At 38.4% G+C, this 114,494-nt stretch overlaps 2 protein-coding genes and 1 long non-coding RNA gene across 7 annotated transcripts; 1 reads left to right on the forward strand and 2 right to left on the reverse strand.

The window, feature by feature from the left end:
* Positions 1-267: 267 nt before the first annotated feature.
* On the reverse strand, positions 268-54,179 carry PIK3C2A (phosphatidylinositol-4-phosphate 3-kinase catalytic subunit type 2 alpha). 3 transcript variants are annotated; one of them, XM_068400082.1, is made up of 34 exons: positions 54,065-54,179; positions 40,814-41,989; positions 38,386-38,469; positions 34,181-34,281; positions 32,345-32,502; positions 29,159-29,279; positions 28,361-28,472; positions 27,617-27,696; positions 27,449-27,512; positions 24,767-24,910; positions 22,521-22,563; positions 22,220-22,433; positions 22,015-22,137; positions 20,327-20,494; positions 18,389-18,497; positions 17,448-17,590; positions 16,626-16,814; positions 16,058-16,151; positions 15,707-15,801; positions 15,201-15,381; positions 14,235-14,339; positions 13,098-13,190; positions 12,634-12,763; positions 10,956-11,092; positions 10,103-10,272; positions 8,822-8,978; positions 8,275-8,384; positions 6,936-7,143; positions 3,759-3,883; positions 3,237-3,354; positions 3,062-3,143; positions 2,515-2,624; positions 2,164-2,289; positions 268-1,586 (listed from the first exon to the last, which is right to left on the reverse strand). In XM_068400082.1, exons 2-34 carry the CDS (start codon positions 41,921-41,923, stop codon positions 1,470-1,472), a joined length of 5,121 nt encoding a protein of 1,706 aa, XP_068256183.1. In that variant the 5' UTR covers positions 41,924-41,989; positions 54,065-54,179; the 3' UTR covers positions 268-1,469. The 3 variants fall into 3 exon arrangements, with proteins under 3 accessions (XP_068256183.1, XP_068256184.1, XP_068256185.1); XM_068400083.1 differs by lacking the exon at positions 38,386-38,469; XM_068400084.1 differs by lacking the exon at positions 24,767-24,910.
* A 5,267-nt stretch (positions 54,180-59,446) lies between these two features.
* Positions 59,447-75,487, reverse strand: LOC137663103 (uncharacterized). 2 transcript variants are annotated; one of them, XR_011048116.1, is made up of 7 exons: positions 75,423-75,487; positions 70,383-70,596; positions 68,894-69,008; positions 67,174-67,347; positions 66,600-66,877; positions 62,124-62,280; positions 59,447-61,681 (listed from the first exon to the last, which is right to left on the reverse strand). It is a non-coding gene; the product is annotated as an uncharacterized lncRNA (long non-coding RNA). The 2 variants fall into 2 exon arrangements; XR_011048115.1 differs by lacking the exon at positions 67,174-67,347.
* Positions 75,488-75,579: 92 nt separating this feature from the next.
* NUCB2 (nucleobindin 2) lies at positions 75,580-102,489 on the forward strand. 2 transcript variants are annotated; one of them, XM_068398910.1, is made up of 13 exons: positions 75,580-75,825; positions 86,948-87,091; positions 87,751-87,858; positions 89,178-89,304; positions 92,697-92,800; positions 94,467-94,652; positions 95,311-95,401; positions 96,971-97,029; positions 98,544-98,636; positions 99,686-99,775; positions 100,326-100,496; positions 100,831-100,912; positions 102,354-102,489. In XM_068398910.1, exons 2-13 carry the CDS (start codon positions 86,948-86,950, stop codon positions 102,464-102,466), a joined length of 1,368 nt encoding a protein of 455 aa, XP_068255011.1. In that variant the 5' UTR covers positions 75,580-75,825; the 3' UTR covers positions 102,467-102,489. The 2 variants fall into 2 exon arrangements, with proteins under 2 accessions (XP_068255011.1, XP_068255012.1); XM_068398911.1 differs by having other exon boundaries at positions 86,948-87,079.
* The last annotated feature ends 12,005 nt before the right edge of the window (positions 102,490-114,494 follow it).

A 114,494-nucleotide genomic window follows, 5' to 3' on the forward strand; every position in this document is an offset into this window, starting at 1 on the left:
TGTCTTGCTTCAAGATTCAGTGCTAAAGAAAAGTGTGCAACTCTACTCTATAGCTTTGTTTAGACAACATGATCATCCAAAACATTGAGTAAGGTGAATAGAAAGGCTACAGCTGTAGTGCTGAAACACCTCATCAAGTAACCAGTGGTATCAACAGGAGACAGTAAGTCACATTTGTACCCCACTGTCACAATACAGTTCAAATCTAATGTTCCTCGGAATCAAGTATTTTTTGGTGGAATTAATTCTTACTGCGAGTGAGAAATAGGTTGTTGTGTGAACTGTTAAAAAAAGTGACTGACTTCCTCTCTCAAAGCTCTGTTAATGCAACTCATTTCTGGCCTGTAATTCATTCAGCAGCTGTGCTTTTTAACTAGAGGCCATCCTTTACATGGAGGTGCAGGCCAGTAATTTAGTTGCAAATGCCGCTTTGGGATTTTAGTGTTTGAATCTGTTCCGCATTTAATCATGGCAGTATTTAAAAGTTCTAGCAATTAAGACATTTCAAAACACTGAGAAGCTGGGCGCATTTCCCACAGCACCACATTCCACCAGTCTTCACTCAGTTTTTGGAGATCATGGATAGAAGATAGAGTAGAAAAAAAATTTATATAAGTTGCACTAACTATGAAAATCAGTATAAGTGATGTTATTTGTAAATAACACACCTCAGGAAAAGACTTCCAGTAGGACCTGCAAGTTACCAGATATGAGAATGCTTCCCCTTTTTAAGGGGCTGAGAGTTAACTTGTATATACATTTAAATACCAGAAATGAGGTAAAAGAGAAGCATTTGAATTATAAGGCACCGTTATTTACAACTTCCATTATTGGCACTCACTCCAATAAGTCTCAGAGAAGCATGAATCTGGGATTAAATGCAACGCTAAGGAATTTTTCCAGCCCTTCAACCTTCATTTCTACAGGTGTGTGTGAAGCCACCAAAATTTTACCTGTCGCTGCTTCTGTGATGTCTATTTAGTAGTGGGAATGTAATCTTAAAAATGTCATTTTCTTTGATGTTCTCCAGCATCATGCCATGGATGACCAGTAACAAAAATTAAATGCAAAAATGCACTATATCCACGGGCCTAATGATTAACTTATGGTTTAACCAACCAGCATGGTCAAACTGTTCATCTTACTCTCATGGATTCGTTTAAAAACCCCCTCCCTTACCCACAACTCTAACATTACAATGATGCTTTGATAACACTCGCACAAGCATACACCAGGTTTTCTAGAACTCCTCCAAATTAGGCTACATGAACGTTGGTCCAACATATCTGTTGAAATGCAGAGTCTCTGATTTTTAAGATGTACAAATTACTCTTCAAGTAGGAAGATGCACAAAGCACAAATGTATACAATAGTCTGGTCTTACTCAGGTGTAGAACTGAGTTCACAGATAGGGTACAGCAGTTAGTCGATACCAGTTAACAGTTCTCCTTGCTCAAGTTTGAAGTCCTTTAGGGAGAGTGTAATTCCACCAAGAAAAAGTTCCACGTAACGATCTGCCCACTGAGCACACTTAACTGAAGTTCTCTCTGTTTCAGAGTCTCCATGCTATATCCACTGTACACGAGCTAGAAGATAAGTCAAGAATTTTGTGGTTATCCAAATGAAGTTACACAGATTGCCCTTTCTTCTGACTGCCTAGCCACTGATGGATGTCTTAGCTGCACATTACGACCATTCAGTATGTCTGTTTCTCAGAGGATGGGCTGAAGTACATCCATATTTTATTTTGTGCTCCCAACGTTAAGTGTTTAAAAGGCCCAGTATTTTTAGATTGAAGTACTGTTTGCATGCCAAGAATTCTGAATTCATTCTTTTCCACATTATGAATCAGGGAATCTGGGGGAAGATTCCTTTCCTCCTCCCCGTCACTCCTCAGAGCCAGTCTGAGAAATTTCTGCTTACTTGTAATAGTACATTTACCTACTCAGTTGGTTTGGGTTTTTTGGGTTTGGTGCTTTGTTTGGTTTGTTTGGTTTTGGTTTTGTTTTTTTGTTTTTTTTTTAAACAGTGCACAAAGTTTTTCAAACAAGTTCCTTTTCCACTTATATATCTTTGCAATTTGTTTAGACAATACTTTCATTACTGCTTAGAATCAGAGACAATAGCAAACCATAGGGAGTTACTACATAAATTTTAACTTGCCATTTCATTGAAAGTTGGATTTCTTGTCTTCCGGGAGATTTTGGTTTTGCGTTTGGATGTTTTGTGTGTATCTGGAAGTAAGTATGTTTTTACATAGGGATTTGGATCTGCACCATCTTCTGTAACCTACAAAGACAAGATAAAAAACTAGTTAGTGCACACCTATTTGAGTATTTGTTTTTAACTATCTAGAATTTGCAATCAAGCTGACCAAAAGCTGCAGTTAATTAAGCTGGCAGTTGGAAAATTTGGAGGAAGAGAGATAGTTTCACCATTCCTGCATCAACCTAAATCAAGGTAATTGACAAAATGGAAACGGTTTTTGGCAGTGAGCTCAGTATCTTTACTTACCAGGTCTTTAATGTGCATCACCATGATAAATAGAGTGCTATTTCTATATGATATGGATAGCTTCACTTCTCCTCCCACTTTGCCTGAGGTAGGACTTGATGGACTTGCATCTGAAAAAATATACAATTATGTCCTCTGTAATATTTGTACATTTTCATCAGTACTACACTAATTATATATGTGGGGAAAATACAAGCCTTAGACCAAGTTTCTGATTTTATTTCTAGTTCTCTAATAAAAGAGCAAGACCATAAGTTTCAAAGATTTTTGCATTCCCCTGTAAAAATCAACTTGGAGGTTTAGAGTAAAAACTTGAATAATTTAGTTAAGCCATAAGTAAGCCTAAGTGATCACATATATTGTTGCACTTTTTGGCATGTTTTTATTTCCTTGAAACTGTACGCAGGCATATTTCACAAGACAGCGATGCAAAGTTTTCAGCAAGGGAAAGTGAAAGGTAATTAAAAAAGATTTTAAAAACCCCCCACATTGTAAAGGTGTCATACTATAGTCATATTTATAAACATCCCCCAAAAACATCACCTACCTGTAGGTCTGGCTATTCCATCTATTCCTTCCACTTTGTCATCACGAAGTAATGGATGGAAAAAAGTATAAACAAGATCACACTAAATTTGGAAGAAACGTTACATATTAGTTTGCTAACAAGCACCAAAATCTGAAAAAGTTGCATTGGATTTGCTTAAGTTATTAGAACTCACTTCCGCCACCTCTGAAGAACTGTTCATCAGACTCTGTATGTAGCTGTTGAGCTCCACTTTTCTTTTGGCTGCTACATCTTTTATATGGGTTCTTCCCAGAACCATCTTGTTAGGAAAACTACAGGGGAAGAACAAGATAGAGTTTTCAGTTAATTTCTCTGAAATAAGTACAGTTAGATTTCATTGTCATTTCCATCCCCAAGTGCTGACATCCTTTCTTTTTATGTCAATCATGAGTGGAAACACAGCACACTAATAGGTAACAGCATCATAGAAAGGCAAGGAAACATTTATAGGTAACTGTTACAAGGGATATGACACACAGACTAAAGACACTGAGTTGCTCCTCTGGCTCTCCTCCTTAAAATTTAGACACAACAGTTTTCTCCCTTAATTGCCAACTCTGAGGTCTAGTTTGCCTCTCAGCAGTTTTGTCTCCATGTCACACTATTTCTCCTCCACCCAGCTGGGAGCAGTTTTGTTGCTTCCATTGTAATAGTGATGAGTGAGTTAGGAACATACCCTGGTAACTTCCAAAGAGGAAAGAGAATGCCAAGTTTGTTGTGGAGCTCCTGGAACTCATCAAATGTTCGGAAGACAAATGTTGGCTCAACTTGCCCTTCTCTCAAAACTCTCACGACATAGATCTGCCCAAAACACAAAAAAAACCCCCCAAAGATAAAAGTAGTAACAATATTAGAGAACTAACTTAATATAATTTTCTTAACAATTAACTCTTTCTACTATGGTGTCACGGTTTAAAGCTGGGCCAGCTATTAACCAGGTGGCAGATGCTCTCTGTTAACCCTCTCCCTCCCACTAAGGGAAAGGGAAAAGGGAGAGAGACTTATGGGTTGGAAAGTTAAAACAGTTTTAATAAACTATAATAATGAAAAAGAGTATAATAACAATAATAATAGAAATAATCAAATATATACAAATATATACAAATATATACAAAGCCAAGACTAAGAGCTTGGAAATCCTCCTCAGGCAGAGTTGCTCCCCCAGCACAGGCAGAGGGGAAAATGCAGTACCTCCCCCCAGCACGGGCAGAGGGGAAAATGCAATACCTCCCTGCCATCACACCTGCAGGCTTTTAACTGGAAACTGGCAAAGCTGGTACCAATCAGTGGGAGGCAGGAGGGCCCCTCCCTCCTGGGCCCCACCTCCAGGAGGCAGTGGGTTAGTGATAAATAGGAAAGTGAGAATGACATGTATGGGATGGAATACCTCGTTGGTCAATCTTGGGTCACCTGCCCTATCTGCTCCTCCCTGCAGGTGCGACCCCCCTTCGGCTCTTCACTCATAAGCAGTGAGGAATTTAGCAGTGACCTTGGTTTCTCTAAGACTAATTGGCCTGGTTTGGGCCAAACCAGGACATATGGTAATCCTTCTCCTGCATACATATCCCAGTAACAGTGCTTGCACTTTATAGTAGAGTTAGAATTACAAATAGCCCTACTGTAATGCAAAGTAACATCACATAATCTTCCCGTAATGTAGATCCATATCTGACAGGGGGAATAAAAGTCGTTGAGGCTAAGCTGTCCACATTCTCCCTTTCAAGACTCATTGTAAGTTCATACTGTATAGCAGGTGTATAAAATTTTAAGACATCAGTGCGGGATTACATCTAGACATGTATCTGTGGGGCTAGAACTACCACAAAACTTTTCAGGTGTGGATATGGAGGAAACTAATGCCTAATTTTTTTCAATCTAATTATCTCGAGATTCTAAAGGATTCCACTTTTAAAGCGATCCTTTGGTAGGCAGATGCAAGTGTACTGCATTACATAAAAGGAATTTTTAAAAATACTGGGGGTACATTCCCAGGATGCAGCTATTCACATTATTATGAAAGGGAAATGAAGGTTGAGAAACTACACAGAAAATTCAATTCAATGGACTCATTTTATGGGCAGATGAGTTAACGTATATTTAAAAAATGTGCAACTGGGAAGAGCTTTGAAAATCTAGACAGAAGGACACTACATCTTAATAGTTTCCTGGAAGATAAGAGGCTGTTTTGGCTTAGACCAGGAGTGCTCAAATACATTTATCGTATAGTGATTCAGTACAAAGCTCTTCTTCACTTCTAGCATTATTCAGCTTTGTTCTACCTTCCCCAGCTGGCGTCTTACCAGATTAAGACATTTACAGCAAATACAACTTCGAAAGAGATGTACATTTGCATATATCAATATAGCTCACTTTTTAAGCAACTTGAGGAAAATGTAACTTGAGCTGGCTATTCTAGGCCAGCAAACAGCAGTAGAGAAGTAAAAAAAAAAATAAATAAATTGAAGATGGTTACACGTCTGCATAGGAATACAAATATTAATACAAGTCTTAAAGTGTAGCCCAGGTCTACCAAAATCCTGAGGGCAAATTGTAATGCTTGCTGCCTCTAGCAGGACTGACTAGGAGTGTAGGTGCATTAATACAGGAAATTATGCTTTTACTTAGGAGAAGGAAATACCACTTTAATGGAAGGTCAGAACAAAAACAGATAGTGTTTGACTTAATGACTCCTATTGAGGAAGGAGCCATTTTACAGAAGGCAGCTACATAAGCACATAAACATGACTCAAATCCCTGTTTTTTAAAATCACCTCTATCAGCACTACTTCTGCCCTTTCTGCTTCCTTCTAGATCCTTTTCAAGAAGTATCTTCACTCTAAAGAAAATTATTGGATGCTAAAAATACCAATCTGTACTCTAGCAGTCCTGTGGTTGGTTTACCCTGGCCAGTACTTAAGCACCCACACAGCTGCTTGCTCACTCCCACCCCCTCACCAATAGGAGGGGGGAGAGAAGAAGAGCAAAAGCAAGAAGACCCGTGGGTTGAGATAAAGACAGTCCTTGAGAGGGGAGGTGACGCAAAGACAATCTCTCACCACCTCCCACAAGCAAACCTGTGCCCAGCCAGTCCCCAAGCAACATCCACCTTGGAAGGCAACATCCTCCCACCCCCCTGCTTTCTCCCTCTACCCCCAGTTTTTATTGCTAAGCATGACATTATATGCTATGGAGTATCTCTGGCCAGTTTGGGTCAGCTGTCCCTGCTATGTCCCCTCCCAACTCCTTGCCCACCTACAGCCTACTCACTGCAGGGGGGGCACGGGTAAAGTGGAAGAAAAATAGAAAGCCTTGCCACTGCACAAGCACTGTTCAGCAACAGCTAAACCCATGGTGCATTATCAACACAGTTTTAGTAAAACATCCAAAACACAGCACTCTGTGGGCTGCTGTGGAGAAAGATAACTCCATCTCAGCCAGAGCCAAAGAACTCTGTTCTTCTCCAGAAGCAAGCAAGCAGGCCCATTCCCATCTAGATTTCAATCAAGGGTTTTGTTTTTACTTTCAAGTCATCCACAGTGGGGCTTAGTTTTGGGTGTTGACTAAGTGTGGTTTCTATGCTCCCATTATAGTCAAATCAGTCAGACTTCAGAAAACTCTACAGCACCCAACTGAACAAGTAAGTATCTTTAGCTGTATTTACTAAATCTCTGTCAATAAAGGGAACCTAGTTGTCTACCTCAAAGCTAGCTACTTAAGGCTAAACAAGGCAAGCTTCCCCTGGACTAATTCTCTGTGATTAAGTACTGAATTTATGGCAAGAAGGAGAATGGATCTTGTTGGAAGAAAATGAACAGTATCTTCAACTGAGGGGAAACAGATTCCACATACTTACATAGTGTTTATCTGGGTTATATCTCTTCTGATACGTAAACACAGACACTTGTTTGATTCTGCCATCTTGTTTAAGAGAATATGTTTTAGCAGAAAATGAGAGGATGGGTTCATCATTAGAGGGTAGACCTGAGAAACGCAGCTGAGCCAAATTGTGAATGAAGAAATTAAACTTTGTGGCAACACTTCCCAGACTGGATTCAATCAACCTAGAAAAGAAAAAACATCAAATACTAGAGCACATGTCAGAACACACAAGAAGTAGTTCTGTTAATGAATCAGACTTCAGTCTAAGAAAAATAAAAAACAACTTCTTACTGACAGAGAAACAGGTTTTAAACTAAAAAGTGATCAATGGGCTACATTAATAGCATCTTATCAGCATTTAACAGAAGATTCAGTATCAAAACTCTGGAATGGGTTGTTATCCAAGAAGTGAAGTCTTTGGTCCAGAGTTGGTAAAAAAGCTACATGCATACTACTGCAGTTTCACAGAATCACAGAATGTTAGGGATTGGAAGGGACCTCGAAAGATCATCTAGTCCAATCCCCCTGCCGGGGCAGGATTGCCTAGACCATATCACACAGGAACGCGTCCAGGCGGGTTTTGAATGTCTCCAGAGAAGGAGACTCCACAACCTCTCTGGGCAGCCTGTTCCAGTGTTCAGTCACCCTCACCGTAAAGAAGTTTTTCCTCATATTTAAGTGGAACCTCCTGTGTTCCAGCTTGCACCCATTGCCCCTTGTCCTGTCAAGGGATGGCACTGAGAAGAGCCTGGCTCCATCCTCTTGACACTTGCCCTTTACATATTTATAAACATTAATGAGTTTCCCCCGTATATTTAAAATGAAGTACAATAACACATTTTGTAACACACAGCAACAACTCAGTTGCACTATATATACACATCCCCCTGCTTGCTACACTGGAGCATCATCCCTCCCTCCCCAGTGTGCAAAAGCACTTCTTGAAAGAGAGAACTTCTTTACATGCATTACAAGGTTCCCGCCATATACACTGCTATTAAGCAGTTTAGGATGCATTCAAAATGCAAGTCTCAAACAGCCAAACAGAATTATCTGCTCTCAGTATTTCAAACAAAATTTTTTGCACAAGGCTACCCGTAAAGGCAAAGTATTTTAACACAACCATTAATCTTATATGAAACTGATCTTATTTATGTACTTCATGAGTTAACTAATATTTTATGACTGTACACTGTAACTATTCAACTTCTACAGACATGTTTGTGAACATTCTTGGTGCATTTTTTCATAGCAGAAACTTCCCATTAAGAGAATGATGATGGTAGATATTTTAGTTTTCACTTATCCAGTACCTTGTAAAGAAAATGGTAGCTTCTGCATCTGTTGTTTGGGGCTGGAGAGCATCCTGGACATACTTCAAGTCCTGAACTCCGCTTAGTTCTGGTAACCCAGAAGCAAGCATCTGCAGGAATTTACAGTTTTAATGCAATAAAACAAATACAATTTTACACTGAAATGATTAAAACTCATAGACTATCAAGCTCATTTGAAGCTGCACTAACTTGCTAATGCTAACAGCAATAGCCAATAATTACTTACAATCAACAGTTATTCCCTTCACCATTTCTGCTGAGTTAAAAGCAGTTAGAACACTTTGCAGGGTAACTTATGGTATCTTCTTAATTTTAAATTCTCAGTAAACAGGTAGGTAGTAAAAAAAAAAAAAAAAAAACAGCTTAAAAGAAAAATCCAAATACAACCTTCCTAAAAAGTACTTCTGATGTTTCTGGCTTTTAAAAGCATGCATTAGGAGTTTCTGCAGCATAAAAAGCATAGCATTTAATACAATCCAACAAGAGAGATCTATCAAGTTTCAGTTGAATTTAATAAAATTATTACCAATGAAAGTAGGTTAAGGAAGAGGTTTGCATGTTTTCTTATCAAATTGTAAGCTTGACAACAGAGATCCACGAACAACTGAAAGCGAATAGTGGGTTTTTCACCACCATTGATGACATAAGCCATATCCGATGTTAGCACAAAAGGAGCTCGATCCCTGTTCAAAGAGCATAGAATTCATAAGTTAGTTATAAGGTCTATTCACTTTGTCATGTGCTTCCTCCTCCCTTCCATTCCCACCCCGAGGTAATTATATGAAATAATCCAGTAATGCCATTGTACTTTTTTGGGTTGGGTTCACTTGCTAAGTACTATCTCAGATTCCCAGCACATTCACATGGTACTGGACCTACAGCAGATCTCCTGGAGCAGCACGTGGAAGCCAGGTTACCTTACAATGCCTTCTACCCCTCGTTTCTAGAAGCCATAACACACCAAAACAAATGTAATGACTATATTATCACCTGACTAAAACATAACTCCTCTATCCTGGATATAGATTATCTTCCCCTATATAGAGGGGCAGTAAATACAAACTTGCTGTTCACTCTTGTATAACATTGACCTTCACTACTGTTTTTATGAGCCAGAGTCTGTTCTCATTTGTTTCACACTCAGATATTCAGACGATGTAAAGGTTCTGGCATTCAATTTCTCTGGCACTCAATTCATTCATAAAGTTTACCTAAGGAGCATACAATACATAATTGCATGAATATAGCTAAAAAGGTGAAACTACACTACAGTTTTATCCAATATTCCTAGAAAAGCATGACACCAAGATTTGTGTTAGATGTAAGGCTCCCAACAGCAATAAAAAGTTATATTAATCTTTTCCTGTACCAAAATACTTGGCTTTCATAACTACTGTGAAGAAATTCCCATTGAGATTTGCCAAGTGTGTATAGCACAAAGCTCTTAAGGAATGAATGCAGTTTGGAAGCACTGAAGTTAAATGATGTTTAGGAGACCAAATTCCTTATTTCAATCTACCAGTAGGTAGAACAGTAACTTTATTTGAAAGCTATGCCTATGCGCTTTGACTTAAAACAGTTCTAGAGATCAAAATATGGAAACAGGAAGCTGGAGCCTTTTCAAAATTAATTCTACACAGTTAAGTTTGAATGCATTCTGGAAACTGTGGTTAAATTGGAAGATATTTGCTTCATAATGCGAACAGCAGATAAGAGAAATTTAAAAGTTAATGCTTAGAATTATAATGCTTATAAAAATATACTAAAAACCACTTAATTCTCTACATTGCTCAGTTACAGAAAATACCTTTTAAAGCTACCAAACATTTGTGCATGACCCAAAAATTTTCCAAAGTCGATGTGAAACATATGCCCTGTGTTTCGGAGCATTATGTTATCATTGTGGCGGTCACAAATTCCCAATACATAAGTAGCTACACAGCATCCTGCACAAGAGTAAATGAAGTTTTCTGAAGCCTGGGAGGGAGAGAAAAAAAGTGAATTGAGATCAAATGTCAGTGCAAAAACATCACGCATGCATTCAACAGTCAATCTTGACAAGGGTAAAATCCAAGCCAGACAACACAGGCCCTAAAATTTGCTTTTTTCCAAAACAGTGTTCTTCAAACAGATAGCTTTGCAAAAATCTTCAGACATCACTTTCCAGCAAAAATGGTTGTTTTGTTTTTCAAATAAATGAAAGAGAAAAGAGCAGTTGAAGACAAATCACAAAAAGAAATAAGTATGTTAGCAGAGAAAATAAAAGGGTACAAGATTTATTTTTCCAATGTGTTGTAACAGCGTTGCAGCTAAAAGAAAACATTTTATTTTTTGAATCCCATTTGCTAGTGTAAGAGGCCACTGCTCCTATACCACAATTAAGAGCAGCCACCATTCCTCCCTATCTTAAATTTGACGTACATTTTTTCCATATCCAATAAAAACTCCTGATGTGAATCCTGAGCATCCATCTGGCTCCTTTTTAGTTATATAAGGGATTTTAATTTTCTCTTTTTCAAGTATAGGAAAAGTTAAGTTTCCTAAAGATTTAAAACAAAAATTTCAATGGAAGATCTGGAATAAGAACTTCTTTCTTTAATAAGATGGTATTTATCCCTTTAAAAATATCTTAAAAAAAGAACAACACTGAAAAAAGTTACCTTTTCATATTCCTCCTCTGTAGGATTATACTTTCGCAACCATTCTGCCAGAGGCTTGTCTTTAAAAGAACCTGTCACTCCATATTCCACTTGAATTTTCCTAAGTGTATCTGAAGCAGGAACAAGCTCTACCATGCCTTTATATAAAATATAATAAAGTGTATTTAACCATCTCCTTAAGTTACACTGCATTTTCATTATTCAGTAGAAACTTTCTTGACAACGATGGATTTTATAACCTTAGACTAACTTCTTTCAAAACCCAGCTAGGTGTAAAAATAGTGCTATTAGTCTACTACGCATTTCCACAAGACTATATTACAAAGCATATCATGAAACACATGTAGCAATCCAAGTCAGGCTTACTTTACCAGAATTAGTTACAGCTGCTAGAACGCACATACAAATTATACTTTGAATAATTACTTTCTACTACATAAACTAACATTGGTCTATCAGCAAAAACTGCAAAATATTTTGATGCTGACATTTCTCATACACTGACACTTAAGTAATCTGGTAACTTTAACTGCTGTCAAGTGTTGAAACAGACCAGACTGTTGCTCCAGAAATAAGGCAGTGGGCTTTACATGTGCCCTTATTTTGGAGGTACCATTTACTAAAAATATTTATATAGCTAAATCATAAAAAGAAAACATTTATTTGATTAACAGAATTTTCCTTCTATCTTGGCAAGAGCTACTAAAGGCAGATCTGTAATTCACATCCATTTTTCTTTTTTACTTTAATCCTTTAAGTACTTTAGGAATACTAATATTAGCAGCAGCAAAAAAAATGTAACATGCTACGCAATCAAGTCATAATTCAAAGGAGGAAGAAAAGCCACCTGTTTCTCCAAGAAGCAAGTCTTACATAAATAAAAGCTTTTTGTTTGGTTTTGATAATCTAAATTTCCAACGTTTCCATGTATAAAAGTTTTCATCATGCTGTTCTAGCATCTGACTAAAGAAATATTTAAGTTATTATTTATCTTGTTAAAGATCCTGTGGTTCCTATTGGCTAACTCTAGAGAATTAGTGAAAACTAGCAAAAAACATGTTCAAGGTGCAGGGCAGTATTTACACTCAAACTTAAGAGTTCTGTGACCTAGTTTCAAACCAAAAAGACAGCCTCACATTCCCAAGGAACTTTTACCAGCATATGACACTAATTCTGGTAGACAGTGTGTGTGTGGGTGTTTTAAAATTTTTCTTCTTTTTGCACATTTCAGTACATGACTGACACTCCCTGACTCAACTGCAGCAGATTCCAAATACTTTAGAATTCCAGTTTTGACTCGAATACTTTCTTTCACCATAACTAAACTTCCAGAATCAGGATTGCTATGGCACCATTATTTTTGTGTGTTGCAGTAAGGGCATCGAGAGAAACCTTAGGTTTTATCAGTATATTTACTTGTTTGCACCACTGTTCATTGACAACAGAACATGTAAGAATCTCAGGATTCCAGAGAAGAAACACATTTAAATGCAACTCAGCCACCAGGAAATTCAGAGCAATTTAACTTGCTATACTCCTGAGTACTGAAGTTCCATGGAAGGCTTCTGGCCTTCCACTGTTTCTTGGGCCTGCCTCTGCACAGAAATTTTTCACTATTGGTGTGACAAAAAAATTGAAGCGAGGGAACAAAGATTATAGGCAGCATCTGGTTTTGCACCTCGGTCTTTTCCAGTTGAGAGACACTTGAAGATAACCATCCGTAGATCCAGTCCCTCCTGCAGCCAGATCTTATCCATAATCTTAATCATTTGTAAAGCCAACATATCTTGTCTCAGATCTTCTCCAACCTTAAATGGAAAAATAAAAGTTACCTAGAGACGTAATATGCTTTCAGCAAAACTAAACTTCAGATTTTAATTGCTTTATGTTTCTAGGAAGTGATATGTTATGCTACTTACTTCCTCATAGCTACACCCTTAAGAGAAATAGGCTACATTTAAGCTTTCACATGCAGTAGACTGACTTTCACATTTCACAACCCGTTCAGACGTTGGTTTCTAGATACACAGGAGCAAACTCACAAAATAACTAGGCTTATTGGTCTATGCTCAAGTTAATTGATACCAGTGAAACAGTGATTATCATTCAACTTTTTTTCTCCAACACAAATGTAAGGCCTACCTTAAACATCACATTAATTTCTTCTCCCAGAGGGTCTGCATTTATCAGTGCAACTTTCAGTGGTACTGCATTGGAACTGAAGAAAGAACATGCCTACAAGTAGAGTTAGTGTTAATACTCAAGAAGAACTATTCCTGCTAGCCCAGAAAACACGACATTCTGACAAGAAGCAGGTTTGACACACAATGTGCCTATTCAGACTTCTAGCATTGCAATTGTGGCGAATACATGCTTCCCCTGAATAAAGAGCCCTTTGGCTGTTACTTGTTGAATTCTTGTACAAAAGCCAATAGTGCTACACAGTGATGTTTCATACATTTTGAAGGGAAGAGTGAATAAAACATGGATAAATATTTTATCAGCAGCTTTTTTTGAAACCTACAAGATATTATTAAAAAATGGGTATTTGCACGTTTCACAGTATTTTCTCATTTATCTACTTTCAAGTACAAACTCATGATTTAATAGTTACAGTAGAAAAAGAAAGCAAGACTGTCTCTCCACACAATATTAAATCCAGTGTTCCCAGACCTTTAGATTCTCAGTCCTGCATGATGATGTAATCACAACTGATTGAGCTGATATTGTGAAACCTTTCAGGGTTCTGGAAAAATAATTTACCTGCTTCTCCTACATTATTACTTGCTGGACCTTCACAATACAATAAAGCTACTGTCTGCCTCTCTGGATTCAGTGCATCCCTTTGACACAGCCAGTAACAGGTAGTTTCACTTATTTCACAGTATCTACTAATTGTTTGAACTTTATAGCCTTGCTCAATTTTTTCTTTCAATTACTACTGCAAACAGAACTTTTTCATGCACTTTGAATAGTCCCCTGCTTCAGTATAACCAAGATTGTTGATCTCAAAAGAGACAGGGTCTGAAGAAATAGTAAGTTATTACAAATATATATTTTTTTAATACAAGTACCTTCATTGGTTTTACACAAGTATTTGTAAAAATTTTATCCTTGCTCAGCTAATTTCACTGCCTTGTTCAATCAGAATTTTTAATTAAAACCCTCCCCCCGGTGTAAGGAGCTTTCAAGCACCTCAGTTGATTTTTTTCTATTTGTAAAAGCTTTGCCTATATGTAATTTTTACAGAAAGGTCTTGAAACTCTGAATGTGCAGTACCTTAATATTTAGCTCTTTTGCCACAAGACTGGGACTGAGAGGCAAACGGCATTTGTTCTTCAAGAAAAATAACTGCACACGTTCCATACCATTTTGCAAGGCAGCCTGCGGACAAAAGGAAAAAAAAAAAAAAAAAATCAGCTGACATTTTCTTAACTAGAGCATCTACAGAAAACTTTCAGACAAACTTATCCTGAAGCCAATGTTTTGGGGAGGTTCAGGTTGGACATTAGGAAGAATTTCTTTTCAGAAAGGGTTATTAGACATTGGAATGGACTGCCCAGGGAGGTGGTGGAGTCACCATCTCTGGATGTCTTTAAGAAAAGACTGGACATGGCACTTAGTGCCGTGGTCTAGTTGACAGGGTGGTGTCAGGGCAACGGTTGGACTCGATGATCCCTGAGGTCTCTTCCAACCTGGTTGATTCTGTGATTCTGTGATTCTGTGAACTCCTCAGTGTCAAAGGAATGCTAGAAATTATAACTGCTGGTTTAACTATTAAAAATACATAAGCCTAGCAGCTCAACACTGATATCACACAAGTTTGTGGGTTTTGTAAGTTTGGTTTGTTTTTTTTTTTTTGACTGAACCAGCTGATAGCATCCTACTCCATCAAACTGTACGTTCATATTATTAGCATATAACCAGATATCCCATTCTTTTGCATAGGGGGATCATTCTTCAGCAGTAATAGGTTTAAATCCAGTTCCAGTTTATTGTACACAGAAATCATCCTACTTTCTTACCCTATCACCTCACACAATCTTATGTTTCAGATGCCAACAAATTTGACAAAACCTATCAAATTTATTAAGCCATTACCTCGTTAAAATGTAGAGCGGTAGATTCATAAATTTTCCTATATATTATATATAACATTTTATTGAACTTAGACTAAAAAGGCAGTTAAGTGGATTGTTTTGAGGGTATACTCAGTCTAATCTTCCTAAGGAATTTTATACACACCTGCCGAGCAGATCCACTTGTTTGCTTTACTCTTTCTGCTACCATTCCAAAAAGCTGCACCAGTCTGGTCTGCTTCTCGAGCTCTTCCCTCAGCCTTTTTCCACAGACTGAAAGAAAAGCTCCAAGAATTTGCTCATACCTTACACCAAACTTTGTATCATACAGTGTATCCTTAAGAAGCCTGAAATAAAGGATTTAAGTTAAATTTTCCTAAGGAAAATACGGCAAACAATGCAATACTAAGACATTAAAATATTTTAATGAATTGGTTCTATATATATCCAAAGTTAATGATATACAGGATATAAAAGGAAAGAAGTTTTTGCCTCGTAGAGGCACTGTCTCTTTTTTCATCAAAAAAACCCAACCAAGATCTGTATTTTGTGTACTCTCCATTCATAACATTCATTGTTATGAGCTACGATATTAAGAAATAATATTTTCTTCCTGGAAGTATTAATCTTATAGTAAACATTAAGTGAACAGTGGAATACAGAACATCTTACCAATATAGGTAGTGCGCTATTCGAATGCTTCCCAGTGCCCGAGCCAAAAGAAATTTGACAAGAGCACTGTCAAGGTAGGTTTCATACTTCAATGCCTAAATATAAAGAAAATTAAATAAATCAGGTCTGGATTTAATTCTAGATGAAGACTGAGATTTTACAACTAATGCACAGGCAGAATCACCACAAATCCATACGACAGTCACAGAGCGATTATTTACTCATATTGTTTTCCATACATGCGTTAAGTACAGAGGCATGCAATTGCACTTCTGCTACTAGTAATAAGCAATTCCTTTGGGTTTTCAAGAACAAAAAAATTCAAACTTCAGTGTAGGCAGAAAGCCCTACCTGCACAAACTGAGGGAGGAAATCTGTTAACTCATCATCACTTAATGTCTCTATCCAATTCACAGCTGTATTTCGTACTTCCTGATCAGCAAACCTAAAAAGTCACCACAAATCCACACTAAGTTTATTCTGTTCATGCAGGATATTTTTTTTCTTTTTTGAGATCAGCTAGATACAAAAGAACCAATATAAAGTCTTTAACAGCTCAATAAAGGACCTACAAGTTTGAGGCCCTTCATTACCTAAGATGCAAACACATGTGCGTGTTCAGGACAAGCATACTAATCTCTCAAAAGTTCAGTCTTGATAGCTTGGCTGGATAGCTTGCTCTCCTGTCGCAAATTAGATTTCAAATCCTAACCACTATTGCTATTCTTTCACTACATGACTCGGTTAAGCCTACATGAATAAAGTAAGCATGTGTTCTTCAAAATTTCAAATAATTTTGGTTTTGCTACAAGAATTTCAGCAATATTTTCCACAAGAATGCCATTCAGAATCTTCTACTGAAAAAAAGTCATTTCATGCACAACACACGTACCCCACCTATTTAGATTGTTTTTCTTACTTTGAATCAAGTAGTTCCAGTGCAGCTAAGGGTGATAAAGGAGGCCACTGCTGAAGTAATGAATATATTTCTGGAAGACTTGCCCAGTCCCAGTGAGGAGCACTAACCAATATTTTTGGTAGGCTACTAGTATGACTATGACAATAATGTCTCTTCTCCCACAAAAATTCTTTATCTTCTTTTGATAGCCTGCAGACAAAAGCATTTCAGTTCATAATGCACTTTACAGACCATCACTTGAATAACCCCAATGCTACTGGTCATTTTATACATACAGATAATTTAATACACAAACCGGAATGAAATTAATGTGGCTATTTCCTCCACAAAAATTAAAACAAGAAGCAAAATAAAGCCTCAAACATTACAGAAACAGTTGTTCAACGTTATAATTTGGGCAGGATAAAAATAAGTTTTATTATTAATCTGAAATAAACCAAAATGTTAATGTTAGTTTGGTGCAGATGAGTTGGAAAGCCTGCCAGAAAAGCTTCCATGGCATATGAACAGCCACTACTGAAACTGCCACTGCTCCCTGTATCTGAACAACTGCCAAGCAGGAACAGGCATATATAACAGGCAGCCAAAAGGGTACCGATCTTGTAACAGGAGAATATTATGACACTGGCCATGGAAAGCACAAGGAAACTCACTAAGTCAGCACCATTATTTTGCAATTTTAATTCAGTCTCTTCAGTCTCCACAGGTCTTCAGAATATACTAGAATCATATTAAAGAAATTTAAGAATAAATAAGCATTCTGTACCCTAGCCACAAATTGTCACATACAAAGAGACTGTAGCCAGAAAGAGACGAACATACCCAATAGTGTTATCCTTGGAGAGAATGGCAAGGAGACGTTCTCTCAATGGTTTTTCTAATGTTTCTATGGAATGATGCACAGTAGTCTTTGCAGCTTGAGGAATTTTATATTCAATATCAAAAGCATGGGATGGGAAGTCAATCTGAAAAAAAAAACCCAAAACAAACAAAAAAAAAAACCAAACCAAAACCAAAAGAGATGATGCAAGTCCTTAAGAACAGTACAGAAAGCTCCCCCTTTCAGCAACCTCAGATGTTTAGGCATCTGAACTCTTTAGTTCTACATGTGTAACAATTTTCAGATACTGTTTTGAATTTTTTTTTCCATCTCAATTCTTCTACATAACTATAGTGCTTAAACATATGACAACAGTGGTGTTGCACAATCCAGTAGTTGGAGTACCCCTCAGAAGTGAAGTGAGGATGCTTAGAGCAGAGACTAATCACAGAACTACTAACAGTTTCAACCCAACCACCAACTCCGACCATGTTTTGGGACTGCTAGGCCACGCCTAACAAGGTGCCTTCTCTTTGTAGAAAAATTTGGATTCTCAATTTTGAATGAGAGGTGCTTATGTTCTGTAAAGAAACTGGAATTGCTATTGTTTGGGTCTAGACAACTCCCATCTCAGCATACATTTCTACAGATTGCTTTTCAAAGATGTTCTCTTCCAGTACTGATAGCATGTACTACCAAGGCATCTCCAATTTCTCTTACTTCAAGATAGTGATTCAATAACCTACTTGTATACACTTAGAGCAGCTGTCCATTCTTTCCCCTTAATGTTTAGTCAACACTATTCTATACTGGCTTTCAAATATGACTTAGCAATATTTACACTCTTCCAAAACATTAACTGATCTATTACCACTCATGTAAGAGTTACAAGTCACAATATTCAAACAAAACATAGTCAGATCAAGTCAGAATTATATATAACCTGCAATACTATTCTTTCCATATTCCCTTTCTTACTAGCCGTCCCTGATGCATGATGTGGTTGTGATGAGGTCCAGAGTTGCAAGAGCTTTGTCCCACAAGTTAACAACCTGAGAAAAAAGGATGTACAGGTATTAGTGTCACAATCTGCTTACTTCAAGATATTAGTTATTAAAATACTATCTGGAGAAGATCAATGGTCACTACAAGGAAACAATTCCAAAATATTAGTGTGGTATAGGAGGATACTTCAAACTGAGTATGTGTTTCTACTGCAGAGACAAGAATTTATCTTATGAAAAGCATTTCAATATTGATGTTCAGAAAAGAACACAGGAAAGAAAACTGTACTAGCCAATACAGTTCTGAGCTTAAAAAAGGGAATTATGAACATCAAGTGTCAAATGAATTTATTTGTTTTCACTGGATGTCTTCTGTACTTTAAGTCCTTTAAAACACTGCATGCAACTTTTAGGTGGAAAAGGCAAAGGAAGAAGTTCATTGCTGACACAGTTGACCCAGCTAAACTAAGCGCTCCCTATTTCTTAAGGGAGAAAAGGAATACTTCTGCCCTCTGAGGAATAAACTGAACACACACACACCTTCTTACCTTCTCAGAAAAAAGGCACAGGCATACGAACATTATAGACATTGCCATTTGCCAGGACTTTTCATGTCACTGGATTCTGCAAGCGCATATCAGATGACGTTTGTATTTGCCAGTTTATTCCCAATATTAATACCATTTCCAACTGTAGTAAGGCACAACTGAGGATACTTCATAAATAAGTTAAGTGCCGAATGTTAGGCACAGAAGACTTCTATCAGTCTTTAAAAATCAAAATACAGTCTCAAAAGACTGCCTGAAGGCCAAGCCTTCAGTATATTTTGAAAGATTTTTTAGGGTCTATATGTGTTACAAAGAATGAACAGTTCTTTATATGTAAATATTGATTAACTGGGAGCTTATGATGCCAATAAAATTACTAAATCATGCCACTAAAGCATAACTGAACAGCTTGTTCTTTTTAAAAATTCTCCAGTTTAATATACTTGCCACAGCCTTCTGTCTCATCCACAGGTAAAGAAATTTTACGCCACGCCAGAAACACTTCACCTGAAGGGATTTTAACTTGACTACAGATTCTTCCAAAGCATGTGTATGACATTTTATTCTTCCTATGTTTTAGTTAGCTACAAGTTTTAGCTCCTGCCTGCTATTGATGCTATTCTCAACTGTAACTGGAATATTTGGCTAGTATCTTTAATTACCTGGATTTAATTTATGTAGACTGCAAGTGGATTAGACCACTCACATCTCTACAGCTGCCATATACAGGCCATTCAGTAAACCCTGGTGCAACACACTATTGTAGTGCTCTGTCTAAACAGAAAATAGTTTTCTCTCCAAACTAACTACTGTGAGAACGCCATGAAATGCCACCTACCAAGACCATACTCCTTCAGTAGAAGAGAGGCTATCATTCCATAGACAGTGACACCTGCAGATACTTTAACTGCCTATGACTTATAGGGCAACACCTGAATGTCAGTGGACTCCTCAAAGGACAACTTGAGTTACGCTTACATACTCAGCTGCTGCATACTTACAAACAGTTGGTGCTAACATGACCTCTTTTGGCCCACATTACTATGAAAATCTCCTGCAAATTAAACTGCTTTCATCCAAACAATATTAACTTCCTCCAGCAGGTTAGTTTTTTCAGCCAGTTAGATGGAAATACTACAACACAGGACCATGTTTTGTACTCTACTTAACTGAAGGTATTATTTCCATAACAATATAGTTTACAATTCTTACCTTTATCATGGCCTACCACATTCAGTGGCAGAGAAGCAGTTTCTATAGTTATGGGTGTGGAGTAAGCTTTATATAGAGTAAATCATATTATATCTTACCCATACTTTGGAAACTTACCGCCTAAAATCAAAAAGAGGTAGAGAAACCTGACCCAAAGTTTCTGGGCCCTTTCTCTGCTTATTTGAGTCAGGAGAACTCCCACTACTTTGATTTAAGATTCCAAACAAAGTCAGACATAAGAGTGATTCCAAAGGAAGCTGTGAAATCTGGATGGGGAAAATTATTCTGTAAAATGAAAGTATTAAAAAAGTCAGTCAGAGGACAGACAGTTGTTAGTAAGTTACAGGCTTATCCATATAACCCACTGATGCCTCTTGCTTTCAAAAAGTTAATTAACATTGAAGAACAAATGTCATATTTCCATGCAATATTTCACTTCACTTTATCTCCTATACCAATAGTTTGCAAAACCTGCTAAATTACACTTCTGCACTGTAGCCAGATTTGGAACAACCCTCTTTAATATTTGTCTATTAAATCACATTCCTTACACAGAACCACACTGTCCAGCATAACCAGTCTTCCCACTCTACTCACTATGAGGACACACACAATTCCATGTTAGCCACCTCCTAATCTCTCCAATTTAGAGTCAGCTGACAATAGTTTCCATCCAAATGAACGAATCTACTAGGAATTACTGAAAGCTAAATCCAAATGGTACAAAACCAGCACCCATAAAGAAAGCAGCTGAGGAGTATACACCTCACTGAGCAATTCAAACTAAGGTTTTTGGTTTCACTATTTCTATTGCTTAAAATGTTCTTTAGGTTTGATTTTCTGGAACACACCACAATATCATTCTAAAAGTTAGCATAGTGTATTACTAAGCCAGTTACACTATAAAACACTAGAACTATATTAAGCAACTTATAAGCAATCTAACACATCTTTCACTGTAATACACTACTATTTGCTAGCAAAAGATCTGACAATTAATCCCTTGCATCATCAGAAAAAAAAACAGTAGTTGCAGTACTCTCTGAAGGCAGGTATTCTAGAACCTGAAAGTCTCATTCCTGGTCTGAAATAATTTGTCACTGTAGACTTTCAGGGTATTCCTCAGGGTCTATCTCTGACCTTTAAAAACAGTCAGAAAAATAGATATAGGGCAACATGGAGCTCACCCATAGCTCCAGTTATGACAGGCTGCCTGATAACTATTAAGCAGAAAAGACTGCCTCATAATGAGAAACTGAAGTTTAGTAGCTCAAACCAAACATTCTCATGTTATAGGCAGATGCTCATAAGCACTTATGCATCTGCTCTCTTTATAGAAATAATCCTAAATTAGATGCTTAAATTCCGATACAAAGTTGTTACAATGTATTTGGAACAAAAAACAATACAGCATTAGCCTTAGTAAAAGTGAGTTGCTTTTCCTCCCCTTTTATGTACTTTGAGCACTGCTTATCAGCAAGCTTTATTCATCCTTCTTCAAGCAGCGCAAGCTGTTCCCATTACGAGGAATGCTATGACCTTCCCAACTCCTTATAATCGTACACTACAAACACCTTAGCACAGGGCACTTGTCCAGCATTTCCATTTCCACTTTTAAAATGAGTAGTGAAGTACCATTTAGAAAAATATTTCTGATTTTGGTCAGTAAGTCTCACACATTGGTCTTTGAACACTTCAAATGGAATCAGAAGCAAGAGCTGCTTGAAAGACTGTGTTCAGCAGCTAGCTAGGTACTAGCAAACCCAATATATTTTAGTGAGTTTTAACATGCTGAATTCACTTACAGTTCATCCCATTTAATCAAGTAGAAGAAGTTCTTGTATGTGCCAACCTTCTTGGACTGAACAGGTTTAAACAGATCTTTTCCATTATGGGTCAGAGAACAAATCAAGTAGTATTTTTCATAACTGGACAAGGAAAAGAAAGTAAATTAAATATCAAAAAAATAATCTACAAAAGGATGAATGTTACAACTAATAAATTACTCACTTTGACACCCAACCAGGAGAAATTCCATGCGCAGCAAATACTGTGAACTGGAGATGTTCTGTGGCAGTCCATGCTTCCTTAGTACTCTTACTATCTTTTGGAGAAATTGCTGCAGAACTGCTACATGAATTCCTGTGGAGTTGCAGAAGGGCCTCAACTGCTCTTGTTAACTGGTCTATACTCTTTTTCAGAGGGTTTTCAGGCTGCAGTGAACCTAAATTATAATTTATCTTTAATGCATATCTTCCTAAAACAGCCACCTGAAAGCAGTTTTTAAATCAAATTGAAGAACTTGACTCACCAGATAAGCTCTTGCTAGTGTCATCACCACATTCTAAGGATACCTACACAGTAAAGTTAGAGCAAATTTCAGTACCAAGAAACCTGTATTAATTTTCCATTGCTCTTAAGTATCTTGTACAGAAATTATGAAACATCTGAATTAGGCCCATATTTGGGTTTATGTAACACATTTTTTTACTCAAAGTTCCTCGAGTTACCTGACAGCATTACAGTTTCCATATCACGCAGCAACTATTCACCAAGTTCAAAAGCTCATGTTCTGTCAGGTCACAACTATTTTGACACCCTTTATGAACTCTTAAAAGACACAGTACATTGGAATATTGCTCAGGACACCCTAACTTCTCTGAGTAGAGAGAAAACTGGGTCAGAGCTGTTATGGATGAAAAAAGATGCTGTTAGCCCTATTACTCAGTAATTTAAGTCTGAAAGCTGTTTTGTTTGGGGCATTCGTTAAGGTATCTTTTGTAAACAGAGTTATTATGAATTTACTGAATAAACGTTAAACAACTGAGAAAACTGAACAGCAAGTACCATCACTTTGTACTATCTGCTGTGTTTGCTTCTTGGTCTGCTAAACTGGAAGTCTAAACATGATACAGTATTACAGCAATGTCTAGTCTCAACAAGGACACTGTTGAAGCCAAAAGGTGACAAACAAATCATGGGAATTTACTCCCTTCTAATAAGAAAGGGTTTCATGCCTAATTCAGCTTCTAATAAAACGAAAACTTTCAATGAAAACTAAGTTTGTGATTTAAAAACAAAACCCAGTGAATTCCTAACACTTCAGAGAACGTCTAAGAAGTTTGCCACAACTGCTGCAGAAGAATGAAAGCTCTCCTTATCCTTTTAGTGTATTAATGGAGCATCTTGTCAACAAGAAGTTTTAACTACCAAAAGCCTTCACATTCTTACAGAAAATATGCAGAAACTTAGGGAAGGGTAGGGAATCACATCATTTTCCCCTTTCAGAAAAAAGTTTTCACCATACTTGTCAAGTAGTCCAAGTACTTTTGGATGACAGGATGCCAAACTGTTGAAACAGCACTATACATGTAATTTTCTACTTGACAATCTACTGTTTTCTTTTACTTTTTGGCCACTTCTTCCAACCACAAAAAAACTACTTTAAAAAAATTTAAAAAGATATCAAACAATATCTTACATAAGGTTTAGATGCAACTTGCTCCAATCTTTACAGCAATTTTGTTTCTGAAAGCAATCCTAGATGCCTTCATAAACATTGGCTTAAACGGTAATGTTCATCACAAGAGAATTGCAGGATTTTACTGATTAAAAAGTACCTTTTACAAATTCTACTGGGATAGCATTATTTATTGAAGTTATTTTACACTGTAATCTAATTATTCCCACAGCTTTCTCCTATCAAAAAGCAAACACTGAAGAAATATTTGATACACTGTATTTCACTAAGTTTTCTTAATGTCTTCTCCATTTCCCTGCAACATTTTTAGTTCTTGTGACAACTATACCTATTTGGTCCATTCATTTTGCAAGACTTCTGCTCAGTATTACAAATATATCATTGAACTGATGAAGCCGAAAGCGAATAGAATAGCACATGAATCGCCACTCTAATAAGGCAGCAGGAAAACAGAAATAGCATTACAAGACTCTCTAGCTTTTTTTATTTGCACACTTCTCCATTTAATGACTGTTTCTGAAAACATGACTTGAGACCAATTCTGCTCAAGTGAACTATTCAATGTAAGGCAGTTTTATCACCAAAATCTGTGCTATTTGAGAGATTTATATTTTTGTCCCTATGCTCAGGAATGCAGGAGCATGAACTGTTAAGTGCTTTAAGATGCTATTGTGTTCACATAAATACTGCACAGAAAATACATTATGTGAATTCCTCCTTTAAGCATAACTGCACTGAATTTAGAGGGCATGAGCTAGTTGTCAGTTTCCCTCGGTCAGATTTAGTAGCATCTACTATGACATAAGTCTGTAGTTACAGAACCAGAAAACAGTATTTTAAAACTAGTTTTAAAAAATTCACTATTTAGAACAAGAAAGGATTCCAAGAACAAGTGATTAATGCATTAACAACAAAGAGATGTTAAAATAAATGGAAGACATCAGATAAAATAGAAAAAACCCACCATAACCCTGACTGAACTGTTGCTGGTATCTGCAACTACCAAAGATCATGAATAGTATGTATCAGTGTTCAAAAGCATACCTCAGAATGCAATTTATAGTGTGAAAGTTTACCTCAGGATTTTTAGTCCTTGGAAGATTAACAGCCCTCCTTAGCTTCTTTACCGATTCCGTTATTGCGGGAGTCTCTACACAATCCAAGGTAGAACAGATTTTTCTGACAGTCTTAATTACGTGATCTACTGCTTTATGCTGATTCTAATAAGGAATGTATGAAAGAACAGATTGATCTGATCACAATTGTGAAACCCATTATTGCTTTAAATTTTTTTTTAATGAATTGCCAAGAAAATTTCATTATGAGATCTCATTTACATTAAACTGCAGTGTAACAATTTGATTAAGTAAAAACCACAGTACTGAGAATTTCCTTATAGCTCAATTATCAACTCCAAAAACGTAGGAGTAGTACGGATTCTAGAATGGTGTCCCATGAAACATTACAAGGTTTCCAATGATTTTCCTATTCAGTTGTAGGCAGACACGTATTTTCTGATGAGATATTAAGCTCAAATTCCCTCATGGCATAAAAAAAATAGCGTAGTTCAAAAAAAGATATTCAATCAGTGTGAGGAAAGAATGCTAAAGAAGCAGTGTTTCAATGTCAGCCCTCTTTAAAAAAACATATAGGTTCAAGTTACACTTACACTACAGTACAGCTTCTATAATGGAACTTTATCTTTTTTACTTTGCTTTAATGTACTTTTGAAAAAAGTTTGTTGCAACTTTGCCTTACATATCACTTAATTTAAATGGTTCTTCCAGATGGAAGAAATTACAATCTGTCATCTTGGAGAAGGAAAAGGTGGATTGCACACTTAACAGGAATCTTTTTTGAAAGGAATACATCAGCTTCTTATCAGAGAATGAAAATGCTGATAGGTTGCTTAAGACACAAGTTGAGATGCTCCTAATATTCCCTTCCTTCTTCTCGTCAAATAGAAGAAAAGCCACTTAATTTAAGTCTAAGTAATCCTAGGTTTCTTGGTTTTCGTTTTTTACTATAAGCAAAGTCCTAATCCAATTTTAAAGAAAACATGTAGAAGATGAAAATATTTGCTTTACAATAACTGTTTACTTTTTAAAGGCTTAATGTATAGGTTTCTTTCACAATCACTTAGGAGCATGTACAACTAAATAAGAGGAATTAGTGTAATATCCTCTTGGAAAGTTGTAAACTCTCTCCCAACCCCTCCCCCCCCCCCCCGCCTCCAGGCATATTCTCATGACCTTCCTACAAATGGATAGCTAAGAATCCCAAAAGTTTTGGGATTGGGAGTTACCTGGAAACAATTAACTTTGTCCTGGTAAGAAAATAACCATAGAAGTCAGAAGATATTGTAAATATTTAAGCCATACTTCCAAAGCTAACACTTTGAAGATAACAGCTGTTTTGGCACATGAAAAGCAAAATTTCCACTGCTATTTTCCTCACAGGCTCTCAAATTAATCTCAATAAAAAGACAATAGCTAAATTTTAAAGTGTCCAACAACGTGAAATCAAAGGCTATAAACAAGTTATATAAATAACTTGTTTACTTCACCCTGTTTCACTTTGATTAGCAAGCTTCAGCTACTGAATATTTACAGGAATTCACTTCAGGAAGTAAAAAAATTCAAACACAACTGCTGATATTTGGACCTAATCATCATCACCTACAAGATACATCTCCCATCCTCAAAAAGACTGAAGAAAGAGTAGAACATAAGTCTGAATTGAGATGTTTTGCATTCCTCACCTCAGCCTGTGAAACCACAGTTAAACAAGCAAACTGAAGCAGCTGCAAGGGCAAAGCAACAAAACCACCACCATATCAAGAGGCAATAACATCTCACTCTTCTACAAAAAGATTGTGTTCAAAACTATCCTTGACAACGTGGTGAATCACCAACAAGAGAATTAAATAGCATTAAGGGAATATGTAAATAGTGGTCATCAACTTGTTCAGACCTGCATTCCTGGAGATGCAAGCAAACATAGTGGAAATGAAAAGTATGGTAATTAAGTCATTCATTTCAAGACTGTTCTTATAGAAACTGTTTAAGAAACATAGTTATCTAACATTCAAGAATTTAAGCCTCCAAGTTCCATTACCATGAGGAGTTAACCCGCTTTACTCCTCTTTAAAAGGAGAAGCTTAGTTTATCTTCAGCTAGCTTTTGCATTTGGGAAATTACTCCAAACTACTCCACATGCAAACTGTTTCAAGCTACCTATCATACACTGCAATAGACAATGGTTTTGACAGTGTATTTTAAATTAATCCAATAGTGCAGAATAAGATGTTATTACACTTTGTGTAATACTTGTATGTCCCAAACATGCTTCAGTTATAACTCACATTGTACACAGCTATTACTCCTCACTTTTGTATAGATTTTTATGTTACTGATGTATCATTCATGGCTGACAACAACTGACATAGTCAAGATTCAGACCTTTTCCCTATTCCCCTAAATTAAATCTCTTTCAGTATTTTTGAGAAAAAGGTTATTTTGCATCCCAGGACTTGGAAGATAAATTCCTAGTAACAATTAGGTAATAATTAGCTTGCAAGAAAAGCTAGGAAGAAAATAGGAAAAGCAATCTAAAAATCCATGATTCCAAATTTACATATGACAGCTTGTTCAGGTCTCAGTTTCCCCAAGAATACCTGCAAGTCTTTTTTTCAACTATCTCATTAGTAAACTTTCTCATGCTACTTTTGGTTCAGCAATAATCTACCATGCCCTTACCTCATTTTTAAGAGCTACATTAACTTGCTTGTGATACACATCAAGAAGCTCTTCTATTGAAGACCTGCAAGAAATAGTAATTATTGAACACAAGTGCAAGAGCATAACGTAACCTTGGTCAGAGATCCAGCAGTGGGCTTTGTTACTGAAATAATCACATAACATTACCTTATAATAGGTACTCTGAAAGGCTTTTCTACTTTGTAGAGGTGTTTGGTTAGATGTATGGGTGTTCTGTCATCATCTTCCTGCAATAAAATATTAGATATTAAGTCTAGTTCTCACCTTTCTATAATTTGTAATACTGTTCTAGAAGTTTCATTACTAATACCTGTGGAGTAGAAAGGGAAAGATATAAGGTTATCTCTTCAAAGGGGAAAAGAAATAACTAATTAATAGCCTATGAAACGTGTACACATTGGGACAGGGAGAAAAGGGAAGAAACAGCAATCGAGTGCCTAATTATGCAGATATCAAATATTCCTTCCTTCTTTCCTCTTTGACAGTCTGATACATATCTAATTAAATTCAAAAACTGTTCTCAACTTTTATTTAACTCTGAAATTTGCTGCTTCTCTTTCAGGCCTCAAGTTTAGTCCAAATGCTTGGCATACTTTCTCCAGCTATAGTACTTGGTCTAGTAAGAGAGATTATCCATATTTATATTATTTGCCTTGCAAAAGTTCAGTATGTATTTAATTTCCTCTTAGTATAGGAGAACACAATTCCCAACACCAAGCAGACATACTAATTTGTTAATCACACAAAAGGGTTACACCTCAGATCCATCAACTCAGAATCACAAAATCAATCAGGTTGGAAGAGACCTCTGGGATCATCGAGTCCAACTCAGATGCAAACTCCCAGCCTCTTGAAGATTTAGATTGCTGCTGCAGTTCAGGAGGTACTTACTGTTCGTGCCAGATCTCTGCACATTGCACAATGGGTCAAGAGCTGCAGTTTGATTTCTGTATCCCACTTCCGACAGTTCTGAATATATTCATGACTTCCTATGCAGTGCTTACTGTTAAACCAAAGAAAGCTACGGTTACACCAAAAATATGCAGCGTTTTTCAAAAAACCCACATGGAATACTTAAGGCAACCTGTTGGCTCAAAATATGTTTGGCTCAAAATGGTGAATCAACCTCCACACCATACTTCTTGATATGATTTTTACTTCTGCAGAAGTTTTGGTATACTATTACAGATACTTATACTTTTGCTAAAGTTCTTAACTACTGTGGCTAACAATGAAACCAAATATTCTAACCCAAAAAACTAATGGGGATTTGTAAACCATTGCTTTTGAAAAAAAAAAATAAAAACACCAACAAAACCACAGATTATTTCAGATTATTAGAAATCATCAGTAGATTTTTTTTTTCCTGGTTGCTGGGATTTGAAGAGCAGCTGAAAACTACAACATCCATCTACAGAAATGCTCTAGAAATCCGCATCTGAAAAAAAAAAACCTGTTTGTGTTCAACACAACAGATGGCAGATTAGAACAGATTTCTAGGAAGCTGTTGCAAACCTACTTTGCTGTATCCTAGATCAACTCTAAAGACTTCTGATCTTTGTGAAAGTGTGACTCTTCTACGTTTTTAAGATTTCTACTTTCACGTATGTAATCGTTTAAGATACACTTTCCAGTAACTGTGCCATGAAAAAGCATGAAGTTAAATATTAATAAAAAAGGTTCGCTTACTTCTGTAAAACTTCTTCTTGGCCACAGACTTTCAGGATATAGCTGCCAATGTCCACTTCATTCAAGTCATCATGCACCCAGCAAAGCGCCTGCATTATTATAAGCTCAACAGGGGAACTCACTGTTTCAAGAAATTACATCTTAAAGTTAAATATAAATCTGTAGCAAGTGATACTAACCATTGTTCACTCACAAATTTGAGTTATTTAATGAAATTTATTTTTAATACTTGTATGGAAGACTCTTACACTTCTATAATCTTGTAAATTTCATAGTTTGAGATCTTCACTTTTTTCCCTGCAAAGAAAGGCATCTTATAAAACTTGCTTGTAGTTTAAGAAATCGGTAAATCCTTTTTAAATTAGGATACAGTGTAGTCACTTGACCAAAAGTACAAAACCAGTCCACAGTCTGTTTTCCAGGAGTTTATATGAGCACAGCACCTTTTTTTTTAAATTACAAATTTGCCTTATTTAGCAAGGACTTCGGTAAGTGACCCCAGAGCTGCTTGAAGTTTAAAAATCATTATCTGAAGAGTCAGAGATGGAACTTCTCTATTTGCTCTGCTTTTGAGGAAGTGAGAATCAGCTGTAGCAGAGGTAAATCCTATTGAAAGTCCTTTTTTCTTTTTCCTTTCCATTTGTCTAGGGCAGTTTCCACATTGTAAGCATCAGATCTCAGTAAGCATCACCAAGCCTTTGCAAAAAGCAACTCTTAACTACTAGTACTTTCATATCAGGCTCCAAATGCTTTTTTGAAAACAGTCTCTCTCTTCCATCCAGCAACCACAGAGTAAAAGAAATAATCCCAGTCAAACCCAAAATCCATTTCCCCACAGCCACCAGCTGTCACGGACAAAAAATACATAGATATATTTTAACACCACAAATGTTTTAAGTACCAAATGCTCTCTACCCCTCCCTACCTAGTTTCTGATCTTCTCCCTTAAGTAATTTGCAAACAATGTCACCAAGTACCTCGAAATTCTGGAAAAGACACTGTATAAAATAATTTATTTTTTCATCAGTACCTTCAGAGTGTTTTTTTTAGTACAGCTTTAGTACAGTGGACCTTCCTAATTTTCCTGAATCTTTTTTTTAGGAAAGAAATGTTACTACTATGGTGGATACAGAGAGGTAATGCCACAACAATATTTTCCACACAGTAACACAAGTGATTCATCTCATTAACAGATGACTAATTACAAGCATAGAGGTATTTGACAGCATATGAAGAATAAGCATGTGTAATTCAAGGACAAGGAATGATAAGAAGTATGAATTGAGAAACACTATTTAACTCATTATTAAGACTATTTAATTTAAATCTAGAGTGAAACTGCTGTACTACCTTCAGCAGAGAATATGGTGGTTGACAAGAGAAAAAAAGATGCAGTAACAGTTTATGGGCTATAGTCACAAGCTGCATTGGCAAAGGTCTGCCAGTCCTGCAAAGCCTAGTGGAGTAATGCAAAGACAATGTCACCACCTTTGTCCCACCCTCTGTCTTACTGAAAGACATTAATTTCTTGCTGATGTGCAATGATTGCTCAGGTAGCCTTGTACTTCCACGTAAAGTCTAATAAACGAATGCAGAATAAATAGGTATACCCAAATAAGCTCTCAAGTTCATCTGTTTCCCTCCCGGGTCCTTTCTACACATTGAGTTGTCAGAACACTGAAAGGCTCCAGTTCCTCTGAGCAGGACTGAAAGCTGTACTAAAGTAGTTCCAGCATTAGGATGCTAAGGTATGTGGTATGCAACAAATTCACCAAGAACAGGAGGAATTAAAGGAAGAGAATAACTTTAAATGTGCCCATTACTAGTCACCTATGAGCTACAGATACTTATCTTTCACTAGCTGTGGAAGACAAGCAGTTTAACTGTGATTAGCTTCAGCATCAGAAAAAGGAAGAGAGCAGACAGCGCAAAGAATAAGATACGTGAGGCTAGATGTAAAACACATTCCAAGGTATTCACAAAGCTTCTAGAAATAAAGGGCTGAAGCTGTAACATTTTAGTTACGCTACCAAAGCCTTTTGTAGGAAAGGATTAAGCCTGTAATATTAGGCAAGTGTAATCTTAAGGATGAAGAGCAGAAACCCTTCCTAGGCTACACTTACAGTCCATCTCATTTCTTAACAAAAAGAGTATTAAATCACAACAGAATAACCGTAAGGCTCAGCAAATTAATACAGAATGAAAACACTTATGCATTGAGAGCTTGTTTTCCAATACAACAGCTAGTTTAAGTGAGTAATAGAGCAACTTCACATCTTTTGAGAATAACCAACTCTAACGCATCTACATTATTACTGATAGAGAACCAAATGATAAAAAACCACTACAGCACAGATCCACTACCAGGTGGCACAGTCTGGGAATGGGAACCCTCACAAGGGCTAAGAGACTACGTCAGTATAGAGGCTAAAAAGTAAGTTGCTCCTGAGGTAATTTATTATCAGTTGTTTTATCACGAAGAACTGCTGGAAGTTGACAGCATTCAAAGTTACAGCCTTTTTTGCAAACATGCTGTGCCATCTTGACTGCACAGAGAATATGAATTTATGTACAAGAACAAGGCAAACCTAAAAATACCCACACTAATACTCCTGGTTACCCACAAAACTGGGCCAGACAGTTGTGGCACACTGTGACAGTATTATTTTCGCATTTGCGTTCATATGCATATATTGAAGTCAAGTAGTAGATAATTTCAGTGTTTATTCTTATTTCCCAAAAACAATTTGTCTGAATTTTTAGATAGCCTGCAAGAGTTTATTTAAGCACGTTAAGAGTGTTGAAATAAAAACTTAAATTAAAAGTTAAAGAATCTCAGTCCTGGTGTCATCGTCCCCTCAATTACCATAAAGTAGGTCAAACTCTTGAAAAACTGTTTTAAACATTCCCAGTCATGGATAGAACAGTGCTGCTGGTTTGCTTGGCTTTCTTTTTTAAAAAAAATGTTTCACTTTGTCAGCTTCTAAATATTTTCTGATGGAGGCACTGACCCAGAATTAGGTTCGTTCTTCAGTTACCTTTTCCACATTCCCCACAAGCAATCCACACACGTGAGACCCAGGGATTACAAAAAATGAAAGCCACTGGCCTAGACTGAGGGTACACTCTTAACCCACCATTTTAAGTCTTACAAGCAAACTCCCAATTTAAAAAGCAGAAACATACCATCACACGTAAAAGTTACTGGTTGCTGGAATTCTTCAATTTCTATAGAAACCTTGATACTGGCACTCTCCCCACTTATATTTCTTTGCAGCATTATTGGACTCAGCACAAAGCCTGGATTTGTTTGCTGATTAGCATAAGGAAACTTGGTCCTCAATCTGAAAGTAGAGAAGGTGTATGAAACATTGCAATAGATAAGTCTAAGACTAAAGCAAAATAACATGGTAATAACCATAAGCCAGAACAGTAACTGCCACCTTTTGCTCTTTACCTAAATTGTATGTACAAAACACCATTTAATTTTTCTACTCTCAAGAGAACACTACCCACAATAATTATACAAGTAATAGTTAGAAGGGAAAAAAACCTAGCTTGTAATTAGGCAGGTTTTCCATATAGCTTAAAATATTTAATAGGTCAATGCTTACAGAACATCTCCAGCTTGTTGAAGCTAAACTACAAAACAGTTTTAAAAAAGCTAATCCATGGCATTTGATAAAAATGAGCTTTAAAAAGGGTAATTTCTTTTATGTACAAAACACCACAAAACTGTTTACATGTTTTAATTTTTGGAAGTCTAATCTGAACTTAGATACTATGCAGAAGGTAGTTATTCCAAGATGTGAAAGTCGAGAAAGAGCCCTAAATGAAGGGAAAGGCTTTTTGTTAGGACACAAACAGTATAAAACATTCACCTAGTAATGAAAAAAACAGTACTTTGACAGCTGTTTTATTTTCTGCTATTTAACATAGATAAAATAATTCAACCTTAACCTTCTGCCAACATTAAAGTAGTACTATAGGAAATTAAGAACAGAACTTATCTATAATGGTCATCTATTTAATCATCTCGATTCCTGACAATAGCACGGGGGGCGGGGGGGACACAGGGAAATCCCTCTAGCAAGAGTTGTCCAGTCAAAAGTCCATCAGCATTTTAAGCGCTGGGTCTTGACAGACAGGGCAACAATCAGATTTAACTAGAAACCGTTGCAACAAGCCTATTTTATGTGAGCTTTGTCTTTATGTTGTTCATCAGTAGTTTCACAGGTATATGACTTCTTGTTGATTTTATGGAGTTTGCTTTTAATTTCATGAACATTCCTGTTTTAAAAAGTAGCTGGTATCCTTCAGATTCAAAGATCTCTACTTCCCCGATTAGTTCTTAGATTATGATCTTGAGAGGAAAAAAGGCAAGACACTTAGTTTGTCTTCTCTAGGAAGAAACCAAAAAAAAAAAAAACCTCATTAAATTGTGGCAGTAAGCAATAAAACCAGAAGGAGCATTCTGGGTTATCAAGTCCCATCTTCTTTAGTGTGACCTTTCAGAAACTTCATCACCTGAACAAAGCAGGAAGAAGTTTGAAGGTTTTATTTGTTACAGAATTCCAGTTGTGGAAGCAATAAAAATGTGAGCATTTAAGGGTTAGAAAGCCATTGAATTACAGGATTTAGTGAGGTGCATCAACTAAGAAAAAAAGACTTCAATTTCGTTCAAAAGAAATTGTATTACAAATACATAGAAGAAGGAGATACAGATATATGGAAATACAGAAAAATAGTTTAAAGATAAAAAAGTATTATAGGACCAAAAGAATAAAGAACAGATATAATACAAAAACCTTAGTACTGAACACCTTAACAATTCTGTTGCATTCCTGGAAAAACAAAACAAAACCAGGAAAAACTAAGGTAAGAAAAGGGAAAAGTACACATACTGAAATCCTCCCCATCAAGCAAAAAATGTAGGACTGACCCTATCAACCTATCTGAAAATGAGTTACTTAGCTTTTTTCTTTAATTCTGAAAGCTAATTTGTGTTCAGTAATTTCTTACTTCGTAACTGCTTGAGAAAAAGCTGACAGTTCTTGATTCTGCCCTTCAATTTCTTGGAGAAGCACGTTTTCTGTCAGCATGCCAGTGGTCCCATTGTCTTTCTGCAACTCAAAGATAATACAGTATTTAAATAGCTGCAAACATATTCCCATAGCCAGCAAAGCCACGTGTAGATGATAGATTTTCAGGAGTCTGAGGTTTACTATTAGTTTTATGTCTACTCCTATAAGGAGAAAGATGTATATCATTACTAAATTGAAAAGTAAGGATTCACTGGACCAGTGACTCTTTTACAGAAGGTAATCTAATTGAGAGCATCATTATCAGTTAAGTTGTAGCGTAACAGTTCCTGAGCTCTCAGCAGTTACCTGTTGCATTAGAATTTGGCTAGATTTTGCTGAACCAGAGGAGGAAGACAGACAAATGTTTTTTTCCTCCACTTCTGTGATTCAGCCTTCAGTACAGTCCCAGAAAGAATCATTAGACAGCAGTTCTGCCCATGACTACCTTTTCCTACAAAGCAGGAAAAGATAAATTGTACACTGGAAGGAAGTAGCATTCAGAACACTAAACTCAGAACTAATCTCATGGTATCAAATTACTGCTGTATTAATCCCTTATGCCATATGTACACACCAGCTTCCAAAAATGTAAACCACAATTTTAGAAGTATCCAATCTAAAAAACAGTTGCTAAAAGAGAAGTGCAGTTTCAAACAACAGAATCTAATAAACTTTGAAAAAAGTCACAAACAAAACTGCAGCAGTTTTTAATCCATATCTGTTTCTGATCCAGTTCACAACACAGCTGAACAAACGCTAGTGTAAGCAAAGAGCAGAGAGCAGCTGGAACAACCAGTGGGGTTGAGGTGGAACTCAATCGTCTGTAGTTTAACAGCCTGAAGAACTCATCAAACTCCAGCCAGATACTCCCTGGAATAAGTTGAAAAGTTTGCTCGTGTCCAACCTAGGGTCATTGCGCACAGAGGATAAAACCTTCTGACCAGTTTCATTTTACATCCAGAGCCTTTACAATGCTTATAGAAAACTTCAATCCATCCAGATGTCCAGAAAGAAAAGCAGACCGCACTACAGTTTTTCCTGAAAATCATCACAAAATTTATTCATACTTGAAATAGTGAATAACTACTTAACTAGTATGTGGGTTATTTATTATTAGCTGACAAAGTTAGCTGAGCATCTGATTTCATTAGAGCATATCATACAGTGTAGTCAAATTAGACCTTCTCAGAAAAGGGGTCAAATCTGTAACATGCAGAGCTAGGGACTGCCAGGTCTTTTCCTTTTAGAACTTCTGTTTCTCAAATTAACTTTTTTAAGCAGTACAGCAAAAACTTAGAAGGGATAATATACGCAACCCATCACTGCCCCTTGAATTGCATTTAAGCCTAGTTACTTCAGCTAAAATATTGGTTTCATGAACACTGATCAGTTCAAAAAGATAAATTCTATATAATTGGGGATTAGCCATACCATGGGAAGCAATGAGAGGAGGAAGCTGTAAAGCCACACTACTTGGAATGAGATTCCGGAGCATGTATAACACCTTAAATTTAAAAAAGTTCTTCCATTCTAACATCTTGACAACTTGTATCACATGAAAATACTTCCGGGCAACTGCACAAGACCTGATGACAAACCCGTGCAGTTGTATCTAGTATCGCAGAATCGCAGAACATTAGGGATTGGAAGGGACCTCGAAAGATCATCTAGTCCAATCCCCCTGCCGGAGCAGGACTGCCTAGACCATATCACACAGGAACGTGTCCAGGCAGGTTTTGAATGTCTCCAGAGAAGGAGACTCCACAACCTCTCTGGGCAGCCTGTTCCAGTGTTTGGTCACCCTCACTGTAAAGAAGTTTTTCCTCATATTAATGTGGAACCTCCTGTGTTCCAGCTTGCACCCATTGCCCCTTGTCCTGTCAAGGGATGGCACTGAGAAGAGCCTGGCTCCATCCTCATGACACTTGCCCTTTACATATTTATAAACATTAATGAGGTCACCCCTCAGTCTCCTCTTCTCTAAGCTAAAGAGACCCAGCTCCCTCAGCCTCTCCTCATAAGGGAGATGTTCCACTCCCTTAATCATCTTCGTGGCTCTGCGCTGGACTCTCTCGAGCAGTTCCCTGTCCTTCTTGAACTGAGGGGCCCAGAACTGGACACAATATTCCAGATGCGGCCTCACCAGGGCAGAGTAGAGGGGGAGGAGAACCTCTCTCGACCTGCTGACCACACCCCTTCTAATACACCCCAGGATGCCATTGGCCTTCTTGGCCACAAGGGCACATTGCTGGCTCAAAGTACATGTTATTGTTATTGCATTCTTTAAGGAATTACAATAACAAAACAAAAAAAATCATACAAGGAAACAGGAAGTTACAAACCCAGTGAAAGATAAACACCTTTGATAACGATTCAACTGCTGGTCAGCACTCAACACAATACTCAATCATTTCAAATCATGCAGCTGGCTATACAAATGTTAAATTTGCTCTATTTAAGAACTCTTTTTAAAGAAGTTAAATAATACAAGTATGTACTCAAAGCACTTTGCAACTCTAACCAGAGTATAAAAGCCATACACAAAGGGATTACTTAAAATAAAGTCACATCAGTGATGCAACATTGGCACTCTACGCCACTATGTGACACTTTTGAATTATTTACAGCAAAATTTGCTGGTTATACTGCTGTTAAATTCAAAGAAGTTAAGGGAACTACAAGGCATTTGTACACATGCAAGCTTAGCCAGGGTAAGCAATAAATTCTAAAGTAAGGAGCAAAGAAAAAAAAAAAGAAAAAAATGTTTATTTGGTTACCCATAGTTGACCTCAGGGTCACATTTGGCTAGGGAGAGAAACCTAATGTTAATTCAAATACGTATTGCTGGAAATTACCTCCTGGTGGAAAATATGAACATAAATACCTCATTGCTTTTTTAGTTGAATTTCAATACTACTTTTTGATCAGTTTTTGGAAGATAATTTCAGGAGGACAGGCTTTGACAAACTAAGAAATCTATTTAAAATCCACTGGATGATTAGTGTTTTGAGCAATGAGCAGGATTTGAATTTCTTTAACTTCGAGATGAGCAAATCTAGAAGGCGCAAAAGCTATCAGTCAAACAGGAAATAACTTGTAAGAAAGGACTTCAGGCCAAACTAGATAAAGAGTTCGTATCAGCACAGCCTGCAAAAATAGAATTGGTCTGCAAATACAATTACTCTTTAACAATAAAAACCAAACCCCAAACCCAGTAAATTACCAAAAGTCAAGTTAAATTAAATCCCATGACTATATAAAGCCACAAGACTCTTCCGCTCTGTGGAGAGGAAAGGTAGAGAAGATAACACCTAAAATAGGACAAAATGATTATTTTTGCCTCTGCTTTCAGAAAGAAGAGTGACAAACACTGAAGTATTTAAAGGGGAATACTGAATATATAGATACTTCATCAAATATGAAGCAAAACTCAAAGCAATCTATTGTTTCAGGGGATTAAATATAATATGATAGAATCAAAATGTATGACTAGAAATCTTTACCAATAGTTTTTTTTAAAGGGGCAGTGAGACTATGAGTTATTCAGGGGAAAAATGATCCAGACTAGTTAGGATGCAAGACTCCAGAATATACTTTGAAGGAAATATAAACCTGGAGGTAAATGGGATAAAATACAAGCGAACTGCCAAAAATAGAGGCTAAATAATTCAGCTTCCTACTATACCAAATAGAAAATTATTTAAACTAGAAAATAAAGTAGCAGCAAAGGATGGGCAAAAGATAAAGCAAAAGCCACAGGTTATGTTGAAAGGATATCCGAGAGACTCATCTTTAGATCTATTTATTGTCTTCTTTAGTAACTCAGCACAAGCAGCAGAAACACCTCTGCTGATAATTTACAGTCTTATATCATCAGCTAGCTTTATAATACAGACTAGAACCGGAGTATTATGCCAAAACTAGTTAACCACAGACTGGAAAGAACACAAACAGAAAGTAAATCTCGAACCTTCAACTGGGCATTCACTGCAGGAGTCTGCTATGAATTAAGAATTTGCTTGAAAAAGATGGTGGCTAAGAAAATCAGATATATTAATTGACTACAGGAACAATACGTGCTCTTGTGATGCCGTTGTGAATAAAGAAAATGCAATGAAAGCATATTAAGCAGGATGCCCCTACCTGTAATGAGGGTTTATTCATACCATTGTACAAGGCACACGGTACAGTGTTCTCACATAGAGAACTAAAATTCTCATAAGCCACCTTCAAAAAAAAAAAAAAAAGACAGGAAAGAGAAGCTATCACACAAAGCTTGCAATGAAAGCTGACAGAAAGTCATTGTCTCTTATAACATGTTGGGGTAAACATCAAAATGGTTCTTTATCTTAAATACCTGCTGTTCCATCCTGTTAAGAAGAACATTTGCTAAGAGCTAGTTATGAATGCATTTCTGCTGAAAATTAGATGACTGATGAGGACAGCGAAGGTCTGGAACAGCATTTAAATCAAAAGTACCAGGAGGAAAAGACCACATGTGAAGGCAGAGCTTGAGCATTTTATGAATGAGTTAACAAGTGATCTGCAAATAGCACAGTATTGGATCTGATGAACAGGAAAGACCCTTTTAAATCCTGCATTCTTGAAAAAAACCTGGAATTTATAAAAACAGATTTCATTCAGCAACAGTCAAATATTACCTTCTACAGACAACACCTCAGAATCACTGATCCAATATAGTCTAGCTATTCTAGTCAATAGTTAATTACAACCAACCAAACATCACTGGAAAACTGACAAACACAGCACTAGATAACACGACAAACTGAAGAAGCAAACTGCTGTAGAGCCCAAATTTACAGGCTTCTCCAAATACTTGGAGAATAACTGAGCTCACATATCACAGCCCAACAGCGAGTGGAAAAAAATAAAATTAAGTTAGACCCAAGATCTTCAACATGTAATATTAAAAATGCCATCCCATAAAAACAGAGGTAAAGGGTTTTTTTTGGGTTTAGGGTTTTTTTTGGTCCTTCTCCACTGGCTTTCTATTAAACTTTTGCCAGAATACTGACAACTGGCCCAGAAAAACAGGAAATCCTTCAAACGAGGGGCCAAAAATTTCACTTCAATGGAAATTTACACAGCCCTTTAAGCCAAAGTCTAGTAAGTATTCCTTTTTCTGAGAAAAACCTCCCCCAGTTTGGGGAGGCAGGGAAGAATTAAGAAGCAATTTGGAAAATATCCTTGACTGATAACAGATGTTTTTATGGCATGTCCCTAGCCTATTAAAAACACCTAGAAAGACAATACATAAGATTCAAAACAGCTGCAATCCAAAGTCTCCAAGGGAAACAAATCTTTTACTCCCCCTCCTCTAACCAGTTTCTCCAAATACAATTCTTCCTGCCATTATCACCCTTGCCAGGGTGTTGACTTTTCTACTGAAGACTTCTCCTTCAGTCTCTGTACTCTCTCTACCAAAAAATAAAAATACAGAAGTATTCATATTCACTTTCTAGTGAGGTGACTAACATATTAAAACGTAATGCCTTGTTTTGTGATGGAATTATCACAGAAAAAATTTAAAGAATAGGAGAAGCTAAATAATCTACAGTCATTTACTGGATTTGGAAAAGGGTAGGATGCACTTATAAGGGAGTAATTAACCAGATGAGATTGCTACAGTATTGATCATCTGCTGTACGGTTCAGTTTTGATACAAACTGCACGTGCTCAATGTCCAATAATATGAGTGTTGACCTCTGCTAAACAACTAAAGCCTCTGTTGACATTTTTTTCTTGAAATTTTGATGAAAGTGATCCTGATCCTAGAGTAGAAATCACACTTTTGCCCTGCCTGATAAAAGTAACATCACACAAAGCTAGTTTTCCCTCTTTCAGAACAGAAGTACAAGGTTTGTGACCCAACAGGCATCCCACCTTCCAGGACAGTAAAACCAAAAGGTTCAGTTACAATCTCTCTACCATTCCTGCATAGAAGGCAAGATTTCTACCTACAAAGTAGGTAGAAACTAGCTCTACCTACAGTAGTCCTGTGAAAGACTGCAAATGATACTGGAAGAGCAGAAAAGAGTTTTGACTATGCCACCTTTCTATTCTACCTTTTCTTTTTAAAAAAAAAAAAAAAAGCCGACAGGTTCAAATAGAAGGCAAAAAAAATTTTTTTTTTCAAAATCTGAGATAAAGGCTGCTCAAGATAAAGCTTTCAGTGTCTAACTCACCATCTTTTTACTTTGTAGTATCGTGTGAATTGTTCATTAATTTAAATATTTATCGATGTGATTTAAATGCTTAGTTGTTCTAAAGATTATTTCCATTTCTTGTTGTACTGTGTTGAAAACCAGCAATTTCTTCAGTAAATGCGGAAAGATTACACAAGGCCAGAGTTACTTTGGGATGCAGTTCAATAGTAATGTTCATTTTTCTGAATATCACCAATACATACATATGCCAGTAACATCATATTATTTGGACACTGCTCAAGCCAAGTAATATTTAACAAACAAATCCAGACCTTAAAGTGTCTTTAAATACTGTGATTAATCTTTACTATTATAGTGCAATTTAAAAATATTGATTTACATACCTGTGATGTTTGGCCCTGTAACTTTGCAAGTTGAGTTGTTCGCATGTTTAAGGACTGGCTCCTTGTAACTGTTGCTCCAGAAGATTTCCCGTTAACTTTTCTTTCCAGATGACAAGTTACTAATAGCTTTTCTTCTAACAGCACAGCATCCCATGGATCTTCAGCAGTCATACTTGAAGCCCTCTCTCCATCATTCTCTGCCTTATTTAAAGTCTCCACACTATCCACTTTTGGTTTACTTAGGGGATCCAAATCTAACCAATCAAATTTACTAACATCCCTGCAGCTTTCTGAGGCTGGTAGGTTAGAAACTGCAGACTTTATAGAAGTCACTTCTAAGTCCGTGCTTGACTTCCCATTTTTCAGAAATTCTGAGGTGCTTGCAATTTTGTCAAATACTTTTGCCATTTCTGGTGTAAGTACTGGAGGATATATAGGTAGGCTTCCTTGTGGATGGAAAGGTGTAGTAGCTGCCAATGGGTATGAAATGTATTGCGACTGTCTTGGAAGACCGAGATAAATAGGTTCTCTAGAGTGATAGGAAGACACATTTGGATGGAATCCATTTTGAAATACACCAGTCTGTTTTGTGTAAGAAGCTGAGGGGTAAATAGGAGGTAAAGTGCATGTCACAGGTGCTGGCATCCCCGGTGTCCACTGTCTTCTCTGACTCGTAGGCCCAAGATAAAACTGCGAAGACACAGATGGGCTCAAAATAGGACTCACTGTTAACGTAGGTACTTTACTAGACTCAAAACTGTCATCCAGCAGCAGTTTCTCTAGTTCAGCATGGGTAAGCTTCTCTATGTCGATGGTACTTAGTTTATCTTCCATGCTCTTGGCATCAGACTCTGGAAACACCATGAGATCATGGTCCTGTTTGTTATGAGTCTGTGCTTTTTGTCTGGTGCTGCTTAAAGAATGAAAAGTTTGTTTATTACCAGCTACGCCTCTTTCTTTCTGCATCTTAGCTAATGCCTCAGCTTCCATCTGCAACGCCTCCTCTTTGTCCACGTCTTTTGACCTCGTGGCTGCCAAAGAAGGTGAGGACTGCTGTTTAAATCCATTACCACTGGATATTTGGGCCATACTGCAAGAGCAGATGTCCATTTAAAGAAGCAAACACTTCCTTTGTACTGGCTGTCCACCCTTGGCTTTGGAATAGATTTAGCAGATCTGAAAAAGAAATGAAACATTAGGAATGCATAGAAGAAATCATATGTGAAGAACTACTAAGTCATACATCACCAACTGACGAGGTTGCCCATGTCCTTCAGAAACCCAGGATATAAAATTTTAGAGAGACCAATTTTTTTTTTGAGACAAACTTAAACAGAAAAGCCACACGATTAAATTCACAGCCTTTGAATTATGTGAGATCCATTTATTTTTCTTACTAGTAGGTAAATACTTGGTTTATTTTTGCATGTCTACACCTAAGACACAGAAAAGCTACATTCAGGTACCTAACTGTTTCCAGATGTGAGCAATTCTGCACGCTTAGCCAGGTTCAATCTCAGAAGTAGAAATCGTTCTAAAGGCTACACAAATATCCAGCATTGATAAAGCACATTATCAAGAGGACTTCCAGTTTACTTCAATATATTAAAAAAATGATAACCTATAAAACTGCTGTACCATGATTATGGTGGTGGTCATAATGGTGCTGAAGGACCTCCTTTACTTTGGAAAGTATCATCGTACTTTACACTCTTAATAAGAGAAATAATGCTTACAAAATGCTATTTCTTGGACAAAGAAAATACGTGATTTAAGTACAGCTGCTCATTAAGTAATCCTTTCAACAGCCCCTTAAAGGAAGGGTCATTCACTACTATGTAAAGGAAGAAACTCTGAAAGGTAACCACCAAGAAAATGACATCTTACATTTCTCCGACTCCAATCTTGCGCTCAGTACTATTATACAACTTCCCATATTCACAATGGTATCTACGTCTCTTTATTAAAATAATCTTACAAGAGATTACCACAAGAACTACGTTATTTTTCAATATTATTTCTACAGCTTTTACACACAGACAGGTTAGAGTTCAGTCCAGGAGATAAGATGTCTTCCAGCAACAGCTCGTATGCATATCAAGTAGGAAGATAAAAATCATGAATAATGAGTTTCTGCTAAGAAAGTTACATAAAGAGCAATGCTCATTAAAACACAGTTTCACTGAACTAGATGAGCCCTTTAGATGTAAATCATCATGGCTTTAAGTCATGCAACAATCTACAAATTAAAAGAGTTCTCTGCAGCAAATAATGTAGATAACTCAAAAGTCTGTCTTTATGTTGCCTTGCTATTCACACCTATTAGATGTGGGGTTTTTTTCCTTGAGTCAGACCCAGAGATGCGTGCTTTAAACTGACTGTACTTCTGTGGACTCAACACATAGACAGCAAGATTCTTAACAGACTTCTAACAGATTCGTTGAATTGTTTAAGACTAACCAATCTTCTTTTATCTACTTCATTTCAGTGGCTTATATTGTGAAGGACAGACATCTTTATAAGAGGTTCTATACATTTCAGCTAAGTCTGAAAACATATTCACGTGAAACCCTTCACAAAGCAAGATTAAATCAGAACTGATGTTACAGGTACAAAGACAAGGTTTAAATGAAATAGGGTGCCTTCAGAAAGGCTGAAACAGTGACAGACTAACGAAGTTATAAAACCCTGAAAACCACACAACTAAAGTCCTGGGGAATAAAGTCTTAAGGAGGAGCTTTGGAGGTTACTAGTATGTATCCATTCCACTAGACAACAACATTCAACACAGATGAAGTCTACAAAAAAAGCAGACACCAGATCCTTTTCCCTACAATATATTAAGCTGCAGACTTTGACATTCATTAAAGCCACAACTATTGCCATTTAGAAAGAAGACCTGTCCTGTCTACTGCCTATTTGCAAAGCTGAGTGTTGAACTCGATCGGGGAACTGATTAAAAAAAACAAACCCCAAACTTTTTTGATGGGTTCCTTTACAGACAGTGCAGGTCCCTGGTCTCATTTACAGCACAGCTGTGGCCTTCAGTGCCATTTGGTTATTTACTATCCTCCTGCTACCAGGACAGTCATTCTAAAACTCCTCCTAAAGACGTACTCAATATTTTGTAGATGGTCTAAGCCACAGATAACATCCTAACGAGAAGTCTAATACACTTCACACCAACTGTTCAGACTGCCTAGATAATTAAGCAGGCTTTAATCTCTTCGTTAACTTATGGCTAGTTAAAATTGCTATGTCATATTTTCAGATGCAAGAACATCCTGACTTATGACGTCCTCTCAATAACTCCTACTTGGCTTTTCGAAGAAGCAGCAGCGTGAGGTAAGTGCAGTTTTCACAGTCTTGCTGTTGCCTAAGGATTCTAAATAGCAGCAGGATTTTTTTTCCTGAATTTTATTCAAAAAACTAAAATAGGATCATACTTTCTGAGACTATTCGGAACTGTTTGGGCTACAACTTTGAAGAAGATTATCAACGCATTCTGGTGCTGCTTGATAATTACAGCAGCAAGTGAATTTTCTTAAGTAAAAAATACCAAGATTATATGGTCTTCAAAGTAACTATATCACAACTCTAGTTCCTTAAAAAAGTAGGAAGCCTTATTTTTCTGCTGAAATTGACAGCTTTGATCTCCATACTCACCAAGCAGTCTCCTACTCACAAGAAGTCACTGTTCCACAGTCATGACTGCAGATAAACATACATTCCTTAGCACTCAGAAACATTGTGCCCAGGTACTGCAGCACATTCATTTGTAACATCTAGAGAATCCCAATCACTCAATAATTGCTTTTTTATTTTACAATTTCACACTACAGCACTGCACTTTTGTCAGTTTATGACTGCACACTTGCACTGACAAATCCCGTGACTTCTAGTATTCAAGACAGAAGAATATTATCATTAGTGGTTATCTGAAAAATTTAATTTTATTTTTATTTTTGCAAGACAGTCTCACCAGCAAAAATACCCTTAATTTAATAGTGTATTTAAGTCACAGAATCACAGAATCAACTAGGTTGGAAGAGACCTCTGGGATCATCAAGTCCAACCTTTGACCTAACACCACTGTGTCAACTAGACCATGGCACTAAGTGCCACATCTAGTCTTTTCTTAAAGACCTCCAGGGATGGTGACTCCATCACCTCCCTGGGTAGCCCATTCTAATGCCTAATAAACCTTTCTGTGAAGAAATTTTTCCTAATGTCCAACCTGAACCTCCCCTGGCACAGCTTGAGGCTATGCCCTCTAGTCCTGTTGCTAGTTGCCTGGGAGAAGAGGCTGACCCCCATCCCACTACAACCTCCTTTCAGGTAGTTGTAGAGAGCAATAAGGTCTCCCCTCAGCCTCCTTTTCTCCAGGCTAAACAATCCCAGTTCCCCCAGCTGCTCCTCATAGGACATACCCTCCAGACCCTTCACCAGCTTCGTTGCCCTTCTCTGGACTCGCTCCAACACCTCAATGTCTTTCTTGAAGTGAGGGGAAGTCCTGTCCTTGGGAAACTTCTAAAACCAAATCAGTGTATAAATTTCTGTCAAATTTTATAAGCAGACTGCAGTTTTCAAACAGTTTGAGTTTAAAACTGATTAAAATAAATCTGATAAAACTGCAATAGTTTTAGGAAAAATTCATCCTGCATGCCAGTTCTAAGCAGTAAATTCACCTGATAAAACATCAGAAGAAAAGTTCCCCAGGCATAAGCATGATTAAAATAAAGATAGACCTTCTTTTAAATGCTAACTACACCGCATCAGTTAATATTTTCACTTTGAACTTCTGACTCTGCAGCCATCTAAGTTCAAAGGCAGAGAGCCAGCAGAATTTAAACTTCAACACTTAAAAAGAGAAGGGCAAATTCCATTTGGACCATCTATCAGCAGGGAACTCCTCTCAAACACTCAGAAGAATATGTTTCAATTCAAATCCTAGAAATAGGAAAAACAGATACCTGAACCATTACTGACCATATAACACAAATTCACGAGAAGTTTGCAATGACTGGAAGTCATCAGAAGACCTAGAAGTTATCCTTAAAAAGTCAGAATTGTTCTCATCTCAACTGCTGCACACTATTTCAAATAACAGTAATAGTCAGTTTTCAGTTGTCAATCTGTTCACCTTCAAGAGTACAACTCTCTTTCCAAACACTTGAAGAATAGGTCAAACGCTGCTTTATTTTTTTTTAACAAAAAAAAAAAAAAGGAAAACTAGAAGCAACTGAAGGGATTATAACATAAATTTTAAAGTGATAAAACAGTGTCCTGCACCACTTGTTTCTCCCCTAAATTTGAAATTAAATGGACACACTCATACAAAGTCACCATATTTACACTGCCCCAGTAGTAACTCACCAATACTGCCTGCTTCATTTAAAAGCAGGTCTAAAAATCTCAGCCACCCGATTTATCTACAGCCTTGACAGAAGGTAATCTGTTTCTTGCAGTGAGACTTACTTAACTTTAAGCAATATCTTCTTTAAGTATTCAACCAGATGTGATCAGACACGAGTCTGCAGACCTCTTTCTCTGGCTCCAGTCTACCAGAGTTTCCCTAAGAGCAATGCTTCCTTGGTGGCAATTTTGCCTAAATGTGTACAGAGTTTAAAGTTGATTTACTCAGTCAGGTACCTGTGTATTGCTATGCAATTTTCTTTAACTGAGTATTGCTTATTATTCATTATTTCAAAGGAGTAAAATGCTCTTTAAAAAAAATACGCAGCAACAAAACTTTATTAATATAAAGAATCAAGAAACAGCAAGATGACTGACCATCTCCTTCAGATCAAAGCCTCTACCTGGAATGAAAATCAATTGCAAACCAGATTTTCATTTACAGAGGCTTACATTAAAAAAAAAAAAACAAAATATATTTACATCTGCACTACTCTAGCAAATACATAAAATGGAACCATGAATAAATTTTTTTCTAATGAGGAATTTATAGGTTTCTAGTGAGAAACTTCAGGAGATTCAGTACAGGATATTACATCTCTGCCAGGACAAAGACTCCCAAAATCTAAATTAGTTTCCTATCTTAATGAGCAAGGGAGGACTTTATCAGAGATAAATCCTGTTACCTTAAGCAGAGGTAATCTCACCATCTGCTCATGCACATGTTAACATTCTTCTCTACTTAAGATGAGTTGCACAACAATTTTCTTTTCAAAAAAAAACCCAAGGCCTATAACATTCTGTTTATAATTTGTTCTAGTGCTAAACAAACACACAACATATTATTTGGTAATGCATTCTTCAGAAGTACTTCATAGTTATCACAAATCAGTGCACATAAATTCCCTAGAGTCCAAGCACTAAATACAGAAGCAATGATAACAAGTCAGACCATTTCCTGCATTCTTTATAAAGTAATGCCCTGACATACACTAGCCAGGGCTTCCTCAAAACAAGTGTAATTTTCACAATAATTCCGTGGTTATTCTGACATGAATTTAAAAAAAAAAAAAAATATTTGCAGCATTTTCCTGTGATTGAATGATAGCTAACTTAAGAACTAACAAATCTTGCTTGCATACCAGAGATGGTAGCAGTTTCATGGAATAATAGGGAAAACTTAGCAAAATAAGACAGCTGTAATATACTATGGAAAGTACTAATCATCCGGAAAGGAATTCATAGCAAGACATTTGCCATAGTAGGAAAACTCCTTAGCAAGAAAAAATACAAGAACTTTGATGTTCAAAAGTCCTCTCTGCCAGATGCATTCAGATTGCTACAAATCAAGAAGCAACTGAACAGATACTTCAAGAAGCCACGTCATGAGTAAGTCCAGTATTTTTTAAAATACTGTTTGGTTTAAATTAGAAGTTTTTCAATAATGTGTACATAAGTAGTTCTGAAAGGCTAGTGTTTCAGGTGTATAGTTCTATCATGCTGTCTTTCCACCAAAAATTTAGTAGCTTCTTTAATCCAGTCATCTTAGCAAAATTATAAAGCGTCCCCTTACAGATGAGATTTACACAGTTAACTGAAAGATTGAATCCATTTCATTTCAGGTCTTATCTACAGAATCTTCAAAGACAATTTCACTAGCTTAAATACAGGCGCAACTTTTATTTGGGCACAAACTCTGAACCAGCACTCATTCCTCTTTTGCTCAAATCATTCAGCTCATAAATACCTAAGCAGCTGTATCAAGACCAGCAACTGCATCTCTTAACTTTGATTTTGTAAATTTATTTACATCTAAGAAGCACAATTTCATCACAAAACCTCTGATCTTGAGAGCTAGGTAAGAGTAGGGTGTTTCCAGTACTAGAACAGGAAGCCTCCAGGAACGCTTCAAGGTCTTTCAATATTGACAACAAATCCCTTGAAAAATTCAGCCTCGGCTGTTTCGGTGCTTATAAAAACACTTATGAATTCTTCTGCTTAAATCAATTTTCATCCATGATGCTGTGCAGAAGACTGTTACCAGATATGGCATACTTTGTAACTGTAGAATCTTGATTTTTTTGATCAATGTTCCAAGAGAGACAAAGCGTGGAAGCATCTGCCATGATGTTCCAGCCAAATCTTAGTGTAGGCAGCTACAGCTACCTACAGATCATACATTTTTCATTGCCACAAAGTACTCTTCCCCTTCTTGAACCAGTGGTTTGCACCATTAGCCACTGCAAGCCTCTCCACCATGAGATGTCAATACATGTGGATTTGGTACAGCATGTTTGTGAGCTCCTTCAGCATATTTGTGCTGTTACACTCCTCCCCTCAAATTTTGAACCCAATCACCATTTCATTTAAGTCTGTTGAAGAGATATATGGAATTTAATTATCTTTAAGACCTTCTTCTGCATCTCTGTATTTCTCCCTATTTTGTTCACGGCTCTCTAATAGAACACTTGCAATTCTGATCCTGGCCAGTATTTTCTGGATGCACATACCAGAAAAAGCAATAATGAAACTGATGGCATCCCAGGCTGTTTCATTCTGATGCACTTGGCCAAGATTTTTTTTTTCCATGCCTTACAGCCAAGGCTATTACCAGCATTGTTTGACAAAGGCTAAGAATTTTAGTTCTGTTGCAACGTTTCTCCTTACAGAATATTGCTTTCATATCCACTGCTCCTGTTTCAGAAGTTTGCTTTTAATAACTTTTTACGGGTCCTTTTGCCTTTCAGCCACCTCTGAAGTTGTGCTTTTCTCCATGTTACCCTTACGATTCACACTCTGCCACCAATCCCTCTTTTCAAAGGGTACTTGGACACTCATGCAATACAAAATATTCCACACATAATCAATATTAGCTATTGTTTTAGGGTTTGGGGGTTTTATTTTTTAAGTAATGCCATTGTCCCGAATATTTTGATTCCCCATCTGAATAATTTGCACAGTAATCCATGATTTGCAAAATAATTTTGCTCTGGAATACCACTTTCACGGAACAATTAAGACCGGAAGGGGACTCAGGGAGTCTCTAATTCCATTACCTGCTCAAAGCAGGGTCAGCTATAAGAAGGTGACAAGGGTGCTCAGGGCTTTATCCAGGCAGCAACATCACAGACTAAGTTTTATTTATTCATACAGTGCAGGCCTGATCACAGTAGAGTGTGACGAATTACCTGGAGCATCTATCTATACTAGTACTTCCACTAATCCCAATACTAGTGGTACCAAGCAGAAGGTGGACAACATTTTAAACAACATATCCCATTCAATCAAAAATACAGAAAGTGTCTAGAGGGTGGGGAGGACAGAGAGAAAAGAAACATTTGTGCTATCTAATTACCCAAATAGAGATGCCCAAATACCTTCCATATAGTTTTATAACGTTCTACAGCATAGACAGAGGACCATGGTAAAAATCCAACTTTTCCTAAGTTATATACCTGAAGTAAGCCCTGTGAATACCCTCCTGATGTCACAAAGCATTCAAAACACAGCAAAATGCAGGAAGTTCATGATGCAATGTACATGGCTATTAACACAGGGAGATGAAAACAACCCTCCCCCATAAAGATCCTATTCTATTTCCTGGGCAGCAGTGCACAGTATACATCTTCAACACGACAATCAAAATCATGAGTAGTGTAGGGAGAAAAAAAACATGTCACTGCAGCTCTGTCCCAGATTTAACTCTATGTCACTCTATTAGTATCAACCTACCAGTCTAACCAAATGCAATTCTGCTGCAGTAGCCAAATTATTTCTACCACTCGCTTCAGCAGATGAGTTTCCCCTCAGGCAGGAAACTTGCACAGTTTCAGTTATAACCGTAGATGCTTCTTAGTCACAAACCTAGTGCTTATGAAAGTATTAAGCAGAACTGTTGATCATTAATTGACAGAATAAATGTACTGTTCACACATACCTTTTTGCTTCATACATTAGAAAATACTAAATGCTTATTAGATGTATTGATTCAATGATTACTTTTTATTTTAAACACTACACTGGTAGAAAACTGAACAGGATGGCTATACTCAGTCAGACCAAAGGTTCATCTCTTCCTTAACTTGTCTCTAAGGGTGGCTTCAGAGATGTAAATGGAAAAAAGCGACACCAAAGCAAGCATGTAATGACACTTCTCCAAAATACTCCTAGTCTCCACTAATTTGCCATTCAAGGATTTCCTGAATCCTGAGGTAACTTCTCTCATACTAAGACCCCTGATGGATTTTTTTCCTCCAGGAATTTGTCCAGCTGCACACTGAACTCATGTAGACTTTCAGCACTCACCTTATAATTCAGCACTGTCACCACCCACCGCTTTTCTGCTGTGACTACAACCTAAGTACAAGACCATATCTGTTTCCGATGACCTGTTCTCGATGTATCTCCCGTAACTACTAACATCAACAACAATATTGAAACCTATGAGCTACAAACCCTATATGGACCAAATTCTTTCATCTAGGTCATCATGCAGTAACCAACCTCTAGATCTGAACTAGTGACATACTCTTAACACAAATACCATGAGGTCCTCATACACTACATACTGCAGGTTTCCAATTATGGTTGGGTTTTTGTAAGTGATGTTTTGTTTATAACTTCAATGCCACATAACTGAAAATTACAAGTTACATGAAATATGCAGACACACCTTCTCTCTCTACTTCAATTTCTTCAATGAAAGCACTCTGAAGTGACCACCTCTTGGAACAAACTAAACTTACTCTAAGTAAATAATTTCGGGTTGCATTTCTACTAAGGTATAGATCAAAGTAATATTTCTCATAACTTTTTTTAATGTGAGCTTTGAGGAAAACTTTTTATTCTAAATCTTTAGTAGATTAAGTGAGGTTTATCATTACTGGTATGCTTTGAAACATTTCCTTCTTCACTTACTTGTCCAGTCTGAAAACAACTTCTGCATTCTTCTGCAAAAACTGACATCACAGCAACCTTGTCATGTACAAAGGGGCTGGATGAATGCTGTAGCAGATGACTGATGTTATTGACCACTGCTGATAAAAACTGAGCTCTGGTTCTGGTAAGTAATTACACATCCACATCTTCTACTTAAAATAAAGGGGTATGTTTACAGCTACACTTCCACAAAGCAAACAATTTACATTTGTGCTATACCCTCTCATTTTTAAGTTTGTTGTACTATTCTAAAAGTAAATACTACAGTAATTTCTGCACTAGCTGTGGACACTAAAAGGCAATACTTCTAAAATAAAACAACAGAAGATTATTATCTGAATGTCATTAAGGCTGACCTTAAAATACATGCTACATTTTATGAATTCTAGTCATGCTAGCATTATGTTTATACTGTCCTACCTATCAATATTAATTTATTGACATTTTTAAAGCTTCCATAAGATAGCCTTAAGATTGTTCCAGAGTCTACAGACAAACAACATGCAATCCTGCTCTAATCAAATTCAAATCTAGCATTCATTTACCTAGATAGCCCCATACTGATCTGGTTTTGGTCCCACATCAAAGCCTAACACAACAAAAAAACCCCAACACATCACCTCTGTATTTTTATTTGTTAAGCAACATTTTAATTCAAGTTTCTTCAGCTAGATGACAGATATAATAGCAGTGCTGGATAAGAAATATCAGCAGTTTCAAGTCAACTTAGTTTGAGAAGTAAGGAAGAGGCACACAAATTCAGAAAAGATTTTTTTTACTTGACATTTTGAAATGCATCATTTCCTATTTAACGCATTCAGTTTTCTTTGTTGCTACATAGAGAGCTACTCAAAAAAGATAAAAATAACTAAAGAATCAATTTATATACATTGATGATCTGTACTGAGGAACCTTTATGTCTGAGTTCTTAATGATGACAATAATACTCCAAAAGGAAAGAGGAACCTCAAGTTTCTAAGACAGGATTACTATCACATTGTAATGAAGTAGGACAAATCTATTTTATTAAATCAATCAGAATTTCAAATCTTTCTTGAGACCTCCTATGCATTTTTTATAAACAAGCATCTTTATGTAAAAGACTGTTCAAATACAGCACACCATTTAAGAAGATAGGACTGTCAATCGTTTATTACTTTTTCGGTTTGTGGGGTTTTTTTTGGTTTGGTTTGGTTTGGTTTTCCCCCCCCCCCCCCCCCCCCCCAACAAAAGATCATTTAACCTCAAGTATTTGTTACTTTACTTCCCCCTGTGCTTTCTTACACTACCTTTATCTTCTATGCAACTTCCCTTCACTGCCCATTTATTCTTGTAAGTTTTGCTTCAACTTGCTTTCAGTTAAAAAAAAATTAACTTGGTGGGCATTATAGTTCTTAGCCCCCATCCAAATGCAGTCAATGAGCCCAATTTAAGCAACTTCTCTTCCTCCCAGATTCATAAAGTTTTTTCCAGGCCCACTCTCAGTGTTGTGAGAACGAAGGACATAACTGCCTTCAGAGCTAACAAAACCAACTAACAAAACACTTTCATCTGTCAGATCTCATTCCCCCTGCCGCACTTCCGCTTCCCCTTTGGGTTCTTCATAAATCATCCACCACTACTACTCCTGAACACTGTTTATATTCTAAGTAGGTATTGCACAACATCTTTTACAAACATCATATATTTTTTTCTTGAATTTTCAGTTCCCTTCAGAAAGAAATTTGCATTAAGCACGCAAGGTTGTTATTCAAAACCTCTGTATCTCTCCCCCTGTCCCAAGTCAGCTTAACTGCATTATGCTCTAGGACCACATTCGCATTAAGTAATACAATGAGAAGGAAGAGATCAGAATCTTCCCTTTTTCTTCCAAGCTCTTTTTATTCTGAGTGCAATTTTACTACCTGTACTCTCTTTCCCCAACAACAGCATAGCTGTTAGTGTGCGGCTACTTGTGCCAACAAAGATGCAGGTATACTTTCTTCTTTTTTTATGGCATCGATGCAGAATAATAAACTTGATCAAGTTGTTAACAGCAAGCCATTTACACACTTCCAGGTACTAATACCCGAAAAGCTCCCGGAGGAAAGAGCAGAGCTGTTTAAGGATCAGCTTTGTAAACAGCCAACTTTTCTGGAACCACGGTAACGCACCAACCCGAGGTTAGTTAACCCACTCAAAAACCCAACAAGAAGATGAATAAAGAAGGAATGTAAACCTGGTGGGTCTCTGCAGCGACAGCCAAGGTCTCCCCTACACAGGGCGAGCACACGGGCTTCCCTGCATGCCCTCCAAGCGCCCCCTGCTCAGCGCCAGGTGACAGCTCCCCGCCACCCCCAACACTTCAGCCGCAGGAACAAAAACCACCTCGGAAACCCGGAGTGCTACGAAGCGCGAGCAACTCCTCCAGACGTCCGGGAATTACCGTTTCGTGTCCGAAGCAGCACCGCTCCAGCCCTTCACGCAACGCAGCTGGCCCATGAAGTACTTTTAACCGGCAGCGCCGCCGCTGCCTCCCGGCCCGCAGGAGCCCGGGCAGACGCAAAGCGGCGGGGACGACCCGTGCGGGCAGCGCTGACGCCGGCCCCGCTGACCCCGGCCCCGCTTCCCGCCCGCCACCGCGGCCCGAGCCCCTGGCCCCACCGCTCGCAGGTGTCGCCCCGGCGGCGCAGGGAACAGCCGCCGCCTCCGGAGCCACGCCGACGCGGAGCAGCGCGGAGCGCCCGGAGGCCAAGGGGCGCGGCGCCGCGACCCCTGAGGGAAGAGAGGGCGAAGCGGGGAACGGGGGGGTGGGGAGCAAGAGGACACCAGCAGGGAGGGCCGGGACCGCGGGAAGGGAGCAGAGCCCCAGCCTCGTCCAGCGGTTGGGGGTCCCCGCGGCGGGGTCCCCGCGCCTACCTCGCAGCGCCGCCGCCCCGCGGCAACGGCCATGTCCGCCCCTTGCTCCCTCCCGCCGCCGGGAACGCGTGCGCCAGGCTGGAGGCAGAGTCCCCTCCGCCGCTTCACCGCCGCCGCCGTGCGCTCACTTCCGGCCCCGGCCCGCGGCGCTGGCGCAGGGGAGGGGGCGGGGCGCGGCCCTGAGGAGATGAGCAGGGCGGAGCGGGGCGGGACGAGGCGCCGGCCGCCTCACTCGGACCCTGCCCCGGGCGCCCGGGCGGGCGCCACTTCAGTTGTCCGCCTCGCCTCCTCCCCGGGGCCGGGGCCAGCGCTGCCTCCGCTCAGGTGGCGCGGCCCGGCGCGCTGCGGAGCGCGGCCGGCAGCGGGGGTCCACCCCTGCCAGGGAAACGGGCTGTTAGCGGCTGGCGGGGGCCCGGGTGTAACCGTCGCCGCTGTGGCAGCCCGGGCCCCTTTCGGCCACGGCAGCGGGGGCTGGGTGGCTCTGAGGTGACTCTCCGTCATTTCCTCCCCTTATCGCCCGATCTCCCTAGGAGCGCTCGGCACGGCTGGAAACTTGCACAACGCACCAAAAACGCCCGTCTGGGAGGCTGGGGCAGAGCCGCAGATAGAATGAACTTCCTCTGCCGCTGGCCGCGGAGCAAGGGTCCGGTGCGCCCGCCAGGAGCCGAAAACACGGCGGCGGAAGGGGTTGAGAAGGGACGCTTGTGAAACGGTGGTGCTCCGCGGCACATGGGGTTTAGCTATAGAAATACTTCAGTCACTTGCCAGTTGACGACTCCAGTGGTTCGGAACAACACGTTCCACTGAACGGAATTTTGCTTAATTTAACTTCAGAAACTGCTTCACTGGCCCCGGCAGATGCCTGTTGTCAACTCCAGCCTTCCTGACATACCAACACGTTTCAAAAAGACAATATTTTGGTTTGACCTTCACAATAGCTTCAAAAGAATATAATGCTTTGAGTATGCTCAAAAATATTGCATCTGGGATTTTACACAAAGTTTAGACAATGGGCCTTTCATAAGATCAAATTAAAAGTTGTGACGGGTGTTTAAAAGTAACAATATGATTTTTAATGTAGATTCAAAAGGATGCCAGAGAGAGTAATTTTATATTTCGTCCATTCAGGGGACACTAAAAACAATCAAATAATTCAGTTTATGCGTATTGGTATTTTATTCAGCCCTTTTAGCACACTGAAGTTCAAAAAAATACGAAACGCTTAATGAAGTGTAGAAGACACATGAAAAGGTGTCAGTTTAGAAGCTCCAATATAAATGAATTAATAAAAATAAGTCATAAATACATTGCTGGCAGTGACATTTTCCTGCGTGATTATACATAAACCCCACCATTTTAGCATCTAAGCATCTTCTATCGGACAAATCTTGACCCAGCACTATTACGGTCAATGAAAGCCCTTGCAGGGAACTTCAAGAAGAGCAAACTGGAGACTTGGAAGGCTGACACAAAATGTGTTCCCGTAGAAGCATCATAGGTGTGACTCTTCAATTACACAGATTTAAAAAATTACCAGAGTTCTTACTACCTTTGTGATCTAAGCTATCAAGAGTTTTTCAGCTTGTCAGTTATTAAGAGGAGAAATCAATGCTTTCTAATGCTGTTCCAGTATTTACAATCAATAAGCCATTTCTGTTCCAATTTTGAACACAGAACAGAGCATCAGCAGAAGAATCTACTTTGCTCTCAAGGTCCAGGTTTCTTTCCAGACTGACTGTCCAAATACACCTTCTTTCCACAATGCATTTAAGATTTTTTGTCCTGGCAGTCACGTCTCCTGGCCACCTCTTCTGTTGGGCTCCTGTAGTGCTCCTGGCCAGGAGACCACTGTACGTGGAGGAGCTAGTGACCCCCATAACAATTAGACAGAGGCCCGTGCTGTGGTTCCCGTACAGCCTGGCCTTCAGACCAGTGTTGGGCTGTGCATATGCCTTGGCCACAGGATAAACTTTGCGGCTCATTGTAACAGGAGTCTGCAGGCAGCTCCCACTTGGTACCAGCGATTACACCACCTGCGTGTCCTTGCCTTTATCTAAAAGCGCAGCAAGAGATTCCCATGTGAACATCTTTTCTGTGTGGCCGTAGAAATGATGGATAGAATTGTTTTCTTGTAAGAAAATCCTATAACGACTGAAATGGGAAACCCTTTTCTACAGATGGGTCTGCGGAGTGTGCTGCACCCGTTCAGTGCTGCACAGCTGAGGGTTTCTCCAGCATCTATAGGGGGTGTAGGTTACCTATGCTATCCTCTCCTTCTTTGTAGTGCTGGCTCTAATAAACAGCAGTTTAAATAATACTTTGCAGAGGCAGAATGCCTTTCTTACTGGGATCCTAATGAACCAGCACCTCTCGGTGCAAAACAGTTCCCACGGTGTTTGCGCTGCTTTCCCTCTCACACATGCGTCACATTAAACTGCTCTAGGTCACACCTCCAACTCACTGGCCACAGGGTTTAGTCCTGGGACAACCATTTTTTCTGTTTCATCCATCACTAACCAAAGGAGTATTAATCTGCTTAGCCTAAATAAAAGGCGGTTACCATATTCAACAATTTCAACAAGATCATGACTATTTGATTGACTAACCCCCACCACATCACGTGGTATATGACAGTATGACCAGGTCAAATATGAACCATAAAAGTCAAGATAGGAAAGATGATTTGGTTCATTCTATGGATTAGTGCAGATTTTTAGACTATTATCAAGCCTGTCTATCCGCCCCACGATAACTGTAAGAACCTCCTGTGACTTTCCTTAGAAATTATTTCCTTCTTGTCAGAAAACTTTCCTGCTATTTTACATTTATTTTAATAACTTAAACCCATCCTTTTTCACAGTATCTCATTTTTGCAAAATATTCTAGGCCATGAAAGACTGCATAAAACCCAAATGTTAAGTAGGTACTGATTTGCTTTTATCACATGAAATTACAAACTGAATATGCTATTCCTTCCTTGGCTTTCACCCATTACACTGAAGAGCAACTCCAACACTGGTACTTTTGCCTCTGCTTTCATAGTGTCTCAGCTACATCCATGTTAAATGTAGGCCAATTATCAGGTGCGTTCTAGAAGCAGTACCAGAGAGTTTTAGAAATGGCATTTGTGTATCAGATGCCATGTAGCATTCTCCATAGCTTGGCAGCCAGAGAACCGCTTGGCATCGGAAGCCCAGCTCCTAGGCAAAATGACATTATCCCCTAGAGAGTTGAGTCAACGAAGGGAACAATGACATAGCCTGCAGACTTGCTTATGAATGGATGATTACAAGTTACACATTCCCGGATGAGAACATTACGTCAGTTTTAAAGTATTTCTTATACAGGAAGTTATGAATATACCTATGTAAACACAATGCACAAGGTGTGTGTCTCAGCAGTCTCACTACCTCGCTACTATATATGTTGTCTGTGATACACTGACCAAACGCCACAGTTGCCCAGGAGACAGTTTTCAGGAGACACTTGGTAAAGCTAGGTTTTACTAGAAAAAAAAAAGTGTTTTGCAGATAGGCAAGCAGTAAAAATACATACAATTTTATTAAGTAACATTTTTATTAAAATTTGAATTGTATACTACAGGCAGAATAAACATGAGAGAACTTGGTCAGGTGTTTGGAGCACGAAGTAAGCGCTGTGCTCACTACCCCGATACTCAAACTTCACAAAAGAATTCCAACACAACACACGCAAAAATCAAACCGACTTGTGTAACTAATTATACTGACACTGGTATTAACTGGAAATACGACAAACTGCAGCTGGCAGATGCCTTTTAAACAATACTTAGGATACAAGGAAGCTTGATCTATATGCAGATCAAAAGGATGGCTACATGTAACAAAGCATAACAAATGTGTTTTGGTGAAGATAACACATGGGAAGGAAAAAAAAACCAAACAAAAAACCTCCACCCAACCAAACAAAATCACTTTAAAAACAAAATGGCCTTAATTTTCTTCTCAGTCTAAAACGCTTTTGTGTAAGCCCTCCAAATTTAACAGATGAACGCCTTAATTTAACTACTGGAATTGCTACTTGCTTTTAACTAATTGGAAGGAACAAACTTAATGTCTATTGTTAGAGTATCCTTTTTGTGAATGAGAAATTGTCAGTAGCAGCACAGGGACTATTAAAGGACAAATGTGTTTCCTCTGACAATAGGAAGATGGAGCATATGGTACCAAGGACAAAAACCTCTTTGCAGATACCATGACGTGTACCAGAACACGGTACCTACTTTGTGCAGCACGTCTGTTCCATGGAAATTCCCAAACATTTGTTCATCGGGGTGGGGACTGCAACACAAAGTTCCCGTCCCGCTGATACACTCTCCTTGGCACAGACCACGCGTGGGTGTCTCACTGCCTCGTGGAGCGGTCTGGGGCACGGCACTGCGGGGGCTCACAGCTCGGCAGGGTGGGCAGTGCTGCATTTTGGCCAGGTGTGAGCACCCATCCCAGAGCATCCAGTCTCAACATCGCAGTCCCAGCGTGATTCAAAGAAACCCCATGCAGTTGTCCTAACTGGCGAGCTATGCTCAGCGCTATAGCTATTCTTGTGACTGCGGCCTTCAAAAGCTTTATGGCCTGTGACTTATATTTATGGAGCAGTTTAGAAACTCATATTTGAAAGAAAAAGGCTTAACTTGAATGATAAAGTACACTAAGTCAGACTATGCAGGAAAGAAAAATAATGCACCTACATTTATGACTCCAATATTAGGCTGCTCTTCAGGATAGCTACAAGACTGGGTGATGTTTGAATTAAAGGCTAAACAGTTTAAATTTATCTTAAGTTATATTTTCTTAAAGGTGTAGATATAAAAAAAGCATGTTAAATATACTGAGAAACTATTAGCTTAAACAGAGTAACTACTATAAAAATCTACCAATCCTCAGCTAACTGAGACAGATAGTTCTAATGTCCTGAAGGTGACTACTATGTATTTAAAGGCAACAAGGTTTAAGCCCTATTTCTGGAACATCTGGTAATTTGTATGAAAATTTCAGCTATGACTTTTTAGTCTCTATAAACTTTCTTTTTTCTCTGAAAACCAGCAGAGGGAGACAGGTTCTTTTTTACTCCTAAAGTAAGCAAAATATTGTATTACTTCCTCAAAAATACACCTTCTGAAAATTCAGTATAATTTCCTAGATTAGTCTCACAATGCTTTTTCTTGGTAATTTTGAATTTTATTATTACTTTTCTTGTTCTGAGTGTTTATCCAAGCTCAAATGGCTATTGCTTACATTTGCAGAAGTTTATTTAACAGTATGTTGCTATTAATATTTCATTGTAGATTTCTTTCAGGGAGAAGGGGATATCAGTGTTAGTAACGAATGAAAGAGAAAAACAGGCCATGGTTATGTTTTTATTGTTTCACTGTTATGCAACAGCTTGCATGTGTTTTCAGCATGTGTAAGGTCAGCAAATAGATCTCAAAATCTATACAGTAATTTCAGCTGACTATATACACGAGTTACCTATTTAAGGCTCAAACGTAAGAAGAAAATTCTGCTCTGCAACCAAAAAATACTGCTGACAGTTTCAAGTGCAAGTAAAATCTTCTCTTGGGTTAATTTCTTATGACCCAGGTCCTGTTTCAGTAAATGGGAATTTAAGCACTAGAAGCCAAAACACTACTACAGATCTTGGCACAGAAACTTAGGCATGTAACACACAATTTCGGCAACATTCTCTACAAAATGGCATGACAGGGCATACATTTAAAATTCATAAAAGATTTACCCCAATTTTTTGGAATAAATTATGTCCAGAAGAGCTACTGGATCAGGGAACTGAAGAACAGAAGCAATGTAACACATTTCACTACTTGTCTTACTGTAAATATTTTGTGATAATTTTTCACTTCATATATTTTTCCATACAACCTCCTTTTAGAGATGGCTTATATAACCAGAGAAGAAATTACAAGAAATGCTTTTTGGGTAGGACATGTTCTATGTAGATATGCACAATTTCTATCACTTGAAGGCCTTAAATAAAATGAAGCTTCTGAACATTCCTAAAAGGGAGTGGAATCAGAAGAGTTAGAAAATGCATACAGAAACTGTGTCAGTGCTGCAATATACCCAGGAGGTACCATGGGATAGTTGTTAGTCTACACTATGCTTTGGTAAGGGCTATTAATGTAAGAATGATGCCAGAAAAACCTGAGGCAGAAACTGCGGGCAACAGGATGCGTACCTGGAAATAGCAATCATTCCTTGGGTAAAGGTAATTGAGGTAATTGGGAAGACTTCTGGTATTTAAAATCCCAATCACAGCAAGTCATGCTTAATCAGACATCCAAAGGCAGAGGATGATAAAACTTCATATTGACTACCCACTTGAATTATCCCATATCAAAGAATTAAAATAAAACAAATAAACAAAATAAAACCAGCACTACCAGCAGGAATCCTAGAGCAAGAGACTTCCACAGTGAGCTCTTTGGCAGGCTGCTGAGAAAGAGGCTACAGGGTCTTCTCCCAGCTGCCCAAATTCCTGCAGCTCCATGGAAGATCCAAGCCCTCACCAACAAAATCTGATGTTTCCTTTCTGGCATGAGCTAATTGTATGAAGCTTCTGGTAGTAACCCTGTGTTCATCAGTAACACAACTTCCCAGTTCTTCTTTAAGCATTGCAAGTCAATGGAAATATTCTACTATTAAAAAAAAAGTGAACAATTCCTTATGTCATGCATTTATTTGTAGTCACACAGTGTATATTGCTGAGAAGGAATTATCTTATCAAGTACATTCAAGTGAGGTAGTTCTCACATCCCTGTCCAAGTCTAATTCTGTCATGGCTCTGGCCCTTAATCCTTGTATTTTGGTATACAATTTTTTGTAGTTTTCATAGGGGAAGTGAAATGCACAATGTGTTTCCTGGAGGCCATTTGTAAAACTGGTTTTCAGGTTAAGGGTCAATGATTCAAATTCAACAGATTTTATCTAATGGATGTTTTGGAAGCAGCACAATTAATTTAAAATGTCTGAAATCCTTGCCAAGGTGCTTTAATTGGTAAATAAGCATCTTCTACTTAGGAATGACAGTTATGTAAGACTGGAGTACTGGCACATTATTCAAAGGGATTTCTTGCTTGCCTTTGCTGTTTACATTCATGAGTAGAAAGACACTCATGCTTGAGGGACAAAACTGGATATTGGTTTAATAAAAATGATCTCTGAATGTGGTGGAAAACTTTTCAGATAGTAGTCAGCCTCCAGCAGAAAGAAGCCAACAGCACTAATATGTGTCACAACTCACTTAAACAACTTGACACAGAGCTTGTGTGTGTGGGAGAAAAAAAGTAGCATGTGTTCATGTACACATTGCTCACTGAGAAACTTCAAGGAGGAGGACAGCTAATCAGCATATCACAGTTCTGGCCTCCTTACAAACCCTGTCTTGGTGGATACTCCTCACCCATCAGAATAATTCTACCAAATGTATCAGGAACTCTGTCAGATCAGGCTTATGCACCTAAGTGTGGGTGTGCAGAACAGCTAAGAAACATCACTTCTGATCTTCCAAGGTGTCAGAGAAATCACCTGTCAGCAAACCTTCTTGGGATCCACAGTCATCCTTCTGCAATGAAGTAGTGACACATCAGGCCATGGAGAAATACAGCGCTCATCCTAATTAAGAACAGCACTAGGGCAGTATTGAAGCATTTGCAAACCCAGTATTCATGTTAAGAAAATTACTTATTTTCCAAATATAAATGTAATACTAAGTTTTAAATAGTAATGGCCCTTTGCTTAAGAAATATACTCAATAGTAGCTGAGGGATATGGAAGAGGATATGGATAAGGAAATGGCAATTCAATATAGTGTCATTGGCTAATTCTGTCTATGATACCATACCTAATTTGCCACAGTGCAGCAAGTATTTACGTTTATGTGTGTACGCGGTGAAAGTATAAGTGGTCTAGTGACTCTTTGAAACTTAATGGAAAAATCTTTAGCTACCTCATTTAAATTAAATCCCAAGCCTGTCAGAAAAAATTGATTAAATTGCATATGTCACCTGAAAATATTACTTCCGTTAGAGTACTGCGTAGTCTTTCGGAAGAGCAGAAATTCATCATCCAATTCGGGAATCGCATCACAGCAGCATTAAGCATGATCTTGGTTTTGTATTTAAATCACTGGAAGTTTTGCTCTGGTTTCACTGAAAGCATGGCCTAAAAAGAACAAAATTATCTTCGCTTCATCCCACTAAAACCAATGGATGAATCCACCTGCAATGTTTCGGCACCCCCCCAAAGGTACTTGGCTGAATCCTTGACCTGTGAGAGACTATCTATTAAAATACCAAACTAATGAAAAGCTACGTCCTCCAGCTATTTGTTCATACTCTGTTAGCAAGCTCATCCTGTCCTCCTTCATCTCACACTATCACAAACAAGTCCAGCTCTAACCTGGTCATTAGATTATGAAGTAAAATGCCCATCTCCTATCTAATATTAAAAACCTTTGAAAATCCATAACTTTTATGCAGAAAAGCCAGAATTTTTCTAAAACCAAGTAGTCTTTATGAGATTTAAAACCTGAATACAGATGAACATGCTAGTCTTATAAAAAGGCCCTACCATGCAGTGAAGTATTATAAATGTAGTTCCTGGTTACTCCATTTTCCTAAAGAGCAGAGAGTATGGATAATCTCTGATCTCTCTCTTTGGTTGAGAGAGACTTTAATAGCTTGTTCTAACGACAGACAGAAGGGGACTTTTCTCAACCCTGAAAATATAAGAAACATTCCCAGGCTTTTAGAGAATTCCCTGAGTATCTTTGAGTATGCATACACCTTTCACTAAAGGGGGAAGATATGGATTTGAAACAGATTTTTTTTCTTCTTTTTTCTAAAATGATTGCTATCACAAATCCTACAGTTTGGAATAGTCAGGCTAAAAATCCTATTCTCAATAATACCACTTCTATGTGCTTAGTTTTCCTCCCATCACAGTTTCATGACCTTTGCAGTCACCACACAGTTTTCTAAGGAAAAGGACGGACAGCCTGACAGCTGTAGAGGGCTTACACTGAAAGCATTTGAAGAATCCTTCTTTAATCTGATTTTAGTGAAAATTAAGCTTTACTCATTTTCTATTTGCACCAAAATTAACAGGGTTGATCTCATTCCCTGGAAGTTTGTAATCTGTTATGTGCAGTCTCAAAAGCTATTATTATGTTGCATTCAGACAAAGAAAGAAAGAAAGAAAGAGCGAATGAACGAGCCAGAACAAAAAGCTGAAACGGTCTGTTTCCGTGATAGTGTGTATCATAACGTAATTTGTTAAGATTCCATCTGACCCCTCAATAAAGGGGATTTGCAGCAAATCCTGAAGTATATTCAGTCGCTAAAAACCAGGCCACATGGTGGCACGTGGTTAAGACCAGAACTTGGGTATCCAGCTTCCCACAGGCTCTTCCACAACTATTAGATTGTTTCCAGAAAGTCCCTTTTAACCCTAAATTACTTTAAAAATACTAATAATTTTTTAATCTTCTGTCAGATATCACAATTCTGAGAATTCACTAACATTTTGGAGTGTAATCACTAATAACATTTTTCCACTGCTGTATTTCTTTCTCTTTTTTCCCTTTCTTAAGCATATGGGTTAAGCAAGCTCAAATAAACACGCTAGGTGATTTCACCACATAGCATTTTAGTGACCTAGCCCAAGTCATTCAGGGTCAAAACAGACTTTTACAACACTGAAGACCCTGCAACTCTTTAGAAACCATTACTTCATCAGTAAAGAACAAACGTATTATGCTTCCAACTAAGCACACACATGGAGATTAGAGAGTACTAATAGAGCATGACTAGCACCTTTGCAAATAAAGGACTTCAAACATACACACGCTGCTTGCCTCATGGCAAAAGACAGACAGATGTGATGACAGAGGTAAAGCTTGTACTGAAAGCTTTTTTTTTTTTTTTAAACCCATGCTTAAACTGTATGTCCCTCTGTGATCATTAAGCACTGGGAACGGATGTTTTGCGCTGTGGTTGTAAATGAGGATTTAAAAAAATAGGATGCTGATATTTTTACTGGCTTTGCAAACCCTTAAATGATTAAATAACTTGATTGCAGTCTACTACTAACCCTTAGTGGTACAAGTGTGAGAGTATTTTGATACAAGACACCAATTCTTGCACAAAATTTGAATCCTATGAGGGACCCTATGTCTGCAGTCACTAACATGAAGGGAGTTTTGCCTTATGACCAGATGATAAAGCCTTAAGACTGTGTTTGGATATCTAAAAAAAGGTTTGTGCAGTCACTTCAGTTGTTAAAGTTCCTTAAAACCTCAGAAAAGGGTATTAATTTAAAAATAACATGTGAAGCAGTATTTGTTTCCATCTCTGCAAGTATAGGAATTCCACTCAACATGGGGACTGTGTGATTTGTTGGGTAGGCTGGGGAAGGATGACTCTTCAGGAGGACTTGCAAGAGCTCCACATGTCCCTTTGCACAAGAAGTTTTGGGGAGAGGCTCAGATGTGCCAGAGAAGGACAGATTAAAAGGATTTGTTGTGAGACAGGCCTTCCAGTCCCCTGGTAATGAGACAACTGCATCTGCATCATCTCTTAGATGAAATTATACATCTGCAGCCTGAGGCTCACAGAAAGAGTTTGATAACGCTTTTACAACAGATACAGTTTGTTCAGGCAAACCAGTTTGTCTTGGCTTCCGTTCACCAGCCTGCACAATGGACATTATCTAATGGTGGGTTTGTGAAACAAGGAACAATTGCACAGTGCTTTCAGACAGACTGATGAAAGCTTTTACTTTGTACATTACATTTTTCTTGGTGGAGAGTATAGAATATGGAAGGACGTGGGAGTGAGGCCAGAAAAAGTGACAACATAAGCAAAAAAATAAGGTCCAGAAGAGGCACTGTTGTTGTCCTGATCTATTTTATAGGTCAGTCTGTCTCTCAGATCTTTCCATCTCCACTACCTTTCACAACTGTAAACACTTGCAGCAAGTACCATAAAGAAAGGCAGTATTAGCTACCTTTAATCCAATGTCAACACCAGAAAAGTAGGCAGCATGTAGCTAACCAGTTCTAGGAAGCTCTTAGGTGTTGGTTCACACAGCAGTTTTTCCACTGCTAAGATATATCAATAGACTTGGAATCAAAGCTTGTTTTTTATTTCCAGTGTGGTAGTTGCTCCTCAATGTTCTTTGCTTCACAATCTATGAAACCCTTGGCTTAATATTTACCTACGTCACAAAATAAGTATGAACACTGACTGCTGTAAAATATTTCATATTAAAACTGCCTGTAAGAATAAACAGTCCCTAAGTAACTATAGTGAGATGACCATTTAGTTGCACAACTGATTTGATGTTGGTCTTCCAAAATTATTTTAAAGGTATTACTTTTACATTCATATCACTATTTAATTCCTGCTTCTGCAAAAACATATTTTTAAAAGTGAGTGTTAGTTGCAGGAGTATGTAGCAATCTTGATTTTCTTTCTACACCAGGTTTTCTGTACCCTTTGCTTCAAACTGTCCTTCCCCTGCTTCCCCCTGCCGTGACATGAGTCATTCAGGTGAACCACGTAACTTTTCATCCAAATTAGACACATTCAGTAAAATTACCAGTTAGATACCAAAGCAAACATCTATACAGAATCGATCTTTTGAAATAAAGCTCAAGCTATGCAACAAAATGTTATACTGATCTGTGAGTTTTCCTGCTCCAGGATATGTAATTTCTTTTGAAAGAGTTTGCATTATGATTTTTTTCCATTCCTCAGCAGTAGGTAGAAGCCTGTATTTCCATTTTGTAGACACACACCTCAGCAGAGGCAAGCAAATTACAAACAATGCTCTTTCAAATATTCTCACCCAGCCTTATTTTTATGAATACTTTTGGAGGTGAGGAAAAATATTTGCAATGCAGTACTAAACATGTATGAATTGACAAAGAGTAAACCTCAATGGCTGATAAAGTACAAAGGGTGACAGAAGCAGAGTGAAACAACTTTTAAGCTACTTTTATGTTTAACTAGGGTTTATGTAGGTCAATACAAAGCATGCAAATTCCCCTCGGCACATCTTTTGTAGAAATCTCTTTTTAAAATTTCAGCAAAGAAGGGAAAAGTTGAGATGATTTCCCTTTCTGTAATCAAGTCACCCCTTGCCACAGGGTATTTACATATCTTGCTCATAATACTACTACTGAAGAGAAAGTGTTTCATCTCTGAAGTAGACAAAATGTTTCCTGATGGCCAGGGTCCAAAACAACACAGGATGGAGCAGAACTTGCAACCATATCCTCCCATTCTTATAACATTCAAATTTCCTCAGCAAGTTTTTCAGAAACAAGATAATGTTGGGGTCCAACAAGGACACCAACAATACTTTTTGCTAAATACTGTTCCTTTTTTCAGTGTGAGGAAACAAATACATGTCCAGTCTATAACTCATTGTTCCAATAAGCATATGGATTTTTTTTTTGTATTTTATTTTCAACTTACCAAACTGTAAATATTGTCAGCACTCTTCTACAGATGTCCACAAACATGCATATTTCATTGCAGCATAACGAGATGAAACAGTGGACAAAAGGGTGCTTCACGCTGTGGAGTCTAGAAAGGTTGGGGAAATGGCTTCCAGACCAGAAATGCTCTTGCTACTCTTTCACTGGAAGATTCGGTCTTCAGCCCATTCCCCATGGAAGAGTAGCAGGAAAAAACAAATAGACTGCAGACAGGCCGGGGACTCGGGTGTGAGAGCCACCTCTCCACAAACATCTCTGCGGAACACAAAAATGAAAGGCCGTAAATTCTGGTTTAAATTTTCCACTTTCGTATTTCCTGAAAAACACTCAATACACACATTTACCTGCATGCTTGCTCACGCTTGTGCATGCTCACACTCACTTGCATGCTCACCAGTATGTATGCACACTGATGCATCTTTACATTCGCTCACACGCCTCCCACTTGCCCATTTGCTCATACACACTGACTCCTGCTCCATCCCACATCCATGCTCACATGTACACACTCACACTCACTTGGTCACACAGCTGCACCCCCTTGCACTCACATGTGCTTCCCCCCCATCCTTTTGAGATTTTTCTTGCTAGAAGAACTAATCGTTCATTCTTCGGGCATGCATTTTGTATTTTCAACATCAAGTTCTGCTAATGGCACTGATTATTATTTTGTCTGCAGTTCAAGATAAATTCTCACCAGGAACTAAGCACCATAATTTAAAAACCTAAAGGAAAAGGAAGACCTTTGGTTTGTACAATTCATGACAACACAAGGTAATAGCACTTTTCATCCACAGTGCCCAAAGAGCAGAACTGTACTTTTCGCAACATGCATAGGAAAGTGAAAAGTGTGCTCTGAACTTTAATCTCTCAAAGATACATCAGATCCTACCACATCTTTCTCCATAAAGCAGTTAAAAAGCTTATACTTTAACTTCGATTTGCAATCCATCCCAAAAGGTGGGATAACTTCACAGAGCAGAAGACAGTTGAGAAACTGCAACGTGCAATACCAAGGAAAGACAGGTAGCAATGTTCAGCATGTACCTTTGAATCTGCCACCTGATGCGATTGCTTTTTTCTTGTGCTATGAGAAATAGTGACCATTTCTATTTACCTCCAGCATGCCACTCACTACATTACAGGAGTAGAGCTGCATGTCATATTTACAATACAAGTGTACAATGGATTTATGCAGTAATATAACAATCCTTTGCATTTTATGCTATCATTTTCCTAGCAATTCCATTTTTTCCTAACAGTTGCTGTTTTGACCACCACTGAGCATTGCACTGATGTTTTCACAGAACTTTCTTATTACACATCCACTATCTGAGCCATAAGAGAGCTAGTCCAGAGCTTGCCATTTTGGATTAAAAATAACCAAGACCGCCTTTTCTTCAAGGCAAACCAGTTTACATTACTAACATATCATTTGCTGTGTTATCACCCAGCTACAGATCTAAAGTAAAACGTCAGCTTTCAATTTTATTACTCGAAGTAATTCCCTGTCATCAGTAAACTTCTTCACATCATTTTGTACCCCCTTTGGGATCATTTATAACGCTGAAGCACAGAGGCCTGGTACAAATTCCTGGGAAACATCACTGCTGACTTCCCCCCATTAGTCCAAGGTTTATAAAAAAATAATAAATAAACCAAAAAACCTAAACACCACAAGAATAAAACCTCCATGTCGACTCCCCCTTTTTTCCCTGCAATAACTGAGTGATAAGCACATGCATATAATTATGATAGGACAGAAGTAGATGTAATTTTATAAGATGGGCATTTTTTAAATTACTACCACAATCTTGTAAATATCTGGTAGATAATTAGCCTTTGCCTAATGTTCAGATGCTGCTCATCTGCTTTATGATGATGGCACTACATAAACTGCGGATGACTTGAAAAAAATATGTAATAAAATACTGATTTACATGAGAAATCAAATAAAAACTGCATCCTGAATAAAGTGCTATATTTTCTGTTAATGAGACATTTATGGTACTGCTTATTCCGCATGAGATTTGTGTGCTATACATACATGTATGTCCTTTACCACAAGCCTTTTTTTCTACTTTTTTTTAATATTTCCATTAGTGGAAAAGAGAAGCCAAAAAAACTGCTGTAAGTGATACACTTCTTGCTGCAACCACAGTACCCTACCTTTTACTTCTTGTTTTTCTTGCTGTTCGTTATCTCATTTCCAAGCCACTCTCTCTTCAGTTGAGAGCACAAAAATAGCTTGTACCAACAGAGATGTCTTACCTCCTTCTTAAGCAAGATATCGTTCGTCTTCTGTCTTCTCTTTGTGACTTTTCTATGTTGCTTCAAGTCTGAAATTATCCTCATGTCTTGTACCAGTATTCATACTTTTCTACATCTTCAAAACAGTGAAACCTGGGTTTTTTTTTGAAACTAGGCTTTCTTCCTCAATTTACTCTGTTCTTTCCTTCTGAATATATTATTGGTCTTGCCTCAGTTCTAACTATAAGCTTTTTAGAGGCAAGATCACACCTGTTTCTCTGACCACGTCTCCTTCTTTGTTCTAAAGCAGGTTTTGGTAAATGTGCATGTAAATAATCTCCCTCTACAGAGTAAAACCCATCTATTTCCTTTCTTCGTCAGCGTAGAGCTGAAATTTTCAAGGAAGCCTCCCTTCTCTGCTCTCTAACCTAAAGTCCTGAGTCACTGACTTGCTCATTTAGAAAAATATATTTTATAAAATCTTACAGAAATATACACAAGTACTTAAAAGGAAGTAGGCATAGACCCAAACATATACTTAAATATTTTGCTGCACCAAGGCCTAAATATTCCTGTTTCCAAATAAAGTTATTTGGCTGATAAATTTCTGTTTAAGAGTTGCTGAATTTAGAAGCTGAATCTGATTAAGCATGTTTACCTTTATAAAACATGTCCAATTGAAACAGAATACTCTTTGATCAGAATAAGATTTATTTTTTTTGTTCTAGGGTAGCCATCTTATTAAAATTCAGTAAATATAATTTTATATTATGAAAACAAGTATTTCTCCTCATTCTTTCCAACGCTTTCTAAGTTCACAGTGTATTTTATTTTTCCTTTCACTTATAAAATATAATAAGAGAAAAATTATTTTTCATAATTTTAAAATTAGAAAATCAGTCTGAAAACTAATACATCACTCTGAAATCTGAAGCAGAAGGCCAGCTAGGTACATGCCCAAGAAAGGATAGGGAGAAGATGAGAGATAATGTAGGATAGCTTTAGACTTAGAAATACTCATAGACAAAGAACATTCTTGTTCTGTGTCTGAGCTGTTCCATAGCTAACAGAAAAGGGACCTGGTGTTTCTACTGCTGCAATATTAAATAGTTGCAGTTACACTGATAACTCATCTTTATTCTAGAATTTGGGTTTTGGTCAACATTAGAAGACAACGGTTTTTCCCTACCTCTCCAAATTAAATAGTGTAATGGAATTCTCCTCTGGAGATGCAGTAAATAGGCTCTCGTTACATGTCATTGAATAGATGACTAACACTAAAATAGGAATAAGTCTCTAATAACTAACCAGAACAATCCATCTAGGTTTTCATTACAGTTAATCACATGGCATAACCAGAAGTGGATCCACCACGGGACCAAACTGCAGGCACTCCCAGTCACAAATAGGCACACGTCCCACCCCACAGCTGTGGTCACACTGCCAGATGTCCTCCATATCATGGGAGGGGACACTGGCACAGCCCCAGAAAGTCAGGGACCCACCCTACCTAGAGGTTCTCCGCCCTTCAGTTAAAGCAGGTTCCAGCCCAAAATGAAATAGCCACATAGTATTTGGAAAGAGAAAAATAAGTAGCATAACTAACGAGGCTACAGTATTTATCAGCTTGAGATTGAGAGAGGGTGAAAACAATCTTGAAATAGTCAAAGCAATGACAGAAATCTTCTCCACTCCAAGCAGCAGGCCTTACAACAGCATGGGACCTGTGAAAAAGAGAAAAAAAAAAGATTATATCATCTTTCAGCTGTTGGTTATTCGTTTCTAAAACTGCAAAATCTTGCTGCCTGTTTTTTCTACTAAGGGGTGAGGTATCTCAAGTTTAGCATAGAATAGCTGCCACACTGTAAGACCATGTCATGGTTTAATTCACAGCCATTTATTAATGAATTCATACTTTTGGCTTATGAAACAACAGGTTAGAAATACTCCCTCCTCCCAGCCTGGAAGGGGTTCTTAAAAGTGAGTGCAATTTTCAGCTCTGAATTGCAATATTTGGATTAGCTCTATCCCAAGTCTTTTGTTCTAAATCTCATTTCCTACAAAGGCTTGTACTAGCTGAAAGTAATATACAATGCTACGGCAATTCTACAACAGAAAAATGTATCTTGCCTCAGTCAATTTGTCTCAGTTGTACAAGGAATAATAAACGAGTCCCATATATCAGCTACTAGAGTAAGACCGTCTATGTATGAGTTAACAACAGAAGATCTGGCAAACTTTGAGGCAGATACTCTTCCCCGTGTGAAAGACAGACTATAAAGAAATTGTTAAAATTACATCATAATTCCTCTACTCCCTTTTTACTCAGGAAACTTGTACCAGGACTTAAATGTGAGGAAGTAATTTTGTTGAGAGAAAATCTAACCCTGCTACAACAGGAATCAACACCCACAAAATATGTAACTCTGGTACAGAACAGTCTCCCAAAAGCCAGGATATGGCCATAACTGATAAGCTCATGGAACCAATAACTACATTTGGATAAAGATTTTCTGACTGCTTACATATTTAAAAAAAAGGGTAGTATTAATCAGGGAGGACATGAGCTGTACTTGTTCAAACCGGGGCAAGATTCCAGGCAGAGGACTGCCAGAGAAAGAAAACTTACAAGCCACACACTAAGCTAAGCAGAAACTCATATAACTCCTCTGCAACCAATGCCTCCTCAAGGACACATAAGCCACAGCTTAATTCTCACCAGTGAATTAATTGCATCCTTGCCTGCCACTTTCGTATGAAGTCAACAGCCCTCCCACACCAGATAAATTAGGCACTTAACCATGATACACTTAACTTCACAATCACTGTTTTATTTCCATTTTAGGTCTGTGGTTATGACTATTAACTCACTGCTGTTAGGAAACACAGCAAATGACTTCAGCAGTCTCAGCTCTGTGGACAGCAGGTACTTGCACACGCCACAGGAAACCACACGCTGTGCTAGTTAAGCATGAGTTTTTCAATACCAGCATCGCCATGGACATAGAGGCATGGAGAATAAACCCTGTTCTCATTTCTAGGTATTTTTTCCTAACCCAAACGAAACAAGTTATAATATGGTTTCTGTCACTACTGCTTCTTCTGATGGACAGAATGGTGGGGAAAAAAAGAAAAAAAAAGTACTTTAGCACCAGCCTTGAAGTTATCAGCTTACTCTGTGGTTAAAACACAAACTACTGCTAATAAGTTAGCCTTTCTACCCACTTTTACTCTGAGAAAATAACACTTGCTGCTGCCAATGGCAAAGTAACATCTGTCACTGTTTCCCGGAGCAGAGAGACTGAAGAGTGAGATTTTGGAGCCAGAGTTTAGGACTACTGAGTCTTCAGAGACATTTGGCTACCTAACTCTTCATTCTGCTGAGAGGAGTTTTAATATCAATAACCTTCCACAAAATAAAAATAACCGCAAAAAGCATCAAGGGCACTCTGATATATAGAGGTCCTCTCAAAATCCTACCCATTTTTACTAATGTACGGGAACAGTGTTAACAAAACGGTAGCCACAGACAGTCTTTTCTTTCACTCCGCCATGCTCTGTCCATCACAGCATCAAGAACAGTGTTTCTCAATTTCAGATTAAGGTAACTGCTTCCGTTGCAATACTGAAATCCTTAGCAGTTTTCAAACCTTGCAGCTTCCTGCATGTTGAAACTGGAGTAACGTTCAAGAATCCAGAAAGCATCTTCTGAACCATCTAAAACAGCAATCAAACAGCCTCAGAAGCTGTGTGGCTAAACCCAGGGGAGATCTGAGCTAAACAGACCCAAAAAAACAACACACAAACCCAAAACAATTAAGTGAAAGAAAAAAAAGAAGGCAAGAGCCAGAAAAAGGAGAATCAATCTCAATAAGCATAACACCACCTTGTAACTTAGAAGAAAAAACTGCTTTAGAAATTTAGATAGAAATTTAGAAACTGATTTAGAAATAACGCAGGAAATCATAACAGAACAAACCTTGTCATTGCCATTAAAATGAGTGTATTTTAATCTCATGGTGTACACCAAGATGAATTTTCTTACATTCAGACATGCCAAGGCTTCTCATGTATTGACCAGTGTCAGCACAGTGATTGCACCACTGCCTGGGTGCCCTGTTGGTTTACAGGCTGTTTGCAGAAACTGGCCATGGACATTTTTACCATTGTATATTCTAGATTAACCGTTGAAGAGCTTGACATTGTGCCTGACTGGGGAAAACAACACTGGATGTCCCATATTACCATTAGCAACCAGGCCACACAGCTCCACACAGCTTTTTTAGTCTTGATGCCAATACTTGTTTAAAGAATTTCCATCCCTCCCCCATGCTCCCCTTCTTCACTGTTGCTCGTAGAGGCAGAAAAAAAAAAGCAGCAAATTGATCTATCCTGCAGCCTTGCAAACACCTGTTCAAATACAGAACACAAAACAGTATGGCAGAGCAGCGTGAGGCAGGCTATGACCTTAAACTAAGCTGCAAAAGGTAAGGATGATTGTGTTCCCAGAAAGTCAGTTATGGCCAGACACCACCCAGAGCAGTAGAGGTTTTCTTTCCTGCCCCAGCACATAGCACGTAACCGGCTTGTGACAGCGTACGTGAGGATGCTGGGTCACTGCCACGCAGGCAGAGCACGATCTCCCTGCCACCAGCGAGTCATACTTGCGGAGCCTGCGACATGTCAAAAGGTCTGGTTCCAACTGGCTCTCCTTGTGCAACGTTGTGGTTTACACTGACAGAACATGTTTTCAACTGAACTTTAAGTATCATTGTATGTTTGTTTCAGCTCTTCCCATCAGAAGAGCTATTTATTTTTTTGCCATAAGTTGTTTATGATTACTGAAACATACATATGAATTTACACTTAATAAATTCCAGTGCTTCCAGGTCCCAAAAATGATAGTTTACAAACCAGTAAAGAATGCTAACTGACCACGAAACTCTCTTTCTAAAGTAAAAAATACTGTGGAAGAATGATTTTATAGCATTCAACAGTATTTCCTTGAGAGAGAGGGAAAGCTCCAAGTAGTGTCAGCCCTATTACTTTAATAGCTTTCTATTACCACAGATGTCATTATAGACAGTTTACATTCCCATTTTTCTTTCACATGCATAACCCAGAAGCTACAATTTCAACCACCACTTTGGACTCCAATTCTCATTATAATTAAATATTCAAAACCCCATAACAGTTTTGAGTATCTTTCCTAGACTGCACAAATTCCTCAATAATTTATTTGTTCTCTCATTTGTGTAAACTATTGCAAAAGTTTCCTAAACAAAACTTAAATAACTTGTAGATGTTTAATTATCTTGTCAATCAGAGTAACAGAAATACAATGCACAGCGATAACCCTTTTTCAAGAATGTGTACATGTCAATGCCTCTTTGTTTAAATAGGAGTACAGGCTCACCGTATTGAAACATGTAACAGGTTACAACTAGAATCTATGCTTATTCCAGAAATATTTTTTATAGGAGCTACACACTATGTGCTATTACAGCTAGTATTTACCTATCCACTAAAAATAACTCTTCTGAATAATGTATGAACGCTTTTAAGTGCCCAGAATGCAGAGGAGATATTAGTCAAAAAAAATAGGTACCGCACTTCAAAACAGGGTGGGAATGGAAATCCACAAATCAAACCCCAAGCTTACACCAAGTATAAACAAATGTACAGGTTGAAAATAGTTTCCTAACTTGTTTAATCGGCACAGAGGTCAAGATTTACCCCTCCTTTCTCTCCTCTATTTCTAAGAAGAAGGGAAAACCAAGTCTGAACGCAGTAAGGCTCAAATGGGTGAAAAAGAACTAGCAAAAAGAAGAAGTAGCAGTCATGGAAAAGGATGCCTGAGAATACATTTTCATATTCTCGTGTATCAGTTCACGATTGGACACGTAACAATTTACTGCAACTAAGAGAAGGTTTGCACGAAATGCCACTTGGTGTAAGGAGTGAATTTTCACAAGAGGTACCAATAGAAACGACAGGGTTCCCACAGAGGAAGGACATGAGCCGTCAAGAAACAGCTCCTGTCACTGGGAGCCGCAAACGTTCGAGGGCCCCGCTGCTCCCCGCAGACAGACCGAACCTTTCCCTTCCACAGCGCGGCCAGGGCGGGATCAGCCGGGGGTGCGAGGCGGCGGGGGGGTGGTGGCGTGTGTTTAGAGGACAGCACTGTGCCCCCAGCCCCCGGGCCTGCCGCGTCTCCCCGCAGAAGCCACAGGCCGGGGTTCCCCTCAGGACCACCCGCCAGTAACGGAGCCGTACGCTACACAGCGGTCCGGGGCCGGCGGCCGCGCGGGGCTGAGGCAGTGCTCGGGCAGGCGAGACAGTGGGTCCCGCGGCTAAAGCTCCCCGGGGACCGCCCGGAGCTCCCCCCCCGTCCTAACGGGCCCCTCGGGGCTGCCCAGGCCCCGCCGGCCGCGCCGCAGCCCAGCCCCCCCTGCGCGGCCCAGGTACGTGCCCGCGTCCCCACCTCCCCCGTGACGCCAGAGGCGCGCGGCCGCGGCCCGGGCCCGCCCCCGCGGCGACCGCCACGTACCTTCTGGGCGCAGCCGGCTGCGGTAGCGGCCCGGCCCCACGCGCAATCTCGCCTCGGTGTCCGGCGCTGCCCAATCAGAGACCTCCGCGACGCCCGGGCGGGGGTCAGGACCGTCCAATCCCTGCGCCTCGAGGGGCGGGATCTGTCTCCATGGCAACGGGAGCCGGGGCTGGTGGAGTGCCGTTGGGCTGTCGCGCTGCCCTGCACCTCGCCGCGCAGCGCAGCGCAGCGCTCTACCGCACCGCACCGGAACCGTACCGCGCCGCAACTGTACCGCGCCGGGCCTCGCCGCGGTGCCGAGCCCCGCAGATCCTCAGGAGGACGCCCCCTGCATCCCCGCGCGCACGAGCCACCTCGCCCTTAAGAAGCAGCGGCTCCTCTCCCGCCGCAGAAGGACCGAAAGGTAGCACCGCCCGTCCCAGGCCGCCTCCGGGATGGCGGTGACCCCCTCGGTGGCGGAGGGGGGCCAGCAGGAGGGGCCTCGCGGGCGCGGAGGCCTCGCAGCGGGGCAGCTCCTGTCAGGGAGAGCCGTTGGCCGCTGCGTGTGGGGGGTGCCGCGCTCTCCCTGGCGGGACTTTAACCGCCGTCCCTCCTGTCAGGGTGAAAACACGAAATAACGGTGATGCGCGGGGGAACGGTGCGGTGCCGCGAGGCGGGCGGGCGAGAGCAGCCCGCCGGGGCGAGGGGCTTTCTCGCATGTGGGGGGGTGGAGGTGGCGGGAGAGGGGAGCAGCTGAAGTTTGGCCGAGAGCGTCCCGCCGCCCGCCGGGAAGGAGCCTCCCTGCGCTCCCTTCCCTCCATCCCTCCGGCCTGTGTGCGCGGGCGCCGGCCGCCGGAGTCAGCGGCGCTTCAGGAAGTAACACTTGAGCAGCCCCGCTGGTGGACGCGTGAGCGGTTGGCTTTAAAGCACCGGGAGAAATTAATGCATATCGGGCAGCCGCAGCCAAAGCTTCACTGGCGGGTAATTGCACAACCGCAGGAAAAACTTCGGCTACTTTCTTCGGGAAACTAGGTTGGTTTCACTAGAAAGCGTGTAGCTTTTCAGCATTATGCTTACTATAGTACCACTGGAGGAGCCAGGTAAAATGCTCTAGTGTCAGGCTAGCAGCTGTACTCAGAAAATATTCCAAAAAGAGGAAAAAGTTGAAACATGGTTGTAGAGAGGTAACTTTTTTCCTGAAATGAACATGGCTGTACTTCTCAAAAGAGTTCACGTTTGGCAACACTTTTTAGTCAGCCTGTTGTTTGAGTTGTATTTGCTGTGGAAAAATAATGTTCAAAATAATTTTCAAAATTAGACCATCACAGTAACAACGATGATGCACGAGTACAGCATGGTATCAAGTTGAAAGTGGACGTTTCCTTTGGGTTTTGTTTGTCATCTTGTTTTCTCCCACTCCAAAGAAGCATCCTGTAGTTGACTCAGCATTGGTGGAGTTCTACCCCAAATTCTGAAGTGACTGTCCCTCTCAACTAAAGAAAGCAGCACGGGAAAGATTCCTACTCTAAAGACTGGATAGGAGATGAAGAGCTACTCAAAAATTGTTTGAAACCAGGTTTTGTTGTAACTTTTGTGAGCGTATGCTTCAGACTCATGAAAGGTTTATGGGAGAAGCGCACATTTCTGTGACCACTTAAGATCCACTTACATCTCTTACTGTCATTTGCTACACAATGATCTTGTACAGTCACAGTACAACATCCACCATGGGCCGCAAATTATTAACTTGACTACATACAGTACCTACTAACTGTGATTATGTGTTTTCCCTTTTACTCGCTACTGTAATCTTCCGGACAGTGGCAGTATTTTATTTTAGAATAAGAAAAATAATAAACAAATTGTGTTGTAGTCGAACAATGTGAATCTCATTCACTTCTAACCAAGATAATTAACATTAAAAAAAGGGGGAAACAAAATTATAAATTAATATTGCCCATTGGGTCTGCTTAAAACTTCCATTAGCTATTGAATGCAAAGACATCTAATACAGGCATCTGATGTAAATTTCCTTGTGACTTGATGCTATAATACAGCTTGAGATACCACTATTTGGTATCTGAAATTATATTCAGAAAACCCCATCAAGCAAACGAAAACTAAGCAACAGCAACAAAAATAATTATTTTTTAGTAAGACTAAGGAGAAGTTTCTCTAACTTGGCTGTGTAGTAATGGTAGTGCTGCTGAACATAAACTTGGCTTGTATGAACCGAAAGTTTAAGGTTTTCTGTCAAAAGCTGCCCCCAAGTGACACGTATATAACTGAAATTGTAATCATGAAAGGGGAGAGCAGTAGTTCTCTGAGATAATAAAAAAATGTAAAATATTATTATATTGACTCAAATGTCAGAGGTGTGAAAATATTGACTCATACTTCTAGTGATATACTGACTAAACAAATGCACTTTACAAAAGAAAGATAAAATCATTTACTGTTAAGTTAAAAACCGATATCAGTGTTGCCTTGATTTGAAGTCCTGTGCAACAAAGATGTTTATCTAGTGAGGTATTGTACTCTTGTCTGTTTGATTGCTCAGTAAGCAGAAGAGATCTCTGTGAAGTTCCTGTTAGATACATAGCAGACACAAGCCTTCTGGATAGGGATATTTTTGTATGTAGCTAAAAGCATGGCCAGGTACTTAAGCCAAATCGAATGAAACCAGAGGCAAAATTTTTCAAGAGTTTTTGCTCTTACGTACTATGCAAGATTTGACAGTTGGAACAATGAAAGAAACTGCATTTTATTATTAGAACCATTTTAATCATATTCAGTTGTAAATGTTATTCTTCATCATAGATAATTCAGGAAATAATGAATAACAATTCAGGACCCTTTTCATGATTGCATTTCTCATGCTTTATATTCTTTATAAAACAAGAGTGGGACGTTTATGCATATTTGCATTCCTAAGCAAGTAGAAATCAATGGGAATTAGCAAATTATGGAAATAAATCTCATTAGGCAGCTATTAAGTGCCTAAATATTTTTAAATCTGGTTCCATATCATTACATCTCGATTTATTCTTGTTAGCTACTTTTGTATTTTCTTTCCAAAGGGGAATGAAGTCCTGGGGCATTCCAGGTTTACTTTAGCATCATCATTGGTTGTTAACTAGAGCAAAATGCATATTAGTAGAATACTTGAAATACTTTTTGATTTGAGATTAGCGTTTGAGCAAGTACTTTGGTTGCATGTAGTAGCATATTGGAAACAAGGTTTCTTCTTATGCCAGCACTGACAAAACTGCTGTTTGTATTTATACAAAATGAATTTGTGATATTCCAGGTGTGCTGTTGTATTTTGTTCTGTGTGGGAACTGAATTTGTAGTACAGGAAGCTAGCTTTGTAGTGTTTCTTTTTTTTATAAATTTGCTTTTGAAGTTGGTAAGAGTTTTATTAAGTATGCATTGAATTCAATACAAGTTTTTGCTTGAGTATTGGCTTCATAAATCTTTTTCTGTTGCCAACTTTATTGGAAAGAATTGATAAAATCATGCAAGTTCTTTTTAAAAACGAGGCAAATTGTTCAGCGTTCTTCAGTTAGTAGGAGAGCTTTGTAGACACCGATATTTATTTTTCTGAAATGATGATAGGGAAGTTCCTTGTAGGCAGGTAGTATTATACATATATATGTGTGTTTGTGTGTGTGCACAGAGGTTTTAAAATAATGAACCATTAACATTGGAACAAGAAGAAAAAACAGTTTTCAAAGTTTGCTATGACAGGGCTAAGCACATGTAGCAGCAGCCGTATGTTTTGCTTCTATGCCGTCTTTATTTCTGGACATAAAGTTGTGTTGTAAATAGGACTTGCTTCTTTCCCACTTGAGCATTCATAATTTATGTTGCCATATAGTATCCCCCAGCACTTGGGTAACTCATTTAATAAAACAGCTGAAGTGAATTTTTTTTAAAAAAAAGGTTCTGTCAGCAAATGTTGTACTACACACAGTTGAGGCATGCTGTCTTTTCTGAGAAGCTGAAAAAAGAAACTGTTATATCAGCCAACTTTTAACTGTAAAGAGAACGAAGCAGATAAAGTGCAGTGAGAAAAATGTAACAAATACAAGTCAAGAGAAAAGAATTTAAGCAAAGTGAACAGGAGGAGAAGAAAGGATTCTACTGCCTTTATGTACTTAAATAATACTGTTTTATATAAAACTATGTTTACATACAGTATTAAAATTCTTCTTGAAAAAATAACGAATGTCTCCTGGTGCAGAGAACTGAGTGAGATGTACTCTAACAAAAGATTAGGACAGCATATCCAGGTTGAAACCTGTTAGACATTGGATAGAAAAAAAGAAGCAACATCTGAATCATGGGGTTAATGGACAACTTGACAGGAGAGAAAAAACACTTGAAGGATAATGAAATGAAAACTGTTGCTGCTTGCGTGGGTGGGACATTTACTGAAAGAGGAGAGAGGGAAAATAATGCTTACGTATTAACTTTTAAAAGGATGAATTCTCATTCGGGAAGAAAAGTATGCAGGTGTTTCTTTATTTTGAAGGATAACCTGTAAAGGGAAAACTGTTGCAGATTGTAGCCATTTCCCTTTTCACGTCGTTTTCTGTTTATGTCTTCAATGAGAAATTGTGTCTAGAGGATTGGTGACCTAGTGAAAAGACATCTTCATCACAACCAGAGGTTTAGCTTAGCATCTTGAGCTGAAACAGGTTTTTGCACTTCCTTCTCAAAATTGTTGCCACATTTTAGCTGTGCTAATACCAGTTTAACTCATGGACTAACATTGTGAAAAAGACACATTAACTATAGATTCATTGACTTTCATCATTGATTAAGGTATGATAGCTTACAGAGTCTGTGCAGCAAGTCCTCTTGAAAGAGCAGGGACGAACTAACACTGATATTTCAGGTGTTTCCAAACAGAAAATATGGCAGAAGGCTAATCTGTTTCTGCCTAATTTCAAACATTTAATGTATTTTTTAAAAGATTTTATGAGCTAATCAACTTATATCTTTGCAAATAATTTTTGAAGAAATGGAAAAATGCATGGAATTGAACATTCTCTATTTAAACTGTGATATATGGACAGGTATATCACTGTTTCAGAGACATGAAAACAGATTCAAGATGCTAGATGGCTAGCTCAAACTGCTGAAGGAGTACTTTACATAGTTCAGATACAATATTTGTAATATTCTCATTCTAGTACTGAGGTTAGAATATTCTTAGAAAGATGAAGATCAGTAGATCTATTTTATCTCTTTCCTGTTTTTTTAAAATGCAGCACTGCATATGAAGATTGTTCACTTCTCCAATGTACAGCATTAAAATAGGAAGTCACAGTACAGTCATGACTATAGAGAATATTGCTATCATCCTGCTGTCTGCACTGTATCTCACACATGTTTAATTACTTCCATATCAGATACAGCAGGTGCATGAAATTTTATTAATAAGTAGGCTTATTTGTGTATTCTGTAAGTCTGGATTTATGTTTACATTGCCCATCATGGTACGCATGGGTTTGGCAAGTGAAAACGTGCGATGTGACATTTACAGCGTTGTGCTGTCTTGCTTCGTAATAATCTGCTGAGCTTCTACATGTGCAGACACTACGCAGTATACACTGATATCACTATATGTTTTTGCCTATCTCAGTTTTAGAAAATTTGACATTGGGTGTTAACTTCTTTAAAAAATATTTGGGCTTTACTAGGAAGGCGATGGAGACACGGGTACCAGAATTATGCTGTTTTCTGAGCAACAGGGGTTAAGTTAATGAAAAGTAAATTTTCAGGTTTATATTATAGACACCTGGCAGTTGTGTAAAATAGGTGTGTAAATGCCATGTATCTGCTTGTGTTAATGTTGCTAGAACAAACCTTAGAAGCTGCATTTTGTACTTACCTTTCAAAGCCCATAACTCTTTATAGTTCGAATGTCTGATCCTGTTCCACTGAAGTTGATAGGAATTTGTGATTAACTTTAGTGGGATCAAGATCAAGGTTGCTGGCAGACAGCCTGCTTCTTTTTATTTCAATTGTATTTTTCTGTTCATGCAAGTACATTGGTGGCTCTATTTTCTGCTGACTATCTCATTCTTTTGGCTCTTGCTCTGTTTTTTTTAAAAATACTTTATACTCAGAGAGGTTTTTATTTTTCTTTTTTCCTGAAAGCTTAGGATATTGACTTTGTTTATAAACTACAGTATATTTCAGTTCTGGAGCACTACTTCTATGATTAGTTCTATTTATGTATTACAAGTAGAAATGTTTGTTTATCCATCTAGGAAAGATGCGATTGATTTCTGATACCAGCAGATTAGAGTTGTGCTACCTTTTCACCTACATGTCTTTGACTAAAATCACTTAATTTCCAGATGACAATTGTAACATTAGCTCTGTCCATCTGTCTTCAAGAAAGTAACCAGTCAGCTGGGCAGATTCATGACAATTTATATTTCTATTAAACTATACAGCAGTAGGAAGAATAGTAATAATAACAGGCTGAAGCGATGCACCCATGGCAGGGCACGAGGCTGTATGCTGTGCATGATGTACCACTGATGACAATGACAAAATTGATATTTCCCTTCTTCTGCAGCACTGTGATTGTCTGTTGACTTGGTGGCTCCTAGTCCTTACAGAAGAAACCACATTCCTGGGTTGGACACATAGATTCACCCTAAAATGCCTGTGAAGGAATAGGCATCCAGGAATGGGTTTCTCAAAAGTCAGGAACTGTTGAATGTAGCTGGTAACAGGCTGAGAGTGGGATGAACTCTTCATAGTAAAGTGTTTAGTGAAACCAAAACTGAAACCACAGTTTTGCTCTCATCCTGCCGCTTATCACCCTTCCCGCTAGTTGCTGAATTTGAGAATCATGCTGAGTTTTTTCTTGCAGCTGATTAATGTTAGAATTTGCAATGGGCCCAGTTTTCTATCTAATGTGTCAGAGCAGAATGTGCTCAGTGACTCAGTTGGGACTCTCAAACTCTAAAAGGTGATGCATGTCTTTGTCACCTGCTTTTATTAAGGAAATTTTAATTAGTATAGTCTTGGACTAATAGATACCTAAATACAGTAACTCTGTCTTCACTAGGTAATTATTTTTTATTCTAATAAATATATTTCCAGCTTACTTGTTAGAGCACAGATTGTGTAAACAGTTGGGTTCCTCAAAATTCTGCTGGAAGTCCTGTGTTAAGCATTGTAGTCCACAAAGTCAGCTGCAATGATAGAAATATTTTTTGGTTATTTATTTTGTTCTTCTCTGCTTTTAATTCTTCCTGGTACTTGTGGATTTTTTGGCCTGTTTTATCAAAAGGGTTACAATGAAAACGCCCTATGCTCAACCTGAAACAAAACTGCCTGATGGGCAGTACATAGCCTTCTTTTTAGAGCAGCTTATTACATCAAATAGATGTGAAGAACATATTGTGATATATCCAGTCCTTCCCCTTATGTATGACAGCGTGTAATTGCAAAGGTTGGTATTTCCAAGGGAACCCAAATTGCCCACGAGCACAAATCCTGCAGAAAGTCAGCAGACCCAATGGCACTTAGTTTGGTTAGGGCTTTGATAGATCAGCTTTGCTGACTACTGCAGAGGTAGTTTAAGATGATATGGCTCCAGTTGTTCATCCCAAATCTGCTGGAGATTAGGGCTCCCTCATATAAAGTTTGGCAGACCAACATGTTTGCTTATACCTCAGTTGTTTCAGTTCGGCATGGATATTTTATGTATCAGTTTTCCTAAGTAGCAAGGGAAAAAGTCCTAAAAATTTAACAGTGTGCCTCCCTTGAGCCTAAACTGACAATCCCCATCTCCACAATTATTCATGTTACTAGAAGTTGTAGATCAGCAGCTTTAAAAAGATTATTTATGTCTTTAAAAGACCAGGTGTCATTTTTGAAAGTGTTGGCTTTAGTACTTGCCATAGGCGAAGAATGAATCAATGCTGTAACTATGGCTAGCACTTGAGTTTCTGGCTTCTCTGCCATGGTTCATCTCACTACACGACCTGTTGGTCTTTCATGAAATGAGCATGCTCAAATAATAGCCACATATGATTTTAAAAAACACTGTTTACACAGCTTATATAACTACAGTGTATATGAAAATATTTTGGTCAGGAAAATATTTATCCATCTATCAGGGGTCCATATTTTTAGCATTATCAGAAGCTACAGTTTCTTTAAATGAATACTTCAAATATACATAATGTTTTAAAAAAATAACTTTTCTAAAAATAGTGAGAGTATAGTTATTATACTCATATACTTTATAAGTCTTTAGTTTTTTATTAGTTTTGTTTCATATCCATTGCATACTTAAAGCCTTTCACTTACCAGTTTACTAGACTGCCCCCATTCATACTCTGCTAGAATTTCAGCAAGGTGGATTTTTGTTTTACTTGTACATTTTTTTGACTGTGATGCTCTGTGTTTAGAGAAGTTCTTGCTTGGGCTGTTTGTCCAGAATCTTTCAAAGTAGATTTTGAGGTTCAGTTCTCTCTTATTAATTTTTAAAATACACTTAGTTGACAGATACTGAATTAAGTGTTTGCCTTACTTTTACTTTATTTGCTGTTTCTTTCATCTGAAAAGGAAAGCACAAGGGCTTCCTCACAACATATCTCAATCTGCTTTGGAAGTGAACCACCATCTTGCAAATATTCTCAGTCCTACCTATAGAATTTATAAACCTTTCATGTAAAGAAACAATGCTCTGATAAAACCTGTAGCATAGCCTAGGCCTCCCAAGGTTCTTCTATTTCAAATGGGATATTAAAGGACTGGAAAAGATTCAGGAAAGGCTAACAAGCATGGTCAAAGATCTGGAAAAGCTTCTGTAAAAGGAATCAGTAGGTAAGCTAGCACTGTTTAGGCTAGAATCATAGAATCGTTTTGGTTGGAAAGGACCTTTAAGATCATCAAGTCCAACCATTAACCTAGGACTGGTGTATGATCACTGTTGGAGAGCTATAATATGGAAATGGTAATTAAGAATAAATTGTTTACATCTTTTCCAGTACAAGAACTTAGGGGGTCATTGGATGAAGTAAATGAATGACAGATTCAGAGGAGAGATGGTTCAAACAACATGTGTTTTCTGTGGAACTACTTGTTACATCTGTAACATAGGGTGTTACAGATGATACAAACTTTTAATGGGTCAAAAGTCGATTGAATTAAGTACTGAAATAAAAATCCATCAAAGTAAAGAAAAGGTACAACCTGAACGTAAGAAAGGCCAAAATCTCTGGTTGAGGCAACCTAGAAGTGGCAGTGAGTATCACTCTGTTCTCATGTCCTTCCCTAAGCACCTGTCACTGCAGATAGGACCCAGGGCTAGAGGGCCCTTTGCTCTTATGGAGCAGAGGTGTCGTTATGCTCCTGAGGAAGCATATTGAATTATAAATATGATGAGGGCTGGTCATGTTATAGATAGTCTGTTACAGAAACACTGTTTTCTATTTCTATCCAACCTGCTGCATAGGTTAAGCTATTTCCACTTTCCATTTGTTGTATTCAAGCCTACATGGTGATCTAGCTGTGTTTGTATGTTGACAGGTATATCAAAATGCCTTGGTAAGGATAAAATAACAGGCAACAGTGTTCAGAGAATGACTCTAACACCAGACATGGCAATCTGCTTTTGGAAAAACAAGGACAAAATTAGGTGATCTTGTCCATGCAAGACAGAAAAAAATTAAGTGACAGTAGGGTGATCGTTGTCTGCCAGCTAAAAGAACTGATGACCTGCATCACATATAGACTTATTAATGTTATCCATGCCACTGATACATAAAATGAGCTGTGCCACAAACAGATACAAACTCAACTGATAGCTCTAGCTCAGGACTTCCCAGCTGCATTGTTGATCTGCCCAAGTAACCTAGCCTGGCCTTAAGATCCAGCATTAGGACAAGAAGGGAAACTTCTGGGATTTGGTTTATAGAAGTCATCCAGTTAATACTCAAAAATATTCAGTCTTGGCATCTACATCAAGATTAGGAGATTTGAAAACCTAGCATTTGTTAGGTATTATCATTTCCTGTGATTAAATCCTGTTGAAATTGCAAACCTAGGCACAGCATAGCAGGATGACCATGAGCCAGCAGTGTGCCCTTGTGGCCAAGAAGGCCAATGGCATCCTGGGGTGTATTAGAAGGGGTGTGGTCAGCAGGTCGAGAGAGGTTCTCCTCCCCCTCTACTCTGCCCTGGTGAGGCCACATCTGGAATATTGTGTCCAGTTCTGGGCCCCTCAGTTCAAGAAGGACAGGGAACTGCTAGAGAGAGTCCAGCGCAGAGCCACGAAGATGATTAAGGGAGTGGAACATCTCCCTTATGAGGAGAGGCTGAGGGAGCTGGGTCTCTTTAGCTTAGAGAAGAGGAGACTGAGGGGTGACCTCATTAATGTTTATAAATATGTAAAGGGCAAGTGTCATGAGGATGGAGCCAGGCTCTTCTCAGTGCCATCCCTTGACAGGACAAGGGGCAATGGGTGCAAGCTGGAACACAGGAGGTTCCACATAAATATGAGGAAAAACTTCTTTACAGTGAGGGTGACTGAACACTGGAACAGGCTGCCCAGAGAGGTTGTGGAGTCTCCTTCTCTGGAGACATTCAAAACCTGCCTGGACACGTTCCTGTGTGATATGGTCTAGGCAATCCTGCTCCAGCAGGGGGATTGGACTAGATGATCTTTCGAGGTCCCTTCCAATCCCTAACATTCTGTGATTCTGTGATTCTGTGATTTGTATGTCAATATTCTGTAATTAAAAACATCTGAAGTATTGGAAGTATTTTTTTGTTCGTGCGTTCGCTTATTTTAAAGGAATGACCTAGGCAAAGCTAATCAGACTTGCTGTTGTAGATCTGACAGTAGTGCTGACATTGAATCTAATGTGCTCAACATGGCAACAACAATAGCTCCTGCTATCCCATCTGGTAATGATCAGATGTTGGTCTTTTTTATATGAAAGTAACAGGTATTTGCTATAACTGAGCAGAGTCCATTTAGGCTCTTTTTGCTGAAGATGTGATTAAGAAAAAAGTTTCAGAGAATACTTGTCATTCTTGAGCCTTTGACATATAAACCAAAAGATGGATAGGTGGACATATTTTTATCTCCAGCTATTCCCTCATCCCCAACAAAAGAAAGAATATCTCTGCACAGCTTGTATGCATTTCTCATTTTTTTCTTAATGAGTGCTTTCTTTTACATAATACTTATATGAATAAAGGGTGTCAACAATGCTTAATATTAAGTACGTACCGTTATCTACATTTATTGCCTTAGTAAAGAGGCAGCTTAATCCAGCAAAAGTAATGCTTCACTGTTGAGTACCAGAGCATGTAGTCAGGAAACTGGCACTGACGCTGTAATTACAGTTTAATTCTTTGAGATTTAGTGTTCCTTGAGAGCAGTAGAACATGTGGGAAGTGGGTTATTACAGGTACCTATATAAGAATGTCAAAATTTCTAATTATTACAGTATGATAACATCATTTATGTTAGTTTTTGTGACTTGGTCTCATTTCAGATGAAGTGGCTATCTGTCCTGCCCCAACAGTGTATTTTGCTGATGACATGTCTCCTAATGGCCTTGGAAGCTGTACCTATAGACATAGATAAGACAAAAGTCAAAGCAGAAGGCCACGTAGAAGGAGAGAAGGTAGAAAATCCAGTAAGTGTAATGAAATTTATCTAATTAAGTATTTTTTCCTAATTGTTAGTAATCTGGCTCTAGCAAACTCCCTTCCTGAAATTTAGATGTTCTTTACTGGAGTTACGTGCAGGAAGGAAACTAATATTAGCCAGTATTGTCATACGGTCTACCATCCACTATGGTGAGGTTCCATTTAAATTTGTTCTCTTTTATTTTTTTCCCATGAGCTGCTAAAGGTGAGGTGGCACATGGGAGGAATTCCCCAGCTTACAATAGGAAGAACTGCTTACTGTTCCACAGAGACTTCTTTCAAGCGATTGCGTGGTGGCTTAGGAAATTCCACTCAATGATTCAGTTCAGTGTTTCAAATACAACAGTAATAAATGAATTGCACTGTTTAAAAAAACAAAACAAAACAAACAACTATATTAACATGACAGATGCTTGTGTATGACATGGATTCATGAACACTTTTCCCCTCTTCCTTGTCAGTTGCTGAAACAAACGAATCATAAGTTGTTATAGGGCAATGATGCAAATCAGAAAAACAAAAGATATGTAAGAGAGTATAATGCCTGTGGCGCTGAGATTTGAGTTCCAGTTTAATAATTGTATTTAAACAAAACAAAATGTTTGGTAGTGTATTCTTTTCTCAATTTCACATTCTTTGTTTGAAGGATACAGGACTTTATTATGATGAATATCTCAGGCAAGTAATAGATGTCTTGGAAACAGATAAACATTTCAGAGAGAAACTCCAGACTGCTGACATAGAGGAAATAAAGGTAGGTACAAAAAAAACCAAAAAAAAAAACAAAAGAGAGAGAGAGTTAAATTAAGGTTAACTAAATCCATAATCATGAGCCATGTATCTTGAATTCTTTCTTCCTTTTCTTTCTTTGTACTCCTCTCCATTTTTGTGAGCTTAAATTTGCTCTCATTTTTATTTACTTAGGTATTTAACTCTTACTAGATGTTTGTATTTAGTCAAGAGACACTTGAACTTCTGTTCATTAAAGAATATCCCATAGCATAAAAAAAAACCCAACAACAACATATACTTGAATGCATAGTTTCTGCCTATCTACTAAAAAGCCAGTTTCAGACTCCATACAGGTAGGTAAATGTACAGCAAAACAGCTGCAGCCGTAGCTCTCTCACTGTTGCCTGCTGGGTAATTTGGAACACTGTTTTGAACATAGAGGTACATGTGCCTTCTGAGGTTAAGATAGTATGTCACAAATGAATATGACAACATGGAAAAGAATTACAAGAAAGTCAGATTTTAAAGTCTGGGGAAATTGAGGAGTTGTGCTAGAGGTAAAGTCAGTGTATATAGGAAAAAAATAGACCTCTGCTTTCTCTGCTGCTGTCCTTTCTTTTCTGACAATCCACATAGCACTCTCTGCAAATCCTCACCACATTCTTGTCTTTTCTACTTTAGTTCCTGGCTCTAGGTGGTGGCTGTTCTGCATTCCCCTTTATGAGCTAGAAATTCAGCAAGGAACAGGTAGAAAACAGTCTAGAGTGATAGAGAGGAGATCCTGCCTTTTTTCTTTAATCCCTCATGTTGCCGTTGGCAGCTTTTGGCTCCTTTTTCTTCTGTGCTACATCTAGTGTAACCCTTGAACGTTACTATCCATTTCCAGATCCTGATAAATATTCTTGCAATACACATTGGTGGCTGTTGCTGTGCTTGTACCTTCTTTCAAGTCTTACAGCCATCATCAAGTGGATGAAGAACCCAGCACTTTGTGTGCATCTCACTGTTCTTTTGAACTAATTTGAGAACATTTGATCAAGAAATTTGTCACTTCTTAAACATTATTAGGTATTACTGCTTCAAGATCATGCTTTTGCTCTTTGGAGGAGCAACATACTTAGAAATTCTCTTCGGAAAGCTTTTAGGATTCCTCTCTGTTTCTATAATCACAGGCTTAAAAAAATTTGAATCTGCTTTTGAAAAAATTTTTAGATTCTTACAATGTGGGCTACAGTATTGCCAAAGACAACCACTAGTCTGCTGCCTTGCAGCTCATGTCTAATGGGAATCCTAAAGGCTACTTTCTTCTAGTTTTTATACATAACTTTTGTTTTTTGACAGAGTGGAAAACTAAGCAGAGAGCTTGATTTAGTAAGCCACCATGTGAGAACACGGCTGGATGAACTAAAAAGACAAGAGGTGGCAAGATTAAGAATGTTAATTAAAGCTAAAATGGATTCTGTTCAAGGTAAGAATACAAAATTTAACTAGGTGCGTTAACAGATGGGATTGTGTGGAGAGGTGCCCAAAATCCATCAGTTATGCTTTGTTTGTTGTCAACAATAACGACTAAGCTGAAAGTGAGTGTCCTTTCTGAGCTGGCCTAGGGCCAGTAAAGACCCATCTTTATAGGAAACAGAAGAAGAGAAAAGCCATTTGTATTTTATAAGTAACTAAACTTGATTCTGGCAGTGGATTTTTCAGATACTTCTAATATTTTTCAACCTCTTTTTTAATTTTTGTAGTTCATCAATTTATAGATTACCCACTGAGAACTAGTAACATAGTAGGACTATGTTTAAGAATACAGCATGACATAGCATTTCATGTCTTTCAAGGTAGAAAATGAATTTTTTTTTTTTTTACAGTCGGTTAACACAAAAGTTTTCCTTCTTTTTTTAAGCCCCCTTTCCACCAATTAGAGTTATGGTACAGATTTCTAGCCAACACTAAACATTTCAATTGTTAGTACAGAATTATAACAAACATTAAACATTTCAGCTGAAAAATAAGATTATTTTTCTTATTTTGAGGGCAGTTTTAAGCTCCTGAATAAAGAAAAACATTTGGAGTGAAAAAAATTCTCTGTAGCATTTAATTGCTAATGAGATAATTCAAACTCAGGCACTTTCTTTTCATGAACAAAGTATACAGGTTTCTAATGATTCTGATTGCTGTATGTTTGTGTGGGAAATGGTGCTATCCCTTTTTATTTCTTATTACCGAATAATTTTTAAAGTTTGCATTTAGAACTAATTCCGTAAATTTCTTATTAGTGTTTTTTTTTGAAGATAATTATTTGTTCATAAACAAAGATCCTAATGATGGACTGCATGATCTTGTTTCTGAAATGCTGTTTTTCACAAAGAAGGTCTAATAAAAAGGGCTTAATTTGCCTATGCAGATTATTTTATTGTTAAAAACATTTGCAAGTTATGGGGAGGGATCCCACTGAATTGACTAGGTAATGTGTCAATTTAAAATACTCCCAAGAATAAGGATCTGTCTTCTAGGCTAAGCCAAGTTTAGAGGTGGCAAGTAGACTGAAGAAATATGCATGTGCAAATATGTGTTTATGGGGATGTTACTAGAGTCAGGAAAGCATCAGATTAATTTGGGAAAAAAGATATTTACAGTGTAGTACCTTTCTAATGAAGTCTTTAGGTGCTACCATAGTATAATTAATGAATAATAATATAGAGTTGGCTGAGGGCATCAGATCACTTTCCTGTCCTTTGCTTTCTTTTAATGGAAGTTCTAGTCCAGAGAGTACGGTCCACTGGTAGCTAGACAGTGCAGACCAGCGGTAGCCCCTCCACAGGAGTCAGTGCATTGCCTCATATACCTGCCAGACCCCACGTTCACCTTCCTCAGGCAGCTCTTTAGCTGCCAAGAGACCAGTCTGACGCTCCTGTTGCAGGCAAGCAGTCCAGTGACATCATGGTGACACTCACAGTGAGCTAGTTGATAGCAGCTAACGATACCTGATTGTGTACATAGTAATTTTGTGTATTTTGAAATTTTTTAATAGCTTAATGGACTGATTACTTCTAGCCCTCTCTGCTTCCATAAACCAAGAGTAACTAACAGAGCATGCTTTAGAAAAGTAATTCCCCCCAAGAGACAGATCTGTTACAGTAGAAGTGTGAGATCTTACATTTGGGAAAGAACAAGAACAGATTATTACAGTTCACAATATTCAGATGACTACTGAGATGTGAAAACATCGGCAGTGGAAAAACATTTTGTAAAGTTTATAATCAGCCCTGCCAGCGAATACTTCACATCACATACAAGAAGTATGGCCAGATATTCTATAAAATGCAGCTGCATCTGTACACCTATGCAACATCTTGAAACACGTACAAAAGAGCATTCTATAGTAAGAGGAGGCAGAGCTGTTTGATTTCCTTTTCCTTGTTCTCTTTTCCCTGTAACATCACTTAATATCTTAACTTTCTATCTGATCTAAAAAAAAAAACAAACCACACAACCCCCCCTGTTTTCTTCCCTCTCAGATGGATCAGGTTTTAAAAAAAAAAAAACCAAACAGATTTGAGATTATATTCTGCATATATTCACTCCTGATCCAGGTGTGGTTTTAAACATTTGCACCAAGATCCTACTAGACTGATCGGTACAGGACAGAAGAATGTTAGGGGTTGGGTCTCAGATAATACAGTAATGTGGCAAGTAAATACTGTCAAATAGAATGAGTCTTTTCCCATAAATATAACGAATGGAGGAAAATGGGTTTGGGGGCTGTTTTTTTTTGTTGATGTGTTTTTTTTTTCTCTGTGTTTTTGTTTTTTGTTTGTTGTTTTTTTAAAGTCTATTATTACACTTCTAAAAAATGTTTCAAAAACAGGGTAAGGCGCATATATTTCAACAGCAATTATGATCTCACCAGGGAGGAATGATGGTTGAAATCTGCCCCAGACAGTGTTCGCTGTTTTGTGATAATACAAACACAGCATTGAGTGTAAGACAGGTAGTTTACCAAAGAATAACATGTTCAGAATTGTACTTTCCAATTTTTTTTTAAACAAATAAAATATTCTTTGCTAAGCCATCTAGTAAAAGCTTGTCAAAATTGTTATGCATGACATATCAAAATGTATGCTGCTTAAGACAGCATTATTATCTGGCATTAGCAGTCAGAAACCACGGTATCAACTAGAAAAGCCTGTTGTAGAAATGTGTTTTGTTGTTAGTGCATTGTGTATCGATATTGTTGGGTATAGTTCCTGTCATAAGGAAGAGAGAAATGTTTGCAGTTTTTAGACACAGGACCTGACTCTCCATTGTCTTGTACTTTGCATTTCACACAAATGAAATTTGAATATCTGCTTATCTGATTTGATACAATTTTAGACCACATTGTACGTACATCTTTGGCCAGATATAAGTCATTTGCAAAATGTATAGGGCAATAGAAGAGTCAGACTTCTCCCAGTTCAGGAAAAAGATGCAAGTTGTTAGCTTTGATACTGCACATAACTTCAATACCTCATTTATATAAAAGAGAATAAAATGTTTTTCTTAGTTTGTGAAGCTCGAATTGATTGTGCATTTATTTGCTGAAACATAAGCCTTAGCGTGTTAAATTATTGTGTGCAATGCAACACTGACACATCAGAAAGAATATAGTGCAAATTGCTGTCAAGTTTGCCGATCTCCAAGAAAAACAACTTTAGAAGTGTTGCTATAGTTTCCTCCAACAGTGAAAAAATTATCTAGTCCTCAGGGAGCCTCAGGTGCTTACAAGGCACAAGCTCCCATATGAAAGCTTCAAACTTCCTGATCTCACTTGATTTCAAACTTATTTTAATGTTTTACATTTGTGCCTTGTTCTTTCAGACACTGGCTTAGACCATCAGGCTCTCCTTAAACAGTTTGAGCACCTGAACCATCAGAATCCGGACACGTTCGAACCTAAAGACTTAGACATGTTGATAAAAGCAGTGAGTGCTAGATATAAACTACTATGGGGTTTTTTGGTATTAATTATTATGCATTTTTTCTCGGTTAAAGGTGAATCCTTTTATATATACCACTTTTTTTTTTTATAAATTACACACAGTTTTCCTTTTCAGAGAAAAGTCAATTGTCTCCATTGCACACTTGAAAACTGTTGTCAGTGTGCATTATGCTAAAGAGCCCATAAATTTTGGGGTGGCATCTTAACAGGACTTGCATTCATGTGCCAGTACAAACAACTTTGGGAATAAAAGCCTTTCTGGGAGGCATGTATAAATTTAAATTAAATACAGTTTTGATAGGGGTACATTTTTCCCAAGAGTATTTTCTGATTTCTATTTCTAAATTATTTAAGTTTCTCACAGAATGACATAAATAGTCATCCCTAAACTAGCCATTTGATTTTGCTGAAAAACCACAGCAGAGTAGAATTTAAGATACCAATATTAGAAATTGCATATGCTGGGCATGGCATTCAATGTCTATTTAGCAGATTCAGTATCTGACAGGTGTGGGGGGGTTTTTCAGTGAGTGTTTATTAAGGGGATGCAGTTGAGCTAAGCATGGCATGGCTTTTTTCAACTGCTGAAAGGGGAAAAAAGACTTTAATCTCAGATATGCTTTAGAGGGGACTGCTTGTCTGATATGAGAATTTGACAGTTTTTATATTTTTAAAATAAATTGAAAGATAAGGTATATTTTAAGCTTTCTGTAATTTTTGTGCATCTTTTTTACCCTTGGAAAATTTTATCTCAATTTTCTGTAAACTTATTTTTTATATAGATATTAAAGTTTCTTGCCATTTCTGAGCATGACTTCTGGGGAAATTCTGGTTGGCTAGGAGAAGCATATCCTCAGCGAGGCAATTCTTTCTGTTATTATATTCCTTTTCTTGCCTTCTCATTTCTCAGCTGAGATATTGACAGAGTGTAATGGGCATTTTAGGGGGTCCTTGCTTTGGAATTGTTTTTGAAAAAGTACAGTGAATCTGAAAATTAAAATGTAAATAATGGAGAGACTATATCAAGTATGAACATGTTACTTAGAAAAGCACTACCAAAACATCCTTTAATACCTTGAGCTGTCTGAAAGTGATACATCTCTAAACTCTATACAAGTACTTGTCAGAAACTCTACCCTCACACCCTTTCTCTTCATATAATTGGGTTTTTTGATTTAATCTGTATTAGGCTACTGCAAACTAACTCCCATTATTAATGAAGGCACTTTTTTCATTAAACTGTAGGAGAAGCTGCAAATGTTCTTATTCTGAAATAAACAAGGAGTTAATGGCACTATTTGAAGTTGTGCTTAATTAGTATAGGACATACTTAACTTGAGTTAATTTATTATTAATTGATGAGAAAGGACACCTTGATGCCTGCTTACAATCCTATGTAGTTGCAAAAATTGTCCAACAGTTGAACCCTTGCAAATTAATTTCTGTGAAAATAATGAAGTAAGGGGGGACATTTTTGCATCACTGTCACGTGAAAGGAAACTCACAACTAGTCTACCTCATGTTTAAAAGGAGAATGGCAATATGGCCAGCCTCGCCCACAGATCTGAACGATACAGTGTTTTTAGTGTCATATCTGTTAACATAATCATGTGGCATAATCATATATCTACATATATCTATATTTTTAGGCTACAAGTGACCTGGAAAACTATGATAAGACCCGCCATGAGGAGTTTAAGAAATATGAGATGATGAAAGAACATGAGAGGAGAGAGTATTTAAAAACACTGGATGAAGAAAAGAGGCAACGAGAAGAATCCAAATTTGAGGAGATGAAGAAAAAACATGGAGATCACCCTAAAGTTCACCACCCTGTAAGGCCACAGTCTGTTCTTATGTGATTAGGTCAAAGCTTTCCTTTCCAGAGAGATAAAGCTAATGAAGAGAAGGGTATGTTCTTGTTTGTTCTCAGCATTTGCCTCTTCTTATTGACATGGGAGCAGAGTGTGGAAACAGTGTTAAGAGCATTACAAAACCCACTATATATACACCCATTTTTTCTGTACAAGTATGCTATTTATTGGCAGAATTATTATTTACAAAGAAGCTAAAACTGGTGGGGAAGAAGCCAGAATGTTATTCAAAACCATGCCTTCATGGTATGCCTGGCCTTGCAAGAAACTGCGTCACAGCACTTTTTGCTCTAGAAAAGGCAAACTTATTTAACTCCCTTCAGCTACTGTTTCTAGATGAGTCTGTGTGGTCATGATTGGTTATTACAGGTGTTCCTTTCCACAGAATAATGCAATTCCTCGACACTCGCTCTTTCCCTGGGCCTTTCTGTCTAATGAAAGTATTAGACCTGACCAAAAGGGAATTAAAGAAAATTCCATTGATTCCATTTGCAAAATGACTAATCAGAAAATAAAGCCTTGCAGAGAAACTGTAATGCAAAGGTAATGCAGAAAAATTACCTTTATTTAATACTTTACTTAATTTTTTGAAGAGTTTTTCTTTGTAACCAATCTATAGGGAAGCAAAGATCAACTGAAAGAGGTGTGGGAAGAAGCAGATGGACTAGATCCTAATGAATTTGACCCCAAAACATTTTTCAAATTACACGGTAAGAGGTTTAGTTTAATTTAATGAACAAGTGAAGTGACTTTCTGTTACCTTCTGCTGAGGGCAAGTTTGTCTTATGCTAGGATGAAGTCTTACACCTCAAGCAATTTGGATGAATCTGAAGAGTACAGAGGACAAAATATTTATGTTATTGTTTGTAAGTTTACTGCAAAGTTTTAAATGGGGTTTAAAAGTCGAAAACAGAGTTTTGTTTAACTACTCATGAAATCATACAGCCAATAACCAGCAGTGATATCTCAGAGAAGTATGGGTACTTAGAGGGCTGTCCATAACTATAACTTTGCTTACACACTACATACTAGGAATAAATCCTCAGAGGTGTGTGTGGGACAATCTGCTTTCTCATCATCTCTGCAGATAAGGGCCAGACACCCCTTATCTTTGGAGTGGTCATAGACGTGCCAAGCCTCTTCAGAAGCTGCAAGATTCCCTTAATAAAACAAAAACCAAAATGCCCCCCCCAGTCCTGCCTCTGTATTTCTGAGCAGTGTGCAGGTAGAAACAATACAATAGTAGCAGAGATGAGGATGCATCTCAATGGGCATTTTGCTTTAAATGTGATTATATAAATGTGTAACATTATATTCCAACATTGTTAAATGCTTCATAATAAAGTACCCTTAAGCAGATCCTGCCTGGCACTGGGCTGTGAAGGGTTGAACAGTACATAGAATTTGACTAATCACAAAGATGATAACATAACTGAAGAAAAGTTTTCTAGCTTGAGTCTGAACTTTTATCTTGGTTTATAAAATATATAACCATATATCATAGTTATTAAACCTTATGTTTTCCTTCTAGAAAGAGATCTTGAAAGATAATTTTCTGAAAATTTTTGGTAGCTTTTTTGTGCAAATCTTACCAAAACAGAAATAGCTGAAATAACCTTTTGCCTTAGAGCTTAGTATATAAAAAACTTTGAAGCAATTAAACAAAAATATTGCATAATAACACTCATTTGAAGTAGACATTCTCTTTCATTTTCAGAGGTAGTATAACAATATTCAGAGTAAAAATGTAGGATAAAAGATAGATCATTAGTTATCAAGTATTCTCCTCTTTGCATTTGTCATGTAAAGTCATTTTACAGTGATCGCTTCTCAAGCGCTGCATATTTATATAGATTGTCATATAATTCTTTAGGTTTTTTGGAGAGTCATACTGTTGCTTAACAAAGTTTTTTTACAGATTTTTGCTACTCCTGAATCTATTTACAAATTTAGTTGTTAAATTGGGACAACTTGTTCTCGGTAATATTTTTTGGCAACTGCACTGTGTGCAATCCTGTTATTTCAGTTTGCTAATCTAAGAAGTAGGGAGATTGCTCCAGACTTGTCCAACCAACCAATGAAAAATGGCAAAACAGTTCAGCCAATGCCTGATAAAAACCTAAGCAGAAAAAATGACCTATGTAACCAGCATCTTGTTAAATGAGGTTTCTAATTCACATGAAATGTGTATGCTGATACTTACTTAACTCATGGAGAACCATTAAATGTATTACTTTCTGTACATACTCAACTTGTATTTTCAACACTTCTTTTTGTAGATGTCAATAATGATGGTTTCCTGGATGAGCAAGAATTAGAAGCCCTATTTACTAAAGAGGTAAAAAAAAAGTTCAGAAACTTAGCTTATTTCAGTAAATGGTTACAGGGATGTCTGTATTTTTTCCAAGCATATTTGAGGGCTTTGGACTACAAATTAGAGCATTCATGCCAAGTTTTGTGCATCTTTAATATTTCTACAAAAGTGTAAAAACATATCAGCAGGGAAAATAAAGTAGTTGAAGCATAGGACTCAGACACCAGAGATCTAGTGCTCATGTATTTCTCTGCCACAGGCTTGTTTGAGATTTTATAATTAATCTGCAGGATAGCTATACCTGTATAAATTGCAATGCAGAGCACTGCACTCTTGCTGTGGCTAGATGCAGCCTGGTAGAGGTTCTGAAGCTGGGTAGCTGTGCTCATTCTAATGTAAAGTTATAAGACTTGTTGAGAGAAAAAGGGTCACACTTGTGCAAATTGGCTCAAAGACAGGACATTGTGGAAGTGGCGACAGAAATTTCCCATATTTTCTGTCTAGCTAGTTTGGAGCACATGTGTATCTGATAAAGTAGACAGGCTCTTAGTGTCTTTAAGCCTTGCCTGTGAAAATGCAAATTTTAGTCCTTCTTTGCCTCCCAGAGAGGTAATGATAGCAATGCAATGAAATTCTACAGTGATGGGAATTGCAGAATCAATGAGTAAATGAAGGGCCTTGGTCTTCATTTTTCCAGTAGGTTCTGTTTTGGTACAGCAGAAAAAAACCCCTAAACTTCCCATTCAGAGATCCAGTATTATGGCTGTGAATACCTAGTCTTACAATTTTGTCTAGATTTCATGAGTCAGGGAGGAGATGTGCTATACAGTGTATATAGAAGCTTATAAATTCAAACTACTGTAATTTTTTGAAGAAATTAAATTTACAAATACAGATTTCTAACAATACTTTGCCATAATCCCCTCTAATACAACGAAGATATATGGTAGTCTTTTTTGACAGATATGTCCTACCATTTTGAAGCTTTGTAGTTTAAAAACAAATAGTCTGGGGCCTTAAAATTACTTACGGGTAAGCAAGCGAAGCTAAATGACTGAGAAAGCTAAGTAGAAGCAAATAAGCATAAACTCACCAGAAAGACACTGCAAGAAGAGAAGTGGACCATTAAATTAAGCACTCAGTTTGCCTTGTGATATCCTGAATGCTTACAGGGTCAGCTGCATGCTCTGGTAAAAAAGCTACTCTGTCCTGTTCCACAAACCACATGGAAACTCTGCCTGCTTTGAATCAAATGTAGGATCAGACTGTGCATGCTGAAGTCAATTTTACTGTAATGTCCACAGCACTGAATTACAAGAGACCACATGAATTAACTGAAAACTTTATTCTTAGTTATGAAAGGCTCACTTGTTGCTTAAATACTATGCTAAAAGAGGAGAATTACACACACACACTCTATTGGAAAAATGGTGATCTCATATTTTTAGCAACATCTCATGCTACTGTTCCAAATATGGTCTGTTGGTTGAATGAGCAGCTCTTTCTCCAAACTAACGTTTGCTAATTTTGAATTTCAGCTAGAAAAAGTTTATGATCCCAAAAATGAAGAGGATGACATGGTTGAGATGGAAGAAGAAAGGCTGAGAATGAGAGAACATGTAATGAATGAGGTGGGGATTGATGTTCAGTAGAGCTGCTGATTTCCTTCTATGTTCAAGAAATACAGTCCTCCTAACATGAAGCATTGTCCAAGTACAGCAGAAAGGGACAGCCTGTCACACTGAATGCTGTTTGTGCTGTGAATTCACATAAAGTTACAATTCTCAAGCCCCTGTCCCCATATTCTGATGCAAATGCCTGCTGACTAGTTTTTATTTAAGAAGTTCCAGAGAAGGAATTGTGCTGTAGCCTCCATCTTTTGCAGATACTGAGACTCAATAGAAATTCCCTGTGAATTTTGTGTCCAACAGGGAAGACTCTAAATGTGCTTTTGCACTTGGCAAATGGGTAAGATTTAGGTGTGAGAAGAGGGAGTAGAGCAATGTCTTCTTTCCTGTAGCTCACCGTTGTCACTTCAGAAGAGGGCTCAGAGCTCAAGGTATCACCTACAACAGTGAATACCTTTACTGGGTCTGATTGGTTTTCAGCTCAGGAGACAGAGGAAAGAGAAGAGCATGTTTTGAACCACCATGTTTTTCGCTTGTATCTTTTCTGTATTCAACTATATTCCTTAAGCTTGAGGAATGGAGCAAGCCTGGTCTTCTATTAGTCGTAAAGGGAAGCATTTTCTCCCTTCCCCTTAAAGGATTCTGACAAAATTCAGTTGGGATTTTTTTGATGTTTTAAAATCTTCCTATCCAAGAGTGGAGAGTACTCTGACTCACAGTTACAAAATTATTACCAGAAAGCTACAAAACATTTTTCTCAAAAAAAATCATGCATGTCACTATTAGTGTTGGGGCTGTAACCACAAATAATGTTTCCAATAAAGACAATGAATTTTGAACTAAAATGTGAGGATTTACTTTTTATTTCCATTTTTCTTAAGCTATATGAGCTTGCGAGAAAAGTTTTCCGAAGATGCTGCAGGCACTTCCTTGAAAATGGGACAGTTTAAAAATAAAATTATTATATTTGAAGATATTTGCATAATGAAATTAAACATTAGCTCCACCAAAACCCATCCTTTAGGTTGAGTTTAATTTTTTGCTTCAAATAGGTTGACGTCAACAAGGACCGGCTAGTGACTTTGGAAGAGTTCCTGCGAGCTACAGAGAAAAAAGAATTTTTGGAGCCAGATAGCTGGGAGGTAATGAGAATGTGTTCCAAGTGCAACATACGGTACTATTACCATCACTCTTAACCAGGAAACCAAATGGCATGTCTCTGACCTTTGCTTTTGTCCAGTTCTGTTTTGGTATGCGTGTGATTAAGCACCTTAGCTAAATTTAATGTACAAAAGGTAACAGACTAATGTAATGCAGATGTAATCTTTATGGTCCTCACGCAAACAGACAAGGTCTTGCGCCACCGTGTGGATTCTAGAAGAGCTTTTCCCACATGCTTTTCAAACAGAAAATGGGCATTTTGTTTATTAATTGCTTTAAACGGAAGATAAGAACTCAGCTGGAAGCAAGAGGAATTTTTTTCTCCTACCTCTATATCTGTAGTAGAATTTTGCAGAGAAACAGTGAGTGTTCTAACCCTTTACAGTGTCATGTCTGGGTATTTTGATGAAAATTCTGAGGGTTGTTCCGTGAACTGTACTATTCAGCTAATAATCATTTCAGTGGGAAGTAATAGAATTATATATATGCATTCCTGCCTAAGTATTCATGTTTGTATATATTTTCTTGCAGACGCTAGATCAACAGCAGCTCTTCACTGAGGACGAGCTGAAGGAATTTGAAAGTCATATTTCTCAGCAGGAAGATGAACTTAGAAAGAAGGCAGAAGATCTGCAGAAGCAGAAGGAAGAGCTACAGAGGCAGCACGATCAGCTTCAGGCTCAGAAACAAGAGCTTCAGCAGGTACTTATGAGAACAGAATTTATTTTTTTTTTTTTTCCGATCTGTATCCTTACATATGTAATGGCTCATGACAATCCCCATCTCTGGAGCATTCTTTACCTTGATTTCTCATATGAGTTCCAGCTGAATTCTTAACTAATGGTACCACAGCAAAACATAATCTGGTATCCAGGATTATAGGAAACAATGCAAGCATTTCAACTCAGTAGTATACCCATTAACAAAGACTTTACATAATGACTGCAAAATCTGTTTTAAGTGTACTCATTTATGTCACATCAGAGAAAGTTGACAGATTTGAGTTTTTCAACTGTGGTATATTATTTTTCACCAGGTCGTAAAACAGATGGAACAAAAGAAGCTACAGCAAGGAAATCCTCCTGCCGGACCAGCTGGAGAACTGAAATTCCAACCCCGTATGTATCTTTCCGTGTAGATACACAAACTTTAAAATAAGATCTTCAATGTAAAAGTTATTAAAACTATATTTTTCTGTTAAAGCTGTTAATATAATGTGGTTTTAATGATCTCTCTACAGAGGTTCACTAAACTGTCTTTAAGAGGGAAGTATGGAACTCTTCTAAAGTATTCATGACATGTTAGTTTTAGGTAGTATGAACAACCAATTGCTTCAACACCCTCAGAAGAAGATAGCCATAGTAAATCATTGTGTTTGCTCACTGGTGGCAACAAAATAGTCAGGTATATATTTAGCACTTCTTATCCATAACACATTGTCCATGTTTCTTTTGTGCATTAAAGGGGCTCTGCTCTCCCATACATCCTAACTTAGCTTTTTCTCCCCCTGTGGAAAGGTTGAAACTAATACGGCTTTATTGGCTTCTATGTTCATGTGCTAACATTATCAGTAGAGCTCAAGAACTTCTTGATATTCATCTCAAACATAAGGCTTTGGACTATATCCAGGCAGCCTTTTGAATACTGGAAGCTCTTAACTGCTCCTGCAGGGCCAACAGTGGGATTTCAAACCTTAAATGCTATATTCAGTGATTACAGCTCACCTTGTTGAGTGCCCTGAAATTCTATCCCTAAGCCTCTCTGTTCTGTGAAGAGAAATGACTTTTCAGTACCAATTTAATTTTGTCTTTCATTTGCCTCAAAACTGCCTGTGGGTAATTTCAGTTTATGATCCTTGGTTCTGAGAGCCTCACTTCCCAGTTCTGAGAGCTTCACCTTTCCAGAAAGTCACTTAATCAGGTGTCATAAGAATTCATTATATTAGCCAGAACTAGTCACTACTCATTCACTGAGTTAAGGAGATCCAAGTAGACAGTATTTCTAATCTGTAAGCTTCTGGAGCTACTAAGGGTAATTTAAGGGGAAGGAAAAAAAAAAAAAAAAAAAATCACAAAAAAGGAGCTGCAAGTTTTGAAATTTTCAGCAAAGTATGAAAATTAGTATTACTCAAAAGTAGGCAAAGGGAGAATGTTGTAAGTATTGTCAACACAGTGAGGAGTAAAATACAGGAGCAAGTTGTTAATTTTTTTTTTCAAGGTTCCCATATTGGGATTAAAGGTTTCGTAATCACATAATATATTTCAGAAAGAACAATCTCCAAAGAACCAATGTGTTACATAAGTAAAAACATTTCACAGAAAACAGAAACAACTAGTAATCTAAGAGGAAACTCTGAATATTATAATAATGCAGTCTATTGGGTAATCTCAATCTGATTTCATTGTTAGTCACATACAAAATTCTTGATTCCACTTACAACCCTAAAAGTAGAAGGTTTTGTTTGAATGTCCCTACACTAGAAACTTTCCTTTAGAGACTTTTCACATTTGGGGCCAATTTAATTGTGAAGTTACAAATGGTTTTATTCATGTTTTACAGCTGGGGAACACAAAGTTGGAGATGCACCAAAATATCCAGCGGGAGGTGATCAGCCTTTACCACCAGGACACGTCCAAGAACCAGCTGCCAGAACTGATCAAGTTCACCCTTAACCACTTGTGCCTCAACTTTATAGCATCTTTATTATTTTTTGGGGGGGGGGGGGGGGGGGGGGGCGTGTACAGGAAATCAAAGTGAAACATGAACTCTCCACTTTCTTCCCCAGATTGTAAAATCATTGGGAATGTTAGAGATCAAGTATCAATCAGATTTGAATCATAAATTAAACTAATTTTCTCTCCAGTGCATCCACAACAAGGGGATCTTTTAGAGGCTATAATAGAGGAGGGAATTAAGGAAACTATTAATACTAAAGGTTTTTATGGCCATGGGACTGAGCTGTTGAACTCTTCTCTTACAAAAAGGGAGGAGATGTATGCCATTCTGTCTTTAGGCATGTATTGGAATCATCTCAGAGAGGAAGCTGGGAACTGGCCTGAATGTCAAGTTAGGTCTAGTTTTATGTAGAAACTCTTTCCGGAAACGCTGAGAAGCAAAACAGGGAGAAACGAAGACTATAGATAAAGACCTACCATTTCCAGCACTACCAAACCCTTTCTTCTTTGAGACCAAATGAAAATCAAACTTCTAATCCTTAATCACAGAAAATTTGCACTTTTTAAAATCTAAACACAGCAAAGAATTATGTGGAACAGTGAATATTTTTCATGTTTACAGAAGCCTAAGAATTTCACTGTAAGCCTTCAAAAGGAATAGTGTACTTCTGGTGTATTGATCTGAACCGTCCTCCTTGTTGATGTTAATTCTGTGTAGCAGTTGAATACTCAACTGGCTTTTGGGACAGTACTTTTGTCCCTGTTTTCATCATCAGGTGCCAGCTGATCTCAAAATTTTGCATGTTATTAAGTAAGCTTTTTATGTTGATGGAAATATTGTGCAAAACAGAACAAGACTCATTGTCTTTTTCTGTACAGATTATCCTACCTCCTATGATAATGCCAGATTTTTCAAAATGCACCATGTGCTTCAGAAAGCTCTTCTCAGACATGAATCTTTAACTTGTTAAGAGTCTCACTATTAACTCTTATTAGTCTTTCAGCAGTTGTGTGAGTTTATGAAATGTCCTAAAACAGGGGTGCTACTTGGTTGTATTATTTTGGTATTGAACCAGGATAGGTCCCTAATATTGTAAGCCAAGATTTTGCAAGAATAAGTTGATTTTCCTGTGGCTTTTGCTATAATGTTGAAAAGTTGTGTGATTGTCCTTGCGTGTCTTTCATTTCAGACTGAAAGTATCCTAAAGTGTAAACCCTGTCTGGGTTTTTTTTGTTTGCTTGTGTTTTTGTGGGGTTTTTTTAAACATGGATTGTTCAGACTGTATAATGCTGGCTTTGAACTGATACACACACACCTTGGCAAGCACCCTTTGCATTGCCTTCCTGTTCTGTGGCTAACTGCTGACAGTATCATTAAAGGAGATCATTTGGGTTTTGAGCAAAGAAACAGAGGCAAGCCTCTGTTACAGAAAGGTGTTTCTTTCAGAATAAGACTTGAATATTTTAGGCAAACTCAAAAAAGACAGGAAGCAATTACTAACATTTTGTATTGGCATTTGGGAAGTTTCTTACTCTGAAGAACTTTGACTGATAGAAGCTAGGCATAATCCTTCCATGTTTAAGGCTTCTTTCATCAGGCCTGAGCATATTGTCTCCACACAATATAATAGAACTCACTGCCAGAACAGATTAGGTTTCCTTATCTGTTTCATCTTGTTAGTTGTCATGTCCCGTTTCCTTCGTTTCTACCCCTCAAACAATTGGACTTCTTTTACTTTTTTTTTTGTTCTCTATGCAAGCGGTTAACAATTTAGTTTCCAAAACCAGTGTCTCCACTGTTCGTGATTTCCATGCAATTGTAACATGAGTTTGATTATGTCTTTGTCAGGAGACTAAAATACCTTTCAACAACTTCATCTGTTTGCTAAGAGGCCCAGACATAGTTACAGCTACATCCAGACTAACAGAGTTTCTCAGTGCACAGCCCTGGCTTTAAGGTTGTAGCCTGATAATGGGTAACAGAGCAAGGAGGGAAACAAAGCAGGAATTATTCAAGTGTCATGGAAAAGGTGAGGGGAAATTTTTTTTATGTTCTCCCCATCCCACATGAAAGTTTACAGAGGACAAATTATACAGCCACAGATGTTTGTAGAGAATTAAGGACTGAAACCTTTGGTGTGAAGGCATTTCTACCATACAAATCATTCCTTCACGCTACATCTGCCTCCTTACAAATGTCGTTGTATGTAATGACATGGTTTGTAGTGTAATGCTCAAGCTTTGGTTTCAGTGCAACCTCTTACATTTTGATTGTAAGATCCTGACTCTCCCTGCTATTGGAGATGGGCATTATATCCCCCTTATCTCATTTACTTTGAAACATCCAGAGTTTTGTAAAGAACTGTTGTAACTTGGGTGCTGAACTCAGCTTTTGCTCACCATGGTGTGGTGAGTGTCAGTGGTGACTGAGGCAGCCGCTTGTAAGAAGCCAGAGTTTTCACTTACCATTTCATCATGAGTTAGCATTAGCAAAAGTTACTCGTTTTGCATTCCAACTAGCCACTGAGGTGCGTTCAGTGTAAAACAGTGCTTATCTTTCCTTCAGTTGCTATCTGATACTTAAATGTTGTCCTTGTCAGTGTTAATTTAATTAGCACGCTTGCATTTTAGCAATATACTACAGACTTTCTGTTCATTTCTTAGAAGTGGAAACAGGCAGTTTTTTAAACCTTAGAATTGGTGATCAGATTTATCTCTAACAATAATCAAGGTTTAGTCAAACTGACAATTATTTGCCCTAAATTATGTGGAAGTCAGAGCCTCAGTCCTCAATAACACTTAAGTTATTGAACTCGTACTGAACACATCTTAAGTTTGGTGCCTAAATGTTTGAGATGAGAGCCCAAATTACAACTTCATGCTCATCCACCTAATTCAAAATCTCATATGCATGGGTATCTGTTTCACATGTCCACAAAGATAGCAAGGACTGAGTGGATGTTCTTTCAAAAGGTGGTCTGTTAGGTCTGGTCTGTCAACAGACAATATTCACCCAATACTGTCCATCATCTCATCCTCCTCTGTAGAGGAAGGGTATCGTTTTTGAGGCCCAGGCTAAAAGAGGTCTCTGAGTGTAATAAAGTCGCCAGACTATTTTTGTGGCTCAGTTCTGAAGTGTGGTTTAAATAACAGTTATCTCACTGTGAGGAACATCTGCCTTAGAGGTTATGCAATGTCCTGAAGTCATGCTGACACATGAAATGTTTAGCAGATTTCTTGCTTTTTGAAATGTTTGTTGTTTTCGATGCTGATGTCTTCTTTTAATTGGGTTCTCTCTTCCATAAAAGAGACAAAGTATTAGCCACTAAAAGCATGTTTCTGCCATGGTACTGATTTCTCAGGAGCTTTTTAAAGTTGAAAAAAAATTCTCAAACTAAGCTTACAGCTAAGTGCTGAAATAGAAAGCTATAATCACAGATAAATAAGGGACTGGAATGTCATGGGCACCAGTGCTTTCACCTGTACTCTGCTTTTCATTTAGGAGGTGATTACAAGAAAACTGAATGTAACTTCATAGACACCAGTTCGAAAACAAAGATGCAGAGATTTGGTTTTTCACTTGGCTGGGATTTCGGTAGGAGGATGAAGGGGTAAGATTTGGTCAATGTTGTACAAATTTATATCCTCCAGTGCAATATATGTAGAAAAAAAAAAAAATCCCTGCTCCATACTTTGTATAGATTAGTTTTTAACTGGATTAAACTGAAACTCAGCACAGTGACAGACGTCCTAGTGTTTTATTTTAAGGGGGTGGGAAAGAGGCGGGTTTAGATCTTGTCTATATGCACAGCTGTGTGTTTCTGCCTACAGGCCCTTCCTGTTTGCCCTTTACTTTTTGCTTTCTGGAAAGATGCAAAAAGGAATTTATAAAAAGATGTGTCTTGTGTTATTCCCTGGCACCAGCTTCCTCACTGCAATAGCTATTCACTAATTAGGTACTTGAATGCTCAATTTTCTATATTCATAAAAATACAAGACCAACTAATTAAAATGCTACTGCAACAGTATTACAAACTCTTGACAACACCACACACTTCCCTGACTTTTTCAAATTCAAAACAAATCCCAGAGAAGGTGAAGCACTCACAGGTTTAGTAACAGATTTTGCTATAGGTTGCTTTCTCTTTGCTTACAGATTTTGCTTTCAAAGCCAGGTGTCAGCCATTTCAGGATGTCAAAATTGCTGTGGCAATGTGGCTCTTGGGGACATCCACAGGACGTGATGCCATATCCAGCCACATTAGACTTTGCTATTTTGTAAGTGTATCTTGATTAAGAAAAATTTGATGTATGGTGGCATTTTGCAAAGATGTGAAGCTCTAAGCTATGGATTGTCCTTTTTTAATTTATGCACAAGTAGGTAGCAGATGTCAGGAGCTGTCACTAAGGTTGGCCCCAGAAGTACTTTCTACTTTACATCCTCAAATATCTATTAGTTACTGAAATTAAGAGGTAGTTGTACCAAGGTAGCAAAATGAGAGTCCCCATCTGAAAACACAGCAACACTCACTGTAGTTTAGTTACATTTCTAAAAATGAACTTTTTTTTTTTTAACATAATGGGAAACGGGGAACAAGCTTGAGTCTTGTTATTTACGCATCCACAGATAGCGGATATCAAAACAGTCTACAGTTACCTTAGTGTTTTCTAATACCTTAAAAGCTATACTTGCCAGAATCACTTTGTATCCAATAGTAACACTTTTTATAATATACTATCCAATACTATGCTAAATAACAGCCTACATAGTTGCTTGTGTAGTAAAGTACAATATCAATGAGAGAAAGTAATTTTTTTTTTTTTAAGAGAGAAACACAAGTTTCTAAACCTGTTATATTTATCAGTGACAAATGCAGGGATAGAGCAGCACTCTATTCTTTGCACCTTTTTCACCAAGTCAAGCAGCTGTTAGTATGAATGACTGCACAGCGGCTGCTGTTCAGTCTCTGTTGCAAACAATTTGTATTTACTCATATAAGCATTTCCTTAACACATAATAGCTCACAGCTGGTATTTACTGAGAAACTGCCCATAGAGCCATTTCTGTGTTACAGAAGGTGATGGTGCATACAATACACAGTTTCCCCTCTAATATCTCATTTCACACCCTCTCCCACTAGCTTATCATTGCTGTTAATACTACATTGAGAAGAAGTCTTAAATGTTTGTGTTCCCTACCACCAGTGACAGTGGAGAAAGTACGATGGAGGTGCAGGCAGCCCTCCACTTCCACTGTGTATCATACCAAGCTACCCTGCTGCGTGAATTCAGAGCCCAACTAGTAGGAGAGTTATTCAGCCACAGAGCAGAGTCCTATGCAGACCTGTAGGTATGGAAATTTCCACGGTCACAGAAAGACACCAGGTATTTTGGTAGCAATGAGTGAAGTTCCTGAGCCCACGTCTATTCTACAGGCTGTGCAGACCTTGCCAGTGCGTTTAGTACCATGGAGAACTGACGCAACATCGATTATAACACGTAATGATTTTTCACATGATCAGCACGTACAGTTGCATACTATTTCTTCACTAGAGGGAGTCTAAGATAAGGATTACTGAGCACTTTTAAAAGCTAATTAAGAAGCAGCATGGTGGCATAGTAAAACAGGATGTTGAAAACTGCATGATCCCTCAAAAGCCAAACAGCTGCCATATTTCAAAAGGGCCTTTTTTTTTTTTCTTTTACAAGACTGCATTTCTTACATTATGCTGTTTCCTTTTGGAAGAGACCCTGAAAGCACAAACGAGCACTAAGCTGATGATGCTCTTCCTGAATACAGACACCTCTGTACCACTCTTGAACTCTGAGTACAGCACACCACAACTGGATAACAACAACCTAAGAATCACTTGGCATTTAAAAAACCCAAGATGCTGACCAGGAAAAGATACTGTTTACATTTATAGCTTGAAACCACTGTCCTCCTAGAGTAGGATCCTACATGTTAAGAGTGAAATAAAAAAAGGCAATGCTGCACAATTTCTGCCACAAATACAGCTGGAAGGAACAGGATTATACAGATGCCAACTCATTGTCACTCCTGATACTGCTGAAGGTAGTTCTTCTTTGAAGGTAGTTGATAAGTTGTTTTATATTAGCTTTTTTCTCCCAGGAATTCTGAAGGTAAAAATTGCATATATCGGAGCCGGCTTAGGGATGCTAGTTCATTCAGTCTCTGAAGCTCCCGGAGAAGCATGATCACCAATGAATAGCCTAGCAAACTGATAAAAATCGTGCTGTTAAATATGAGAACTTGGATAAAGGAACAAGGTGTTGTCATCAAGGCATGCCTTAAGTTTTCAATCAGTTTCCCTGTATCTCTAATTTAATTGCCTGTGTTCAGTGTTATGCCGCTTACTACACATAAAGCCGTGGCTCATTTTCAATTGCAATAGTTTTATAATTGTTAGTCTAAATACCCTCTTTCTATGCATTTTATTTTTTAGCAAGGAAAGAGGAAAAGCAAGTGCTGTAAATGTTCACTTATTTGTGTTCACTGAGTATTATAAAATTATCAAAAACTTAATAAATCACATATGCTATTCATAGTCTAAATAAGTACCTGTATTTTAAATTCACACAGAATCAATCAGGTTGGAAGAGACCTCGGGGATCATCGAGTCCAACCATTGCCCTGACACCACCATGTCAACTAGACCATGGCACTAAGTGCCATGTCCAGTCTTTTCTTAAACACATCCAGAGATGGTGACTCCACCACCTCCCTGGGCAGCCCATTCCAATGTCTAATAACCCTTTCTGAGAAGAAATGCTTCCTGATGTCCAACCTGAACCTCCCCTGTCAAAGCTTGAGGCTGTGTCCTCTTGTCCTATCACTAGTTGCCCGGGAGAAGAGGCCGACTCCCACTCCGCTACAACCTCCCTTTAGGTAGTTGTAGACTGCAATAAGGTTACCTCTTAGCCTCCTCTTCTCCAGGCCAAACAACCCCAGCTCCCTCAACCGTTCCTCATAGGTCAGACCCTCCAGACCCTTCACCAGCTCGGTCGCCCTTTCTACTTTCTACTGTGTTTGCAATACTCGGACAAGAAAAGTAACCAGCCAGTCATCTGCCCTGATGGGTAGATTTAGTTCAATCTCCAGGTAATAATAGTATCACCAGAATAGCCTTTATTAATTTATCTATCAATTATTTACAGCTCCCAAGTTGCATTTTAGCTGGCTCAGTCTTTGGATTAACAGCTGCCTGTCTTTTGGTTGGACTGATTGCTTTCCTGTACATTAAGCACTATAAACTACGTAAGTGGTTTCAAGCTTCTAAATTTCTATTTTGATTGTATTACAATTTCTACATTGAAAACTGGTTTTACAAATGATTTTATTTTAAGGCTCATAGGAGGGATGGGCAACTACAGCCAGCACTGGAATACTCCTTACCGCTATTGTGATCCTAAATGTTTCAGGCATCCCTCGGACTCCTCAGGACAAAGCCAGGGTTGCACCAAGTACGCACAGAGCATTTTTAAAAATTTATTTAAAAAAAAACCAACACAACAAATTGCAACATAGTAGTTATGAAATAGGGAAAAAATAGTGCTGGGATTAGATGCAATGCATTCACATAGTGAACTGAAAAGATGCAGTTTGACTCGGAAAGGGGCTAATACACATTATCCTGCTCATGCCTAATGTGCACGTGTCATCAGTAGAACTTCAAAGTGGTAACTCCCAACTGCTTGATAATATGGTTTCTTCATAATTAAAAAGAAACAGTGACAAACTGATGCATCAAATAACCCTTTCGCAAACAGATTCACGTGGAAGAAACTTTGGAGGCTGGCTGGTTATAGCTGAGTGTATAGTCACATATCTGGCAACAGTGGTGGACTAAACGTTATTTAAATAATTGCAGCTCTTCAATCAAGAGAATTTAATTGCATGTTTTAAGCAATAAAGCAACAAAATATTTTTATGCACTATCACAGTATAGTATCTAAACCTTTGTAAGGTGAGGAACCAACTCATGTTTATGAGTTGAAAAAAATAAAAGCTAACTCAAGCTAATTTTAGGCAGCCATTTGCACTGTTTAAATGCAGCTCACTTCTCACATAGCTGCTCTCCTTGGTGCACAGCTCCTCAACACTGCCCAGAATCTGGCTGCAGTCTGTCCAGCGCTTGGGGCAACTCCTGGGGCAGCTCCCACCACTGGCTTCCCAGCACTCCTGCAGCTGTAGAGGGAAGACAACATCTGTCCATGGCTGGCAAGGAAGGGGCGAAGCTGCCCTTTGATGCAGAGGGCAGCCTCCTGCTGCATCTCCAGGGCAGCAGAGAAGAGCTTTCTGGCACAGCATTGCCTGCCTGGACAGTGGCGAGGGAGAAGCAATCCATGTACCATCCCAAGCCCCTCCTGATAGCATGCATACTGCTGACTGTGTGCAGCTCATGCAGGAGAGAGAGAACAATTAGTGTTCATTTATTTTTCTTTCTCATTTTAATTTAATATGCATCTAGAAACAAACGTATCCCTTTTTTCCTTACAGTTCCTCAAAAAATACTAGTGTTCAAAGGAAGCATAGAAATGAAGCATTTGGCAGAAGCTGTTTTGAATTGCCAGATTGTGGGCTTTCATCCCAAACCCCGCACCTCAAGATGTTGAGGTGTTGGAGTGAGTCCAGAGGAGGGTGACCAAGCTGGTGAAGGATCTGGAGGGTATGACCTATGAGGAACGGCTGAGGGAGCTGGGGTTGTTTAGCCTGGAGAAGAGGAGGCTCAGAGGTGACTTTATTGCAGTCTACAACTACCTAAAGGGAGGTTGTACTTCTCCCGGGCAACTAGCAATAGGACAAGAGGACATAGCCTCAAGCTTTGCCAGGGGAGGTTCAGGTTAGACATTAGGAAGCATTTCTTCTCAGAAAGGGTCATTAGACATTGGAATGGGCTGCCCAGGGAGGTGGTGGAGTCACCATCTCTGGATGTGTTTAAGAAAAGACTGGACATGGCACTTAGTGCCATGGTCTAGTTGACATGGTGGTGTCAGGGCAATGGTTGGACTCGATGATCCCCGAGGTCTCTTCCAACCTGATTGATTCTGTGATTAATACTAAGCTTTTTATCTGAAGTATCCACAAGAGAGAAAGGTACAAATTTTCTTCTGGAGTAATGTGCAATGTAACACGCAATGTAACGCTGAAAGAGAAGAGAAAGCAATTCTGCTAAAGGACCAGGAGGATCTGAAAGCTTTTCAGTTTCAGGTGCACATAGAAGAGAACAGCACTTTAATAGCTCCGTGCACTGTTCATGTTTCTCCAAATGTACGTGAGCACGACAGGGTAGAGCTTTCCATTGAAATCATTTATGACACTCTTCAGTGGCATTCTCTTGAGTGGACAACACTGCTGACTGTCATAGGTAAGCAAACTGCTTTTCCACGCAGTGAGGATGTGGTTTAATGTCTGCAAGACAGTAGCTGTCTGGATTTACAGTTGATAGGGCTACAGTTGGTGTTAAAATAGGTAACTTTTCAAAGCAAGTGTTCAGTTTAAGACTCCCAGATTTTCATCTCACTGTTACAAGGATGGGTGTTCTTTGTCTCCAGAGCTGTGACAGTCCTTTCTTCTAACCCACACACCCTCACATGAATACAGTTACTCCTATGTGCTCACACAGAATTGCTCTTAGTAACACTATATATTTTCTCCAAATAGCTGTCTTAATCACTACACTCAGTTCTCCAACAGCTGGTCATTTCCCTCACAGGCCATCAGGAACTATGAGGATGCAAAGCATTTCCCTAGGTCTTATTTAAGATGTCTGGAAACCATTTCCTCAGAGAAGGCACATTCTGTTCACAGAAGGCAGCTTAATCTCTGAAACAGTGGGTGGTCATAATCACCAGACCTCTCTGCTTGGGGAAGCAAATACCCTTCAAACACATCCTTGGTTTTTCTTCAGAGAAATTTCACAGCTACATAGGGTGCAACTGTGAAATCCATCCTTCCCCAACCCTTTTTGCCTATGTTACGTGCTTCCATCACAGGTTTCTCTGGGGCTCGTGCTGCTCAGTATCTGCGGGAGGGGGGAACCCCCAGTCAGCACCTTGCAGTGCTGTATCATATACTGATAAAATTTAAAGGAATCCAGTGATTTCCTTTTTAGCCCTACCAGCGCTGCATGCAGTGCAATGTTTCACGGACATGCCAACTGCTGTGGAGTTGCTCATTTTAACTTGCAGAGCTCGTTCCTTCTTTCCTGAAGGAATTGAACTCTTTAGATATAAACATGAAGAGCAGTGCTCAGAAGGATCCTTCACAGATGCTGAAGTTAAAAACAAAGGGTCTCTTGCCGATGGAGACAAAACTGTATTACAAAGAAAACTAAATTCCATTTTTACACAACCATGCAGTGCAGTTCACTGCTCAATTTACACAAACAGTACTACAAGGAAATCCTATTCTATCCGTTTACAAGGCGACTCTTTTGTCCTGCATTCTTTGGGCAGTATATTTACGCTTTCCTCTTTGGTCCGCTTGAAAACATCTGGAGAGGACACACTGCCTTTAAACTTGTGTTAGCTCTGCCGTGAGTCAGACTCGCTTGGAGTTTGCTCTGGAGTAAGGTCAGCGTAGCTGTGTCCTGGACATCCAACTTCATATGCACAGACACACCAGAAATAGAGAGTTTTGAGAGGGCTGAATCTAAGGAGGAACAAAAGTACTGCTCCCGATGATAAGATTTCACAGGCTTTGTCATGAACCATCTTAATAAAGTATTAAAAAGAAAAAAGAATCCTACCCAGATCTGATTGTTTGTCCCAGTGTGATACACCTACATAGTACCGCGCTTGCAAACTAAGATACGCAAAAGAAAAAAAAAATTCCAGATAGAGATCTAAATCTAGCTTGAGGTGTAGATTCAGCTTAAGAAACAGAGCTAGCCTGAGAATCTCACAGTGCCCTCAGCATCTCTGTTCAGATGCCCCACTGGGAATCAGGGAGCCTAATCCCTTGGGCAGACTCAACGGTCTCTGTCTCTTAGAAGGAAAAAGAAAAAAAAAGAAAAGAAAGAAGGAATAGCTCTTGGAGTTTGTGCAGTGTTTTCCTGAGGAAATAGTTTTTAATAGGATGACTGGTGATTTACAAGAAATTAGGTAGATTGTTTCTCTTGCAGTAAGGAAAGCACTTGTACTCCATAATTCATCACCTTTTAAATTGTGCTGGCATAGCTGTTTTGGGGACTGCAAGGAGGACTAGCAAGGGGAAACTGGGAACTTCATAAGCCAGGGAAAATATAATAAAATACATAATTACATGTTACATTTGTTACAGAAGCCCTGAAGCTGGACAAGTACTAAATTATTATAAATAAGTACATTTTCATAACCGGGGGACTCGAGGTTTGTTCTATTTAAGCTGTCAAAAGAACATTCTTTCTCATACTTATTGCATTCCTCACTGAGACTGGATCCCTCTTGCTTCCTATATAAATAACTAAATAGATAAATACCAAAGCTATAAAGAGCTAAATCGTCAAGTTATTTGACCTCGTTTTCACACCATTATCTGTTATCTAGCATTAGCAAATACTATAACATCTCTCTGTGTTTGTGTATGTATCAAGTAAGTGATTTCTGCCCTGAAGAGATTCAAATCCAGTGGTTACTGAAGGAGGATATAATCAAAGATAATGTCAGACAAGAGCTACCAGGCAATTCAGGTGACTGCTTCTACCTACAGTCTATGCTTCAGATAACGCCTACAGCTTTCATGTTTGGCAAAAAAAAAAATCGCTTTCAAAGTAATGTACAAAGCCTGGAGAAACCCATCGCAAAGAGAGATATTTCTAAGGCTTCCAGGTACGTATAATACATCTATGGGTCCTTTCACTCTAAGAGCAGTACAGAGCACTATGTGATGTAACTTAAGGGGAAAAATAATTTTGTTTCAGGTGTACAGAATCATTTGGGAGAGGAAGGTGTAAATTATGAGTCTCTGTGCAAGCGTAATTCACCCCCAGGAGACCCTGGCTGTAGCTTGCTATTGAATTAG

The sequence above is a fragment of the Nyctibius grandis genome, chromosome 4 (assembly GCF_013368605.1).
Source record: "Nyctibius grandis isolate bNycGra1 chromosome 4, bNycGra1.pri, whole genome shotgun sequence".
NCBI lineage: Eukaryota > Metazoa > Chordata > Aves > Nyctibiiformes > Nyctibiidae > Nyctibius > Nyctibius grandis.

Excerpts from the sequence above, each read along its gene's own strand:
- PIK3C2A (XM_068400082.1), bottom strand. The coding sequence starts at position 41,923 with ATGGACATCTGCTCTTGCAGTATGGCCCAAATATCCAGTGGTAATGGA. Across the intron at positions 27,697-28,360 it reads GCAGAGATCTGGCACGAACA|GAAGATGATGACAGAACACC; the intron begins GTAAGTACCTCC and ends ATTTTATTGCAG. Across the intron at positions 20,495-22,014 it reads TTGATTAAATGGGATGAACT|AATAATTTTCCCCATCCAGA; the intron begins GTAAGTGAATTC and ends TTCATTTTACAG.
- NUCB2 (XM_068398910.1), top strand. The coding sequence starts at position 86,948 with ATGAAGTGGCTATCTGTCCTGCCCCAACAGTGTATTTTGCTGATGACA. Across the intron at positions 97,030-98,543 it reads AAGCCCTATTTACTAAAGAG|CTAGAAAAAGTTTATGATCC; the intron begins GTAAAAAAAAAG and ends TTTGAATTTCAG. Across the intron at positions 98,637-99,685 it reads GAGAACATGTAATGAATGAG|GTTGACGTCAACAAGGACCG; the intron begins GTGGGGATTGAT and ends TGCTTCAAATAG.